The sequence below is a fragment of the Molothrus ater genome, chromosome 15, assembly GCF_012460135.2.
Source record: "Molothrus ater isolate BHLD 08-10-18 breed brown headed cowbird chromosome 15, BPBGC_Mater_1.1, whole genome shotgun sequence".
Lineage (NCBI taxonomy): Eukaryota > Metazoa > Chordata > Aves > Passeriformes > Icteridae > Molothrus > Molothrus ater.
This window is the reverse complement of record NC_050492.2, coordinates 16,968,490-17,072,156: the sequence shown is the minus strand read 5'-3', so window position 1 is coordinate 17,072,156 and position 103,667 is coordinate 16,968,490. Positions and strand designations below refer to the sequence as shown.

Sequence of the window (103,667 nt, the reverse complement as noted above, 5' to 3'; positions counted from 1 at the left end):
GGACAGGGTGGCAAAAAAGACTTGATCACAATTTCAGAGTGGAACTGAGACACAGAAAGCTCCAGAGCAGAGACATGAGATGAACAATCCCATACAAACTTAAGATCTGCAGATTGGCCACAATCAAGTTAAGAACTGCCTTCATTCAGCACCTCCCATGGAATCACTACCCCAGGCAGGTAAATCCAGAGAGATTGCAGGGTACCAGAGCGCTGGCACCACCCTGCCCTGCTCCCTGAGCACACACACACATCGATTTCACAGACACACAGACACGTTTGCCCAGCCTTTGTTCCAATCTCTCTCTTCCCAAGCTATTTCTTGGGAGCACCGTGCCCCTGCGTGCCCAGGGCAAAGTCCACGGCCTGGTGCACGCTGTGGAAGAGCAGCTGGTCCTCCCCCTCCTGGAAGAACTCCCCTCGGAGCAGGGAGCTCCTGACAGAGGGGCTGCACTGGGCCAGCAGCACGTGCACGTCGATGTCCCTGTAGTCCCTGCAGACCTCCTTGAGCGCGCGGATGCCGGCCGTGTCCAGGAACTGCACGGCGCAGCAGTCGATCACGATGGTGTGAAACCCCACGGGCTCCGACCCCAAATCCACGGGGATGCTGCTCTGCTTGTCCCCGGACCCCTCCTCCTTCTCCTTGAGCTTTCTTTTCTCCGCTTTCTTCTTGGCTGCCTTCACCCACGCGGGGTTGACCCCAGTTTGCTTGTAGAGGGTGGATTTGAAGCACTCCTTGTTGATGTAGTAGATGGGGGCCTCGAAGCGGAACACCACCACGCCAGGCTTGGTTTGCAGGTTCTTGTAGGCAGACAGGGACTCGTAGGTCTCCGACTCGGCCACCCAGCCCAGCAGCGGCGCCTCGGGGCGCTGGGTGCGGAAGATGACGCAGAGCATGGAGAAGCAAACCCCCACCAGGAGCCCGATCTCGGTGCTGATGAGCGCCGTGGCCACCATGGTGACCGCCCAGATCACCGTGTCCACCCTGCTCAGGTGCCACATCTTGGGCAGGTCCCTGAACTTGCGCAGGGCTCCGCGGAGGTTGACGATGGTTATGACGGCGAGGACGCATTTCTGCAGGGAGTAGAACAAAGGGGCGATGACGAGGAGGACCAGGAGGATCACCAGGCTGGTCACCATGCCGGACATCTGGGTCCTGCAGCCCGTGGACTCCTTGACCAGGGTCTTGGCGAGAGCTGCGCTGGTTGTGAAGCAGTGGAAGAAGGAGGGGATGATGTTGCAGAAGCCGATGGCGTACATCTCCTGGTTGGCCCTCACGGAGTAGCCGTGCTTCTTGGCAAACATCTCTGAGAGGGACACGGTGATGGCAAAGCCAATGATGGCAATGGGGATGGCATCCAAGGCCACGCTGGGAATCAGGGTCCAGACTGGAGGGCGCGGGGGCAGAAACCCCGTGGGGATGTGCCCTGAAATGCTGGAGCCATAAGTCTCCCTCAGCTTCCCAAAGTGAGATGCCAGAGTGGCTGCCACGACCACAAAGAGCTCCACCGGAACCGGAGCCTTGAGCTTGGATTTGAAGCGCTCGTTGAGCTCCTTGGCTGGGATGAGCACCAGGAAGCACAAGAAGCTGGTGATGAGGTCACAGATGTTGGTGGTGTGGATGTTCCTGAAGATGTTTATCCAGGTGGTGACGAGGGAGCCCACGCCCCCGCTCCGAGGAATGTCCAGGCCCAGCAGGTACTTGACTTGTGAGGTCAGGACAGTGATGGAGGCCCCTGTGACAAAACCACTCAGCAGAGAATCCGAGAGGTACACGGAGACAAAGCCCACCTGGAAGAAACCCATGGCCACCTGGAAGGAACCAAACACACACAACGTGTCAGGACACAAATCCCACAGATTTTGTCAGCTGGGATAAAAAAACCCAACATCATGCACGGCCCTGGAGGATGAGGCATGGTCTGAGCAGGGAGAAAAGTCTCCCTGTATTCAAAGTATTTTAAATATATATAATAATATATATTATATAAAATATAAAATGATTAAAATATTAAAATATATAATATTTTTATATTTTATAAAAATGTAAAATATTTATTATATAAAAATATATATAATTATTATATACTCCCTGTATATAAAAGTATTCAAACCAGGCTTTTTGGGGAATCTTCCATCCCCTGAACAAATGTTCATTGTCTGCTCTGCTATTTACCCTGGGGGAGAAAAAAAGAAAAGAAGAAAACCTAGGGGAAAAATCCAAACCCCACATTTGAAATACTGCCTGCTGTTGCCATTTCTCTTTCAATTCATCTAAACTCTGTGAACTTTGCAAGGATCTAAAACTTTCCTGCTGGCCTTTGTCTGCCTGCACTGGAGTTCAGAGCCTGCAATAAAACCACAGCTTGTGGGGTGACAACTGTCCTTTGCACTGCAGAAAGTTTGGTGCCTCTGACTCAGAAAGTCTGTGAGCTGCAAACTGCTCTGCTGCAGATCATAAGAACAGAGATAACTGGGAACTCCATGAGAATCTCAAAGAATTACTGAAGATAAGGCAGGTCTGGAACCTGCACTGGATGAAATCAGCCCACAGCTCTCAAAGGCTCCCTTATTGCCTTGATAATTCAAGGTTATTCTAAGTGTAAAACATCAATAGTAATTAGCTTACCTAGTTAGTATTAACTGATGAGAGAAGATTTTCTTTTTATGATTTGATTGTAAAGTTTCTGATAAAAAGAATGTGTGATTTTGGTTGAAAAAAAGAAATTTGAGGGTGTTGGCCTGTAGAGAATATGCCTAATATTCAGAGGGACTGAAGAGAAACTGATCTGATTTCTTCAGATAAAGAAACTTAATTGTATTTTCACTTGCAAAGACTTTTAAGTGCAATTCACAAACTGCACCCATCCCACAGGGATGAAAGATGAAACCCAAAATCCAGTGTAGCCTGGGAGGCCCAGAATATTTCTGAAATAACTCAACAAGAACTTGCAGTACAAAAAGTTCCAAGTTGTATCCAAAACCTGTGTTTTAAAGTGTCACAAACATGTTTTGTTCCTCTCCTATATATTTTGATTGGCTGTCACCCTGGACAGATGAGGACAAATGAATGTGAACTCACAAACTCAAATACCACAGCTCTGCAGTACTGCTAAAAAAATCCCACTCTGGTTAATGTATAAGACTCTAAAAACAAGGATACCTGCTTTAATTTAGGCAAGCAGTGAATTCTAGAAAATAACTAGAGATATGTAAATATAAAATATATTGTATCCTCTCAGTAGAATCCTTTCCATGCAATAGCATTGTTTTGGCTTCAAATGGGCAAACAGCAAATTTTTAAAAGCACATTTGCAAATAAAAGGAAACTGGAGATACTTTTACTATCCAAATTTTCTTTGTTAAAGGCAAATGATAAAAGACTGGAATTAGGAGCTGATACATCACATTTTGGCCCAATGAAATGGGGTCTAATGCCAAAAAATAAACAGAGCTTCAGGCCACAGGGAGGAAGGTGGTGAGCAGAGGTGGGACTGAGAGCTGCAGGTGCAGGTAAAACTTTCCAAAAGAAAGGCCTTGTAAAATCAGGCCTTATTACTATTTTAACTGAATTAAGACTCTGTTGAGTTTCTATGAGAAACAAATTCTAAGAATGAAAATCAATTTGCATAACAATCTATTCTTGTGAAAAAAATGAGATGCACTTACAAAAACAAGAGTTCTATCTCATTAGAATATTAATACAGAAGGATATTAGAATACTAGAATATGTAAATATCTAAAACTAGAGAAGTTTGATAGACATGTACAATAACCCTTACCAACCAATGAACTGAGTTTCACTAGACTATTAACCAATTACATTCAAACACAGTACCTTCTAATACCATATAAAAATATGAACTCTCCATAATAAAAGATGTAATATTCTGGAAAAAAATATCAGATGTCTTGTCTCGTTTCTATCTCTAACACAAGGCCAACAGCAGCTCCAGCAGAAGTGTCCCACCTACCTATCATTAATGTTTTCCACTTCTGTACATTATTTTGATCAGGTGCAATTTCCTTGTAAAACCAGTTTTGCAAAAGCGTGAAATGCTTTTTTTTGCAGCGTGTCATTGGCTGTAAAAAAGCCACTTCTTTCTTAGGTAACAAACCTTTGCAGTATTTGGCAGGTGAAATCACTGCATTAAAAAAAGAAAAACAAAAAAAAAGAAGCCACAGGAGGTGTGGAGCAGCCGCCCTTACCTGGTACACCCCAGAGATGAAGGTGACGGTGGCAGCCACGGCCATGGCGTAGCAGCCGCTGTCACAGAGCGGCTCTGTCCCGTTGCCAGTGCCGTTCCCGTGCCCCCCCGGGCCTGGCAGGGCACTGGGCACAGCTGGCTCCAGCTGGTAGCCAGCCCTCTCCACCTCCCTGTCCACCACCTGGCCCAGCATCAGGCACACCACGCCGAAGATGCTGACGGAGATGTGGCGGGAGGTGCCGAAGATGCAGTAAATGATGCAGGAGAAAAAGGAGGTGTAAAGGCCATAAATGGGCTCCAGCCCGGCCAAGAGGGAGTAGGCAATGGACTGTGGGACCAGCAGGACCCCCACGATCACACCAGACATTACATCCCCCAGGAGGTACTCCCTGAGGTTGTATTTAGGAAGCCACTGTAAGATGGGGAAAAACCCCAGAATACAATCTTTCATTTTGGCCGGGGTGCAGCTGCACGTTTCCTTTGCTCGCTTAACCAGCAGAGCCTTCATGTTCCTCTTCTTCTCTTGGGGTTCCAGGAACATTGTGTGATGGAAACTGCACTTGGCATCATCTCCTTCTGGCCCTTCCATCACTTCATGGATATGGTTGGTTTCTGTCATCGCTGCCATCACCAGGACTCACTGAAAACACAAAAAAAAACCATTAAACCAAAAATGAATGTACAATGTGAGACTTGAACACAGCATTTATCAAAAGCAAGGGCTGAAACTCTCAGTTCAGCAGAGAGAAAGCAATTTCCAAGCAGATTGGGAACCTCTCAGCTTGCTTGGGAATTGAGATTTTCTCAAGGGAGCCTCCCCCCACTGTATCCCTGTGAAGCAAGGAATGACCTTTCCCAGGAGGGAAGCTGATATCCCGTGGAATACACCTGCTGCTGGCAGGGCTGGGACATGGACAGGAATGCAGCAGCACTGCCTTTCTGGGAGGCTTCCTTGAGAAAATCTCTGCCTGCAGCCTGTTCCACCTCGCAAAGCCAGACAGAGGGTTTATTGTAGTGCCACAGCCACTCCAGCTCAGCTGCTAAAAATTAACTGCAAGTGGGACATTTCCAGCAAAGCACAGCTCAGTCTATGTCTCTTGTGGGTTGTTTTTTGTTTTGTTTTTTTTTTTGATGCAGGGATTTCGCCTGCCAAATACTGTAAAGGTCTGTTACCTAAGAAGTGGCTTTTTTATAGCCAATGACACGCTGCAAAAAAAAGCATTTCACACTTTTGCAAAACTGGTTTTACAAGGAAATTGCACCTGATCAAAATAACGTACAGAAGTGAAAAACATATTATTGGGCACAATGGTAGGTAGGTGGGACACTTCTGCTGGAACTGGTGCTCTAGACCAAGCTGCCCACAGACAGCAAAGCAGGGTAATTATACCAATAATTTAACACTGGGAACATATTGCCTGACTGGGAAAGAGCAAACTCTTGATGAGACAAACCCTAATGAAACTTGAGCACACCAAGTGACTGCCAGCACTTAGACAGCTCTCCCACCTGCAGAAAACATCCAGAATTCTCCAGAAAACTCCTTAAGCCCCAACACCTGGCACCACCAGTACAGTGAGGCCATTTTAGCCAGAAGCTCACTGGTCTGGTGAGAGACCCAGCAAGAGAACCCTGAGAGGTGGCACTGCCAGGCTTCCCTTTCTGGCACTGCAGTCCCAGAGTGGCAATGACAGCATGGATTTGATGTGCTGCTCACGTCCTCTCTGTGAAGTGCAAACATCAGCCAGACTCCTGTCCATGGAACGCTCACTGCTGAATTAATCGCCCAATTAATTGTCCAATTGCCCTGAATTAATTGTACCAATTAATAAATTGCTACTGGAACTGGCAGTGCTAAGGATGCCACTTGAGTCTGCCCCAGAATGTGTTCAGTTAATCACCATTTCTCAAGCAGCTACAGCATCACAGAACTGTGGAGTCATTCAGGTTGGAAAATCCCTCTGAGGTCACCCAGTCCAGCCACTCCCAGCAGAGCCAAGGCCTCTACTAACCCATGTCCCCAAGTGCCACATCTACAAGCCTTAAATCCCTGCAGGGGTGGGGACTCCAGCACTTCCCTGGGCAGCTGGGCCAGGGCTGGACAGTCCTATTGGTACAGAAATATTCCTAATTAAAACATTGCCTGCTACCATCCCTGCAGTGCGAGTTTCCCAAAGGTATGGGAGGGAGAAGTGAGAGGAGTGACTTTGTGTGCCTTAGGACAGCCCGAGCAGAAGGAACCCAAAGAGCAGAAATAACTACAGGACTTAATATTTGCAATGGCTCCTTCAGAGACTTCTAGAACCAATTAGAAAGTAATTCCAAACCCAACTAATCCAACAGCGGTGTCCCTGTCCCTGGAGCTGCAGACATATCTAAAGCCCACGCACAGAAAATACCAGGGAGGAGTTTCTGTTTCATCTCCTGCTCCATGCTGGGACTCCCAAAGAGTTTCCATTCAGTACAGACCTAGGCAGGGAGCATCTCTTTGGTGGGTGAGCTCCTGCGCCCTCCCAATAACCAAACCCTGCCTCTTTGCTGGGTGTCCCTGAACTGGTACTGAAAGGAGAGTTTCACACACAGACCCCAGAGCAGCAGGGATGGAATTTCTGTGTCCCAGGGGCTGCCTCCCTCCCTGCTGTAATATCCCAGGATCACTGAGGTTGGAAAAGCCCTCCCAGCCCCAGCTGTGCTCAATGTCCACCTTGTCCCCAGCCCAGAGCACCGAGTGCCACGTGAAGAGTCAGGATCTTCAAATGAAGAAGCTGCACTGCAAGAAGGGACACGCTCAAGATGATCACACCTGGAGGAGACCCCCAGCCCTAGCCTGCAGCTTTCCAATCTCACCCACCTGTACAGGACTGCAAATTGTGCTCAGGGATGATTTACAGCCCTCATAACCCCCTTAAATACACAGTGAGAATCAAGGGAGTATTACAAAAGCTTGTGTCAGCTCTACTTTGCAAAAGTCCATTTTGGAGCTGTATTTGCTCAAGAAGTTGTATTTGTTTTACCAGCACAGAGTTACAAATCAAAAGGCTTCTCACCCACCCAAAGCTCAGCAAATCAACACTGTAAAAGCTGAGGGGGGAAAAAAAAAAAATCAAGCCAGGGTACTTTTTATGTGTAGCAATGAGTTTGTTTTGTGAGATTTTAGTAAAGATTTCAGTAGTGAAAATTCTTTTGATTCCTTCTGTCCCTCCTTCCAGGACTTGCAGGCAGCTCAGTCAAACCTGGGAATTTTCTGAAATGTGCCAAGACAAACCCCAGACAGCTCAGTTTGGTGCTGCTGTAAAACATCTGCATGGGAGGGGGTGCCTGGGTTTCGGTTGTGTCCAGACAGTAGGGAAATGTTCTAAGTAAAAACCTTTCTGGCTCCAGAGCTCTGAGCACATACTGGCTCTTTGTGCTGACTTGCATGACAGCTTTCTCTCCGTGGAATGAAAAGGACCTTTCAGCACACAGTCCCTGCCCTTTGCCATGTCAGGACAGTAGGAAATAACACGATTTCCAGCACTCATTTCACCCTTTTCTGTCTCAAAGTGCGGCCCTGTATTAATTTTGAAACCGTTAGCCCCTGGCTTGTCCAACAAAACTGGATTTTATTCTTACACATTAAAAAAAAAAAACCAATGCTGAGAAAACACCTCTGGTTCATGGTTTGGACACTGGAGGACATTCTGTACATATAACTTGGAAAAGGAGCTGCTGTAGTTTTTATTCTGAAAGCTGCTATTTACACACAACCCAGAATTCACTTTTATCACTCCTTTTGGCCTTTCAGGGAGTGTCTCGTTGTGACAAACTTCACTTACGATAAAAAAACTACAAGACAGAACTGAGGAAATTTCCAGTATCTGTTATCAACTGACTACCATAAAATGAAGATACAGGGAGGTCCTGCAGTCTCTAGAAGACATCAGAACTCCAGACTATTTCTGGAACCCATCTGGGCCCTTCTTTCTGATCCCATGATGTGGCAGCATCTGCCTGGCTTCTGTTTTTGGGGGAGCACTACCTGCAGCCCAGGGCTGGCTTGGACTTCATTCTTCTGCGGCACATCAGAGTCACCTTGAGAGTAAGAGAAAACTGGATTGGGAAGCTCACTCACCTGCTGAAATAATTACTATGAGGTGAAACTTCAGATGTGAGCATTTCAGAGTAGAAACTGAATCAAAACACCCATGTCAGTTGCTACAACACCCATGTCAGTTTTCCTTATTTTTCCACATTTAAATTATCACTGTATGCGATCACTTCCCACCCTCATGTACCCCTTGCTAGACAGAAGAATTTACAGGAACTAAAAACTAATGCCTAACTCCATAATCTAAAAGGACATGAACAATTTGTGGAGAATTGTAAAGGTGAATCAGAAATCCAAATTCCACACAAACCGACCAGAGCTGGGCCCTTAGAAAATGCACCCCCTAAGAATACAACATGAAAGTATATCACATCCTTTTGACAACTAAATCTCTGACCTTTCTCTTGTTGGACAACAAGGTTTTTTCAAATAATGTCTTTACTGTTGTGGAGCAACAAGGAAATTCAATATTACCATGATAACACCCAGATAAGCACGGCAACAACACTGCCTGCACCTTGGAATTTGACAGAATCCTTCATATCCTCCAGCAAAACATTCAAGCCACAAACATTTACTTCCACAAAGGACTGAAAATAACATGAATAATGAAAACCACGTTTAAGGAACACATGTGGAAACAGAGCTGCCTTGCTTTCGGCACAATAACCAGCAGCCATCCGCTCATGTGGGGAAACGCGCAAAGCCGGACCATAAAACCTCGCTTTTGTGAAATATGGGATCTGCCCCGACTCCAAATACGGGATCTCCTCACTTTTCCCGAGCAGCAGCAGCCTCCTGCATTTTTGGGGAAGATCCCATGGGATCCCTGCTGGCAGCCAGCTATTCCAGGGAAGTTGTGTCACCTCCCAAGGGCAGCTGAGCGTGCTGAAGCTTCCATCCCACCTGGATTTCTAGGGAGAGTTTGCCAAGGCTTTCAGCAATTTCAGTTATTCCTGCGTTAGGGCCCTTCTCCCACCCTTTCTGTTAGCAGGGGAAGGTGGCACACTGAGCAGCCCACTGAGGATGGGCTGAGGAAGAGCTCCCAAAGGGATTTCCTCAGGCAGCAGCTGCCAGCTCATCCCAGAGCATCCCACACTGCCCATCACAGCCTGGCTGGCTGCATCCACAGGGCTGGGGCTGTCCGATCCCAATGGAAGCACACCGGGACGGCGCTGAATAATGCAACTGTTGTGTTTTAATTAACAAAAATTGACAGAATTAATAAAAACCTGCAAGAAGAAGCCCGCACGCTGTGCGCCCCCTGAAACTGCGGGTTTGGCTGAGCTCTGGAAGCCCAGGCAGCACTGAGGGTCCGGGCAGAGCGGAAGGGAAGCGAGAGCAACAGCGCAGCCCTCAACGCCACATTCACTTTCAGCCTCGGGGTCCCGCTGCCTTCCTACCCAGCTTCCTCATGGCTTCCACGGGCATTTTCCTCTCCTCCTGCTCGTTCCGCGGCTGCGAGCAGCAGCCCAGGAGGGTCCGAGCCGGACCCCGCTGTGCCCCGGCCCCTGCCCTCGGTACTCACCGTCCGCGGCTCCCTGGGGCGGCTGGGACCGACCGGCGGACGGACGGACGGACGGCCGGACAGAGTTACAGACAGACGGCCGGCCGGGCGGACAGACAGAGTTACAGACGGACAGACGGAGAGACTGCCCGCCCGCGGCGGGGCCCGGCAGCACCGCCCCGCTCCGGGCAGGGAGGGCCGGGCAGGGCCGCGCCCCTTCCACCCCCCGGGCCGGGGCACTTCCGAGGGGATCCGGGTGTGCGGGAGAGGCGGCTCCTGGCCCTTGGCTTTGCACGCAGCCCTTTTAAATTGGAAGTGTAGGGTTGGTAATGCGAGGTGATAATGTGAGGTGATAATGTGAGGTGAAGTGAGATTAAACTTGGCGCAGGTGGGGAAGCGTGGCACTCTCTGGCCCCTTTTTGCCCTGGGTACCACTGGGATTCAGTGAAACCTGGATTCGTTGAAATGAATGGGATTCATTGAAACCTGGGAAGGATGAAGGATCCTTGGCACTGTGGGTATTAAAAATCCCAGGTTTCTGTTAAGTGCTCTGCTCTTGCCTCTGGGCTGGGGGTTCAAGGTTGGAGGGGCCATGCCCAGCCCTGTCTGCCTTCCCTTCCCTTCACACAGAAAAGCAGACGTTTCATCTGAAGTCAAACATTGCCCAATATTTGCATTCCAGGTGGAACCTTGAATGCAAACTGTCAAAAACCCCCATCAATACGCAGCTGGAGCAAAGGAGGCCAACTTCAAGCCTGCAGAATTCATGCTCTTGTCTTTCAGTGTTAAGCAAATGCTATAAATCTTCCTGTAGAAATACTGAATATTTCAATAGAAAACATTTCCTTTCTCCATGAGGGTTTATTAGATGTCATGGTAACCAGAACAGGCAATTGCAATGGAAATAGAAGAGCTCCCTCCCTCTCCCCTGACTGTCCATTGTCAAAAACATCAGTGACTGACTTCCCAATCCCTTTAGGGACTTCCACAGGAGTTTTAATTGAGTTTGAAGTATGGTGACTTCAAGACAACCAGAGCAAATCCTTGGCAGGAGTGACATCTATGACAAAAGCATTCAAAGCCTATTGTGCAGGGACTCTGCAGAATCCTAATAAGAAATCACAAACCCAAGCAATGCGTGTTCCAGCATTTTCATTCTTGTTCTAGAAGCACAGACTGTGGAAAACTTGGATCATCCAATACATCATGTCTTCATGGAAGAAACAGGGAAATAATATCTTCTTGGAACATGATAGTAAAAGAAAAAAATCCCAAGCATTATTATTTTTCTGGACCTAAAAAAATAGTAGGCTTTTTTCCTTCTTACTTTTAGACTGGTTTTCTTAAAAATGGGTGGAAAAAATCCAAGCAATGATTTAAGGTAATTAAATAATTTCACTTCCAAGTGCTGTCCTCCTCTCAAGGTATATTAAGCTTTATGGTTAATATATTTCTGTGCTGAGGGAACCTTTGCCCTTGGGGAAATGTGTCTTTGAGCTCCTCACGCTCCAGAATCTCCTGCCAAGAGGCTGGGGTTTGCTGACACACAAATGCCAGCGTGTGCCATCTGCCCATCCCACTCAGCCTGCCTGGAAAACCCAATGCTTCCCCAGATCACCACATCATCTTTGGAATATCAGATCTCCACAGACCAGTTGGTGACACTGCAAAGTAATCCTGGAAATTGCTTTGTTCCACAGAGCAGGTACTCCTGGGCAGCCCCGGGAGCCCTCCCTCCTTGCCTTTTGCCCGGCAGCCCCTGTCCAGCCCTGCCGTGCCCTGGTGCCACCTGGCACATTGCTCTGCCTGTGATGGTGTTATCAGCCCTCTGTCCATAAACCCCACAGGCAGTGGCTCTCCCTGGCTCTTCCCAGCTTTTCCCAGGCTCCCAGCTCAGCGTTATCACCCAGCAGATAAGGGCAGCCTCTGATTTCCCCAGCTCTCAGCTGCTTTGTGCCACCTGGCTCCCAGCTTTGAGTAAGGAGCCTCCTTCCTTCCTTCCTTCCTGTCCTCCTGGCACCTCCCTGCCCAGTGCCCTGCTCCTGTTGGTACAGCTCCATGGGAAGATGGCTGGGTTATGCTGAGAGTGGTTAAAAATGAGTTTTTAACTCTCCTTGCCCTTCCCTCCCTCCACAGCTCGCAGTGCACTGAGATTCGGGCCTGGATTTGCACATTCTTGCATCAAGTTTGGAGATGGAGAAGATGGAACTGCCTGGTTCCCATCTGTGAGTTCTGTCAGAGCTGGGACAAACCTTCCTCCCCACCCTGACCTGCTGGGCTTGGAAGGCCCTCATTAGTGTCACACACACACGTCTATGTGTGGCAGGTCTGACTTACTTAGAAAACCCATCAGACTAAGTAACAGGAAGAGGCCCATCCTAATGCTTGAAATGCATTTAATTTAATTCAGTCACATCATTCAGTGCTTGGCAAAATCAAAAAAGAAGAGCTAAAATGAGCTGCTTTTAAAGGCTTCCATCAAGGATGAGACAAATGCCAAGTAAAAATTGAGTGGTTGGAGGTGAGAGGGCGTAATACAAAAGGAAAGATGCAATGAATCAGAGTTCTTAGGTAATCAAAATGCTTAAGCCATAAAGTTATCAAAAAGAAATAAGTTCTGTCCTTATCTCAGGATATCATGTGCATGTCACTGTGCATGTCACAATTATACTGCAATCAAGAAAAGTGTTCTGCACAAACATCTGTGCAGAATTGCTGCACTTTCAGTGTCATGGCCCAATGTTGTCACCAAGAGTCAAGAAGTAATCAGGTGATAAAATTTTCAGTGTTGATGTGTTAGAAGGCTTAGTTAAATAATTGCTGGATTCTGTGTGTTTTCTTACCCTGCTTTCATCCAGTCTTTCAGCTCTTTGCTTCCTCAAGGCTAAAGCATAGAACATTAAAAAAAGTCACAAATTCCACTTGAGTCCCTTTGCAAACAAGCAATGTATGGGGGAATTAAACTGCACCATCAACTTAGCATCTAACTCAGAAATTCCACCTTCCTAGATTCTCATTTTCAACCAAAAGCTTTGTGAGCCTGCAGCAGGATTACAAATCCCAGGTTTGAGGGAGGGCTGCTGTCTGCAGGGTTTTGCAGCACTGCAGGAACTCTGTCTGCAGCAGCAGCACTGGCTGCTCCTTCAGCTGGCAGCCAGAGAAAGCCCAGGATGGTCAGGAAAGTGCTGAAGGACAGCCTCCATTCTTCTGCCTCCTCTGAGTGCTGAGAGCAGCTGCCCTTTGTGCCTTGCTGCCTTCGAGCAGGAAGGAACATTTGCAAAGTCACCTTGAGCTCCCAAAATTTGGCTTTCTGTCGTGCTGACAATTGATGGGTGCAGCAGAGCCAGGGCTGAGCACACAGCACAGCTTGGAGAGTCCATTTCAAGCAGGAAGAGATGTTGCCCTAAATCTGAGATGGACTGCTGGGTTTATTTTTAATCCCTGAAATCAGGTATGTGTTGATTAGCAGAAGTGTCAGAACAGAGCTGTAGCCACAAGTCCTGTAAAAGAACAGAGAACTTCAGCCCTGATTTCTTGGGAGTCTACCCACAAAAAAATGCTCTCAACATCTAATTCCTGGTGATGGTATGGAACCCTCCAACCCTGCTTACATATGTCTAGAGCCATTTATTTGGTTATTCAGCCACATAGTGACAACAGAGTCACCTCAAATCATCATCCAAAAGTATAATTAGACCCATGAGATAATACAGTCCACAGTTTGCAATGCAGCAGCAGTTGGAAATTTTATTATGTTCATGTTAATTCTTAGTACTTCTAAAAAAAATTTTCATGTGTTACAGAATTTAGGAGGGGAGGAGAACTTAGGTAGGAGGGGAGATCAAAACATGTGGCAGGTTCTCATTACTAGAGGTAATTTTGGATAATATTCAAGTTTTTCTTTCCATCTCAGTTCTGACATCTGTTTTTCAGATCTCCCTTACATCTGGACCTAAGAGAATCAAAATTCTCAAACAAGTATGTATGTTGTTCCTTCTCGACAATGCTTTCCTGCTGTAGGAATAAACAGGATGAAAAAGTTTCACTTACTGTAAAATAAAGTAATATTTTATAACATATTTGACAAGTTGCTTCCAAGTAGAGCATTGCCTCGTCTCAGAAAAAAATATTTCTTTTTCCCTGACCTGTTTTGAGTGACTGTCTCGTTCTGTGTAGAGCACAGCCACTGATTGAGCTCACAAGAGAAATAAATGGACATATACACTGATTAAAAAATATACCTCTAGATTTGCTCCCAAAAGTTAAAAAGTGATGAAGAAAGTAGGATTTTCTTTTGAATTTACGAATTAAGAAGATAGTAATTTGCAAACTGAACTTCAGTGGCAGCAATTCGTATCTCCTGCAGCATTTGGATTTATTTAGGGAACCTTTTCAGGTACTGAGTTTGCTCCAGCTCCTGCCCAGCTGGTGGGAACCCCTCCATGGTCTTTCCTTGGAACAGGCTCAGAATTTTCCTGAGTGCTGAAGCAAACCCAGCGTCTCCCTCAGGCTGAGGATGATTTCCCTGGTGAGTTCCCAGAGACTTCTGCCCTGAGGCTACACGCTGTGGCAAGGACAGGAGATACCTGCAACAAAATGCTGATCACATTGTTAGGTGGGAGATTTTCTCTGCAAGACCCACAGCCCCAAGCCAGAGTCCTGAGGAATAAATGGTACTTTTGAACACTTACTTACATTCTGAAGAGGTATCAGTAGGTGAAGCCTTGCTGTAAAGAAATGGTATTGAATGTTAGAGCCTTGTAAAACACAAATCACATCTTGTTAATAACAGAACATGAGATGTGAATAGATCTGAGTCCCTTCTTTTAAGGTGAAGGACAGCCTTTGAGATTCTGCTTATGTCTCCTTAAAACTGAAGCAGGAAAATGCAGGACATACAGTCCTTAAATTAACAACTGGAGAAATTTGCAGGGAACATTTTATAAGTAAAGAAAAGGATTTACCTGCTCTTCTTAATTTACTTGGCGATTTTGATCTAAAAAAAAAAAAAATAGAGAAGAATGGTTAACAAAGCTGGCAATGAACTCAAGTGTAGGGCTGGGTACTGTCCCCCTGGATCTCATGGTCAGAGATAAACCAGGAGGGGATGGGGCTGGGCAAACACAGAGGATGTTCCTTGACAGTGGGACTGAGCACCCAGAACTTGGGAAGTTGATGGGAGCAGGAAACCACATCAGAGAGAGGAGAAATTGGCCTTGCACTGCTTAGGAGCAGATCCCCTCATTATCCACAGAAACCTGCCCCCTGCCCCCTCCCCACCGCTCTCAGGACGCCACAGCAGCCCCTCACACCCTGGTGGAAGGAGCTGCCAAGGACTGGGGTCCCTGTTACCCACGGTGTCAGCAGGGCTGGGTCGGGGCCGCTCACCGCGCACGTCGTCCAGCAGAACGTCCAGCTGCAACAAAAACTTCTTTTTCTGGGTCTCATACTGGGTCATTAGTCTGTCATTCAGCTGCACTGCCTCCACCTTCACATCCTCCCCCTTCACATCCTCAGTGACCAGATCCAGACTCGCAATCCTAGGGCACACAGAGTCACTGCACCAAGAAAAACCATCCAGCATCCAAAGGTAACAGAATTCTTCACTAGGACAGAGTCTGCAAAGAGGAGAGGGCTTTGGCAACATGAATTATTGGGTTAACAGCCCGTTGTGAAGGTTGAATTCCAATTGTTACATACTGTTACTTGGGAATGCCTTATTCTAACCAACCTGCACTGGAACTTTCAAATGCTGATAATGAGAGAGGAGGAGGTGTTTTGATAATCCCCATGTGTGAACAGGGCCTTGACTTGCTGCAGGCAGGCTCTTACTGTTGTAGCAGTGCCAGAACAAGAATGCCAAATGTATTAAATGGTGTCCAGGTTTCTGGAAAAGTACCTTGATCCCACAGGCTAGGATGGGACTTGCAGCACAGCTGTGAGTAACAGACTGAGCTGCAGCCCTGAGGTACACAGTGATTCCAAGCTCTGCTTACAAGCCGAGTGTTTGAACTCAGCTTTAATCCGTGCAAGTTACCGAGGTGACATCTCAAATTCCAGGTAGATGTGTGAGACTGCCTTTCCATCCAGCTGGGGCCTGCCGTGCTGCTGCAAAGCCTCTCGTGGATGGGGAACTGTTGGTGCAGCGTTGCACCACTGAATTACAGCTGACACCCAGGAAGTGCATAGGAAGTGGTAGATAAAGATAATAATAAATCCTTCTAGCTACCAAGCTTGTCCACAACTCAAAAACTTGCTGGGAAATGAGCTCCAAGGTGACAGCCAGGTCGGCCTGGGAGTGCAGCGCCTCCTCAATGCGCAGCCGGCAGAGGCTGTGGCCGCAGCTCAGCGCCATCGGCTCCCGGTACAGCTCCAGGCAGATGGGGCAGGTGAGCTCGGCCTCCAGGATGCCAGCCCCTCCACATCCCTGCCGAGCTTTGCCCCTGGCTGCAGCAGCAGCACAGAACCGAGACTGAAACCAGAGGCAGGCAGACAACCCAGGGCCCTGCCAGCCCGCCCTCTCCAGCCCCTTCCTCCGCCCCAGCCCAGGCCGAGAAATGTTCCCTCTGCCGGCTCCGCCTTTCCCTACGCTGTGGCAGCCGCTCCGGGAAGTTTTCCCTCAGTCTCCAGCAGGGAACGCTGCCCCGTCTCTCCTCGCCTCCCAGGGCAGCTTTGCTTCTGCACTGGCTGTGCAGGATGGAAAGAGGCGGCAGAGGCAAAAGCTGCCGCCTTAGATCAAAGATCAGCATCGCTGCTGCCCAGTGGTGTAGCAGTTAATGCTGTGCTGTCAACTTTTAGATAAAATAAATTGCCATCGCGTTTAACAAACTAATAACATGACTTTATTAACATGAACCTAACACGGTATTTAAAACAGCTGAGCAAAAATGCCCAACTTAATGGTATTTCCATTATGATTAACAGAACAATAAGACAGGAGCTCTTGCAGGAAGAGGCGGGGTGCTGTGATACACTCACATCAGTTTCGGATGTGCCAGCTTGGCATAGCCTACATGCAAGGCTCACAATTTCTAAGCCTGAAAAAACAAAACAACACCTTGTAACCACATTACTAACAGGAGCTTCATCACACTGATGGCAGCATGGATGGGATACTTGAAAGGGATGGTTCCAGTCTCTCTAAGCCTGAAGTTCTTAGCAGGATGTCCAGCCTTGACAGACACATCATGAAAAGACATAGTTTCTTCTACCATGGATGTCTTCGACCTAAGGAACACACAGAGGCAGCATTCAAACCAGGCACAAACAATTCCAAGCTTCCAGCAGCTCTCATTGCTGGTATCCTCCTCCCAGCAGCTCTGGGATGGCACTGTGTGTATTGGAGTCCTGTCCTGGTTTGGGCTGGGATTCATTCTAATCATGAGAACTCCATTCCAGAGAATTCATTCTCTTCTCAGCAGCTGGTACAGTTTTGGGCTCAGTAGGGAATAATGTTGGTAACAGAAAGATGGTTTGGCTGTGGCTGAGCAGTTAGACCTGAGCCGAGGAGCTTTCGGTGAATCATGCTCTGCCAGCGAGGAGGTGCACAAAAAGCTGGGAAGGAGCATAGCTGGGGCTGGTGACCCAAACTGGCCAAAGGCATATTCCACAGCACAGAACACCATGCCCAGTGTATGAACTGGGGGCAGATGTCCACAAGGAGCCAATTGCTGCTCGGGAACAGTGGCTGGACATCAGGGAGCAGGTGATGGGGGAGCAATCGTGCTGTGCACTAATAGTTTTGGTTGGGTTTTCTCTCTCTCTTCCTCCTTTCTATGATTGTTATCATTATGATTGCCACTGAATTTGTGTTTCGTTAGGCTAGTTGTAAGGAAAATGAGAGGTAGATCCATAAATGGATCCATAGTATGTTGTACCACCACTAAATGACAAGGGACCTAAAGAGAAAAAATGCATTGATTACCAGATGATTGTGGACATTTGGAGTCTGCCTCTGTCCTGACCCGAGGCCCGCTGCCACCAAGAGCTGAAGCAACATCCAGAGAACAGTACCTAGGGAACCCTAACTTCACCAATTCAGTCAGACAGGTGTCCCCTGTGCACAGCTCTGGGACTGTGGGCTAAGCTTGCAAAGCATTGCAAAGGAGTGGAAATATTTACACAGGAAGACGAGGTTATTTATGTCTGACACTGCTGCTGCTGCTGGGATGAGTTCTCAAAATCCCATTGAATCAGAGAGATGCCAAAGAGGTATTGCTATTATCTTCTCTTAATCCTACAAAACTCCTGGGACTTCCCAACCTCTTCATCCATAGCCTGGTTTAGCAAGGTGCATTCAAGGCATGCCTCAAAGCCCTGAATGCCAGGACCAACTCCCTTTGCTGCACACACATGTGCAAATAAGCACACGTGTAAGGAATTAGCACTTCTAGAGGTACACAGTGTACTTGGTGCCTCATTATAGTCCTTTCTTAAAGATGTTTTATTGACTTCCCCATTTGCTTTTGACATGGTGAAATGAGCACTTACCAGTAGATGTTGTTGCAAATCCCCAAGATGATACGGGGATAGGTTGCTGCTTAAAGGAGAGCTCCATGTTTGAGATGAATTGCTGGAAAAGACTCAGAATCTCATCTTTTGTTGATTTATCCAAAATAATGGGTGGCTTTAGCACAGCTTCCCTTTGAGGAAGTGGCTGGCATTTCCTAAAACACACAGAAGGAACCACAGAATCACAGAGGTGGGAAAAGACCTCCAAGGCCATTGAGTCCCAGCTGTGCCCCATCCCCACCTTGTCCCCAGCCCAGAGCCCTGAGTGCCACCTCCAGCCCTTCCTTGGACACTCCAGGGACGAGGATCCAACCCTCCCTGGGCAGTTCCAGTGCCTGAGCGCCCTTTCCATGGGGAAATTCCTGCTGTGCCCACCCTGAGCCTGCCCGGCCCAGCCTGAGGCCGTTCCCTCTGCTCCTGTCCCTGTTCCCTGGAGCACAGCCCGGCCCCCCTGGCTGTCCCCTCCTGTCATCGAGAGCTCCATCGGCAGCAAAGACATTAAACCTCAGAAGAGCTTACCTGCCTCTGATCGCTGAAAAACCCTGTAAAGACATTTTGAAAGCAGAATCAGCACAGTGCAGGCACAGGCCAGCCCTGGAGCTGTGTGTCTCTGGGAAGGGGGATGCTGATCGGTACCTTGGTGAAAAGAAGCATGTCCTTCTGATTCCTCAGAGCCTCCAGCTCCTGAACATCCTGGCTGGCCAAATCCTTAATCCTCTTGTGATTATCCACCTCTGTCTGAATCTTAGAAAGTTCTTCCTCCTCATAATCATTGAGAACTTTCAGGACCTCCCCTTTTTTCTTCCCTAGCTCCTTATACATCTCCTTGAACAGGCCCTCCAGCCGTTCCCTTCGCTGGCTCTCATCAATCTATTAAGAAAAGAATTTCAAATTTGTAAGGGACATTTTCTACATTAGCTCTTACTCAGAAAAAAAAAAATCTGTCTTTTTTCTGGGATTAAAAAAAGTAACTTAACGTTGAAGGTTGGAAAAATAAAAAAGCCACACACCAGCCACTCATTAGGAGGCACAGACTTTCAAGTTTAACTAAGAATGGATCTCCCAGACTGATAAGAAAGTTCTGCATCGTCCTTTCTCAAAGAAGAAATCTCAAAAATACATGAGAAACCACCCAGGAACTAAAAAAGCTTCAGAATCCATGATCTGGGGAAGGGCAAAAGAAAACTTTATCTCATTATTTACCAGCAAGCAACCACCCAAGGTGATATGGGACCTTGAAACAAACCTTTAGTTTGTCCATTTGTTTCAGCAGTTTTGTTATGGCTTTATCCACGGCAGCTTCATGGTTTTTCAATGTTTTCAGAATTCCAGTTAAAGATACCTACAAATATCACGGGAAGGAGATATCAGGAGAGGACTGGCATAATGCACAAGATCAGCAGTTTTATCGACAGGGGTTAAGCTGGACTTGCAAAAGGTCTGCTCACTGCATGCTCTCAGGACAAATCAATAGATAAAGGTTCACTGGAAGGTTTTATCCCTGAACAAATGCCACAATTACAAGCACAAAAAGGACATTTTGAAGCTGAAAACTGTTCATGTGCACTAGTCACATACAAAGCTATTTCCCCTGTTGGCACCTTTCTTTCTGTTACTCTGTCATTAATTATCTTTGCGTAAGTGCAGCTCAGGCTCATCTTTGCCTTGGAGGTGCACCAAGGACTAAAACCTTGCAGGAGCACTCAGTCCCACCAGTCTGGCCAAACTCTTCCCTCAGGAGGGGGAAAAAAAGCACTTATAATATCTTGTTTTATATCTCAAGGGCCAAAGCCAGAGAGAATCTGGGACAAAACTCAGAATAAAAGCCCAGGATTGCAATTTAGCCCCGTGCTGGGTCTGCAGTTCTCAAAGTCAGGAGCTGCCCCTGTGCCATGGGAGCTCTCTGGGGTTTTCCTGGTGCAGGGGCAGCTCCTGAGTTTGAGAACTGCAGACCCAGCAGTTGGGTCAGGGCCAGGGCCACCGCGCCAGCAGCCTCTTACCTGGGCTTCGCTGAAAGCCTCCTCCAAGCTGATGATCTTGTGGTTCTTGTGGGAGATGACGGAGCACAGGACGCAGATGCACTCCGAGTCACTCTCACAGAAGCACTCCAGCAGTTTGCCGTGCTGGGGGCATCTCCTCTCGGCCAAAAGCTGCCCGTCGCAGGGCTCCACCAGCACGTGGCTGTTCTGCCCGTTCCGGCTGTTGTGCCTGCTCAGGTGCGCCTGGCACAGCGAGGCCTCGCAGCTCAGGCACGTCTTCACTGCGGGCTGCGGCTCCTGGAGGCAGGAATCGCACAGCACCACCTCCCCTGCCTGGCCCGAGCTTTCCCCCTTCTCCGTGCCTTGCCCTTCCTGCTTTTCCTCCTCTTGGTGCGCGGGAGCGTCCACGAACTTCTGCACGATGTTGCGGAGGTGGAAGTTGGCCCGCAGCTCCCCGACGGGCGAGTGGCAGAGCGGGCACCGGGCAGGGCTCTGCTGGCCCCGGAGCGCCTGCTTGATGCAGTCCTTGCAGAAGCTGTGGTTGCAGCCCACGCTCATGGGCTCCTTGTAGATGTCCAGGCAGATGGGACAGGTCAGCTCTTCCTTCAGCCCGGCCATGGCCTTTGCCTGGGCCATGGCGCCAGCTCCGGGCAGGGCGGACAGGGAGGGCTCAGCTGGGAAACGAAACTTAACCCGGGCAGTGAGGAGGAGCGAACTTCACCCCGCGGGCTGAAGGCTGCTGCCTCCTCCCCTTCGCAAGGGAGCGCCGTCCCTGCCCTCTCTGCAGCTTCCTGCCTCTGGGGACACGTGGGCAGGGGCTGAGGCTGTCCCGGTGTTGACAAAAAAAAAAAAAAAGCAACAAGTCGTGTTTAATTAACTCTTGGAAATTCCTTTCGGTTTACCGGACAGGGCTTTGTGCTGTGTGCAAGCGGTTATCTCAGCCGTAAAGACTGTGAGCCTGAGATATGCTGGTAGGAACTAATAACCTGGTCTGACCACAGCAATGGGATGCATTCAAAGAGAAGAAACATTTTTGGAGGTCTGTGAACAAAAAAGAATAGTTGGAGAAATGGGATGTTCCCCAAACGACTAGCCAAGAACCTCAAAAGAACCCTACTCCAATGAAAATAAACTCTGAGAAGTGATTTAAACATGCAGAAAATACAAGGGAGTGTTTAGCATATAGGTATGAGTTTGGGGAAATGTATTAGATATGTAAAAGCTCCATAGATTAAAGCTGGTCAGCAAGGTGTGCTGTGTGTAATAGGGAGTTATGCCTCGCATGCCTGGGGCTGAAATAAAGAAATGCCACTTTCTAATACTGAAATTAGTGTTAGAGAGTTTAATTCCCCAGTGACAGCAAGTCAAGCTCCTCACAGCAGCTCGAGGCTGAGAGCTTGGACACCTCAAGGGCAGCATGGCAGAAGGTCCAGCCCTGCTGTGATGGGTCAGGAAATGAGGCAGGAAGGAAAGCTGGGAAGAATCCTTGTGGGCAGGGAGGCTGGGACAGCTGGACCAGCAGCCAGAGAGCAAAGGAACCAGAGCTGTTCCCTTCTGCAAAGACTCCTGGATGGAGCTGGACAAGAGGCTGGGACTGATAAACACTGAGTGAGCAATTGTGTGGCTTACCTGAAGTGGAGCCTGCAGAGCCCCAGGGCAGAGCTTGTGTGGCCCAAAGCTGAGGTCCCTGTCAGGCAGCTCCTGTGCCAGCAGAGCCCAGGGCAGGATTTGGTGTCAGGTGCCACTGCTGAGGGCACAGGTGGGAGCTGGGACTCCAGAAAACAGCCCAGGACAGCTCAGCAGGCAGTGAAATGGAGTCCACACAGTGGGCACTGCACACTGGTCAGGAGCAGCAGCCTGGGGTGGGCTGCCCCCACTGCCAGGTGCCAGCCAGCCCAGGGCACCAGCAAAGCTGTCCCTGTTCACAAAAGCTCCTGAGTGACTGATTTTCCCCTCCCACAAGGCACACTGTGCAGGGAGATAAATAACACTGCCCCCCTCCACTCCAGCAGCCTCTGAGCCACTCCAAAACAGCTCCAGTGTGTGTGAAAAAGAGTTGTTTTATCACAAAGTTCTGCCAAAATAAAAACAGGCCAGCTGGGATTTATCCCAAGTGGTTGGAAGTACTTGCTGGGACCAAGGGAACTGATGAACTGGTGTCAACATTTACCATCCCTTCATGCAGATTCTAGGTCTGCTTGCAGGAATTATCCTCAAGAAACAATTGTATTCAATAAACAGATCAGTGCTTTGTTTTCCAGGAGGCTGTCTGGGAATGCAGTGTTGGAGGCACAGGTCAGGGTGTGAGGACAAACATCAGCTGTGGGTCTGTCCCTTCCTGCAGGCCCTTCCCTTTTGTGTGCCCCTGTCCCTCCTGGGAACTCACTCCTGTGTCTCTGCTCCACATGTGCCTACCCTGGGCACCCCATCACTGGCTGTCCCTGCTGCATTCCCACATTTCCCCCCTCCAAATTCATATTTTCATCTGTCTGGGCACTCTTGGCATCACAGTGCCTGATGTAGCTCGGAAAAACATTCCTCTCTGGTGGCCTTGAAGGCTGCTGGTTGTGGAAAGCAGCCGGGAATGGGCTTCCCGTGGATCTGCAGCAGTGGCAGGGATGAGGGGCTGGCTTTGGGGTGGGAGGCAGGTTCCAGCTCTGTGCCCAGCCTGGGGGACCCACGCTGGGCTCCCACAGATGTGCTGGAGACAGGCAGGTGCCGAGCTGCTGCCTGCATCGGTGCCAGTCAGCAAAACCCAGCAGCTGGCACAGCTCACCACCTCACAGAGCTGCTCCTTTCGGGCTGCTGGGATCCCCCAGCCCGGCAGCTTCACTGACCCCTGGTCTGGATAAAACCAGTGCCACCCTGCAGCCTGGTGAGGCCTCACAGGGCATGGCTGGCACGGGGCTCCCGTGTGCCCGGGGGAGCTGTGCCTGTGCTGGGCCTGCCCCTGCCTTCCAAACATCCCTCCCACAGCCTGGACTGCCCCAAGGACCAGGACACCACCAGGACACCAGGACACCAGGACACCCGGACACGGCCCTGCCTCCGGGAGAGCACTTTGGCTCCCAGGGCCTGCTCCCCTGGCTCCAGGGGCTCTCCAGCTGCCAGCCTCAGCTGCACGGCTGCTGCATCACCACCTGCAGTCTTTTCCACATTTTTTCCTGCTCTCTTACTCCACTCCAGAATTTTTGAGGAGCACGCCCAGCTGCATTTTTCACCCACTCCATCTGAGGAGTTTCTTCAGGAAGGGTCCTGTGGCAATGGCACCATCCAAGTGCAGAGTGCAGAGCCCAGGTTTTTCCTGCATGACTTAAACTGGGAGAAGGCACACCTAAAATAGCATCAGACAGCAATATTCCCAGGCAGGAGCTGCATCCCTGGCAGCTGGCAGGCTCTGCCACCCCCTTGGCCCTGGCACAGCCTCACTGCCAGCCAGGCAGAGCAAACCACCTCACCCCGAGCAGATTTGCATTAAAAACTAAAGTATAGCAGCACAAGCTGGTTCCTTTTTTTGTTCTTTCCACTTTATAGTATATATGTTATCGTTTATTTATAGGCAGATCACTTCACTATTTACAGTACATGAGCGTAGAGATTCTACAGTCTTTTTGATGTAAACAAGAAACTCCACGGCAGGGGAGTCTGGAAAAAGAAGCCAGTTCTGAAGTATTTACACAATTTAAAATAGAACTTTTATACCCACTGGATAGATATAGAGAATACATTGAGCGATTTGGTTAAATTATCTATGAAACTATAGAATCTGACAATGTAAAAATACAAGAAAACGTTCTCTCATTTTAGAAGGTAGACAGTTAAATCACACTAGAAATAAATCTCTTTTCTTTTTTAAAAATAATAACAATAATAATAAAGGAAAGGCATAAGAATCCATGCCATCTCTTAAGGTTAAAGTATATTACATAAATAAGGACACAACAGAACGGAACTGGGGGGAAAATTAAGTGAAATATAAAAAAACCACTACCAATTAAAAAAAAATACTAAAAACTTGATTCTTAATCATAGAGGGATCAATTCTGCTTTTACTTACTCTGCAAGTAGAAAATTGCAGAGTTAAGTAATACTTAGCATGAGCAACAGAGGCAGAATTGGCCCCTAATAATTATGAGCAGTGTCCTTTTACATTAAAATTAAAAAAAAAAAAGAAGAAAAACACAGAATTTAGCTTTTTAATATAAATAACAAAGCAGATGTGCCCCTTTTTAGGTGAAATTCTTACACCTTTCTGAAGAAATGCATCAATTGAACCGGTCTCTCTTTCTCACATGCACTCACACACTCCCTCCCCAGCTCCTGCTGCTGCCCCTGGCCCCGGGGAGGGCGAGGGAAGAGGAATGAAACCCCAAAATGAAACCCCAAGGCTGCATTTGGCTCTGTATTGCTTGAGATTGTCAGGGATGGACTAAGAACAGAACGGGTGTCGGGTTCAGCTCCAACACCGGTACCTCAGGACCCAGCAGACCTCCAGAAAGAAAAAAAAAAAAATCCCCCAAAAAAGGAGAAAACCGTGTTGATCTGCAATTGCAAAACCCATTTGCATGGTGCAGAGCTGAGATCAGACCCAGGACTGCAACAAGGTGACTGAGCTGCTGCTTCCTGAAAGATGTGCAGCCCTCAGCTGTGCTGAAGAAATGAGAGAAACCTTTGTCTTTGGGGCAGCACCCGACCTAAAACCTGGGATTGTCCTCTGCATTCAGCCCACACACTCAGAAACGTTTGCTCCTCCCTGCGGAGCCTCAGGGACACGCTGGATTCCAGCCAGAAACCTGCTGCCCCCAAGAACAACGAGTTTTTCTGGGATAAACCTGTGCAAAACAAGCAAAGGGGCATTTTATCAGAAACTCTTCACACATTCAGCATTTGCCCACAGCACCTGCAGGAAACAGCTGGGGGACGTTCTATACTTACACAGTTTTAAAAAAATAAATCTCCTCCTGACTTATTGCCTACCAGAATAAACCCTTTTGCTCCCAGTTTCTCCTGCCCATGCCCAGCCCCAGCCCTTGCAGGGGGCTGGGGTGTGAGGGGTCCCACAGGCTGGGTGGGATGGAAAGGCAATCCTTGGGAAAGGGGGGATCCCCAGTCCCTGGCAGCTCCTGCAAAGCTCTGGGCACCTCTGGCTTCCCTGGCAGCAGTGCCTGGGCATTGCTTTGCTCCTGCCTCATTTCCCTGTCAGAATCCAAACCTTAGGCAGCTCAGGAGGGAGCTCTCACCTGCTCCTGTGCCCGACCCACCTTCCTGCAGACTCGAGCACTGTGAGCTAAAGACACCTTTAGAGTTAAAAAAAAAAAAAACACCAAAAAAACCACAAAATTAAAGAAAAAAAATCAAGTGGAAATTTATATTTCACCCAGTCCTAAGAGGTGGGGGAAGCCCCAGGGCAGGCAGCGCACAGCCCAAGGGGCTCTAAGCATAGTGCATAAGTCTGGAAAGGAAAGATTTTTTTGGGGAGGAGGGAAAACAAACCATCCCAAGTGAATGGAAAAAAAAGTAAAAAGAAAAAAAAAAAAAAAAAAAAAAAGAAAACCCAACCCCACTTATAGGCTTCAGGCACCACAAAGACCACTTATTGCATCTCTTCCTACCCTAGGGCTGCAGTACTGATGAGCTCTGTGCAGGACCAGCCCTCCCCTTCCCCAGCACCAGCCTTGGGACCCAGCAGCTGGGCTGGGGCCGACCCAGGGCACCCGGCCACGGGAAAACACTGGGAAATTCTGGGTCTGGGTCCACCAAAACCAGTGCTTGGGAAGTGACTGAGTGATCCCCTGGTGTGGGCTGGAGCCCCCCAGCTCTGCACTAACCCTTCCCCTCCACCACCCTTGATGCATCCCCAGCGGGGCCCAGCCACGGGTGCCCCCAGCTGAGTGGGAGATGGAAGAATTCCACTTATTTGCTTTTCTTTTTTTTTTTTCTTTCTTTTTTTCTTTTTTTTTTGTTGTTTTTTTTCTTTTGGATTGATCGTTTTCTGAAAAACATCAGCACAGCACAGGACAGTACTACCCACCCTAAATGTGTCGCTATATACATTCTACATAAGCTCTATAGCAATCACATGTAAACATCATCATCGTGAGGAAATACTAGGACAGAAAAAGGCAAAGCTACAATGAGGCAATTGCCAATAGCAGATGCTCAGTCTCGGCCAGAGCTGCTCGTGGTCGCTAAGGTGGGATGAGAACCGGGGCATTTTGGGGTGGGAGAGACGCCAGATTTCACTGCTGAGGCTGGAAGGGCACAAGGACTGTTCCCTGGCAGCGATGGTCACCGGCGGCGGGGCGGGGACCCCGCGGTGGCCTCTGGGCCCCGGCGCTGCCGGGCTGGTGTTGTCAGAACCACGGCTCTCCCGAGGGAGCAGCCAGGGAACTGTGCTGGTGTCGGCGCTGCCGGCATTCCTGCTCCTGCCAGAGCCCAGCTGCGCTCCAGGGCCCACCCTGGCAGGGCTCCGGCTCCTGGCCTCGCACCTTGTGCCATTTCCCAGGCTTTGGTCGCTCTCCCTGCAGGACGGAACATACCCAGGGAAGCAGGGATAAAACCCCCAGGTCACGGGGAGGGGAGACCCCAGGAGACTCTAATCTATCTATTGGCAGAGTTAAGGCTATAATATTCTATCTACAGAGGATGGCTGAATCCCTAGTGGTCTCTGGGGCTCAGAAATAAAAGGAGAAGGTGGTGATGGCTTGAGGAGCAGCAAGGTTCCCGCTCCCTTGGGAAAACGGTGCCTCTGGCCGGCTGGTGGTGGGCTTTGCTCCGGCTGGTGGGGGGCTGTGTCCCCTTCCCACCACACCCACACAAGTCCACAAGTTCATTTTACACTTCAATCCAGCGCCGAGGGCCCTTGGCCAAAGGCAGAGCTGTGCCCCGGGGCGCTGGATGGATCCGGGGTCCGGGTGGGTGCTGGGACGTGTATGGCTTATCAGCTACGGGGCAGGGTGCTGGGTGGGTGCTCAGTGTGGCTGCTGTGCCTGCCCCGCCTCTCTGGACTTGGGGCTGGACTTACTTTGGGCTGGGCTTACTTTGGGCTGGGCTTTGGGGCTGGCTGCCCAGTGGGAAGCACAGACAGGTCTTCTCACCCCGCTTGCTTTGCAGGGTGTGGAAGTGAGTGTGGATCAAGCCACAGGGCCTGGCCAGTCTCCCAGCCATCCAAGGAGCTGGAGAGGAGCCAGCTCCTCCACATGGACCGGAGACATCCAGCCCCCAGGCTGTGCCAGCAGGACCCATGTGCCCAGCTGGCTGCAGCCCCCCAGCCCCTCTCTCCTGGCTCCAAAGGCAGCGGAGGCTGGAGCAGCACTGGCTGCATCCCTCTCCCAGCCTCTGCAGCCTGCAAAGCTGCATCCACCACCCACCAGCACCCAGCTCAGCATGGGGGTGATGCTGGGGGCTTGGGCCACGCCAGCACGAAGAATGGCTTTGACAGCAAAGTGGGTGACCCCGGGGCAAGCACCGAGCACCCCGGTTTGCCAGCAGGGGAGGCAGGGGAATGTCAGCTCTGTGACTGCTCTGACCCCCCATTTGCTGAGTGGCAAGTGCCTCATTACAGTGCATAGTTAAAAATCAAGGAAGCGGTACAATAAATCTGAATTACAGTACATCTGAGCCATAAATACATTTTTTTTAAGTATATACTTTTTTTTTTCTTCTCTTCTTCTATTAAAAATTAGTTTATAATCCTGATTCTATTCACAATGAACAATTTCATCATCACACACTACGGACAAAAAAATGTTATGGTGAACACAGCTGCAACTCCACGGCGGGAGCATGGGCAGGGCTGGGAGGGGGAAGAGGGGCCGGGGGGCTCCTAGGCTCACCCTAAAACAACCAGTCAGAAGCAGAGGGGGGACTAACGTGTGGCAGTGAGACATCAACACCATGGGGACTCACAGACAGAAGCAGCTTTGTTCAATGTAAACATCGATCAGGGGACAGCAGTCTCTCTCTCGCGGGCGTGCTCTCGCTCTCTCTCGCTCTCTCGCTTGCCATAGACTGAATAATTTCTTTGAAAACGTAAACATATTGGAAGTGCCTTGACTGAGGTATTGAGGTATTCCTCCAAGGTTAAGGCTGTTACCGATGCAGGCTGAGCTGGGCCTCCTGCAGCAAGCTGTCGAAATCCATGGTCTCGTACTTGCTTTTCACCGGAGCTGGGGAGGACTCGTCCGTGCCGCAATCTGGGGATGGCAGGGACAGAAGGCAGCCGGGTCAGGGATGGGGATCAGCGTCCTGTCTGCCTCATGGGGAGGGAAACTGAGGCACAGCTCACTGCCCTGCTACTGCACAGCCAGGCTGGACACAGCGGTGATGGTGGCACTGAAAAGAGCTGGGGCAGAGGGGCTGCAGCCAGGCCCAGCTGGGCAGGGCACACACCACTGGCATTCACTGCCAGGGATGGAAAAACCTCCTGGGTGCAGCTGAATTTGGAGGGGCTGACACAGGGCCATCCCATGGGAGCTGTGCTGGTGGCAGAGCCAGCCTGCTCCACTGCCAGCCCTGTGCCAGGAGCTGAACACAGAGTGTCCCTGGAAAAGCCAGGGAATTCAGCACACAGCAGAACTAAGACTGCCTAATTTCACAGCAGCGTAACATTTTGGGTGTATATGTTTGATTGGTGTGGTTGCATTTCACCTCTGCCTTGGGGCTTCCCTTCTCATCCTGTACCAGGATGAGCAGGATTTCAGGAATGAGCTGGGCTGTGCAGGAAGGGGGTGACTGGTGGCTCTGCAGAAATCAGGTGAGGAGCACTCAGGGGGCTTCTCTTAGGCACAGGGGACAGCTCTGGCCCCCCTCCCCACAGCACTGCATAATCACCATCTTCCTCACGGGGTGCTATCTGGTTCCTAATTGCTCTGTGCCCAAAATGGGAGGCTCTGGGATTTATTTAGATGAACAATGGACATTTGTGCCCACAATCAAAGTCGAGGGATGGCTGCTCTAAGCAGAGCAGATACTGCAAAGTGATAAAAAAATCAGGGAGTACTTGAATCAGATGGGGCATCTGGAGGTAAGTCAAGACTTGGGGCTTTATTTTCTGGACCTCAATCAAGTAATATCCAGAACCCTTCAGCCTCTGCAGAGGGTACAGAAATAAACATGCAGTGTTGGTGAAACACCTGAAGCAAGGAGGGCTGGGCAAAGCCTAGGACACATTTCTCTTGCAGGACTAGCACAGGGTTTGGCTCCTGGCCCTCAGCTCAGGCTGCAGCCCTGGTGACACAGTCACTGAGACCTTGCTGAAGCACTGAAAGGATTAATGCGAGCACAGCACATTTCAGTGCTGTCACTTTGGCTCCAGAGTGCATGTGCAGCCTGGTGAATCTGTCCTGCAGAGCAGCAAACCACCCACATCACCTCCTGGGCTAATGAAATGTTGCTGACTGCCTTCTCTAATGCCTGGGCAGGGAGTTTTCTGCTGGAAAGCCTCCAGCACTGTGCAGAAACTCAGCAGACACAGGATGGGCTGTGCTCAGCTGAGACCCAGCACCCCAGGCTGTGATGCTACATTTTGCAGCCAGCAAAAACCCTGAGGCCTCACACCAGTTTCTTTCCTTCTCCACAGTTCCCCAATCCTCCTGTCCCATGAGCCATAGGAAAGGCAGTGGGCTTCTCCTGCAGGCTCTGCAGGCCTTGGGGATCCCTGTGTGACCAGGGCTCAGTGGTGCACTGTGCTCTAACAGCTCTGTGCTGATAAAAGAGACAAAGCAGCTGCTGCTTCCTCACCCAGGTCAGCGTATCTGGTCCAGAAGAAGCGCCCCAGGCCACCAGAGCTGAGCTGGAAGGAGGGCTCGTTCCTCTTCCTCAGCGAGGGGCCGTTCTTCAGCGATAAGGCGGCGTGCTCGGAGTACCGGTACGTGATGAAGCCATACTTCTCCCCCCTGAGCAACCAGAGAGAGAATTCAAGATGTGATGAGCTCCACAGCCCTTGTGATGCAGCATTACACCCCTGGCCCATCATTCTTCCACTCCTCCATCCCACAGCTGCCCTTGGAGCTCTGGACACACTGAATGTTCTTGACAAAAGCACCGAGACCGAGGGCTCGGCTGACCCAGGGGATTGATGTGGCACTGCCTGGCAGTGCTGTGGGGTTTGAGGAGAGGAGCTGCCTGTAGCTGTTGGAGCCCTGGGCCACAGCTCACTGCCCACCCACCTGTTAGTCCTGGTCAGGACCTGACACTCCACGATTTCACCAAACACCTCGAAGCGTTTCTTCAGCTCGCTGGAGCTCATGCTGCTGGAGAGGTTTCTGATGTACACCACCCGGCCTTCCCCCTGCCAAAGCAACCAAAAGCTTTCAGGCTTGGACCCTGCACCTCTGTGCTGCTGATGGAGGAGCCCCTGCAGCCAGACTGGGAAACACTGCCATGGACACAGCCTGACATCTCACAGTGTCACCCCCAGGACAGCCATAACCAGGCTGGAGCAGCCACTGCCCCCTTTTCTCCTTTAAAATTCTCCTGCATTCTTGCAGCTTCTCCTGGCAAATGTGGGATATAGTCCCAAGAATTGCCAGGGGCAAAATGCAATTGCATTGCAGGAAGAAGTGCCAAAGCAGCATGTGTGAGTGTGAATGTGTGTGAGAGTGTGTGTGCACAGCAGTAGGGAGCACCAATTTACCCTCCCACGTGCCCACTCCTCTCCCAGCTCCCACCATGTGCCCACAGGTTCTCGGTGCACGAGGATGCAGCAGGGCCATATCTGTGCCATCAGGGATTCCCCAGTTCACCCCACAAACTGCCAGTGCCAAGTGCACGGAGGCACCAGCGTAGGAGGCTCTGGGCATCCCTGTGCCAAGGACTCCATGTGTTGCCAATCGCTGGCGGCTTCTGCTGCATGTTGGGTTTTCCTCCCCCCACCACCCCCTGTCCTTGTTTAACACTGGCCTCGCACCAAGGGATGCCGAAGCCAGGGCTAATGGGCTCCACTGCTGCTTTTTGGAGCAGGAGATGAGCCGAGGGCTGTGTCCCCGTGGGGTCCCCCCTCACTTACGATGGCCTTTTCCCGTCTCTTCTTCAGCTGGCCCCGCTGCCCGCTGCTGCCCTGACACTGCTCGCTGTTCTCACACCTGCAAGGAGGGACAGGAGCTCAGCCTGGGGCTGGGGGAGCTGCTGGGAAAGCTTCAAACATCAGTGAGAAGCTGAGACACCTATAGGAGTGGGTGAGCACTTGAGGGCACTGGGAGCCAAGGAGAGACTGGGGTCTGGACTCACTGGAAAGGACACTGCAAAGTTTCTTCTCATAGATGCCAGGGTGTCCCCAGCCAGCACCTGCCCCTTCCCAGGGGTCCAGCCCATGTCCTGCCACCCATGGAACCCCCTGGCTGCTTCAGTCCTCTACTGCTTCCTCAGACCATGGCTGACACTTGCAGCAGTGGCTGATGCAGTACCAATTATTTTCACAGTTTTTCTTTCATTATTTAGCATCTTTACTTCTTGTGCCAGCAGAGCAGAGAGCACTGGGGGTGCCCTGCATCACGCTGAAAACTGAGGGGACACAACCAGTGCCAATGTCCCCGTGTCCCCGTACCTGAAGGTGCGTCTGCTGGCAGGTGACCGTGACCGGCAGCACGAGGAGCCCGAGCTGGACCTGCTCCGGGAGCAGTAATGCAAACTGCTCCTGGAAAGGGCACTTCTCCTCAGGCACAGCTTGGTGTCGCCGTGCTCCTCCTCTTCCTCCTCCTCTTCCTCCTCATCCTCCTCCACGGGGGAGCCGCTCTCACTGCAGCTGTCCTCGAAGACGGTGTCGTACTCGGGGGTCTTGCAGAAGACCATGTCCTCGTCGTCGAGGGCACTGTCCAGAAAGCCAAAGTGCTTTGTTAAGCTGGCTCTGATCTCCTGGTCTCTCAGCTGCTTGACGCCGTCCTTCCAGAGCATCTCGGTGCCCATGTCCTTGCCGAGCTCCAGCCCCTGGTAGTGGGCGGCCGGGACCCTCCTCTTGTGCTCCGTCTCCACCTGGCTCGGGGGCTCCCACGACTTGAGCACCTTCCTCTGCAGGGCAGGCTCGGGTTTCAGCACCTGGCAGTAGTCGTGGTCCCCGAAGGAGCGGGAGAAGGGCCGCTTGAGCAAGCCCTGCTGCTCGGGGAGCGGGCGCGCCCGGCTCAGGTGGGCGAACAGCTCCGTCCTCTCCGGGTGCTTCCTGGGGGCTTTCCGCGAGGCTGCCACGTCCCCGGGGCTGGGGGCCATCCCCTCCTCCTTCCCTGCCTCCTGGGGGATGTCTGGCTTGTACAGGTCCTCCTCGGCGGGTTTGTATGGCGGAGTGGTGGGCGGTGTGAGACCTGGACCCCCCAAACAAAGGGCAGGAGTCAGCTCTGCCCCCTCCGGCCTGCCCTGCCCCACCCCTGTCCTGGGCTGCCCCCACAGCCTCATCCAGTGGCACCTGGGGGAACAAGAAGGATGCCTTGATCCCAGTAGGGACCAGAGGACTCTCCCTTCCCTCCTGGCTCATGCAGAGCTCCCCTGAACATCTCCTCCCACCCCGAACACATTCCCCTGAGCTGCTCCTGGTGCTTGGATGTGGCAGTGCACAGCAGGCTCCTGTGTCTGCACTGTGAAGGGGATGAAGGTGCCCCCTTGGCTGGGCAGGCTGGAATGATGCCTCCAGGCTAAATTTAGGGTGAATGAACTCCCTCCTAGAGTACATTTTTAAAAAACTAAAGATTTCAAAGCATGTCCTACCTGCAGTCCCACACAGCTCCACGGTCAGCATTGGCTCAAAGTTTCTCTTCCCAAAGGTTGGGTCACTGGAGAAGAGCAGAAAACCAGGAAAGTGTTTAGGTGAACACAGCCCCAAAACCCAAAAGCAAGCAGAGAAAAGACTTCACACAAGCGAACCCTCCCACTTTGGCTGGTGTCTAACAGAGTAACCCCACAAGGGCAGTGGGGTGAGCAGCTCCAGGGCACACACAAAATGCCCTGCCCTGGGCATGGGACTCTCCCAGCTCCTCGCACCCTGTGGCTCCCCACAGCGCCGTGCCCAGCAGTGCAGCTCCCTGTGCTCTGCAAACACAGCTCCCTGTGCTGCCTGCAGGGGCCCTGCCCAGCCACTCAACCCCAGGCAGTTTCCAGCCCCAGAATGGTTCATCCAGCCCCACCTGCACTTACGTTTGTGCCAAGGACAGCGTGAGACACCTGGGTGTTTCTGAAAGGTAGGAGAGAAGCAGGTTACCAGTGGGGCTGTACCCCTGCAGTGCCCACTGAGGGCTCTGCCCACCCCAGAGGGACAGCTCACACTGCCAGGGCTGAGCCACTCCTGCACTTGCAACTTGCTGGGGTTTTGGGGCACCACTGCAGCTGAACCCCAGAGCAGAGACCCAGGGAGAACCCACAGGGAAAAGCCTGGAGGGATGGGGCAACCTGGTCCCTGCTGGGTTATGGCCACACCAACTCCTCCACCTCATTACAAGGATGGGCAAACTGAGGCAGAAGATGCTCATGGATTGAAAAAGCACCCCAAAAGAGAACAGACCCCCAGCTGTCCATGCATGGGACCCCACAGCCAGGCAGCACAGGAGGCTGCTCACAGCTCTCCTGCCAGCTGAGTGCCCAGCACCCGGGCAGCATCACTTGCCCACGGCAGGGATGGCACGGGCAGCACGGGCACGCAGGGGACAGCGAGCACGGTGACAGTGCCCAGGCCCCTCACCTGTTTGCTCCAGGAGGGCACAGCGCCGGCTCTCAGGGCCCACCTCTCCATCCCCCAGGGAGCCCAGGCAGAGGGGCTGGGGCTCTGCCGACGGGGCCGTGCCCCCCACCTCCACTTCGGCCGCCGGCTCCTCGGCAGAGAAGCCCTCCAGCAGCGGGCAGGGCACGGCCTCCCTGCAGCCCAGGGGCACGGAGGGCTCGGCGTGGGGCTCCTCAAGGAAGGAGAGCCAGTGCCCGAGCTCGGGGTTGAGTCTCTTGGAGCGGCGCACGGTGTAAACAGCGCTGTCCTGCTTGAGGGGCGCCTTCCCCTCCTGCCTCCCGGCATCGTCCTCAAGGGCCCCCGGCTCCCGCGGCGCCTCCGCCTCGGGGCCCTGCCGGGGCTCGCCCCTCTCTGCTCTGGCTCTGGACGTGCAAGTCCCGCTGGCATCCTCCCCGTCGGGCGGCACGGGGGAGCAGGAGCCGGGCGGCCGTGCCAGGGCAGCGTACACGGGCTTGCCCAGGCGGTATGGCTTGCTCACATCGCACAGCAGGTCCCGCGCCAGCAGCTCCTTCAGGATGGAGAAGGACGCTCCGGGTTTCTTGCAGCTGCCAGCTGCCTGCCAGGCGCAGCCCGGCCGGCTCTGCCCGGGGGCACAGTCCGGTTTGGCTCTCTTGTAGGGGCTATTGCAGGGCTGGGGCCGGCCCTCGGCGGGGTCGCGGGCGGGCAGCTTGCGAGGGGGCAGGCAGTAGGTGTGCATGTAGCGGATCAGCTCCAGCACCGAGTGCAGCTCCCCCTCGCAGGAGAACTGGCTGCCCGGGCCGTCCTCCGCCGAGGACAGCGCGGCCGCCGAGTCGCCGGAGCTCAGCGAGTCCTCGCTGGAGTCGCTGTCGTCCTCGTGGTGGGCGCAGTCACCTGGGGACGGGTGGTGGCCGCTGCCGGGGCACTCCTCAGGTGCCTGGGGGGCTTTGGTCTGGGAGCAGGAGGTGCTGGAGGTGAGGTGCCGGTGCAGCTCCGTGCAGCTGCGGCTCTGAGCCTGCGGGACGCTCGCCCTCCTGTCCCGGGGACCCTCCACCTTCCGAGAGGAGAGAGGAGAGTCAGCTCTGAGCCCCCCAGCCACGACCCTGGGGGGAGGCTGACAGAGCCCCCCCACACCCTCACACCCCCCAGCTGTGTCTCACCAGCACCCCGACCTCCCTGGGGTCAGCCCCGTGCCCCGAGTGCTGCCCCTCCTGCAGGCAGGGATGCTCCTTCTCCCCAGGAGGGATCTGCTGCTCTTCCCACACAATCTAATTGGCCAGGCCTAATGCACTGCACAATTACCATTAGCAAAGCAGGAAAATCTCTGGTGGCACCTTCTGCCGGGTTTCAGATCAGCTCAAGTGTTGGGGTGGGCTCTGCAGTACAACAGGCAGAGACTCCTGGCCAAAGGCCTTGGCTTGGGCTGAGAGTCAGCAGGGAGGGGGGCAAGGGGGTGAACAGAGATGGAGCACATGGGGTTTTCACAAAGGGGTGCTCAGGGATGTTGGGACAGACCAAACCCCCCTGGGTGCAAGTGAGATCAAGGTGCTTCTTAGCACAGCACAGAGTCTAAAGTTTTGCAGAGCCCAGACTGCATCAGACAGGGAAGGGAGCACTGCGGGTGACAGTCCCTGCCTGTTCCCAACGCCCTGCCCAGCCCAGAGGCTGCTCACAGTCCCCAACACCATCCTTTGGACCAGCTCCCAGGAGGTGGGTGCTGCAGGCACCTCCCTGGAGGTGTGTGTGCTGCAGGGACTCAGGGAGTACCTTAGTGCAGGGCCGTGGGGGCCGGGACTTTGGGGTCCCTGGGCGCCGGGCGCTCCCGTCCCGCTGGGCCTCGCAGCTCGGAGGGGATGGAGACAGGAGCAGCTTCTTCAGCTGCAGAGAGAAGGGGCAAGAAAAGGAGTCGGCATCGCAGTGAGGGCAGGAGAAAACGCCCCTTGGCTCATGTGTGAGCACGTCCATCCCCGAGCATCCCACCCAAAAATGGGGCAAAAAAGTATCAGGCAGGGAGGGTTAGGGTTAGCAGTTCCCACCCCACGTGGCTGTGGGGCAGGTGCCTGGCTGTGTGCAGCCCTGTGGGGGTCAGGGTGTCCCCACAGCATTCAGCCCAGGGATCCCCAGGCAGGCTGGGGCAGCGTGCAGGAGGGAATTTACTCCCCAGGGACAACCCCACTCGGGTCAGACACACAGGAGCTGCCGTGGCATCCCAGCTTCTCACTCCATCAGCTCTGCCCCGAGGTGACAGAGGCTTTGCACTGGTGTGAGTGATGGGTTTGGACAGATCGCTGAGTCCCCGTGTGAGGCTCATTTAGCCAAAACATCCAGAGAGGGCCTCGACTCATTAACGAGCTTTCAAGGCTCTTTGGAGATGCGAATCCCTGTGGGATCTGTCAGGATCTCCCCCAGCACCGTGTCACACCCATGGGCGCTGCAGCGGGGTTTTCCCCAGCTCGCCCGCAGTGCCACCCCTTCTGATGGCAGGGCCACCACTTTATCCTTCTACTCAACCCCAATTTTGGACAGGGGGAGGGAAAAAAACCCCAGACCCCACACCCAGCAACAACAGTTGAGATTGTGCCCGTGTGGCGCTAACAACCGGAGGCGACAACAGCTCAACAGCAAGACGACTGCGTAGGCACCCGGGACTGCAGGAGAGACAGGTCTGGGGGGTTAGGGGCTGATAGAAAAGGGGTGCCCGGGTCAGGGTCTGCCAGGAAATGCCAGCCGGGGCACCCGAGGCTTTAGGAGAGAGGCTCCTGTGGGTGGAAGCGCCCAGCTCCCGTTCCCCCCCGCCCCTGCAACGTATACATCCTATATATACACATATAGGTCATGTGTGATATATACCCCTGCGCGGGGCGTGGGCGGTGGAAATGCACGCTGTCACCACTGGATGTCACTCCTCCCCTTGGCTGGGATAGTGGGGACACCCCGGGACCGGGCTGGGGGCTCTGTGAGCCGCAGGAGGGAGCAGGCTGGGTGTCCTGTGCCAGGGAGCCTCCCGGGCACGGCAGGAAACGCTCCCACTTCAGGGAGGGGAGCGGGGATGGAGCCCCAGTATTGCAGGGAACCAAGGGGGATGCTCCAGCCACCAAATCTGGAGGGACTGGAGGCCACACAGCCCCTGAGGAATGGAATGCACAGGGAGGGTCAAACCCTCCCACTGACAGCCGAGGGCAGGGGCTGACCCTCAGGCAAGCCCCTCTTGTGACAGCAGGGAGCTCAGCCCAGGGCAGAGCCAGGGGGAAAAGCCACCACTGCCCATAGGCACGGGGCTGGGATAAGCCAGGGAGAGCCCCGGGCAGCCCCACGCCTGCAGAGGGGGTTAAAAGCAGGTGGGGGTGTGCCAAAGCCGCCCCCAGCCCTCTGGCACCCGCCCCTACCCCGCCCATGTAGGTTTGTATACACACAGCTGGTTCCCGTGAGGATGGTGATGGAGGTGACAGCAATGATGCAGAACATGTATACGTATACAATACAAGTAATATGCTTTGGTATTGACGGTTAAAGAGAGTTTTAAGCCTAGAATGAAAAAATTCAGACCTTGGCTTCCTATCATACCCATGCAGCCGGCTTATCTGGGGCTCATCCAAATCCACCTTAAACAGTAGGAAGTGGGTTCTTACTAGAGACAGCTCATCACCCTCGGGGGCCGGGGGGCCCCCCGTGACCGGGGCGGTGGGTTTGGGGGAGGGGGCAGGTGAGGTGGTGGCAGGGCTGAGCGTGTCCCCCTCTTCCATAGTTCGGAAGGCAGCCAGGCCCATGTCATCTCCCTGAATATCATCCAAAGTCTCGGTCAGGGCTGCCAGCAGCGCTTCGTTCTCGCTGTCTATTATCTGAAAGGAGCAGCAGAGAAGAAAGAGGGGGTTAGGCTGGGCACAGGGTCCCCAGGATGCTGCATGGGGGACAGGGACCAGCAGAGCCACACCAGCTCCCACCCTTCCCAGTGACCCCACTGTGAGACCTGGGAGAGGAGTGTCCGTCTGTCCACCTGCACCCCAGCAGGAAAAGAATGAACCAGAGCATCTTCTCTCCCCACAGGGCCTCCACCCACCATGAGGCAAACAGCAGCAGATAAAGGATCTGTCAGGAAAAAGCTCCTGGCCCAAATCCTCCTGACTCTGCAAGTGCAAGAGCTGTGAGCTCAGCCAGGGCTGCCCAGTGGACAAGAGGGCACAGCCTCCCAGGAGGGCACAGGGGAAGCTCTGCCCGGGCTGCACCACTGGCCTGATGCCACAGCTTGTGACAAGAACCACTCTGAGTTTTGTGCTCACTGAGAGCCCCCAAACGCAGGCACCTCCAGCTGCTCAGGGGCTCCCAGCCCTCCCACACTGGTGCACCCAGTGCTCTGTGAGAGATCCTGTCCAGAGCACAGCCCCAGTCACTCCCCAGTCTCCCATCAGCACCCCCAGATCACCCTGTTCACCCAAAACTGGGTCAGGGGAGCTGTAGTGCAAGGCCCACCTCACCCAGGGCCAGGGGCTGCTCCTGCCTCCTCCCTGCCCACTGCTCCAGCTTGGCTTGGGCCCCTCCTTTCTCCTGGGCTGTGGCTTTGCTGATGCACCTCCAGCCTTCCCAGTGCCCTCCCAGTCCCACCCAGCCCCATGAGTTCCCTTCCAGTCCGGCAATACAGTGCTGAAGGCCAGGAGAAGATGCAGAAGCTGAGGAATGGCTGGAGTGAGCCAGCAGCTCCTTCTTTTTGGTCCTCCTCCATCACAATCTGAATGTAAACCATGTCCAAGGAGAGGCAGGCTACCATCAGTGATAAAATTAGCACGGGGGTAAAGTCAGGCTCACAGGCAGGACTGCTGCCTGCACACAGCCTCCTGTGTTTCTCTCCTCTTGTTTGAAAATTAAACATCTTTTGTTCCATGCCCTAACCTTGCTCGCAGTTCCTAGAGCAGGCTCCAGGGAAAGGCAGCAGGATGCTCCATTTTTGGCTCAGTTTCTTTTCCTCCTGTTATTGGCATGAGATTGCTGTGCATACAAGTTCAGTGGGATACATTTCATCATACTCCACTGCTCCTCATCGGCCTGGCTTTTGCATTTCTTTTCTGTTTATCTTTTCCCCAGGAAGTTCATGGAAAATATGCATCTCGTGATGAAGGTCCCTCAGCTGGACTGGACCATTTTCAAGCACAGCATCAGCCCAGCATAAAAGCCAGAGGGTTGTTATTTTATGGGCAGGTTAGAAAATATTGAGGCTTTTTTTTCTCATCTTCTTGTTTAAATAGAAATAATCCTCCTCCCAAAATGTAACCCAGGGTTGGTGATTAGCTGGTACCAGGGGGTCACAACCTCCTTGTGCAAGGGGGTAAAGGTTAGGAGGGCACAGAGACCCCAGCCCCAAGGACAGGCACATCCAGGGCATGGCACAAGCTTGGGCAGGGCGAGGGGGCTGCCCAGCCTGCTCTGTGCCCAGTCCCCTCTGCATCTCCCTGCTTCCAACCTGGCTGTGCTGTCAGACAGCCCTGCCCTGCCCTCACAGCTCCAGGAGATGAGAGACAGGGGCAGAGGGACATGGAGCAGTCCTGCCTGTGCCCAGGAGCATCCCCTGCCCCAGGAGCATCCCCTGGCCCAGCTCTGCACCGTGCTGGCACAGCCACGGATCCATCCCGGCCCAGAGCCGAGGAGAGGAACACAGGGACCCCAGGGACAGAGGGGCTGCCAGAGCTGGGAAAACAGAGCAAGGGGCTGCTTCCTGTGAAGGAACAGAGCAAGGGGCTGGTTACTATGAAGGAACAGAGCAAGGGGCTGGTTCCTATGAAGGAACAGGGTGAAGGGGCTGCTTCCTGTGAAGAACCAGGGTGAAGGGGCTGTTCCTATGAAGGAACAGGGTGAAGGGGCTGTTCCTATGAAGGAACAGGGTGAAGGGGCTGGTTCCTGTGAAGGAACAGAGCAAGGGGCTGGTTCCTGTGAAGGAACAGGGTGAAGGGGCTGTTCCTATGAAGGAACAGGGTGAAGGGGCTGTTCCTATGAAGGAACAGGGTGAAGGGGCTGTTCCTATGAAGGAACAGGGTGAAGGGGCTGTTCCTATGAAGGAACAGGGTGAAGGGGCTGTTCCTATGAAGGAACAGAGCAAGGGGCTATTCCTATGAAGGAACAGGGTGAAGGGGCTGGTTCCTGTGAAGGAACAGAGCAAGGGGCTATTCCTATGAAGGAACAGGGTGAAGGGGCTGGTTCCTGTGAAGGAACAGAGCAAGGGGCTATTCCTATGAAGGAACAGGGTGAAGGGGCTGGTTCCTGTGAAGGAACAGAGCAAGGGGCTATTCCTATGAAGGAACAGGGTGAAGGGGCTGTTCCTATGAAGGAACAGGGTGAAGGGGCTGGTTCCTGTGAAGGAACAGGGTGAAGGGGCTGTTCCTATGAAGGAACAGGGTGAAGGGGCTGGTTCCTATGAAGGAACAGGGTGAAGGGGCTGCTTCCAGCTCCTGGGAAGGGAACTTTCCAGTGCTGAGACCCCCGCACTGCCGCCCTGGCATTCCAGGAATGGAACAGGACACGCTGCACCCCGGCTGCAGTTCCAGTGAATAATCCAGCACAGGAGGGCTGCCTCAGCAGCCTCCTCCTCCTCCTCCTCCTCCTCCTCATTAGCCCTACTCCGCTTGCCCCATTTAGAGCCGGTGCACAAATTAATGGAGCACTAATCAGCTGGGGAGGAGATATTAATAGTCCTGTGTGTGTTCCCTCCTGCCAGCCTCCCTCTCCCCCTGCTTCCATCCTGGGGTGCCTGGAGAGCTCTGTGCTCCCTCCTGCCTGCACCCAGGGGGGATGGGGTACCTGGAAGAGCTCGGAGTCGTCGGTGCTGTACTGGCTGGAGTCGGTCTCTGAGTGCTCCCCTCCCCAGTGCAGCTCATTGAAGCAGCCAGCAGAGTCCAGGTCGCCGGCGTCCAGCTGGGACAGATCGATCTCGGGGAAGTCAGAGTAGAGGTGCTCCTCTCCAGACACCTCATACTGCACACAGGAGAGGAGAGAAATGCTTGAGACCAGAGGAGCAGGCACTGAGGACAACAGCATTCCCCCCCCGTCACCCAGAGATCCACCCAGCCCTGCTCCAGCCCCTCTTCCCACACAGGTCCAGGCACTGGCAGGGTGTGGTGGGCACCTTTTCACCCACTCAGCCTGGCACTGGTCACTGGCGCAGCCCCACAGCTCCAGCACACCCCTGCTGGTGTCCCAGCTGTGCCACAGCTGGAGCTGCTTGGGAAGAGCCTTATCCCTTCCCAGTGAGCAGATGGTCAGGGCACAGCACAGCCACAGCACAGTCATGGTAGGGGCAATTCCTGCCCCTGGTGCCCTAAAAGTGACATCCAGTGGTGGCCTGGGGACCAGCAGAGGACACCTGGGACAGCAGCACACAGGGCCAGCCTCACAGCTGCTGCTCACCCTGTCCCACCACATGGCCCTGGAGCACTCAGGACACCCCTCAGGGAAGCTGCAGATCCCAAAGCATCACCAAGGCAGCCCAGAGCTGCTCCCTGCAGGGTGAGGACAGCATGGAAATGAATGGATGTCTGAGAGCACTCAGGGTGATGTGAGCTAAAAATCTCCATTTAACCACAGAAAGGAGCTGGCACCTGCCCCACTTGGGTTCCAGCCACGAAACCCCAGAGCTGCACCCAGTGCCCGAGGGAGCTGGGGCTGGCACCAGCACCCACTGCCCGCCCTGGCATCTGCACCGTGCCTGGTTCTGCCTCAGTGTCAGGGTAAAACACAGGGAAGGGTCTGGTGAGACTCCTCCCAGCACTGCCTGCCCAAGGGGAGGCTTCTGGCAGTGAGGGAAGCAAGTTTATTTACAGAGCAAATGGATTTTGGAGCAGGCAAACATCTGAGCATGTGAGAGAGGCTGCGGGGGAGCATGGGGGCCCCTCCTCCTGAAGCACCCTGGAAGGGTCTCCTCCATCACTCAGTGGGAAGGAAAAGGGATTTCAAACCCAGCTGCAGGAATGGGAAAGACAGCTTTTCTCTCTTTCTCTTCTCGTTTTTTGCTTTTCAAATTGGGATAATCTGGGATTACTGGCTGTGTTCCCCCAGGCTGAGGAGCCTGTCTGCCACGCTCCCCACCACATCCAGGACACTCCAAAGGACACTCCTGGGCACACACTCGCTCCCTTTTTGCATTTCCCACCTGCTTCCCACCCTGCCCCATCCCAGGGGAGGTGGAAAACAGGGAGAGCACCTCGGAGGGCACAGCAAGGGCAGGGAGAGTGGTTTTATGGCCTGAAGGTGAGGCAGTGCCATGCCCCAGCCATGCCCAGGGGCTGCAGGGGATGCAGGGAGCCCCAGACAAAGCTCTGGGAGCTGCCCCTGCTCTGGGGATGCTCTCCCAGCACCCTCCCTTCACCTTTTTGCTGGAGGGATGTGTATCAGGTAGATCCCACAAGTGTGGTGCCACAAAGAGTATCGGGCACCCCTGAGGGCTCTGGGAGCTGAAACTCCTCACTGGGCCCCCAGGGATGGGGATTTTCTAACCTGTCCTGCAAAAACCTCTGTTCCCAGGTGTCAGAGCACATGCAGCAGGTCAGGAGTCCCCACTGCCAGCTCTGGGGCACACAAATGCTGCCTTCCCCCTTGTTCTGTCCCTCTGCCCAGACTGCTCTGGGATCAGATGTCCTCTGGCCTTTCAGATGTGTCCCTTACCTGCTGCGGCTTGTCCCTGCCTTCCTGTCCCTGCCTTCCTGTCCCTGCTCCAGAAGAAGTCTTGTGACAACTTTGTCTCCCCCTTCTCCCCAAATCTTCCCATGGGAACACAGGCACAGGTTTTTATTTTTAGCCAAGCCATACATACACAGCTATACGTGTGTCTGTGTGTGCGTGTGTGCGTGCAATTAAAAATAGCAGAGCAGCCAAATTCTCCTGCTCCTTTTGATATGCCACAAGGGAAAAGATCCTGGTGCTGAGATCACAAGGAGCAGCTGACACCAGTGCTCGGGATGTCTTTTGATCAACTCCACAGATGTGACATGTCCCCATTGGCAACAGGGCTGGGTAAAAATAAACCCCTGCAATCCAAGGCTGCTGAGCTGCCCTCTCTGGGCACTGGGGGCAGGACTGCCCTGCCACTGCCACTGCCACTGCCACTGCCATGCTGGGGATGCTCCCAGCTTCCTGCCTCCCACGGGCCAGGAATGCCCAAACCTCAGCTCTGTCTGTGTGGAGCCTCCTCCTCTCCTCACTGAAAGACACGGGGACAGCCTTTGCTTGGTGGGGCCACCTGGATGGGCACCCCAGCCAGTCCCCTCTGCTGGACAGTGTCCCTTGCCCAGCCCAGCCACCGAGGACCTGGGCTCCAGAGGGAGCCCACCACACCCAGCCCATGGCCCTGAGCCCCTCTGGGCTGTTCCCAGGCCTGGGGAAGGGGCAGCCCCTGCCCAGCTCGGGGGTGGCAGCAGCAATGGGGACACTGCCTGTGGGCATGGGATGGGACCTCATCTGCTCTGACCGTCCCTTTTCCCACCCTCTGCACTTCCTGCTGCCTTGGGAGAGGAGTGAACTTTTGTTCTAATTTTACTCGGGACTTTGTAGGAAGATCAGCCATGGGTTCTTGGTGTGCAGCCAGCAAACACCCATGGAGACATGCTCAGAGCCTGGGAGGCATCCTCCAGCCCAGACACCTGGCTGTGCTGCAGCAAGGCTGCCACCAGAGCTCTGCCATGTCTGAGCAGCCCCTGCTCCAGGGAGGAGAGCTCCTGCTGCCTCCTGGGCCAGCATCCCTCTGGCTCTGGGTGCTCTGGGCCAGCATCCCTCTGGCTCTGGGTGCTCTGGGCCAGCATCCCTCTGGCTCTGGGTGCTCTGGGTCAGCATCCCTCTGGCTCTGGGTGCTATGGGCCAGCATCCCTCTGGCTCTGGGTGCTCTGGGTCAGCGTCCCTCTGGCTCTGGGTGCTCTGGGCCAGCATCCCTCTGGCTCTGGGTCAGCATCCCTCTGGCTCTGGGTGCTCTGGGCCAGCATCCCTCTGGCTCTGGGTGCTCTGGGTCAGCATCCCTCTGGCTCTGGGTGCAATGTGCTCCCACTCCCTGTCCCTTTGCCATGTCCCCAGTCTGTCCTTCCCAGGGCAGTGGCAGCACGAGGAGCTGGCACAGGGTTAGATCCATCTCCCTGCCTGATTGGGAGGGTGTTCAATGCAGGCCACAGTCTCTGGTGGGCCCAGAAGCTCTGGGGACATGTCCTAGGCTGGACCCACAGCCACTGGCTGGAGCCACATCCCAGGATGTCCCAGCTCAGTGATGGCTCTGACGCCCTGGGGACAGCAGTGGGACATGTCCCTTTCAGTCCTTCTCTTTTGGAGCAGTGTGAACCCTGGCACGTGAGGTCTTATCTCTGAGGAGACACCAGACTCCTCCCCAGGCCCAACTCTAATTCAAACACTGGATTAACGAGACAGGAAATGTTTTCCTCTTTTTCAGTGTCAACCTGGGCTCCCCAAACAAAACCCCTGCAGTCAGCAGGACTGGAGAGGCTGCCTGGGGTCAGCTGCATCCGTGAGCCCAGGGAGAGCAGGAGCTGCCAGGGAACAGCAGCCTGAACAGGGCAAGCAAGGGCTCAGCTCATTGTGTGCTCTGTGAGCTGCCTCAGGAGCTGGGGACAGCGCAGTGACCGTGACACAGAGCCCTGCAGGTGCTCTCCTGTCTCACTCCAGCCCTGCCAGAAATTACCCTTATCTGCACAAGCCCTGGGTCCAAGCCCTTGAAGTCATGGCCAAGAATTCTGGCGTGGGCTGTGGGCACAGGGGGATGGCACACGGGGCTGGTGCTCACTCAGCCTGCACAGGGACAGCCTCTGAAGTGCTGCTGGCCATGGGCAGCACCTTCCAGCAGCCTCATCCTGCATCCTGCCCCTGTGACAGGGGTGCCCTGTCACTCATGTGCCATGGGAAAAGGGAAGCAAAGAGGCAGCACCTCGGAGGGGCCGAGGGAAGCAGCCAGGGACAGCAGAGCCCACTCCTCACTGGGAGCAAACAGTGACTCAGCTCCTCCCTGCAGAGCCAGGAGCCTGCCCAAGGCATTAAGGGATAAATATCCATCCACCTGAGCTGCAGGCACTGCCCCAGAGCAGCCAGCAGAGTCAGGCTGGCACCCACAGCAGCAGCAGGTGAGAAATGCTGAGAACACCAAGTGCTGCTCCCACCAGCCCTGCCCCGGCCCCAGGGCAGCTTCTCCCTCCTCACCCTCACCACGACTCGGAAAAGGAAAGAAAATCCTTGGGCAGGGGTTTTGCAGAGTTGTCTGGGCTTATCAGGGAAATCCGGAATCACAGACTGCTTCAAACGGGGATTACAGCCCCGCAGGGAGACAGCAGGGTGTTCCTGGGACGGGCTGGCACCAGGGGGCTGGCACTGGCTGCCTGCTGTGGCACTGGGCTGGCTGCTGTGGCACTGGGCAGGTGTGACACTGGGCTGCTGTGGCACTGGGCAGGTGTGACACTGGGCTGGTGTGACACTGGCTGCTGTGGCACTGGGCTGGTGTGACACTGGCTGCTGTGGCACTGGCTGGTGTGACACTGGCTGCTGTGGCACTGGCTGCTGTGACACTGGCTGCTGTGGCACTGGCTGCTGTGGCACTGGCTGCTGTGACACTGGCTGGTGTGGCACTGGGCTGGTGTGGCACTGGCTGGTGTGACACTGGGCTGCTGTGGCACTGGGCTGGTGTGGCACTGGCTGGTGTGACACTGAGCTGGTGTGACACTGGTTGGTGTGGCACTGGCTGCTGTGACACTGGCTGCTGTGGCACTGGCTGCTGGGGCACTGGGCTGGTGTGGCACTGGCTGCTGTGGCACTGGCTGCTGTGACACTGGCTGCTGTGGCACTGGCTGCTGTGGCACTGGCTGCTGTGGCACTGGCTGCTGTGGCACTGGCTGCTGGGGCACTGGGCTGGTGTGACACTGGGCTGGTGTGACACTGGGCTGGTGTGACACTGGCTGGTGTGACACTGGCTGCTGTGGCACTGGGCTGCTGTGGCACTGGGCTGGTGTGACACTGGCTGCTGTGGCACTGGGCTGCTGTGGCACTGGGCTGGTGTGGCACTGGCTGCTGTGGCACTGGCTGCTGGGGCACTGGGCTGGTGTGACACTGGCTGGTGTGACACTGAGCTGGTGTGGCACTGGCTGCTGTGGCACTGGCTGGTGTGACACTGGGCTGCTGTGGCACTGGCTGGTTCCACACTGAGCTGCCTGGTGCAGCACTGGGCACAGCCACTCTCCCTTTCAGGCAGGGCTGGGTGCCTGCAGACCCCCAGCTCCCTCCTGAGCTGCCCCAGAAGCAGAGAGCAGAGTGAGGAGGCTCTGGGGGCATGACCCACAGTGGGACCAAGCCAGGGCTGCACCCTGCTGTCCCCACAGCTCCCAGCCAGGGGACACGGCCCCCACGGTGTCACCCATCAGCACCAGCCCCTCATCATGCCCAAGGATGTGCCAGCTCTGTGCCAGCCCAGAGGGAGGAGGGATGTGGGGCACAGCCTGGCTCCAGCACCAGGGAGGAGGGCAGAGGTGGGAATGGAGGAGACAGCTATAAATAAGTGTAAATACAGCAAGGAGGCACCTGGCCAGAGCGGTGAAGGTCACCAGAGTGTGTGCCAGCAGATAAGCAACCCCCCTGCCCAGTGGCATTTGACAAAATGTCACTGTGAATGAGGGAGAGGCGGTGTCAGGTTGTGCCTTGGCCCTGTCACCCCCTGACACCCCCATATTTATAGCCTGAGAGCCCCACAGTGAAGGTCCCTGGAGGTGAGGGGACCCTGCCTGCACCCACAGGGAGCACAGGCACAGGCAGGGCCCTCATCCCCTGCCCAGGTTGGGGGGAAGGCCCACAGGAACCTCCCAGGCTGCACAGAGCAGAGACACCTCTCTGTCCTGCCAGGCATTTTGCCCTCTGCCCCCTGTTAATTTTTAATTACTTTTTTGAACTTTCTGCTAATCCGTTTTAACGATTCAGCCCAGCCAGCAAGAGGCAAAAACTCATTTAAAACCTGGACTGAGCAAACAGCAGCTCCTTCTTCCTCCTGAGCCACTCCAAACCCACTTCTGCTGGTCCCTCTGGGTGCAGCACGTGGGAGCTGCCCACGCTGGGCACGCTGTGCCAACACAGCCTGGACTCAGAGCTTGGACTCAAAGGTTGGACCTGATGACCTCAGAAGTCTTTTCCAACTGAAATGATTCTGTGATTCAGTGGCACACGTGGAGCAGCTGCCCCTCCAACCCAGCCTGAGATGTGCTGGGTGGGAAAAGGGGTGCTGGGTGGGAAAAGGGGTGCCCAGTGCCAGGCTCTGAGCCCCAGGCTGAGCACAGTCTCATTCCTTGACTTTTGTCTCACATTAGAAGGTGTAATTAAGATCAACCAGGAGATGCCAGTAATGGGAAATATTAAACATTAACCACAAACAATAAACATGAACTTGCCAGGATAACTTTGATATGCAGGAAAGATGGAAGAAATTGCACTAAACTGTCCTTGAGTCACAGGACAGAAAAAAGGAGCCTGAGATACTGGTAATAATGCCCTGGATAAACAACATTCTGCTGGAATACTTCAAACAAAGGTGTGTCGGGTTTAGGAAGAAGGGCACAGCAAAGCGTATCACAGGTTACAGAGCTGCATGTTCATTCCATACTCAGCTCATTTCTTCAGGCTCCAGATTACAGAGTCCACTTTGGTTCTGCCTGAGCTCCAGGACCAGCCCAGAGCTGCCCTGCAGCCCCCACAGACCCTGAAGCACCCCCAGCACAAGGCAAGGGCAGGTGGTGCCCCATGCAAGGAGCAGACAGAGCAGGAACAGGCTGTTCCCAAGGAACACCTCCTCTCTCAACACCACCTAATGGAAAGAGCCCTGTGTGCGTCCCTGTGGGCTGCCAGGGCTGGCCAGGCAGTGCCAGCACACCTGGGCACCCTCAGCGTGCTCAGAACTGTGCTGCCCAAGTGTGAGAGCTTCACCCTGCAGGGGCCAAGCTGCAGCACCCCATGGCAGCCCACGCTGCCAGCAGCCAGCCTGGCAAACCCCATCCACCACCAAAGACACCTGTGCCAGCCTGTCCCTGGCACCACTCCCTGCCACCCCTCGATGGCACCAGCCAGGCAGGGCACAGACACCAGGCTGAACACTGCTGGGGTTTTCTAGGAAATTCCTTTTTATCTCCCCAAAGCAAAGGCAGGAGCAACGGACAGCAGCTGGCATGAGCTGGGCACAGAGCACAGTGGGGACTGAAATGTGCCATCAGCTGCCAGCCCTGCCAGGGGAGCCCCTGGCCGTGGGACAGGCAGGGAGGGAGCAGGGACAGGGACAGGAACAGGGGCAGGAGCAGGAGCAGGAACAGGGGCAGGAGCAGGAACAGGAGCAGGAGAAGGAGAAGGAGCAGGGGCAGGAGAAGGAGCAGGGGCAGGAGCAGGAGCAGGGACAGGAACAGGAATAGGGGCAGGAGCAGGGGCAGGAGCAGGAACAGGAGCAGCAGCAGGAGCAGGGGCAGGAACAGGAATAGGGGCAGGAGCAGGGGCAGGAGCAGGAACAGGAGCAGCAGCAGGAGCAGGGACAGCAGCAGGAACAGAAGCAGCAGAAGGAGAAGGAGCAGGAGCAGGGGCAGGAACAGGGGCAGGAACAGGGACAGGGGCAGGAGCAGCAGCAGGAGCAGGCAGGCCTCCCCCAGAACCCCTCTCCTCCTTCTGTGGGGTGTCCTCCAGCCTGTGTGGGACAAGGACAGGCCAAGAGGTGGCACATCCCCCCTGCAGCCCTGAGGGGATGCCCAGTGGGACTGGGAGCAGTGGGGACTGTGGCTGAGGCCAGCAGAGCACTGAGACACTGGAATTCTTGGGACGGCTCCCACTCACACAGCACTGAGGGGCAGGAAAGGCTGTGCAGCCCTGGGAGCCAGGCTGGCAGCACAGGGGACCTGGCTGTGCCATGATGGGCACAAGCCCTGACTCACTGAGGAGCTGACTGTTAGCCAGCTCTGCTGGTCACAAGAATTCCCCTCGATGGCAACTCCCTCCTTTGGTAAGGAAAGCATGAGGGGGTGATTATTTTCAGAGCTTCCTCTTCTGATGTCCCTGCAGCCAGCAGCCACAGGAGTGATGTGGGCACAGGGAGCCCAGCGAGGAGGAGCAGCCCTGCCCCTGCCCTGGGGAGGTTTGGTGCCCGGCTCAGAGGCTGACAGGGCTCCACCAGGCCCTTTCTGCCCAGAGGACATTGCAAACATCCTGCCATGGCACAGCCTGGCACACCAAAGCCCAGCTCAGCTCCAGGGGCACTGCTCACCTGGCACAGCTCCTCACCCCTCCCAGCCAGCTCCAGAGCAAATCCCAGATGGAAGCACCAACTATCCCTCCACTGTCACACGGACCTGTGGCGGCACTCAGAGCCCCTGCCCATGGGGACATCACTGCCTGCTGCCACCAAGGCCAGCCACAGCCGTGCTCCCCACCCACAGGCACGGCCTTGGCATCTCCCAGGCTGCCAGAGCTGCCCTTGGCTTTCCAGGAGCCACAGCCACAGCCTGGCAATCCCTGCACTGCCTCAGCCTCCCTGCCCAGCTGGGCAAGGGCTGGGATTGCCAGCACATTCTGGAGTCAGCCCGTGTGACAGAGCTGAGGTTACACCGTGTCACACCGGGCCCAGCCCTGCCCCTTTCACACCTGACAAGCAGCTGGAGAGAACCTGTCACCCCCTGCCAGCTCTGTCCCCATCACCTGCAGGACAGCCTTCACCTCCCCAGGGCACAGCAGCCCTTTCACAGCTCGCTGGTGCTCTGCTGAGGAGCAGGGGCTGCCTGCTGCCAGGGGGAAGCCCAGCTCCTGCCCACCCTGCTGCTTCTGAGGGGGTTCAGGTGCCCCTGCCATGGAAGGCACCGTGGGCTGGCACTGCTGGTGCCACCAGCAGCCTCTTAGTGCTAATCAGGCCGAGGCAGGAGACGGGGAGGGTTCAAGCTGGGGTTAAGAAGGCACAAGGAGGATCTTCCTGCATTAGCCTGACCTCACAGCCAGCCCAGGGACAGCCCTGCCCTGCTGGGGCTCAGCCACCAGCACCAAGCCTCGGTGGGACCCTGCAGGAGCCCTTCTGCTGCTGGCCACGGGCTGAGCTGGCCCTGCTGCCATGGGGGGCTGTGGGAGCCCCCACTGTGCCCGGCTCCCACGTGAAAATGAAGTTTTCAGCTGCATGCACAAGGATGCAAAACTCTGTGCAAGGGGAAAAACCACTCACATCTGTCCTTACCCCCAAACCACTCAGATCTGTCCTTACCCCCAAACCACTCACATCTGTCCTTACCCTGCAAACCACTCAGATCTGTCCTTACCCCCAAACCACTCACACTGTCCTTACCCCCAAACCACTCAGATCTGTCCTTACCCCCAAACCACTCACATCTGTCCTTACCCTGCAAACCACTCAGATCTGTCCTTACCCCCAAACCACTCACATCTGTCCTTACCCCCAAACCACTCAGATCTGTCCTTAGCCCCAAACCACTCAGATCTGTCCTTACCCCCAAACCACTCACATCTGTCCTTACCCTTCAAACATCTCAGATCTGTCCTTACCCCCAAACCATTCACATCTGTCCTTACCCCCCAAACGACCCAGACCTGTCCTTACCCTTCAAACATCTCAGATCTGTCCTTACCCTACAAACCACCCAGATCCATCCTTACCCCCCAAACCACCCAGACCTGTCCTTACCCCCTGCCCAGCCTGCCCAGGTGTGCCCAGTGCAGCTGGAAGCCCCAGCTGTGCCAGGTGGGTGCCAGGTGGGTGGGTGGGCGCTGCTGGCCACCCCTCACTGCTGCACTGCCCATGCCAGCTCCTGCTTCTGCCCTGCACAAACCTGGCACCCTGCACCTCCCTGTCCCCATTACCTGGGCACAGCAAGAGGTGAGTCCCCCCCTCTTCTGCTCCTGAATCAGGGGCTCCCACTGCTCCCCCATCCTGCTACACCCAAATAAATTATTGCCCATTTTCTGCAAGTGTCCTGGTCAGAGGGGACTGTCACCACCCAGTGTGGTCACCTCTGCTCTGACCCCTCTGTGCCCAGAAAGCAGCTGGGGAAGGGCAGTGCTGCCAGCTGGGTATTTTCCAGGTGGGCATCAGGAGTCCCTGGCATAAAGTGATTCTCAGTATTGACACCACTCCAGTTCTGAGGGAAAGGTGGGAGGAGAGCAGGTCCCAGCAGGTCTGGGGATGCAGGGACACGCTCCCAGGTGGATGCTGGAGGTGAGAACCCTGAGCAGCAGCTCTGGGCAGGCTGGGCACACAGCAGCACAATCTGTTTGCTCTGGGGATTTCCTGGGGCTGCACAAGGCTTTGCTGTGTCCGGGTCTGTACCCGGGCACTGTCAGCTGGCCCAGCCTGGCCACCTGCCCCAGGGCTGGGCTCTGCCCCTGCTTTTTGGCTCTGCAGGAAGCATTTCGGGAGCCACAGCCTGGAGCTGCTGCTGCCAACCTGCTTTCCTCGGGCTTCCTACTCTGCAAACAACTGACTCACCCTGGAAAGAAACGGCTCCAAGATCTCCAGATAGAAAACCCCTATGAGGGCAAGAAGCTGCTTCAGGAGCACATGCAAACCCACATCCACAAAGCTTTGTTCTATTCCAAATTCTCTCCTGTGAGGGACCACACCTTTCCCCTCCCCAAAACCCCAGGCAGGCTCCAACATGGCATGAGAGGAGGGGTCTGGCCGCTCCCTGCGGCAGCAGCTGGGGCCCCTCTGCTCTTCCCAAACCAGTTGGGGGCCCCTCTCCTCCTCCCAAACCAGTTGGGGGCCCCTCTCCTCCTCCCAAACCAGTTGGGAGCCCCTCTGTTCTTCCCAAACCAGTTGGGAGCCCCTCTGCTCCTCCCAAACCAGTTGGGGTGAAGCCCACAAGCTCAAGTTCTTACACTAAACCAGATCCTTTGACTGCTCCACGTGCTGTGCCACCCTGCCCTGAGCTTGCCTGCCCCCAAGCCTTGTCCCCCCCTGTTTCTGACCCCAGCTAATCCAGGGATCAACAGAAAGCCAGAGACCCCAGGGCAGGCTGGCCTGAAAGCCAGCCCTGAGCTCTGGGTGTGACAGAACTGCTCTGACCCAGCAGCCACCCCTGGGCTGGGGCCATCAGAGCCAGGGGAAGGCACCTCTAGCCTGGCAGTGCCACATGCCAGGTGGTCTGAAACCCGTGCAGGGCTGGCAGGGGTTAAGGCTGCTCAGGGCTGGCTTGGTGTGCCACCTTCATGCACTTTGCATGGCCCCAGAGCCTGGCAGCAGCTCCCCAGTCATGTGAGATGTGAGCAGCTCCAGCTCCCAGCCCTGCCTCGCTCTTATCCACCCGCTCTTATCCATCCCTCTGCCTCTGCTGCCCCCTTGTCAGAGCCCCAGGAGCCCTTGTCAGAGCCTGCAGGGTCACCTTGGAGGGTCCTGCAGGGAGGCAGGGCAGCGGGACCAGGGCTGTGCTTGGCGTGGCACCGAGGGGACGTTGCTGGGCCACAGCCCCACAGCTGGGGCTGCACTGGAGGAGAACAGCCAGCCCTGCCCCTGCCAGCCTGACAGCAGGGCACAGAGGGCATGGTGGGCATGGTGGGCACCAGGCAGGCAGCCCCTCAGCCTGCCCAGCCAGCCCCAGTGCCAGCCTGGGGACCAGGTGACACCGTGTGTACCCAGAGCTGGCCGAGCCAGGCTGGGTTATGCAAACCACAACGGGAGCTGTTTCAACTAGTTGGACTCCTGCCTGGCAGTCAGGTGCCTTCCTCCTCCTCCTCCTCCTCCTCCTCCTCCTCCCAAACGGCTGCCAGTACCCTGGGCAGCTGCCCAAGCTCTGTGGGTGCCTCTGTCCCCACGCTGCTCTGGGTAAGGGGCTGGGGTGCTCTGGGGTGTCCTGGGATGTGGGGGGCAGGCAGGGGCTCACTGACCTCCAGCACCAAGTGCTGCTCTCCCCCAGCTCAGCTGTGAGCCAGCTCTGCCAGTGGGGTGTCCTTGGGGTGTCCTCAGGTGTCCCTGTACTGCCAAGGCACAGCTGGCACCACGGGCGGGCACAGGGAAGGTTGTGAACCTGCACAGAATCAGGGACTGGTTTGCACTGGGAGGGAACCTTAAAGCTTTTGTTCCACCTTCCACACCCCAGGGTGCTCCAAGCCCCATCCAGCCTGGCCTTGGGCACTGCCAGGGATGCAGGGGCAGCCCCACTCCCACGGTGCCCAGCTGGGAGCAGGGATGTGGGGCTGTGCAGGCAGGGGAAGGGGCTGTTTGCCCCAGTGCTGGTGAGTTTTACCCAGCACTGTGCTCACCTTGGCATTTCCCATCCCTGGGAGGTGCAAGAACCCAAGCAAAAGACTTCCTGTGGAAGGAAGGGTGCAGGGAAAAAGTCCTGGTGCTGTGAGCCACAAAGGAAGGCCTGGGCAGAGCTGGTCACATTCCTGTCACGAGCTGTCCCAGCTGCCACACTCACAGCTCATGGCAAGGGCTCAGTGTTTGGCTTTGCCTGGAGAAACCCTCCCCAGGCCAGGAGGAGCCAGCAGTGGACAGCATCTGTTCCCAACACCCTCTGACATTGCAACACACAGGGAAAATCCCAGATGTGAGCACCAGGAACCTTCATGCAAATCCCCTCATTCCCAAGGCAGTGGCAGCCTGGCACTCTGGGCTGCCAGGAAAGCACAGCCTGGCTCTGCACAGGGCTCTTTGCACAACACTCCAGCTCTCCTGGAATTTCCACACGGATTCCCAGGCACTGCCAGCACCCCCAGCTCCATCAGGAACTGTCCCCTCCCCAGCCCAGCTGCTCCTGGCAGCTGCAGTGGCACAGCCAGGCTGCTGGGGGATCCAGGGACCACAGGGATCAGCGGCTCCATGGGGTGAGAGCTGTCCTGGCTGCACCAGCAGGGCAGGCACAGGAGCTGACATGGGGCTGGGGTGGCACAAGGGATGGCTCCATCCCTGTTTTCTTTACTACGAAATTCTGTGCGACAAAATAAAGCCCTTGCCAAAGGAAATGGCCCCAGGCCAGCTCCTTCCAAGGCTCCCTGGAATGCTCTGCTCTGTCATCCCTCGGTGGGTGCTGAGATTTTGTGCAGGTATCAGTTTTTCTGTTCAGGGTGCTATTCCAGCTGGATGTCTTTGATGAGCTTTTCTGCAGAGGTGGCATGGAGCTGGAGGAGCAGGGAAACCTGCCTGTGGTGAATGGTAAAACCCTCTGGCAACGCCGTGACGCTGCTCCAGACACAGGGTCTAAATATAGACTGCTCATTTATTATCCTGCAGCTGCTGCCTTTGGTGTGAGAGGAGCCAGGGGCTGCACTGATGCTCCCCTCAGCCATGGCTGGGGCTGCCTGGACACATCCACAGGCTCACCCTGGCCCAAACTGGCTGCAGAGCATAAAATAATCCACAAACCTTTTCCCTGAGAGATGAGACTGAGTCTGAATCCCCCACCCTGCATCCCACAAGGGTTTCCTTGTGCTGGCATGAGCAGCTCCTGCCTGGCTGGGAAGGGGGTCCCCTGCTCCTGGTGAGGGTACCCAGGTTTCTGCCAAAGGATGGGAGGCTTTCCTGTGGCTTCCCCACTGCCAAAATTAGGGATCTTCCTCAACCAAGCCAGCCACAGCTGGAGCAGAGAGGCAGGAGGGGCAGAGAGCCATGGGTGCCTCCACCTCCTCTCCTCTGGGATGTGCAGCAGAGAGACAAATCCTGGTGTGACCCCGGTGCTTGGCAGACAATCCCCTGCCTGCAGTGCCAGGGAGACAGCAAGTGCAGCCAGGCTGAGCACTGGCACCGTGGCTGCCTTGGGTGAGGAGCCATGCCCGGGCTCTGGTGGCAGGGAAGCCACAGGAAAGCCACCCATCCTTTGGCAGGAGGCCCACGTGCCTCCAGCAGCACATCTGGGACAAAGGGGTGAAAAGGAGGGACAGCCAGACAGCCAGGCTGGGCTGTGACCCTGCTGGGACTGACAGCAGCCATCCCCCCACTGCTGGCACCGAGTGCCACTGAGATGGGGCCAAGCAGGACAGAACTCCAGGCATCCCATCCTGCTGCCATCCATCCTGCTGCATCCCATCCTGCTCCATCCCATCCTGCTCCATCCCATCCTGCTGCATCCATCCTGCTCCATCCATCCTGCTGCCATCCATCCTGCTGCATCCCATCCTGCTGCATCCCTCATGCTGCCATCCCATCCTGCTGCATCCATCCTGCTGCATCCCATCCTGCTGCATCCCTCATGCTGCCATCCCATCCTGCTCCATCCATCCTGCTCCATCCATCCTGCTCCATCCCATCCTGCTCCATCCCATCCTGCTGCATCCATCCTGCTGCATCCATCCTGCTGCCATCCATCCTCCTGCATCCCTCATGCTGCCATCCATCCTGCTGCATCCCATCCTGCTGCCATCCATCCTGCTCCATCCCATCCTGCTGCATCCATCCTGCTGCATCCATCCTGCTGCATCCATCCTGCTGCATCCCATCCTGCTCCATCCCATCCTGCTGCATCCCATCCTGCTGCATCCATCCTGCTGCATCCCATCCTGCTCCATCCATCCTGCTCCATCCATCCTGCTGCATCCATCCTGCTCCATCCATCCTCCTGCAACCCTCGTGCTGCCATCCCACCCTGCTGCCATCCCATCCTGCTCCATCCATCCTGCTCCATCCATCCTGCTGCATCCCTCATGCTGCCATCCCATCCTGCTCCATCCCATCCTGCTGCATCCATCCTGCTGCATCCATCCAAGCAGGAGGCTGGCAGTGCCAGGAGAGGGTTAAGCCATTCATCATCCCTGCTGGACCCACAGCAGCACCAGTCCTGCTCCCCACACTGCTACTGGGCCCTCTGAAGGGTCTCCCAAGCTGTGGGGTCTGCTGGGGCTGCCTCATCTTCCTTGGGCACAATGGGGTGGAGTGGTGGCAGCAGCAAAGGCAGCCTGGTGCCCACTGTGCCACCTGCTTGGGAGGGCACTGGGAGCGTGCCTGGCACTCCTGCTGTACCCACCCTGTCACACCTGGGCACTGGAGGGCGGGACACAGCCCCAGGAGCATCTCCCAGCAGGGACAGTGGTGACAGTCCCTGCTCTGAGCCTGGTGGCTGCAGGGACACCAGGGACATGCGGGCTCTCACACCCCAGGCTGCTGTCCCCATACAGAGACAGGCAGGACAGGCAGAGGGCTCATGAAAAAGCCACTTGGAATGACAGGTCCTTGGCCTCCCAGAGTGTCCCCACTGCTCCTGCCAGTGACCCACAGGGACCACAGCACCAAAGACCTCCCTGCGCCTTTTGGGGCTGCTCCCCCTTCTCCTCTCATTCCCTTTTCAGGCACCATCCAATGCATGGACTGTCAGCAACCCAAAAAATGCCCAGATGTGATCCCTGGGTGACCTCCTCCTGCTTCCTGTGCTGACATCTGCTGAAGCAGCACAGAGGGGACACAGGGACACTCTGTTTCTGCCTCCCCCTTGGCCCCAGAGGCCTTTCCCCTGCTTTCCCCCAGGTCAGGAGGGGCACAAACCCTTGGGCAGTGGTTGGTATTTGGGTAAGAGGCCACCCTGGGGTACAGAGCCAGCAGCACGTGCTGCTGCTGTCCTGACACACACAGGGCTGGGGCTGTGCCTGGCCATCAGCACAGGCTCAGCAACTCTCCCACGGCCGCCAGCAACACCCCCGGGACCCCCCAGGCCAGCTGTGAGGGGTGACAGAGGGCAGGAGCTCAGTGGGGAGCAGAGCCTGCCTGCCTGAGGCTCTGCCCTCCCTGCTCCCTGCACTGCAGGGCCCCCACTGCTGCTCCCCACTGCAGGAGTGCTGCTGCCCTGCTGGGAGCAGGCTGTACCCATCGTGGATGGGATACTCTGCCACAGAGCTCCTTGCCCCCTCTGCCACGCTCCTCACCCTCCTTTCTGCCAGCTCTGACCCTCTCCCACCTTTCCCAGGGGAGGATTTTCCCAGTGCCTGCCAAGGGATTTGCAGGTATAAAGTGCCCACTCAGTGCCCGGGAGCCTCTGGCATCCACCTTGGCAGACACCCAGCACTGTCCTGGAGAAACATGGGCAAAAATCTCACCCTGGCACTGCTGAGGCCAGCCATGGCAGCCCCTGGCCCTGGGCATCACCCCTGGCCAGGGGCACGGGTCCCGTGGGGGGAGGCAGTGCCAGGGCAGCCTGAGCAGGGCACATCCAAAGAAGGAAAAGAGTTGGATGGATGCAGGAGCAGGCCGGGCTCCCTGGCCAGCCAGCCCATACTGTAAAAGGAGTGGGAGCAGGGAGTGCACAGCCCTGGCTCCAGCAGTTTTAAGATGGCTGTGAAGCTGAGAGAAGGAGGAGAAGAAGGAGGAGGAGGAGGACATTAACCCTCCCAGCACTGCGCTGCAGCCACCAGCACTGCAGGGAGATGAATGGCAGCTTTCCAGAGGCTCCACTTAACAGTAGATGGATTGGGGACCACTCAACTCCCACCCAATAAAATCCAGCTGGTGATGCTTTCAGGCCTGGCAGGGCTGAGCTGGGAGATGCTGACCTCAGACAGGCTGTGGGAAGGAGGAGGAGAAAGAGAAGGAGGAGAAGGAGGCACATGACAAATCAAGGACCCACCATGGGACAGGACATTCAGCAGGACCTTAAAGACCCCTGCAATATGGACTCCCAGAAATGATGCCCTTCCACTCGTGCTGTCCCTGGGGACTCAGCACACCAGAGGGGCAGGAAAGGGGCACCCCTGGTGCCACCCTCTGGGTGTCTGCATTGCCAGCCCTTGCTGGCTGCTCGGCAGGGAGCAGCAGAGCCAAGTGACTGCTCAGCTTCCCTGCTCTTGTCCCTGTGGACACTCACGTGAATATTCACGTTTTTCCTGCTTAATGTTTTCCTTTAAAAACATCGGGCTTGGCCCTCCCGGTGCTTTTCTGCAGGATTCATCAGAGCTGCAGCGACTGAGGAGCAAAGGTACCGGGCACTTAACAACAACTTCCCTTTGCAAAGTTTTAATTGGTCATTGACGTCAAGTGATTATTGAGAATTATTAATTAAGAAAGCATTTAAGAGCCTGGCTTTTGTTGAGGTTTTGCCGTTACAATTAGTTTATGGGCCAAGAGGAGAAACATCAGCCTTTGCAGTCACTTGGAGTGCAGCAAAGTGCCCATAATTAATTTCCCTTTCCGCAGCAAGTGCTTTGCTCTGACCTGCCTTGGGGACTCGCCTTTCTCCAGGTGTGCCAACTACAACAGCCCTGGAAGCACACAGCCACAGGGACATCAGGATGGGAACACCATGTCCCCTCCAGCCCCTCTCTACGCAGGGATTGTGGCTCTTTTCGGGAAAGCATCCTGGCCACACGCCCTGATCCCGGGGAGGAGGCCACCCTGCCTTTGAAAGAGATTTTCTTTTTATCTCCTTCCTGCCCTGGGGAAGCAGCTGCCTCGCAGGTGCTTGGCACTGAGAGGATGTGTTTTGGCAGCACAGTGCTTTCCAGGAGTTCCCTGAAGCCCCTCACACAGCGGCAGCACCCACCACAGACAGCAGCAGGATGCTGGCGGGGTGAGCTGAGGCTGGAGAGGCAGGAGAACCCCATGGGAGGGCTCCAGGAACGGGGCTGGAGCACTGCCTGCTCCTGCCTCAGTCTGTGCACAACCTCAGGCTGCTCCCTGCAGCAGCAACTGCTGCCTCCCCACCTCTGCTGGGGCACCACAGCTCCTCCTTCCCTGGGGGATCTGGGGTGCTGCTGGATGGGGGAGCTGGGAGGGGTGCTGAGGGGCTGGCAGGCTGCAGGGTGGATGCCAGCACAGTCCAGCCCTTCCAGAGCAGACTGCAGGCTGCAGGGATGCAGGAATGCAGGGCTGCAGGGATGCAGGGCTGCAGGAATTCAGCCCAGCCCCACGCTCCCAGCCGGATGCTGCTGCTGCATTCCCTCACGGCACCCCAAGTGCAGCACCAGGAGGGATCAGCAGCCCCTGCTCAGCAACTGGGTCAGCTAAATATAAATGGAGCAGCCCCAGAACCAGGCACCTTCCTGCCTTGCATCATTGACACCCTAAAAACCACGGCCTGGGGACAGGGGCTGTGGCAGCTGCTGCCTCACCAGAGGCTCTGCTGAAGCTGCTCCTTTGGAGCCACTGCTCCAAGGGCTCCCGGCCTTCCTCCTGCTGGCCCAGGGCAGCCACCATGGAGCTGGGGGACCAGGTGGGACAGATGCCTGCAGGACAAGGGGACCAGCTGGGACAGATGCCTGAAGGATGGATGTTCCTAGGAGGCCACGGCTGCAAGCTGTGTGTGCACTCCTCCACACAGAGCAGGCCCCCAGGAGGGAGATTTTCATTTCCATTTATCCAAACCAGCCAGATGAGCTCCCAGGCACCAAGGCAAGCAGCTCAAACCCCTCATTAGGGCTGGGCAGATGCCTCCCAGCCCAAGGGGTGCAGGCATGCACCCACAGGTTTGGCTCCTAGGGTGATGTCCAACCCCTGTGCTGCACATCCCTGGGTAAGAACATTTTGTATGAAGATGGGTTAGTCCCAGTATCCCCAGTTTGCTGCACCCCAAGGGCAGATGCCACCCTCAGTACAGCCTGCCCTGTAGTTTGTGGGTGCAGTAGGTCTGGTGTTGGAACCCAGGAGAGGCAGATTTGGGGTGCTTTGAGCTGCTCCCTTCACAGCCTTTTTGGCACCATGTGGGAGAAGAGGGATGGTGCTCATCCTGCACCCCACACACAGCCTGAACAGCCCTTTGCAGCCTGCAGGTCTCCAGTTGTCTGCAGCTGAACATCACCCAGCCCGGAGGGTTGGTTATTAGGGAAAAACACTTTAATGAGGCAGCTCATTAAAGGCAGGAACAGATTAACCCAGGAACCTGAGGAACTCGGTGACTGCCGAGTTCAAGAATAGGAGCAACAGGCCTTTCCCTGGCAACGGTGGGAGATGCTGCCTCAAAGCAGTGGGATGAGCCCTTGGATCCTCAAAGCCCTTTCAAAGCCCTGCACCCTCCCAGGAGCTGTGTGAGCTCTGCAGATGAAAGATGCTGGGAAGGGTGGACCACAGCTTGAAACCTATAAAAACACCCACTGAAATACAAGGGGAAAATACTCCATTCCCGATAGCTGACTTCACACACTGCCTCCTCCACTGATCAAGCAAAATCCCAGCACCAGCGTGGACTTCCAGCAGGGATGCTCCAGGGAGAAAGCCTTTGGCAAGACACAGCCCTGCTGCACAGGAGCGACGTGGGAGGAGAGGCAAAGCCAAGCAGAGTTCAGAGTTACGGTCACCACAGAAAAATGAACCCTGGAAAAGAAATCCAGCTCCATTTCCCACTACAGGGAAAGGTTTGCGGCTCATGCCTCTCCACAGGCAGAGGAAAGGCTGCTGAGTGGTGGAAGCCCAGGCGAGTGGGGCACCTGGGGATGCCGGGGTTACCTCAAAGCCACTCCAGCAGCAGGATGAAGAGTCAGGCCCGTGCCATGGCTGTTATGAATGAAGGTGGGAGCAGTGCAGCTAAAGATAACTTTGTGAGCAGGTACTATTAATAGCAATACTCTCGGGCTTTTGCTTTGTGCTTCCTGCGGGGCTCTGCGGGATGGAGGAGCTCTGATGGATCGGGCCCTGCCATGGCTCTGGGGAAGGGCCCCGTGTGCATCCCCGAGCCCATCAGCGGGACTGACACCCTCGAGGAACGGGGACAGGCAGCAGTGGCCCAGGCTGCCACCGGTCACCCGGCACCGGCGCGGCACCGGCCGGGCGCTGGCAGCGAGGATGCTGGCGAGGCTGCTGCCATGCTGGTTTCCATGGCGACTTCAGCACTTGGCGCGAGATGGAGATGACGGGATCAGCCAGCGGAGTCACTGAGCGGAGCTGGCGTCCTCCGTCTGCCGTGGCCAGCGGCACAGCCCTGCCAGAGTGAGAGGCTGGCACAGGGCGCACGCCCGGCAGCCTCGGGGCATCTGGGTCCCCCTCCTTACAGAGCGTGTGGCTGCCGGTTGTCCTGGTGATGCAGAGCCTGCACATCCCATCAGCCCCTCCCTGGCACCTCCAGGAAAGCTCTGTCCAGGTCCTGACCCCAGCCCTGTGCTGGCCACCCAGCACACCTGGCACTGGAGCACCCCCATTCAGGTCTCTCCCCCATTTCCATTCCCAGTGGGGCTGTCTCCCCAGCACAGGGCACACATCCCAGTTTGTGGATGTTTGTCACATCCCAGTCAGGGCCCACTGGCACAGCCTGGCAGGGTGGTACCCAGCTCCCCTCTGCAGCTGAAGGAGATGCTGCAGGCTGGGGCTGAGCTGGCACCGGGACAGCCCTGATCCTCACTGGCCCTTGGCCCCGCAGAGGCTTTCCCTGGCTTACAGGTAATCTAAGATCAAGCGCTCCAGCCAGCCGTGCCTGGGCAGACACACACAGACACCACGGAGCAGCGGGTAACCGAACAACTGCAGCATGTGACTCCCCAGCTGGCTCGGCCTCTCGGGCCCCAAAAGAGACCTCCCTGGGGACCCCTACCCTTGCCAAGCTGCCACGCCTGGCCGTGGCATTCCCAGACTGCTGGCAGGGAGCACACAGGGCCGGGGCAGAGGGCGGGGGGCTGGGACCCCCGGCACCCGCTCCCGCCCGCGGGCAGGATCCTCACCACGCACCCTTTTATTCCAGCAGTGCAATTAGCCTTGCTGACCCCTGAAATCCTCAGCCTCTCTAAGCAGCCATGCATTAAATCCCGGATCCAAGAGTGGAAATAGACTTTGTAAAAGGCTTATGGCCCTATTTATTACATTTTACGCATGATGGAGCCGGACAGCGCGGCTGCGGCCGCACCACGCTGAGGCAGCCGGACACACGGACGGGCAGGGGCTGCAGCAGAGCCCAGGTGGGTGTCTGCTCCTGGGCAGGCCTGTGCTGCCAGCTGAGCGCTCCTGCAGACGCAGGCCGGCAGGGATATCGATCCAGATGAAAGCCAACACCGCTGCCGGGCCGGGTAACCGTATCTGCCGCACATTTGTATTCCTCGGAGCAGGGCGGGAGGGCTGCAGCCATCTGCCAGGAGCTCGGGGATCCTGGGGACACTGCGAGCCCTCCACACAGAGCCCACCATGCCACCTCCTCCCCTTCTGCTTCCTCTGCCTTGTCCATTCCACCTGCACCCTGCAGCAGGGCAGTGCCCAAACAGGATCTGCCTGGTCCCCGCTGGGAGCTGAGGGGACACGGCACCAGGGCTTGCAAGGTTGCCCAAGGGCACTGGGTGAAGCCAGCGTGCAGGTGTTCACTGACACATCCCCGGGGTCCCACGGTTCAGCCAGGTGGCTCCTGCCCCAGGGGGATGGCAGAGGAGCCTGCACACCACAGGCTGCATAGCTGAGCTGGGCACAGGGCGGAGCAAGGATGGGCAGCGGGGGGGACAAGGTGTGCAGGGAGGCAGAGCCAAAAGCACACCAAAAGCACAGAGGCAGTTCTCAAACAGCTGAGGGACTCTCTGCTTTCCTGCAGAAAACACAAGGCAGCTCCTGTGTGTCTCCAAATCCCAAGGAGCTCCTCCAGCAGCGCCGGGCCAGGGAGCCGCTCTTGTATCAGTGCTGCAAAGCAGGCAGGAGCAGAGGGAACACAAGGGTGTCCTCTCCACACTCTTTAAAACGAGCCAGCTGCAGAGACTCCTGCAGCATGTGTCACCAAGTCCCTAGAACACCAGCACACGCACACAGATAGCCACTCCCCATTTCCTTGGAAGCGACACCCTCACTTGCAGGGCACTTGGAAATGTTACAAGACAAAAGCAAAGGTCACCCTGTGCACCTCTGAGAAACTCAGTTTCCATCAATGCTTGGTGCAAGGTGCAAGCCTGGCTGATGCCAGGGGGTGCACGAGAAGCCCCCCACACCACATGGTCAGACCAATCTCTTGTGCTCACCCAAAGGCAAAGAGCTCTGGTGTGTGTGAAGAAGCAGAAGTGGGTCCATGGGATGTGCACAGTGCCCAGATTCTGCCAACATCTGCATCTCAAAGAAGTGTGCAGGCTCTGGTGCCCAGGAGGGTGGGTGTCCCTGAATGCCCATGAACATCCCTGGCAAAGGGAAATGGCACCTGTGGGGTGTCCCTCAGCTTGGCATTTCAAAGGCTTGGTCCCACACCTTTCCCTAAAGGTGCACCTTACCTGAGGAAAGGACCCTTGCACTTCCCTGCCTTTCCACCCAGCCACGTTGTGGGGGTGATTCATCCCCAACAGCCCTCACTGATCACCCCGAGGTGCTGCAGCCCCACGGGGCCCTTTGGCAGGCCTGGATGTGGAAGTTTCACCCTGTAGCTCAGCTTTGCTTCAGTGCTTTGGAGCACAGATCCTGCCTCCAACAGGGAGGTGGCACAATAATAAACAGGATGTTTGGGCATAGAAGGGCCCTGGCCTCAAAAGGCATCGAGACATTTAGAAAAAACCTTGCAGTCCACATCTCCACAGGTTTGTGCTTCCCAACCCAGTCACTGCCATGAGCTCCCTGCTGACCCAGAACACTGCAAACCCACCCTGATAATGGCAAGGGGAATAATCCCCCCAGGCCCCACTGAATGAGGTTCAAACTCCCCATAACACCCATGCACAAAGGTCCCATACCCGCCAGGGCACTCGCAGGCTAATCCTCCCTCCGGAGAGGCTGCTATATTTAGGTATCTAAATGAGACAGAGTGGCTCTTTCCAAAAAAGAGTTCGTTTGGGTTACATAAATACAGAGAGAAACTTGAAAGCTGTATTTCCAGGTCCTTGCACTGCCATAAGTGAGCGGCAGAGATGAGGACAGTCTCCCCCTGATAATCTGCCTTTCATGTATTTTTGACTCAGCTGGATGTGCAGATGGGTTTGCAGCTCCTCTGGGCAGATGGGCACCGGGCAGTGGTGGACACTGAGGTGGACACTGAGAGCAGGCAGCCAGGGCAAGCAGACCCTCAATTCTCCCCAGGGAAACCACTCTGCATCCCAGATGCCCTGGCAGAGGAAGGGAGAAGCCAGCACTGCAGGCAGGCCAGGCAGCACCAGTCAAAGCACGGGCAGGAAGAGTCAACAGGAGTAAAGGAAGTGAGCAGCTCCAGCCCTTCCCATCCATGCTGTCCCAACATTCCCCCATGACATCGCTCTCCTCTCAGCCACCAACTTCCTTCCTGCTGCATCCACTTCCACATCCCAAATTCTCTGGTCCCATGGGGAATTCCCAGGAGAATGTCCTGCACCTACCACAGCTCATCCCCAGCTCCAGTTCTGCTGCTGGGATGGGCTGGGAGTGTTCACCAGCAAAGCAGTGTCCCCCCAGAGCTGGGAGGCAACATGTACCGTGAGGGTTTCTGGGGACACAGGCCACGTGCTTTCATTTCCAAAATACATATAAATAGACATACTTACTCCTTCTTAAAAGGACACAGCAACAAGGGAAAAAAAAGCAGCTCAAATACCGTCCAACCTTTCAGCCTGAGAAAGCCACACAGTTCTCACAGGCTGGAGTTCTGTTACCTGGGAAATGGGTTCTAGCACTGGAAACCCGCATGCGTCAGCCTCCCTGTGGGGCCCACACAGAAACAGAAACTTCCTTTTTAAGAAAAAAAATGGTGGTTTTTTTTTCTTTTCATTATCAGCACGGTTTGGTCGTGACTGTGTGCAAGCCTGCTCGAAAGGAGAAATGATGCTGGTGGTTTAAATCTCCAGCTGTGCAGAGCTCTGGGGCTGATGCTGTTGGAGGGGAGGTTTGAAAATCCTCCTGCAGTGAAGGTGCAGGAAGGTGGCCCTGAGCCACACACACCTGGCACAGGCAGAGCCCCAGGTCCCCCAGCCCGGGGCAAAGGGAAGCAGCCTGGGTTTGCAGGGAGCCAACAGGAATGCAAAGTTTAATTAGCTGGAAGCCGAGGGCTGTGGAAGTTGCAAACATTTGCACCGAGGCAGGGAAGGTGCCAAGAAATCAGGGCTGAAGCTGGACAAAGTTCAGCCCCGCCGTGCTGGTGCCCGGTGAGCAGCCTGTGCATGGCAGGAGCGGGTGCTGGCAGCTCACCTGGCACCAGCCAAGGTGAGCCCCTGGCCAGCTCTGCCACACATGGGCACTGGGATCTGGCCCAGGAGTGTGGGCTCTGCAAAGGACCACCAGCCACCAGCTCTGTACCCACCAGGGTCACCACACCATGCTGGCAGAGGGATTGGCCTCTGCAGGGGATAGAGAGCCAGAACCTGGCTCTGCTTCATCCTTCCAGGAGAGCTGCGAGTGCCATGTTTGTCACCTCCAGCTCCTCACTGCCACCCTGGCACGTGCACAGCCACGGCCTCGGGGTGACCAGTGCTGGTCTCAGCTCCAGGCCAGCCTGGCTGCAGCCCAGTGTGCCAGTCCTGCACATGTAAGGGGTCATGGCAGTCTCCCGAACACCCTGCGGCTACAGATGCACTTTCTTCATGAAAAAATAATAACACGACTCCCTCCTACCTAGGAACTTGGCTAAAAAACGCAAGAAAAATGCTCAGCAAAAATGCTGCACCCCCAGGGACAGCTGGGGCTGCTCCAGCCGTGGGTCACCTCGTGGCAGGACAGCCAGGTCCCCAGCTGTCACTTGTGAAAGCCACATCCCCCCTTGCGGGGCGCAGGAGGGAGGAGAACAATCATGAAGAGAAGAGGCAGCTGGGCTTCCTTCCACCCCAGGCTGCCCCAGCTCGGGCCCGCAGCCCTGGCCAGGACGCTCGGCCCTCGCCACAGGATTTCCTTGCTCTTGACGTCCATGAAAATTAGGAAATGAGGGTTCCTAGGGGAATAGGTGGGGAAGGCAGCTTTTGGCAGCGGGGGTGAAAGGATGACACTTCCCACACCGTCCCCCCATATGCCAGGGACAAAGCACGTCCTGCAGCCTCCCCAGACAAAGGAGTGAGCAAAAGTGACAGCAGTGCTGAGCTGCTGCTCTCTGAGCCCAACTGGCAGCAAAATGAAACAGGAACCGAGGGGCCTGGCCGTGGCTGGCTCAGCAGAGGGGCTGCGGTGCTGCCCCGGCCGCAGGGCCACAGGAAGAATTCAGAAAATGCATCTCAGTAAAGATATGCTGCTGCCCTGCAACTGGAGTCCCTGCAAGAGCTGGAGGCGCCACCTCAGCACAAAAACATCCATATAAAGCATGTACTGCTCATCCCAGGGGAGGGGAGAAGTGTCACATCAGCCCTCCATGGGCTCTCCAGCCTTTGTCCCCATCTGGGTGGGCAGGGGGCCATAGGGACAGAGGGGACATAGATAGAAAAAGCTCCTGGCACAGGAGACACAGATGTAAAAAGCTCCTGGCACCCTTCAGCATCATCATGCTCCCTCCAGGGAAGCTCCTGGTGCTGGGGTGCCCACCCAGCTCTCAGTGCCTGCGGGCTTTGCCTCGGGACACTGGGATGTGAGATAAGGGAAGTATTTTCCCTAAGCCCCACATTGCTGCCCGGAGCCGGCAGAGATCAAAGGTGACTCTGGCTACTGCATGGGGCCACAGCCCCTCCACATCCCCCACCAGCAGATACCACGCTTGCCACATGGAGAACCCCTCCCGCGGCGGGTTTCCAGATCTCCCAGGGCCAAAGGAGATTTCCAGCTTTTACTTTTCCCTGTGTTAATTCAGAAGTGAACTGGTTTAATGCAGCAGCTCGGCCTTGGCTGTTGCCTCCACGTGGGGAAGTGCAGTGGGACGGGGCTGGATGAGGACAGGGCTGACAAGGCCCTGAGTGCAGCCAGATCTGTGCAAAGTCCTTCAGCGTTTCTTGGAAGCTCCCGTTATTGAAAGAAAAGGGAAGAAAAAAAACCAACCCAACCGCCATAAATAAATAAATAATAATTTGTAAGCCAGAGTTCAGGAAAAGTGCTGAAAAGCAGATTGGCTGAGTGATAAGGGAAGGGAAACACATTGGCTGGACCATCACCCAGTGCCTCCGGTGCCTGTGCCCCTGGAAGTAGGTCACTACCTCACCTGACCACTCGCCCCATTAACTTCAACCTTTAGTCCCTGGTTCCTCACTACAAGCACAGGCATCTTAAAATACCCTTGTCCAGGTGAGAAGGTGGCTCTGCAGGCAGCAGGAGATGGGATCCTGCCCACTCCTGGGCTGTGGGCAGGGTGCCGGAGCCCCACACGGCCTGGAGCCCCACACAGCTCTGGAGCCCCACACGACCTGGAGCCCCACACGGCCTGGAGCCCCACACGGCCGGGAGCCCCACACGGCCGGGAGCCCCACACGGCCGGGAGCCCCACAAGGCCTGGAGCCCCACATGGGCTCTGGAGCCCCACACGGCCGGGAGCCCCACACGGCCGGGAGCCCCACAAGGCCTGGAGCCCCACACGGCTCTGGAGCCCCACATGGCCGGGAGCCCCACACGGCCGGGAGCCCCACAAGGTCTGGAGCCCCATACGGCTCTGGAGCCCCACACGGCTGGGAGCCCCACAAGGCCTGGAGCCCCACATGGGCTCTGGAACCCTACATGGCCGGGAGCCCCACACGGCTCTGGAGCCCCACACGGCCGGGAGCCCCACAAGGCCTGGAGCCCCATATGGCTCTGGAGCCCCACACGGCCTGAAGCCGCACAGGGGTCTGGAGCCCCACATGGCCGGGAGCCCCACACGGCTCTGGAGCCCCACACGGCCTGAAGCTCCACACGCCTCTGGAGCCCCACACGGCCGGGAGCCCCACACGGCTCTGGAGCCCCACACGGCCTGGAGCCGCACAGGGGTCTGGAGCCCCACACGGCCTGGAGCCCCACATGGTCTGGAGCCCCACACGGCTCTGGAGCCCCACACGGCCTGGAGCGTGGCGGTCACCGCAGCACGGCCGCACTGGCGGTGGCTCCGGCGCGCACAGAGTTCCCCCCTGTTAATCACTCCAGGCTGCCAAGCAGTCACGAGAAATATAAGCCCGCGCTGGGTTGCCATGGAGCAGGGCTCAGCTGCGGGAGCCTGAAGCCGATTCCTCCGGCAAACGTGTCTGCAGCCGAGGCCCTGCCAGCACCTCGCGTCCCTGGCTCCGCGGTGGCAGCCAAGCGGTGCCACACGCGTGGTCCCGGCGGAGCCACGTCTCTGACACTGCTACAGAGCCACACAGGGACAGTGCCCCTTGCCCTGGTGACAGCATCTCCCCAGGGCCATGGGCATGCAGAAGTGGTGGCTCTGGTGGTGGCATTTGGCAGCAGCAGCACAGACTGGCCCTGCACAATGTCTCTGCCCCAGCCCAGGGATGTCCCCAAGCCTCCATGGTGCTGGCACATGCTGGCCAGGGGGAATCGTGTCCTTCATGGGATCATAAAATTGTTTGGGTTGGAAGAGACTCTAAAGCTCGTGTATTCCACCCCCTGCTGTGGGCAGGGACGCTTTCCAGCCTGGCCTTGGACACTTCCAGGGATCCAGGGGCAGCCCCAGCTTCTCTGGGTGCCCTGTGCCAAGGCCTCCCCACCTTCACAGGGAAGAATTTTTTCCTAGTGTCTCCTGTAACCCTACTCTCTGTCAGTTTGGATCCATTCTCCTTGTCCTGTCACTACAGCACTGCAACTCCCACATCCTGCCACAGCCCCCAGCCCCACCAAAGGGGATCTCAGAGCCTGGTGGGCTCCTGCCCTTGGCACCACATCAAACCATCTGCCAGGAGCCAGCCTGTGGCATCCCTGTCCCCAGCCCTGCACCAGAAACATGGGACCCATTCCCCAAAAACAGGAGTTTGGGGTTAGAAGGGGCATTCCCAGAGCATTTTTAATTAACCAACCGTGCCAAAGAGCTCATGTAAGTGGAGTTCCTCCCTACAAAAAGGCTTTTGACATTGGAAAGGTTAATGTGAGAGAGATCCCTCTCTCTCACAAAGCTCCCTTTGCTGGAGGCCCTCGTTGATCCCTTAATTATTCACCTGTTGGAGAGGTGCCTTTCCATTACAGCATGAGACAGGGCAGGGATGTGCAGGCAGGCAGGTGGGGGAAAACCCCCAGCGTGGGGCACCCCTGGGGTGGGGAACAGAGGTCAGAATCCCAGGGGGAAGGCAGGCAGGTGTGGGGGCAGGCTCTGAGGGGCAGGTTCCAGCCCAGCCCTCCCCTCCCTCTGGCTGCTCTCTCTCTCCTGGCTCAGCTCAGACTCTGCTGTGGTGGGGACAGCCACCAGCACCCCCAGCTCCAGCATGGTGACAGCCACCAGGACACAGCCACCCTGCTTCCCAGAAAACTTCAGCCTTCTCCAGCCCTGCCACTGCAGCAGCCCTTCGACCCATGCTGCAGCAATGCAGCTGAGGATGCATTTTGCACAGGCCCTCGGGCTGTCCATTGTCCAAACCCACCCCAAATCTTCGGGAGAAAAGCCACAGAAAGAGCATGATATCGATCAGCTCAGTGAGGACTATCAGAAATCAGAGATGCATCCCCATTTCAGCACTAGAAATGCCAACCCAGCGCGGGCTCGCTGTGCCTCCTGCACTCATCGATGGATTAAGCTGTTAGCAGGAGGCTGGGAAGTTAAAGAGGGAATATTGTATTTCAGTTCATGTGATCTTTAAACATCCCTCTGAGAAGCAGCCTGGGTTCTTTTTATTATTATTTTTTCCCCCCTCCTGCTGCACTTTGTTTGGGATTTTTAAACGAATTGAAGCCGTTAGAGCCACAGTGCTCCAGCCTCTCACAGGGATGCTGAGAGCTGCTCCGTGGTGCTCTCGGCAGAGCTGCCTGGCTGGCACTTCCCAGTGCCTGGTGCCAGCAGATGAACCAGCTACAACCAGCTTCATACCTCTGAGCAGCAGAGTTGCACAAAATGGATTAAGCAGGCCCAGAAATGACACATTTTGAGGCGCAGCAGCACAAAATCACTTTTTTTTTTGTTGGGGAAAAAAAAAGGAAAAAAAAAGAAAAAAAAAAGGAAAAAGGAGTTGGCAGGAGAAAGGCAGATATCAAGTGAAAAACCCTGATTTTCTTTCTGTAGCAATGCAGGTACCACGTGAATCATCGCTGTCCTCGATATGTAAATAGAGGTTAGCTGGCACCCTCAGCACAAACCCTTGTGAATAAGGGACTGATGCAGATACCCTGTCAAACCTTCCCTGTGCATCTCCCCAGGAACCTTGCTCAGGATTCCTCCCCTGGAAGGGAAGGGATCACCTGGCACCTGCACCAACTGCGCCTGTCTCACAACCTACTGCAAAAGCAGGACAGGGAGAAGCAGGGGCGAGAGAGCAGGAAAGTCCCAGTTCCTCAAAATTTCCACGAAGGAAACGGCCACAATTCATCATCCCGTGGCCTCCTGACAGCGCAGCCTCTCCGGATAACCTGCTCCATGCTGGGGCACTGGGGTCCCTGGGGCAGCAGCTTTGGGGCTCCCCGGAGGAGTCAGTAACCCAGTTGTAAGCAGAGGCTCGTACAGTAGTAATGGGGAGAGACGTCAGCGCCAGCCCGGCCCGCCTCCCGCTCCCAGTTAGAAGGCAGCATGTGACAGAGCCAGGGCTGGAGCCTTCCCCCAGTTTCATCAGAGGTTAAGGTACAAGCACAACACATGCTTACAACTTCAGGCGGTTCTTAAGCAAAGACATGCAAATCATAGCTCGGGGGGCGGCTGTTTTTTCTTCCTTTTTTCCATCTTCTCTTTTCTTCCCATCGCAGCCCTGAGCCCCTGAGCGCACGTGGGGACAGAAGAGGAAACGGAATTATCGAAAGCAGGCGCCGGACGGACGGGAGAGCACAGAGGGGCTGCACGGGAGCTGCAGCGAGCTGCAAGGCTGCCCCCGCTGCTCCTCTCCTCCCACACCTGCAGATTTCAGAGCAGCGCTACCTGTGCTGCTCCCTCCAGCAGAGAGCACGCCGGGGACAGGGAGAGAAAACAGGGGACACAGCCAACTATGTTTCATCAACATTGTCTCATTTCAGCACAGGCCATTACACAGTTCCAAATTTTCCAGGGAATATTCACAACATGGTGGGCTTGCACCAGAGAGGGATGACAATTCGTAGGATTTTTTTTTTTCCCCTCCCTTAGGAGTCGCTTTTTGGAATAAGATTCTTAAATTGGCACATCAAATGCTGACCAAAAAGCAAAGAAAAAGAGAAACAAGGCTCCAGGCACATGCTGCAACCATAAGGGCTTTTCATGTCATGATTAACACACTGAGAACAGGAGGGTTATTACAGGGAAGTGGAGCCAGGAACTTTCACCTGCTCAGGGAGCAGTGGGGCTGGTGGGAGCTGCAGCCTTTGTGCCATACTTCCAGGGGATGACATCCCACACACGCAGCCAGCTCAGGGGACAGTGTCCCACACAGCCAGCCTCCTCTCCTGCAAGCCGATGGGCTCCCTCAGCAATAACAAAATGGAAAAAACCCACAAAGTGCTTACAAAATCTCGGCCCACTTCTCACCTTTCCTGACCCTCCTGCTGTAATCAACCTGTCAGCAGCTCTCGGTTAAGAAGCCAGGCTGCCTGCCCCCCTGCTCTGCCCCCAGAAGCCGCCCGGTCCCGTGCCAAGCCGGAGCGCTCTGGCGCTGGTGCGGGCGGGCAAAGGTGCCGGGACTACATCAATCTGGCTGGTGGCAAGCCCTGCCTGGTTCTGTCTGGCACACGCACCGCGGGCAAATCTGATTTACCAGGTCTCGAGCCCGTGTTTGTTTTGAACCCAAACGGCGGCAGGATTAGCCCTGGTTCCTGTCCCCCACAAACACACACGCTCCTGGCTGTTTGCAATCGCCGGGGCTGAACTGGTGAGAGAGCAAGGGTTGGGATGAATGCGCTCGCTTCACAATCAGAGCTATTTTGTAATCCGTGGTTATGAAAGTGAAGGGTCGGGGGGGGATGATAAATAACTACAGAAAACTCTTCCCACTTGCAGCAGCCTCATCGAGACGACTGCGAAATGCGCGGCCGTGCTCGGGCTCAGCCCCGGCTCCGGCTCCTGCCCGGTTTATTGTATAGCGCCTCTCTTGCAGCCCCCAAAATGGAAAAGCATGCGAGCCCTATAGCCAGCACGGCTCGCTCTCGTGATCCCGCCGGAGCTGCCAAGGAGCCTTAATCTGATTTTAATACCCGGCTCCGTCCAAAACACAGCCCATCCACATTTTGGAGCCGGCGACACGCAGCACCGAGACCCCTGTCGCTGTCGCACCCCCCCTCCCCAAACCTCCATCCCCCAAGATCCCAGCCCGTATGCGTGGAATTGACGCTTGGCATGACTCATCCCACAGCCCGGCTCCATCAGCCCCCACCGCGCAGCCCCCTGCAGAGCCCCCCCACCACCTCGCCGCCCCCTCCCCACCTTCGGGGGAGCCCTAACAACCGGGGGGGTGCTTCTGCACCGAAACCCATCGCCCCTTCAACTTGTCCCCTGTCCCCCACAAACTGCCGGCCGATGGGGGAACGGGCTGGGGGGGCGCGGGAGTCCACGTGCGAGTGGTGCTGAAAGCGCCGGCGGGGCTGCGGGGCTGCGGCCGCCCGGGAGCCCCGGGAGGGGCGCGCACAGCCCCGCGGGCGGCCGGCTCCGCAGCCGCGGAGAGAACGGGACCGCCGCACACCCCGGGGCACCCGGCGGACGAGCCGGGCCCCGCAGCCCCGCTCCGGCAGCACCGGCTCTTCCCCGGGGTGCCCCGGCAAGCAGCGGGGGGGGCCGTCCGTTCCCCCCTCCGGTGCAGCGCGCCGGGGAGCCGCGCAGCAGAGCCCCCCCCGCGCTGCCTACCTGGCTGTCCGCTAGGTAACTGAAGACGAAGGAGGAGAGATCCTCGTCGAGCAGAGAGCTGCAATCCGGCCCCGGCTCCGCCATCTTCCACCTCCGGCTGGGGCTGAGCACCGAGCATGCAGCAGGCGCGGCGGCGGGAGCCGGGCGGCCGGCGGGGCGGGGAGCGCGGAGCGCCGGGGCGGAGCCGCCCGCAGCCCCCGCCCGCAGCCCCCGCCCGCAGCCCCCGCCCGCAGCCCCCGCCCGCAGCCCCCGCCCGCAGCCCCCGCCCGCAGCCCCCGCCCGCAGCCCCCGCCCGCAGCGGCTGCGGAGCCGGACACGGGGGGATTGTGCGAGGAAGCGCCCCGGGGGCTTTGCAGACACGCGTGGGACACCACTTTTTGTGTGTCCCTTGGAAGTGCCACCCCGTCAAACAGGGGGTGCCACCGGCCCCTGGGTTGCTCCGAGTTTGGATGTGTAAGCGCTGGGTGCAGCGCGTCAGACCAGGGGGCACATCCAGGCTCTCTCTGGCGCTTTTAAAGTAGTTCCTGCAGGAGTGCCTTCCCCAGGGACACGCACACGCAGAAGGAACCCACTTTGAGCAGTGCCACCGTGCACACCTTAAAATTGCCAGCGTTTAAAAGTGGGAGCACCCAACAGCACCAGGCACCTCTCAACAGTCCCCAGATCACCCCATTTGCAGTGATATTTGGAGGTACAAAAACCCTGAGAGCCGTGGCTGGGCCAGGGGTCACTTCCAGGCTCGGTGGGTCTGCATGAAGTGGGACCAGAGGACTGCAGTAAAGAGTAAAAAGGAGCAAAAGATCTTCTGATTTTCCTTGTTTTCATTTCAGCTGCGGCTGTGAGCATCTTGATGTCACGCACGTCATCTTTCTGTCTGGGGTTTTGAGGCGTATCCTAAAAGCCCTTTCAGAAATAATTAATGATGGGACCAAAAATCTCATGAATGTTCTATTTACTTACCCATAGCAATTACATGGGAAAGAGCAGGGCTTGGCACTGCAGCCTGAATTAGCTGATACACAACCAACCAAGTGGCAACACCTGCAGCCTAATGGCTCCAAATCCTTGATTCCCCTCAGACTGCCTAGACAGGCCTGCAGGGTCACCGTGAAGAGCTGATGGAGCAAAGTGATGTGGAGCTATCGGGGTGGGGAGCTCTGTGCCAGGCTCTGAGGGGTGAACAGAAAGTGCTTCTTCCTCTGGCAGGAAAGGCCTGCCCGTGTTCTCTTTGCTGTTGTTTCAAAGGCAGAGCTGTTTCCAGCCACTCTGAATTCCCTCTGGCCGCCCTTTGGCTCAGGACATGTTGTGAACACCACGCAGTGGAGCAACACTGGGTTTTCCCTGATGATCCCAAGCCTTGCACCAAAGGGAGATGTCAGGAACAGCATCTGTTGTGTCACACTGATGAGAGCTGCAGGCCAGAGTGGCCTGGCTGCTGGGATGGGACAAAGCAACTCTTCCTCGTTGCTGTGCACTCTAGTACTAATTACTGATGCCAAAACACTTACCCAAGGTGCTTTTCTGGCTGCCCTGCCAGCAGTGAAACTTCTCTTCCCATGGGTGGGAGAACTGGGCCCCGCCATGCCCTGCCAGGATTTCCAGTCACAGTGGGCACAGCACATTCAGCAGGGCCAAGGAAAGAAATTGCCTTGCTCTGGGGCATGTGCAATTCCTTGAAGACTGGGACTCAAATTCCCAGCTGACCCCACTGAGCAGTGATCTCACGTGCATTCCTTTCCTTGCACAAGATGCAAGTGATGAAGACTACGGTGTGATGTAGATGAGCTGAGAACAGAAGGGAGGTTTGCTCCATCAGGGCTGGAAGGTCTCACCACACCAGTCCTTTGGGAGGAATTTGTTGCACAAAAGGCGAGGTTTGCACTTGTGTATCTCGTGATTTCCTTTGCATCATCTGTACTCAAATAGGAAGTAACATTCGTGGGAATTACTTGTCAATTGTCATTCAAAAATCAAGTTGTGCATAGCTGGGTTTTTCAGAAATACCTTTTCCCTTCTGGTCCATGTGCAAGCACATTTCCTCCTCCCTTTCTTTCTAATGGAGGACATGAGCCCTTCCCAGCCTCCAGCCTGCAGGGCAGCCCCCCTGGCAGCAGCCACTCCCAGGCATGGAGGAGCATGAGGAAAGCAAAGCCCAGCCTGCACTGCCCCATTTCCCCTCTGAACAGACAGCTGAGGGCTTCCTCCAGCCCTGCAGCAAAACTGGATGTGACATTGGGGTCAGAGCCCCTTGTGCTGGGAGGGGGACACAGGACAGCAGAGCACAATGGGGCATCTTGGCCAAGTGGACTTTCTGCTGCTTCTGGGTTTCTGTGGGATCCTGCAGGATGAAGTACAGCTGCTGACATGGCTGCAAGTTGTTGTTGACCTGCCCAACTTCAGCTCCTGACTGCTCTGGACTTTTGCACAGTCCAAGCATTTTTCTGTGCCTTTTAGTTCTTTTCACCTATGAAATGGAGATCACACCACTTCCCTGTGCCCTGCAGTTTCTGGAGGAATTGGTTGAATAACACTCATAAAAAGGGTTTCGGAAGCACCAGGAGACAAGAGAAGAGAAGGAGGACAGGACGTTATAAGTGGTGTTGTCTCCACCTTCTTAGAAGTCAGTCATGTGGCAGCCTCAGAAACACCTGCGGTGGGTAGGGATGGTGGTGGTGTGAATGGGACATCACATTGCCCGTGTCACACACCCTGCCCTGTGCACAGAGCCGGCCAGCTCTGCCGTGTGCTCACAGCTTCCCTCCTCAACCAGACCCCGAGCTTCGAGAGCAGGGCAGCTGCCAGAGCTCCAGCTCCTGCTGCTCTCTGTATCTATGGACTCCAGGAGGTGTCAGCCCCTCTCGAGCAGAGTTAAACCCCCTGTGCCCACCCTGGCCTGGCAGCCCTGGCTGTGCTGGAGTGCCCCGTGGCACCGCGCTGCCGCTGCAGCAGACACTCGATGCTCAGCCTGGAGGGGCTGGGGATAACATTACCGAGGTAAAATATAACAGGAAATCTTGCAAATGTCCTTTCAAAACAACAGCGAGCGAGTAATGTCATTGGGCCAGCGGTCAGGAGGGGACAGGGTTTGAAGGTACCCTGAGCCTGCCAAAGGCCAGGCGTGGGACAGGGGCTGGAGCCAATGAGCGCCGGCTGGGCAGGAGCCACCCCGGCCCGGCGACCGCCCGCCCTCGCTCTCACGTTGCAGCTGCCTCTGTTTGTGGATGGCAAAGTGTTGTAAGGAGCGAGCAGTGAGAGGCAGCGGCAAATGGGGCTGCTCCGAGGAGTTACAACACCCGCAGCCCCCGCTGGTGACGCTCTCTGCTCGGCACTCCCGTGGCATGGGGGCACTGGCGCGGTGGCCGCTCTGGCTGGGGACGGGAAAGGCTTTGTGGGCTGGCAGGAGCTCTGTGAGCCGCTGCTGGGTGAGCTGGGGGCAGCTGAAGGGGAAGGTGTCCCCAGGCTGCCCAGAGCCCTGCCCTGCAGCGCTCTCCATCCACGCAGGCTGCTAAGGCACGCACAGTGGTTGGCAGTGCCATGCCCAGGGTTTCGCTGACTTTCTCTGCCTGGCTCCTTTCCACGAGCTCTGCTTTCCCTTCCCCACAGCCCTGCTCAGCACTCGGCTCAGCCTTATCCTTCACCTGAGATCACGAGCACGGGGACAGAGTGTTGCTTTCCCTCCATGCTTTCTGTGCCTCATTAGCTGTGTGCACCTGGGAGCTCGTGTCTCCTCCTCCTCCTCCTCAGTTGGTGACAGGAGGGCTCTGTTATGCTTTGTGGCCAGCAAGGAATGAAAGTCTGATGTCCTCTCTGCCACAGGGCTGAGGGACTGGCCCCTGGGCTGGAGGGGACCTAAGAAACAAAAGTGGATTTTGAGGGCAAGGTGGGCTCCTGGCTCTGAGATCCAGCTTGTCCAGGGGGCAGGGCTGAGCCTCTGGTAGTTCAGAGATTGCCATTGCTGCTCCAGACTCCCTCAGCACCACTGGGGAGTGATGTCCCACTGTGCCACAGGCACAGCCCTCAGGCAGACACACCAGGACACCGTGGACGCTCTGCCTGTGCTGGGCCACAGCCCCCCAGGGCCCTCTCTGTGCGCCTGGCAGAGGGTCCCTCCCCCTGTGCCACCTGCCAGGCTCTCTGCAGCTCCTTCCCCGGAGCAGGGGCTGCTGCAGCTCTGTCAGAGGAGCCTGTGGCCAGCACTGAGGGCTGAGGGATGCACCCGTGCAGGGTGATGCTGTGCAGTGCTGCAGCCTGCCCCACCCTGAGCATGCTCCTCTCCCAAACTGCAGCCTGGAGCGTGCTGGGGAGGCAAATCCACACAGTTATTGCAGAGAAAACCTGTCAGGAGACAAATGTGATGGCAAAGGAGCAAGAAGGGGCTTTTGTGGTTGCATTGTTGAAACAGATGGGAATTTCCTGGAGCAAGAGGCAGCGGAGGGTAGGGATGGCTCCTGCACGATGGCTCACGCTGCCCACCAGCTGTGTGGGCCGAGCAGGGGACCAGGATGCCCATTGACTCCTTATGGCACTTTCAGTGACTCATTTGTCCACGGAAGCAGCACACCCACAGCAGCTGAAGCAGCCTGTCCTCCTCCCCAGGCTGCTCTGGCACAGCAGGGCCAGCCGGCCCCTTCTGCCTGGGGATGAGAGGCTGGCAGCAGCCCAGGGCACTCGGCTCACGCTGTACCTCACTTCATCTGGGGGAAGGAACACGCTGTCAGAGACCTTGCACTGCTCCTTCTGCACTGCCTGACATCCCAGCCTGCAGCCCCAGCCTGCCCCTCGCTGTTCCAGGGCCGGTGCCCCCCATGCTGCCCAGAGCAGCCTGGCACAGGGCACCAGCCAGCTGTGGGACCGGCAGGATGGCACCATCTGCTTCGTGTCCCTCGTGTCCCTCTCACTCCAGCTGAGCTCGGCTCTCCCACAGCCCTGGCAGCTCTCACACTGTGCTGCCAGTGTCTGTCACAGCCCATCCATGTCACCCCACTGGCCTCTCGCTGCCCCCCCTGCCTCATCCCTGCCTGCTGATCTGCCTCTGCTCCTGGTGCTGCTGCCTGGGCTCCCTTCAGTGCCCATGCCTGCCTGGCAGGCCTGCACCAGGAGCTGGGCTGTCTCCTGTATCCCCACCATGCTGCTGCCAGCTGCTCCCAGGAGGAGTGAGGGCATTGGGGTGGCTGGCTGAGACCCAGGCTGGCCTCATCCTCCTCTGCTGATGGCTCCAAGCAGGGCAGCTCCTCCTGCCTCTCCCTGGAGGCTGCTCAGAGTCTGGGTGCTTCTCTTCCTCTCTTTGTTTTAACTGCCTCATCCCAGAGATGTGCCATGATCACCAGAGCAGGTCCTGATCTTCCTGCACCAGCAGAGCTGGCCAAGGCAGTGAGCGGTGGAGGGAGACGCTGTGGATCTGCAGCACTGCTGAGCAAGGACTTGCTGTTCCCCAAGCAGCTGTTGCTGGCAGGGATGTCCATGGGCATCTCCTGGCTCGTGACTCCCAGCCTGCCAGGCTGGCTCTGTCTGTCCCTGGGCCTGCATCTCGCAGCACCCCCTCCTCCTTTGTCACCAGCTGTCCTCTGAGCAGCCCCCACAGTGACTGGCCACTGTCCCCAGCTCCTGGGCACGAGTGGTGGGAAGGGGCTGGTGCTCAGCTCCTGGCACCCCCTGAGCACAGACGCTGCTGTCAGAGCAGAAACCCCTCTGCAGGTGTTCCCCCCTTGCCAGGCTGATGAGCAAAGCCACCCTCAGCACTGTGGGGAGTTGGGGGCCGGGGGCTCAGTGGGGCTGGCTGTGAGGGGTGGGCAGCAGGCACCGGTGCATCTCCCAGCCCTGTGCAGACACTGCTGTGCTGCTCCTCAGCGCCTCAGCACCGTCTCCCTGAGCAGGAGACACTTCAGCTCCAGCCAGTGCTATAAATAAAACCATGTTCTTTTATCCCGCCAAATAGGTTCTCATTGATTTTACCTATTCCTCCTCCTCCCCCCAATCCCTTTGGAATGTGAAGTCAGCTGTGGAGGAGCTTGGGGAGCCGCCAGGCCGGCTGGGGAAATGCCACCCCCTCCAGCCCCTCTTCCTGGGAATAGCTGCTCTCTCTCTGGGCAGGCGGCACCGCTGGAGGAGAGCAAACGAAGCTCCCCGGTGGAAGTTTGCCGGCTAATTATTTATTAATGTCCTGGCAGCGCAATCACCGGCAGCCAGGCAGCCCCTGAGCCCCAGGAGAAGGAGGAGGAGGAGGATGGAGAGCTCTGCTGGTGGAGCTTTCTTGCCGAGGAGGTGACATCGCTGCGGTGCCCAGCTGCTCCGGTTCCCCGTGAGGTAAAGGGGGCCCATCCCAAAGGGGACCATCCCAGAGACCCTGGGACGTGCTGAGGGCTGGTCCCAAAGTGGCCCTGGTCCCTTGTGGGTGATGGCAGCTGTGGGGCTCAGCCCCCCCCAGAACAGGCAGCGTTTGGATGCTGACTTGCTGCAAGCAGCTCTTCTGCACACAGGAGCTCCCCGTGCAGGGATAGCAACAGAAATAATGCAGCAAATCACAGCTCGCACAGCCTCCCTGGCACTTGAAAGCATCTCGAGAGCTTAAAAAGCTGCAAGATGCTCTCATTCCCATCCTCTCCGTGCTCCTGTGCTTAGAGGACGGGGGGGAGCATCAATTTCCCCGGCAACGGGGCCCCGCTCGGGCACGGTGCGGGAGGCAGGGCAGCCTCGTGCTGCCCGAGCGGGGCTCCGGCTGACTCATCGCCATGCAGTATGCAATTACCACGGCAAGTGCGGGCCCCTGCTGTTCCGCACAGGTATCTGTGTCAGCCAGGGCTATTTCCAGCTCTCCCCGCACTCCCGGCTCCGGCGAGAGGTAAGAACGCAGCCGCCTCGCTCCTCCGCCCGCCACAGGCACGGGCACGAGTTTCCCGGGAGCGGCGAGCCAGGGGGCTGAGGATGGCATCCCAAGAGCCCCGATTGCACAACTGGGGGAGGAGAGATCCGTGCCACTCACTGCCCACGCGTTCCGTGCTGCTGAGGGCGCAGCTCCGGCTGGCAGCGGCCGGGGGCTCGCAGCGCTGGCACAGGGCAGGCAGCGTTTGGGGCCGTCATTAGCAGCGCTGGAAAAGGAGCAGCAGGGATGGGATAAAGCACAGACTGAGAAATGCTCCGGCCTGGAAAGGCAGGGGAGGGGCGGGAGCGGGATAACGGGGGCGCAGCGGTGACAGACAGCGCCTTTCCCTGACCGAGCAGATAACGGGAGCCCCGCGGCTCTGCCTCCCCGCCTGACATCGAGTGCCTGCCGTTCCCCAGCAAGCTGTCGAGCCGAACTGCACTCAGGGAGTGAGATTTTTGGATTCCCAAAATGTTTACCTAAGATTTTGCTCGCCGCTTTTCCCGCTGGTTGCTGTGAGCTGGAATTGGGGAAAGCCTCAGGAGCTGGGCACGTCTTGGACAAGGATGGAGCCTCCAGGCTCAAGCCTCGATCGTGGCAGGGGTTTTCCAGCTGGGGCTGTCCCAGCAGGGCAGCAGCTGCAGCCCTGTCCCCGTGGCCATGAGCAGAGGCAGCTGTGCCATCACAGCAGCGCTCAGACTGGGAAGGACTGGAGTCCCTGCCTGGGTGGGATGAGTCTGCCCAGGGGGAGCAAGCCCAGCCTTGCACAGCCTTTGGGGGTTTTCCCGAGGTGCTGGAGGTTTGCTCACCTTCCCCTGGAGGGGGTGATATGGGAGGAGCCTGCACATGTGGCAGAGATGTGCCTGGCATGGGTCTGCCCAGGGCGGTGGCACGATGGATGTGTGACACCCCTGAGCCCCGGGGTGCAGCCTGCGTGGCAGGGAACATTCTAAATCCACTTTCCCTGCCCTGAGCATGAGCTGTGGTCACTCCTCAGCTGGGCTCGGATGGCTGGGCCTGCTGGGGGCAGGTGTGGGGATAATGGAAAAAGAAGGGATGGATACATGCAAGGGGCTGGCAGGGCTCTGTGCCTCAGCATCCCTTTGGCCTTTGCCTGACCTGTGCCCACCAAAGCCCAGCCTGGGAGGGGGTGAGACCTCAGCCAGAGCTGTACCCCTGCTCCAGGTGCCAGGCTGAGAGCAGCACCCAGCATTTGTCCTTCTCACAGCCCTCAGCACGGGAGAGCTGCTACAGTATTTCACTGGAAAAACCACATTAATCATCCTCAGCACCGCCTCCCTGGCCTTTGTCACAGTTTGGTGCCCCAGCAGCGGCTTTAAAAGCATTATTTATTTTTAATAAAAGCTGATCTAAAGAGTGGCGTTGGCGGGATGATAAAAATAAAAATGCAGTGGTTGTCACAACTGTCAGCATCCCTGGGAATGGGGTCTGGCAGTGCCCGGCTGCCTTCCCCCCCCAGCCTGAGTGGCTGCACAGGAAGGCAGAAAAAGCCAGCAGCACGTGCCTTGGGCAGCCTCTGTGCCAGGAAAGCAGCTCCTGCCCCTTACTTTAATACACAGGTGCACTTCTCCAGTGTATTTGTAATTTTCTAAATGTTTAGCAACTTTAATTTCATTTACTGCATGAATAAATGAGCAAATAGGACATATACAAATGTTGGGAAGTAAATTAGCTTAAGTCTCTTCATTAAAAGAACTATGTGTTATTAAAACATCTGTGTTGCAATGTGCTGATATCACATTAGCAACAGGAATAAGAAATCCTGTTTATCCCTAGGAAACTAGATTTCCAGGGCATGGATCTGGCAGCGTGCACCGGGGCTGAGGCTGTAAACCACAGTGCCTGGCAGCATCTCCATTTCCCCAGGGAGCCCTGCAGAGTCACGGGGCAGCATTCCATGTCCCAGGCTCCAGGGCAAGCTGAGAGCTGCATCCCAAAGCTGCTGTCCCTGGAAAACTCTGCCTGCACTGCCCAGCCCCAAGGCAGTGTGCATCAGGCAGGGGGAGAGGGAAACGTGCAGGGATTGAGCAGGAATTGAGCAGGAATTGAGAAGGAATTGTGCAGGAATTGTGCAGGAAGCACACCTCACTCACTTCCTGACCATCTCTTCTCTTTCCATCACTTTTCCTTCTGGCAGAAGGGAACAGAGCTGGACTGGAGGCCCTGGGCAGAGCCCACCCCAGCTCTGCCATCCCTGCTGCTGAGGCTCTCTCAGCTCTGGCCAGCCTGGCAGGTTTCTCTGCAGAGCAGGGTCAGGGAGCTGCACCAGGGCTCCTCTCAAGCTCAGGTTTCTCCCTGGCTCTTCCCGAGGAGCTCCATTTGCAGAGCCCCGTGAGCAGCAGGGTTTCAATGCTGTCTGGCCAAGGCAGAGCACAGCCGTGGCTGGGACAAAACAAAACCAGCATTCACGGGCGGTCATTGAAATTCCCAGCAGCTGTTCCCTCCCAGCACACTCAGGTCTGCCCTCCTTTGCTGTCCTCAGGCACTTCCAGGGACGTTTTCCTGGGTGGCAGGGGAACAGGTTCACCCATGACCAGCATTCCTCGTCCTCCTGCTCCTGCCTGATGAAAACCAGCCCTGCTGGGGTGGCACTGCCTGGTTCAGGGGTCACTCAGAGCCACCCCCAGTCACCGGCACCCCCAGCCCCTGCCCCGCGTGTCCCTCCCCGGCTCCAGCTCATCCCCATCTCCTCGTGGTGCTGCCTGAGCCCCCGAGGCCGAGCCAGGCTGTGGGGTTGGCAGCCCAGGCTGTCTCCATCGCCTCCCCACAGCGGGAGAACGCCCGGGACACCGGGAGAGCCCCCGGGGATGGCTGGGGCTGCGGGCCAGGCACGGTGGCAGCGGCCCGAGCGCCGCCCCAAGCGCGGCTCACATGAGGCAGAAATTGCTCGGGCACGTGTTTTGGTCAGGTTGGGGTTAACCCCAGCCGTGCCTGGCCGTGGGGCAGGCAGCAGGAGCCAGCACACTGCTGCAGCACGGCTCGCTCAGGGAGCCGGGGCTGAGCGCTGCCTGCAGCCCCAGCACCGAGCACAAACGAGTTTAGCGGCCTCAATTTAATTCCCTTTTGGACATGGTGGGAAAAAGATATTAAAGGAGGGAGAAGGAGAGCAGAACCCTGGATTGATCAGTGCTGGGATGGGATGGTGAGCTGCAGACACGAGGGGCCAGGGCTGAGCCCTGGGGCAAAGGGGGCTGTGCTGGCAGCAGGGACGGGGTCACAGGGACAGCAGAGGGGGTGTCACTCCCACTGGATGTGCCCAGTTGCCGTAGCTGGAGCCACCAGAGTGAGGGTGCACCAAGCCCGGGGCTCCTCCATCCCAGGATATCCATGGGCTGCCCCTCTCCCCCTGCTCTCCCCACCCTGGGGCAGGGGCACACCCAGCCAAGGGAAGGCTGGCAGGGGGAAGGTGCTACTTCTAAGCCCTCAGGAGCCGGGGCTCCGATTTCAAAAAATAAAGTGAGGTTTTCATCTGTATTTGCTTAGCAGGGTAATGACTTTATTTCTGATTTGATGCTCTGGTCCCTGATGGCTCAGGCACGGAAAGGGAGAGCTGATAAGAGTGAAGAGGCCCCGCCAGAGGGATGCTGGTGGCTGCTCTGTGCCTGGCAATCCCCACCTGGATCCTTTCCAGGGGATTCCAGAAATGCTGTCAGCTCTGGGAGCTGGACTGTGGGCATGGGGAGGGCAGCAGCTCGAGGAGGTGAAAGCCAGCCCTGATAAGAGCTGGGCTCTGCCCCGTTATGGCTGTGGGGAAAGCACAAGAGCAGCACAAGGTATTCCATACTTGGTGTGACCTGCCTGGATCACACTGTGCCTCTGGCCTCGTCCTCTCTGGGAGGAACAAACCCTCCCTGGCATTCCTCTGTGCCCACCCCATGCCCCTGGGTGACTGCTGAGGCCTGGCAGGCAGCAGGAATGTCCCTCCTTGGAAGATTTAATCACCCAGAGCAATCCAGCTGCATTTCTGCATCACAAGAAGCAAACTGATGTGTTTTGCCTGAGGTAACTGCTTTAGACTGGGAGGGCAACCCCAACCCCACTGCACCCAGTTCCCCCCAGCCTGAACAAGCAGCTGGGCAAAAGACACATTTTCTTAGCTGAGGAGGAAGGAGGTTTCTCCTCTCCCCCATCACTTGTTCCCAGTTTGCCAGTCCCACAGAGACACGAGCAGAGCTCTGTGCAGCTGGAGGGTTAACATCTCAGCTCTTCCAAATAAATAGAAAATGACCCAGTTTCTTTATTTTCCTCTTTTCCCAAAGTCCAAACACCCAAAAAATGAGATGGTAAGTGGAAGCCACAAATAGATTTCATGTATCCTGGCAGAGCTGGGAGATGAAAGCAGGGAAATCAGCTCCTGCCTCCCCTGCTCAGACCTGGGAATGGTGCAGCACATCTTGCCAGGGGTTGGTTTCCCTGGATCAACCAAGCAGGAGAGGTTTTGGGTCTGATCCCAGCTCAAACCTCATCCCTGAGGGATCAGGCTCTTCCCAAGCCCTCCCCAGTGCTGCTCCCATCTGCCTTGTTCCAGGCATTAAGGTGAGTGGCAGAACGTGCCCAGCCTTCAACCATTCCTATCACGTCCCATCTGGAGACAGAAATCTGCCTGCTGGCTTCACAATTAAAATTGAAATGATTTGATTATGGGGCTTCATTAGTAAAAACAAACACCAGGCAGCCTCCCCCCCTCCCTCTCCCCCCACATCCCCGCCCAGCCGTTCCTCCCTGGGGCTGTTTTAGGTAAATCCCAGCCGGGATGCGGTCGGACTCACAAAAGGCTTCGTGTCTGCAGCTCCTGTCGGGAGCAGCCTGAAAGAGGCAGATTTTAGACCCACAAATGAGGGGAAAGAGGCAAATTTTAGACCCACAAAATCTCCTTCGGGCAGAGATGGAGAAGCAGCCCCGATGGGCTGCATGGAGTGCCCGGCACAGCAGGGAGGGGAGCAGGGAGGGGAGCAGGGAGGGGAGCAGGATGCTTTCAGCCCCTCTGGGTGTTTCCCAGCCCCTCTGGATGCTTCTCAGCCCCTCTGGGTGCTTGCAGACCTCGCCAAGGGGCTCCCAGAGCTCGTGGGGCTCCTGCCTGGACTCCATCCCCTTCATTCCGTGAGTCTTTGCACCTCCACACCAACCTGGCCTTGTCCTTGCTCGCTCCTTTTTCCTTCCCTGCAGCTGCAGCATCCCACGGGAAGGGCTGAGCAGGCTCAGAGTAGACTCAGAGCAGGCACAGAGTAAGCTCAGAGCAGGCACAGAGTAAGCTCAGAGCAGGCATGGAGTAGACACGGAGTAGGCTCAGAGCAGGCTGCCCATGGTGTGTGCAGATGCTCCAGTCCCTAAAGCATTGGCAGCTCTGGGGGAAGCAATTCAGTTTTCACTTGGGGCTTTGGGAACAGGCTGTGCAGGCTGGGAGAGGAGCAATGCCAATGGAGGAGGGCTCGGGAATGCTGCTGGGGTAGGGGGCTCTCCCTGGGACTGCTTTTCTCCAGCAGTGGCAGGACAAGGGGAATGGTTTGCAACGGACAGAGAGAAGGGTTGGGTCAGATATTAGGAAAAAGTTGAAGAGTCACCAAGGCAGTGGCACTAACAGCATTGCTGTCCTACCCTGGCTTGCCTTGTGGGCTAAATCTTTAACCAGATCAAGGGTTTAACTTTATCAGTAGCTGGAAAAACGTGGCACCACTTCCCTGGGGCAAAGTATCCTGATCCCTGCAGAAATGCCTTTCCCTGGGCCTCACTCAGCAGCTCCTTTGCCATGGGGACCCATGGGACCCTCTGGAGCAGGGAGCACCCAGGCCCCCATGCCAGATCTGGGCTCCCAGCTGCTTTTCCCTCCAAAATCACGATTTTCACAGCCCCAAGGAGAAGCTGGCACTTCCCCTGGCAGGGTGTGTACCTGGTCATGGATGGCCCTTCTGGTGGGCAGTGCAGGAGGGAAGCCACCCCTGGAGCAGGGGCCTCTGTGTCCCCTCAGGGGAGCCCCCCAAAATCCCCCTGCCAGCCCCACCAGCTCCCCAGCCCTGGAAAACTTTGCACACCTCCTGCCCAGAGCAGGATGATTGATTATCGTTATTAGAGGTGCAGAACAGTTTCTGTGCACAGCCAGGTGGCTCAGGAGCAATTCGTCACTCACCGGCGAGGGGGGCCGGGCTGTCCCTCTGTCCCTCTGTCCCTCTGTCCCTGCCACGGTGGGAGCTCTCTGCAGCCTCGGCAGGCTCCAGGCTGTCCCTCTGTCCCTCTGTCCCTCTGTCCCTCTGTCCCTGCCACGGTGGGAGCTCTCTGCAGCCTCGGCAGGGGCTGGGTGCGGCCGGATGGAGCCCAATCTGATGGGCACGGGCAGGGCTTTGGCAGCGGCACAGCCGCAGGGCAGGGCTCCGACCTGAGCTGATCCCGGTGCCCCGGGGCATCCTGTGCGATAAGGAGCCAGGATGGCCGCCCCCCAGCCCCCATCCCCAGGGCTCAGCTGGCAGCACCAACACAGCCACAGTGGCACAGGGGTGATGGGGCAGTGCCAGTCCCAGCAGTGCCAGCCCAGCCCAGGCTCAGCTGGCAGCACCAACACAGCCACAGTGGCACAGGGGTGATGGGGCAGTGCCAGCCCCAGCAGTGCCAGCCCAGGCTCAGCTGGCAGCACCAACACAGCCACAGTGGCACAGGCACAGGGGTGATGGGGCAGTGCCAGTCCCAGCAGTGCCAGCCCAGCCCAGGCTCAGCTGGCAGCACCAACACAGCCACAGTGGCACAGGGGTGATGGGGCAGTGCCAGTCCCAGCAGTGCCAGCCCAGCCCGGGCTCAGCTGGCAGCACCAACACAGCCACAGTGGCACAGGCACGGGGGTGATGGGGCAGTGCCAGCCCCAGCAGTGCCAGCCCAGGCTCAGCTGGCAGCACCAACACAGCAGGACAGGCACAGCCGGTGTGGGCAGTGAGGGGGGGCTGTAATGACGGTCCAGCTCAGCAAAGGTAGCAGAGCATGAAAGCAATTTCACACTTTATTAGACAATTCAGGTGCCAGCTGCACCAGCCTGGAGCGAGCACTGCTGTTCACAGCTCCTCTCCCGCTCTGCAGCCCCGGGCTCGCTCTCCGTGGGGCTCAGCCCCTCCTGGGGCCACGCTGGTCCCAGCAGGCACATGAGGGGCCAGGGAGGGTGGCCTGGGGCTCGGGCTGCTCCTCGTGGGCCACCATGGGCAGGTGGCAGGGAAATTGCAGCACAGGCTGGCTCTGCTGGGAGCCAGCTCAGCCTGGCAGCGTGGGCAACCCGAGCTCTGTGCCTAAAGCCACTCGGGCTGGCTGTGCCCTTCAGCCCAAGTGGCCACTCTGCTCCTCCTGGCTCCCTTTGCCCTCTCCTTTCTGCACCCCGTGCTGAGGGGATGGCTCTGGGATTGGGGTTTGTGGCAGCTGCTTTTTCTCACACCTCCCTGCCCCCGGGGTGCCCCAGCAGAGCCGATGGGCACATGGACACCTGGGCACTCAGCCATGCTCCTGGCATCCCGGGATCTCACCTGGGATGTGTTTTGTGTCCCTGCCGTGTCCCCAGGGAGCCGCAGGCACACGGAGCTGCTCCCGGCACGTGGCTGGGCTGGCACCCGCGCCCTGGGGACACCGTCACACCCCGCGGGTGGACAATATCCAAATGCCTGCACGTCCAGGATATGAATCAGCCCGGACAGGAGCGCAGCAGCCGCTCTGGGACACCCAGAGCTGCCCCGGAGGCTGCTCGGGCAGCCAGGCAGCGCCGCTGCCAAATTCCGGGCGGGCTGGAGGGCGGCTCAGGGGCAGCAGCGGCTCCGCTGCCACCTCCGGATCAGCCCCGGGCACGGCAAACCCCTGGCCTGGCATGCACTTCCCTGTTTGCACGGCTCTGTTCCCCCGGTGCCAAGCATGGCACGGTGGCACCGGGCCAGGGCCGTGCCTAACCTTGACCTGGCTCCTGTTGAGCAGCCGGCCCTGCCCAGCTGTCCCCCCGTGCCCCCGGGCGCAGGCATGTTCCACCGGGCCAGCCAGAGCATTCCTCCCGGGAGAGCCTGTCCTTGAGAGGCTATTTAAAGGAACACTTGTGCCCTTTATCTTCCTTCATGGCTGGGCTGGAAGAGCCCCGTGCCCTCCCGTGACTCCAAAAGGGCATTTCCAGGCTCAGGGCAGCAGCAGTGCCATGAATTTGGGTGAATTCAGGGAGAAGGGAGGGATGCAGGCACCCACCTCCTGCAGCCAAGCACCAGGGCCCCATCCTAGGGACAGACCCCTGGGAAAGGTCCCCTGGCCATCGAGGCTGGCAGCAGGGCTGGGGGGAACTGCAGGGCCCAGCCCACCCAGAGGCTGGAGGAGCCACAGGAACTCATTGCCCTCTCCCTGCTGGACGTGCAGCCCAGCCCTGACCACCCCAGATCTCCTTCCAGAGGCAGATCAGGGCCCAGGCAGCAGCAGGCTCAGCCCTCCCTGTGCCACCATCACCTTTGAGCCCCCAGAGAGTCTCAGGCACCCGAGGGCTGTGGAGCAGGGCCTGCCCCACTGCTGCCATGGCTGGCATGGGGCTGATTGCTTGGCACCCCACCGAGCTGGCAGGAAGGCGACTCGGGAGGGAAACCCGAACTGGTGGGATTTGATTAGGGATGGAAAAATCCAGAGGAGCCACCTGCAGGGAGCTGGAGGGGTGAGCCCTGTGGCTGCAGGGCCTGGCCTGGGTGGGCAAGAACAGACACACAGCCCCTGCTCAATGACCCTCGTCCCCAGCCTGCTCATTTTCCCTTGCTGAGGAGCCCACCAGCCTCTCCCCAGGCCGGGAGCATCCCCAGGACACGTCCCCAGCTCTGGCACTGCTGTCCCCTCCCGGGATTGGTGTAGCTGAGCATTTCCTCGGCCTTTCAATGGCACCTGGGCAGAGGTGGCTGCCCCCCAGCCACCCCACAGGTCCAGCTGAAAGGAGGGTGAGCCCCACTCTGCCTCACACCAGAGCCCAGCCCCACACAGGGCACTGCCTGGGGCTGTCCCCACCCGCCTGGCAGCTGCTCAGGGTTGGTGAGGCTGTGCCAGCCCTGCCCGCTGCCCAGCCCGCAGGCACGGCCGCAATGGGGAGCCGGTGGGGAGCCCGTGGGTGGCCGGGTGTGCTGCTCCTGCCCCGGGCAGGGCAGGGCAGGGCAGGGCACCTTTGATGCGGGCAGCCCAGGTGACGCCAGCCGGGTGCTCCACTGGCCTGGGTGAGGGATGGGCACCGTGCGGTGCCAGACCCGGGGCGCTCCTGAAGTCCCCTCTGGCACCACGGCAGGGCTGCCCACCCCAGCCCCATCAGCATCCCCTAACAGTGCAACCGCGGGGAAACTGAGGCACGGATACCTCGGGAATGGTGGCAGGGGGCTCTCGGGTCTCCAACCGAGCCTTAGGTCAGGACCGACACGGATCGATCCTCCCAAAAACCTCTTCCATGGCACCTGTGCCAGCCCACCGGGGATCCGTGCGGGTCGCAGGGGAACGGGGTCCCGGGGGTCCCGGGGGTCCCGGGGGTCCCGAGGGTCCCGATCTCCGTGCCCCGGGCGGTGCCCCCGCACCAGCGCTCCCAGTGCGAGCCCGGCAGGCACCGGGAGCGGGTGCGGGGCGCCCTCTGGCGGCCGCAGCCCCGCGCTGCCACAGGGCTCGGGCACTCCGGTGCCCAGGGAGGCAATCCTCAGGTGCCCAGGGAGCCAAATCCTCAGGTGCCCAGGGAGACAAATTCTCAGGTGCCCAGGAGCCAAATCCTCAGGTGCCCAGGGAGACAAATCCTCAGGTGCCCAGGAAGCCAAATCCTCAGGTGCCCAGGGAGCCAAATCCTCAGGTGCCCAAGGAGACAAATTCTCAGGTGCCCAGGTGCCCAGTTTCTCAGGCCCTCAGGTGCCCAGGTAGCCAAATTACAGGTGCCCAGATGCCCAGTTTCTCAGGTATTCATCTGCCCAAGTAGCCAAATTCTCAGGTACTCAGGTTCCCAGGCCAGTGCCCAGGTGTCCGAGTTCCCCCTGCCTGGCTGAGGACCCCTCTGCAGTGCTGCTCCTCTGCTGCTCAATCCTGCTCCAAGCAGGGACGACGCTGCCCAATCTCCCCAGGACACATTTGTCACTTGCAGGGATTGCAGCAAATCCCTGCATAACTGCAGCCACCTGCCCTCACTCCCTGGTGCTGCTTTGCTTTGTGCCAACACACACACACAGCGCCTGGCACCCTCACACCTCCTATCAAAAGGTGCCTCCCAAGTGCCATCCTCATGCCCGTTTCCCTCGGGTGCCTCCCACCACCTTCCCAGCCGGGGGCTGCCTCCCTCCAGCATCTCCTGTGAGGTTTCCTCGGGTGCCAGGCTGGCTGCTCCATCCTTGCCCTGCTGGGGCTGGCACGCTCACACGGGCAGGCTCCAGCCCGCCGGCTCCTGCACGGGCACGGTCACCAGGTAGCTGGAGGGCACGTAGCCCCTCTGGCCGTTCACCTCCACCAGGCTCCACTCCGTGCTGCCCTTCTTGTCGTGGGGCTCCAGCAGCAGCACGGGCTGCCCCGCCTGCAGGCTCAGCTCCTGCGGGCTCCGCGCTGCGAAGGAGAAGCCGGCCACCACCTGTGGGAGCAGGCAAGGAAAGAGGGAGGGAGGGGTGATGCTCCCCGAAAGCTTTCACAGGTTCATGTTCCATGGCAATCTGTCCTGTTCCTAGAAATAAATTAGTAGGTTCGTGATTTTTTTGATAACACCTTCTGTGACTATCACTGTAATTCAGCATAACATATTGATTGTGGTCTGTTTCCTCATTACTGAGTTCACAAGAAGAAAACGCATCAGTTTTAGTTTTAGAGCAATGCTGTCACTCCTCTTCAGATCAGAGAAAAAAGCTACACCTTCTTATCCTAGACCTTAAAACTGTGATCTCGTTTTCCTGGCCACCACCTGTGGGAGCAGGCAAGGAAAGAGGGAGGGAGGGAAAGAGGGAGGGAGGGAGGGAGGGAGGGAGGGAAAGAGGGAGGGAGGGAGCCCTGGCTGGAGCTGGGAGTCAAGGTGGGAAGGATGTGGCAGTTCCCAGAGGGCAGCACAGCAGTGCCATGGATGGAGGGACTGGGGACACACCAAGGACAGTTCTCTCACCCTGTCCACGCTGGTGCCAGCAGGGGGGACACCTGGAAAAGCAGGTCCACCTTCCCAGCCACACCAGGACGAGCAGGGAGCTGGTGGGGTCGCTAGAAATGGCCCCAGGGATGTCCCCCACTCTCACCTGGAATGTTGGGGTGAAGGTGGCCACCTGTGGCCTGGGAGCTTCAGGGGAGGCATAGGAATGTCTCCTTCTCTCTGTGTCACCGTCCAGGCCCAGCAGCTGCATCAGAGGCTGCTGCACCTGCACTGGGCTGTAGGGCCGGAGCTTTGCAGCAGGAACAAACCCTCGGGGACCTGCAGGACACAGACACACCCAGGTCACGGGGCTGCCTGGCACAGCCAGCACTGGCTGCAGGAGACAGGAATGGCAGTTTGGCTGTGGCCTGGCATGGCACAGCAGCCCTGTCCAGCACGAGGGGATACGCAGGAGAAATGCCCACCAAAAAGGGAATTCCACGTGTTTATGTGTGTGTGGATCACCCTCCCCAGCCATGACACTTCCCCTGGGGAATCAGTCAGGGCACCTGAACCTTACAGCTGGTGGCAAAGCTCAGGTGGCCTTGGGCTGAGCACAGCCTGGAAGGGAGCACAGGAGACCACGGCCTGCTGCTTCATCCAGGAGAGGAAATGAGTGAGGTGAACCCGGCCCTGGTGCCAGGGTGAGGAGAGGCTGCCCACAGTGCCCACAGTACCTCCAGCATCCACCAGCCACCTGCTGGTGTTGCCCTTGGTGTCGGCGCTCTGCAGCAGAGCCACGATCTGTCCCCTCAGCAGGGTCAGGTCCAGCTCTCTGCTGCCACTGATGTTGCTGGTCACTTGGTAGAGCTTGTCTGGGCCGTGCTTGCTCACAAGGGAAAGGACCTTCCTCTCCTCAGCAGGGGTCAGGGGCTGGTGGGGAGCACGAGACACAGGAGCATCCCATGAGACCCCCACTCCTGCTCTCCTTTCTGCAGGACCACATCCCAGGGACAGCTTAGGAGCAGAAACTCCTTCACACTCCCCACTCCACCCCCAGGTCTGGTGATGAGAGTCCAGAACCAGCAGAGCTGAGCTCTTCCATCCCTGCTTATCCCCAGCTCTCAGGGGCTTGGGGGAAGTCCTGTGGCACCCCCTGGGCCCCATCCTGGGCCAGCCTCCCCACCAAGGGCATTTTCTGCACTGGGAAGCCACAGTCCAGTCTCTCTATCCAGCTGGCCTAAGCCATGCCCTGCCCTGCCCCTACCTGTGTGCCAGGGCTGGGTGTGACAGTCTCAAAGGCCTGGCAGAAGGCACGGAGCTGGGCACCCGACTGCTGCAGGCTGTCCTCCACCACCTTCCAGAAGCTGGGCAGGGCCATGTGCCCATGGGGCAGCTGTGGAGACAGACTGGGATCAGGGAGGGCCCTGAGGGAGCTCTGGGCAGGGGCAGAAGGGAAGCAGGAGGAAGAAAAGGGGGGAGAAAGCAAGAGAGCAGAGCTGACCACTAAATTCACCTGGCACAGGGGATCAAAGGTGCTCCTCTCTGGCTTTGAGCTGCACCTTGTTCTGCTCCTGGTCCTGGCTCAGGCCAGGGCTGTGCTTCCCCCCAGGGCTTCTGACAGGCCCCCCTCCCTCCTTCCCCACGTGTACAAACATCAGGGAGGAGTTTTGAGCAGTGAGGAGTTCTGGAGACATCTCCCAGGGGATGGGGCTGGGGGAGCTGTTCCCCAGCCCAGGAGCTGCCTTTCTCCTCCCTGCCTTGCTGGCACGGGGCTCTCAGGAGCTCTGAGCTCACACTGATCTCTCAGACAGCAGCACATCAATAAATTACCAGCAGCGTCCACAAACAGAAAGCAGGACAGTTTCTGACAGTGCAGAAGAGAAAAAATTGCCTTTTTCCAGGAAGGAAGGAAGGAAGTGAGATCCTTACAAATGCTCCACAGTCTGCAAGGGCAGGTGGGCACAGCAAACCTTCAGTGTCTGAGAGATCAGCAAACCCTGGTGTCTGAGAGATCTCCCAGACCTGGGGAAGGCAGTTCCAGCTCAGCCCCTGTGCCACTCACCTGCTCCAGCTCCTTTTCTGCGTGGTGCAGGACCTGGGCAGCCAAGTCCAGCTGCAGGGCGCTGAAGGAGCGCAGGATCTGCCCCAGGAGCTGCACAGCCACCTGGTTGAACTGGGGCAGCTCGGCCACCAGCAGGTCATTGATGGCCAGGTAGGTGTTCATGGCAGCCTCCTCATCATAGCTCACGGTGCCCATCTCACTCTTCCTCTCCTGGATCTCCTCGTAGTCCAGCAGCTTGTCCAGGCGCTTCTTGACCAGCTGCTGGGGCCCCTCCAGCATGTCTGAGAGGCTGCAGAGGGGCTGCCACACCAGCCTGCCCACACGCTGCTTCTGCCAGGGGAGAACCCCAGTTTCCAGGTGAGCCCCCAGGCAGGAGCAGCTGCCAGCCCAGGGGCAGGGGGCAGAGGCCTGGGGGTCTCTGTGGAATGGGGAGCACCTGGGACATCTTTCCCTGAGGGCTCACAGGATGCCAACCAACACAAACCCTTGGAAGGGAGCCTGACACAATTCCAAACCTGTGATCCATGGAAAGAGCTGGGCAGGACCCTGGAATGGCTCAGAGCAGCCTCAGCTGAGCCTCCCCCCACACCCCTGCCCAGAGCCCATTTAAGGGCCCTCTGCCCCTGCCTCGGGGTGTTCTGGTGTCCTCCCCATCTCCCTGGAGGCACATCGGGCACACACTGCAGCCCATCCCAGCCCTGGCTGGGCTCAGGGGCTGTGCTCTTGCTGTGTCCCTGTCCCTGCCCTCCCCTGTCCCCTGGAGCTGCTCCCTCCCTCCCCGTGCCAGCGACTGCAGATGGATCCTGTTACTCACTCCTGGCTCTGCCTGCTAAGCTGGGCTCTGGGGGACTCTGAGGACACTGGGGTGCCCTCAGCTGCTGGCTGCCAGCCCCCAGTGTGCCTGGCAGAAGGTGGGAGAGCTGCAGGAGATGTGCAGGGCAGGAGCACTCACAAACTCGGGGAACACGGTGCTCTGCAGGAGCTGCGAGAGGCGGCGGTGCTGCTGGGCTGGCCCCTGCTCCATCTGCAGGTCACGCTGGTGCGGGCTGGGCTGCAGGAACGCCTGCAAGGGAGGCAGCACCACGCTCCTTTAGCTCCTTCCCAATAATCCTGCGTGGGCAGCCCTTGTCAGTCTTTCCTGCAAGGTCTTTCCAGCCCAGGAATTGCTGCTGAACCCTCGGCCACTCCCCGAGGCTTTCCTGATAATGCTGTGTCTGGGGATTGCATGTTTTGCCAGCACTCAGATTTTCATTTTCCTCAGATGCCCCAAGGGATTTCCATGAGAAAATCGTAGCAGCTGCTGACCCAGGTGATTTCAGAAGGGCAGTTTGTTGTCAGGACTGATCTGGGGACATTTCTGCCTTATACACATTATTAAAGTGAGAATTCCCAGGCTGAACAACACCCGGCCTTTTCAATCATTTAAGACCTTGAAATAATGATAAGTTTAAGGACGGATTATTCTCAACTGACACCAGCTCAGACAGTGTTGTCAAAGCCTCAGCTTTGGTTTAAAGTCCCCTGGACCTGAGCAATCCTTGGGTGTTGTGCAACCCCCTGACACAACAGCTCAGCAGCAAATCCCTGAACATCCCCAACAGCTCCTGCTTTCCACAGGGCTTGGAAGTGTTCCCCAATCCCAAGGAACAGCTCCTGAGGGGATGGGGCCAAGGTGTTACCTCCAGGTGGCCCAGGTAGGATGCCATGTTCTCCTTCAGCGTGGCCACACTGGATGCCACACACTGGAACTTCTCTTCCAGGTCATCATATTCCTTGTCCTCAGTCTGTAAGGAGAGAGGCAGCTTGTCACCAGCATGGGCAGGGCCGAGGCCCATCACTGGGGGCTGAAACAGCAGCCAGGCACCTGCCTGGAGCTCACAGGGCAGGGCAGACCCTGGGGGGCTCCATGAATCTGGGAAGGAGTCAAAACATTGGGGCAGGCAGCAACAAAGCTCTTGGTGTGCTCGTGGTGCTGGGGAACACTGGGACGTCTTTCCTTTGCTGGGGGGCCCAAGGGTCCTGCAGGTCCTTTGGAGGCCAAAGCGCTGCCCTGCAACGCTCTGGGGTGGGGAGGGAGGTGTGCCCCTGCATTCCTCTATCCCACTGCTCCTTGGCATGATGGAGAACCAGGAGGCAGCACCAGCCACCCCACCCCACCCCACCCCACAGTGGCCTTGTCCTGCTCATTCTGCCATTGAGGCACTTCAGGAGCAGCAAAACGCCCCAGAAGCGGCGCAGGGAGGGGCAGCAGGTGCCCGGGTGCAGGTGAGGGCTGCCCACCTTGGCCACGATGCCAGCCTCGTGCAGGAGGAGCCGGCTGAGGCGCGTGGTTTTCTTGGCGATGGAGTGCGTGTTGAGGCGCGCCAGGCGCGCCCGCAGCGTCAGGTGCTCGGCCTTGGTGTATTTGGTTGCTGCCTCGGGTGGGAGGACACAAAATAAGGGGGGGAAAAAAAAGATCAGAAGAGGAGACTTCATGGCTGAGCAGGCAAGGAAGGTGAGCAGCACAGGGGCTGATCAGCAGGATAAGCACAAGCCACATCAAAGAAGGGAAGGACCAGAAAACCAAAGAGAAAGGTGAGCTCCCATCTATGGGGAGCCTGATTTCTCCTATCCCAAGGGCAGAACTGTTATTCCCCGTTCCCCAGCCCCAGGAATGTGGACAGACTGGTTTCGTCCTCAGCCCCCCCATGCCACCCTGCTCCTGCAGCCTTTGGGTCTTGCCCAGAGTGGCACTGACAGGACCAGAGCAGTTCCAGGAGCTGCCTGCACAGAGTCTGCAGCTGCACCAGGCAGGATTGAGTGGAGGGCAGGAGAGCTTTGAACTGATTTAAGTGGGAATTAGTGCCCAGGACACCACTGGGGCTGGGCTGGGTGCTGTGCCCCCTCCTGCACCAAGGCCCTGGCCGCTCACCCACTTCCCGGCGCCGTTTGTACTCGTTGATGTTGGCATTGACCTGGGCCATGGCACGAGCCGCTGCCTCCAGGGCTGAGTGGGCACTGGCACTGCTCGGGGTGTTCTCCAGGATCTTCCCCAGCAGCAGAGGGTACTTGGTGACCCTCTGCACGGGCATCACCAGGAAGAAGCTGAGGTCTGAGGCGCCCGTGTGAGGCCTGGTGGAGAGGGGAATTGCTCAGGGTTGGTGTGTGGGGCTGCCTTCCTGCCCTGCTGCTCTCCACGGCTTCTCTGGGAGTGTTTGAGGGACAGAGCAGCCCAGGGCATCTCTGGCTGCTCCCCCCAGCCCTGAGGCAGTGGCAGCCCTGGGTGGGTGTCCTGCCTCCCTGAGCAGCTCTGTGCTTGTCAGCCCTGGACACGGGATCAGTGGGCAGCAGGGAGGGAAGGTGTTGGCAGTGTCTCCTTCCCACCCACAGGAAGGCACCCATCTCTCTGTTGGGAATCACATTGTCTGTGCCCTAAGCAGTGAATCCCAGGAGCTCCTCCACTGCCACTCCTGCTTCTCCTGCTTTGGACAGTGTTTGAGAGCCCTCCAGATAGTTCAGGTCCCCTAGGGCCAGCCTGTGTCTCTCTGGTCAATGTGGGGAGGATGTGCCCTCCCTGGGGAAGGCAGCAGCTTGGATATCACCCATCCCTTCTTTTGGGATCCATCATAAAAGATCCTGAACCAAGAGTCCAGGACAGGCTGCCAGGAAATGCCACAAAGGTGGTGGCCATGATATGACACCCAGCCTGGTGACACAGATCCACGCAGGCAGCTTGTCCAGGGAGGAGAAGGGCAAAGCCAGGATGTGAAAAGGGACAGGGAGGTGGTGGCTCCGCAGAGGGACCTACACGGTGGCATTGAGGGTGTCCAGGATCTCCTCCTGCAGCCGGGGGTCCCTGCGGTAGCTCTCCACCAGCTGCAGGGCATGGTCGTAGCTGGCACAGTAGATCTTGTAGACAGCCTCCATCTCTTCCTTGAACTCCTGGAACAGCGTGCCTGGGGAAGGAGAGTGGGGCTGGGCAGGAGGGTCCTTTCCCATGAGAAGGCAGGGGTTTATCCCCAGCCTGCTGGAAGGACAAAGCCAGTGGAGCAATGCCAAGTGTGCCAGAGCAGGGCTCTGCCCCCGGGCACCCTGCTAAGCTGGGCCTGCTGCTGTCCCCGTCACTCTGCAGGCTGGGCAGCTCAGCCTAGGGCGGACACGGTGGCACCAGCGCTTCCCAGAGCCAAGGCAGGAGCAGGAGGTGCCAGGGCAGGGGTCTGGGCTGGCACACCCCCACATGGGGGCACAGGGCAGCCACTGGCACTGCACCACTTACTGATGCAGAGCAGCTGCTCCTGCCCCGGGCCGGCCGTGGCCTCCAGCCCCTTCAGAAAGCGCCTGGAGACATGGAGGATGTCATCAGTGTTAGAGAAGAGTCCTTCCAGGTCCAGCTCGGGCAGCTGAAGGGAACAAAGATGCCCCAGGCTAAGCCAGATATGTCAGAGATGGACCAGGTGCTTTAGAGGCACTGCTGGTCACCTTCTACCTGCCCCATGGGACACCCCAGTGAGTGATGCTGTGTTTCAGGAGGCTTTGGGGATGCTGAGACCTGTCTGGGCTCCCAGGTTAAGGTCGTAGGTGGCTGTACTGGGTCAGACCCAATGTCCATCCAACCCCAGAGCCTGGCTGGTGAGGGGAGCACAGGGAGGTGGAAGGAGCACCTGCAGTGATTTGGGCATCTCCCAGCTGTGGACAGATTCCCCCTGCAGTCCCCTGGCAGGGGTGCCCGTGTCACCTGCTTGTCCTGGAGGTGTGCCCGGATGTCAGACACACACAGCTGCATGTTGTGCACATAGCTGGCCTCGGTGCTGAGGAGCTCCTCCACGGCCAGCCGCTGGCTCAGCTCCATCCTGTCACAGGGCATCTCCTCGTACACGGCCTCTTCAGCCTCAGCCGCGTCCTCAGCGCCGGGCTCTGCGCTCGCCATCTCTGCAGGGCACTGCGGGGGTGGCAAAGGCAGGCCTGGGACTGGTGCTCTGTGCCCAACCCAGCTCAGTGCCCGTGCTCCCTCCCCTGGACCCCACAGCACATCCCCAGGGACACTCAACCCGTCTGCACACTCCAAACCCATAAAAGCATCAGGTGCTGCGAGGCAGGAGCAGGCTGGCTGCAGACACCCACGTGTGGCAGGCAGGGACTTGCCACACACACGTGCCCATGCTCTGGTGACCACGTGTGGGGCTGGGGTGCAGGCAAGGGGGTCCCTGGGTGCCAGCAGGGGCCTGGCAGCTGCCACCCAGCACTGGGACTGTGCAGGGACCCGTCCCCGTGGCAGAGCAGGCTTTGCCACCTCCGCTCCAGCTCCGTGCTGCCAGGGCCAATTGTTCCCTCCCTGCCTTGGCTGCCGGCGCCTGGCACCTTGCCTGGCATTCAAGGGTCCTGTTCAAAGTACAAACAGTGGTTCTGCAGTGCTGGAACAAGAGATGTTTCTGTGACAGCAAGAGCTGCTTTAAAAGCCACTGGGATGGGGGAGAAGTGGGCAGAGCTGCTGATGCCTCTGCCAGATGCACTGGCAGCCCCTGGTACGCAATGCCAGGGCCCTGCGTGGCACAGCACACTCTTCTCTCCTCTCTGCCGTGGAAATTCTGAGCTGATTCCCGGTATTTTCTTCTCATGAAACACACTCTGCTCTAACTGATACCAGGGAGGATGAGCAGCTCCCAGAGCATCACAAACAGTGCTTGGCTGCTGGCAGGAAGGCCTTGAGAGAGAGGGAGGTGTGGCACAGGCACAGCTGGGCTGTGACCAGCCCCGGCCGGGCAGGATTCCTGCCAGGCTCCCTGCGGAGGAGGAGAAGAGCAAAGGCAGGACAGAGGTGGCAGATAAAGGCCAGATGGCACAAGCAGCAGCACGGACTTTGCCCTGCCCAGCCAGTGCCAACCTCCACAGCCAGACTGCACGGTGCCAGGTGCCCCCTTTGGAGGCTGCAGCCCCTCTCCCTGTCCCCACCGGGTCCAAGTGGCTGATGCAGCTGCGAGCTGTGGGCAGGGCCACTGTCCCCTCCTGGCACATGCCCACTGCTGGGCTTGGCACAGCCAGTGAAGTGGCATTGGATCTCCACTTGCCTGAGAGGAGTGTGTCACCCTGCCAGCTGTCACCCCTGCCCTCTGGGACTTGGCTGCCTCCCCTGCCTGTGCCTGAGATGGGACATGGGGTGGAGGAGACTTTCCTGCACCCCTCTGAGTGCTTCCCACGTGTCCAGGCAGAGGGATTCCCATCAAGGACCAGTGCCCTCTGCCTGGGGTGGCAGCAAAACCCCCGTTCAGTGGAGGCAGGTGGAAAGGCCCGATCAGAGACACCCCCTGAGCCCTGGAAGGGTGCCCTGCAGCTCAGGGCACGCCAGTATTGGGGTGAGCCTAGTCCCAGCAGCAGCATCCCCAGGGCACAGAGCTGCTCTGGGGGGGTACCCCAGGCCGCAGAAACCTCATTGCCTCCCCTCACCCCCCTGGCCTGAGACCTCAGAGGGACAAGGAGACAGTGCAAAAGGAAGCCCCAGCATTTCTGGGCAGCGTTGGAGCAGGCAGACAGTGCAGGAGGAGGTTTCGTTTTCCCAGCCCCCCCTCCCAGGCAGCTTCCCGCATTTGAGCTGTCACTGCTGCCTCGGCTGCTGCCAGCACCCCTGTCCCTAAGGGGGGTCTGGGTATCCTTGTCCCTAAGGGGGGCTGCGGGCATTCCTGTCCCTAAGGGGGGTCCGGGTATCCCTGTCCCTAAGGGGGCTGCCAGCATCCCTGTCCCTAAGGGGGCTCCGGGTATCCCCGTCCCTAAGGGGGATCCGGGCATCCCTGTCCCTAAGGGGGGTCTGAGTATCCCAGTCCCTAAGGGGGGTCTGGGTATCCCTGTCCCTAAGGGGGCTCCGGGCATCCCTGTCCGTGACGCAGACACCGGCCCGGCCCTCCCGCGCCCCGGGGTCGCCGGCTCCGGGCCCGCAGCTCCCACCGCGCCCCAGCAGTGTCACCCCCGCTCCTCAGCCAGCCCAGCCTCGCCTCTGCCCCCCTGAACCCCCCGGCCCCGGCTCTCACCTGCGGAGCGGGCGGGGTTGCGCAGGTCGCCGTGCCCGGCCGCGCTGCCGCTGCTGCGGGCACGGGGGATCCCGAGCGGGGGATGATCCCGAGCGGGGACTGATCCCGAGCGGGGGATGATCCCGAGCGGGGACTGATCCCGAGCGGGGGATGATCCCGAGCGGGGACTGATCCCGAGCGGGGGATGATCCCGAGCGGGGACTGATCCCGAGCGGGGGATGATCCCGAGCAGGGGATGCCCCCAACAGGGCTGATCCCGCCCAGGGGCCCGGCCCCGCCGCTCGGGGCCGCGGCAGCCGCCGCCGCTCGGTGTCGGGCTGAGCGGAGCGGGGCGGGCCCTGCGCACGCCCGGCGGGCGGGGGGGGCTGGCACCGGCTGGCCCGAGAGCACCGCCCCCGCAGCACCGGCACCGGCACGGGCTCCCGTCCGTGAGAACGGCCCGGCCGAGCCCCCGGTCCCGATCGGCCCCCGCGGCCGCCCTCCGTGTGCCCCCCGTCCGTCCGTGCAGCCCCCGGTGCGCTGTGCCGGCCCGGCAGCAGCTGCGGGTGGAGGGCAGGGACACACCGGGAGATGATAGGGGACACACCGGGAGAGCAGGGACACACCGGGAGAGCAGGGACACACCGGGAGGGCAGGGACACACCGGGAGATGATAGGGGACACACCGGGAGAGCAGGGACACAAACTCGCCCTGCCACCAATAGCAGGGACAGGTCCCCCGTGTCTCCCCGGCATCGCTGTGGTTCCCATGGACAGCCCCAGCGATGCCCTGCTGTTCCCACAGCCCATCCCAAACGCGCAGGGTTCCTGCCGTGTTATCCCAAGGTCAGGCGTGTCCCGGCACTGCCCCTGTGTTTCGCTGTCCCTTACCAGCTGCTCAGCCTCGGGAATGGGGGCAGAGAAAACAGAAATGAAAATATAACCGAGGAAGCTCAGACATGGGGAACCAGTGCCTACTTGGCATGAAGCTGTTTTTTTTTTCTCATGAGGTGTTTGGACCCTTATAAACAAGCTATTGAGAAGAGACAGGCTGTTCCCTTGTCCTGACCACAGGGAGGAGGTGGCAGCACCGGGGTTTTTCCAGGCTGACCCACAGTGTGCAGAAAGTGTCACTGTGAAAAGGACTCTGAGTTTTTCAGTGACACGTGCAGGACAAGGCAGTGTCTGTGACCAGATCAAAAACTCCCCATGGGCCAGGACAAGCTCTCTGGCACTTCCAGCCCTTCCCTCTGGGTCCCTTTGTGGGACCCTTTCTGATGTGGGCTGGACAGGGCAGCACAGGGACCCACATGCACCTGCTCCACTTGCTCCCAGCCAGTGCTGGTGCCACAAAGGCCACCCTGTCCCACTGCTTGTCCTGCCACAAAGGCCACCCTGTCCCACTGCTTGTCCTGCCTGCCTCCCATCCTGCCCACAGAGAGACAAAACTCATGGAACTGGCTGGCTGGGTGGTAAAGCACCCCAGGAGGATCATTCCCAGGCTGGTCTGTGCCATGTGGGCTCAGACAGTGACACGGCCACGGGAGCGACCCACACATGGCTGGGCAGCGAGGGCATTACCTGGCTGTGGCCAGGAAGGGCACACAGAGGTCCTTCCTTCCTTGCAGGTGGCAGCAGGGCTTCAGTCCTTGCCCAGGTGCTCTCTGAAGCAGCAAGAGGCCCTTTGGGCTGGCATTGCTCTGATGCCAGGAGTTCTCAGCTCCATCCTGCTGCCATGTCCAACAATGCCATGGGGACACATCACAGCTGCTTTGCTCCCATCAGCACATTGTGGGTGATCCAGGACAGGAACCACGAGGGAATCCCAGCAGGGCAGAGCTCCCTCCTCCCCCAGCATCTTCATCCCACCGGGCAGGACCAACACCCCCATCCCCAGCTCCTCCCCGGCCAGCTCACACCACGGGTGTTCCCTCAGGCATATTTCCCGTTCCAGTCTGCTTTTTCAGAGGCAGGATAGCCTGGCTCCAGCGAGTTCCTTGCAGGATGGGCTTGTCCTCCTTCCTGACAGCTCCTTCCCTCAGCACAAGCCGTTTCCTTCCTGCCCTGCTGCTGGCACCACACACCGGGCTGGGGCTGCGGCTCCGCCCGCCTCACCTGGGCGGCTCAGGGAGCCCCGGGAGCGCTGTGACAGCGCTGTCACCGCTCCAGGGCTCCCCAGGAGGTGTGGCACGGGCTGCCTGCCCTGGCCCGGCTCTCCTTACACCAGGAAAACAAACAGGCGCCGGCTGGTCGAGCACAAGTGTTTGTGTCCCGGGGTTGTGGGCAGCTGAAGCCAAGCTGAAGTGTCCCAGCAGGGTGGGCTGTCCCCTGGCACCCAGCTGAGTGTGCTCCCACCCTGCCAACACAAACCTGGCAAGCTGTGCCAGGGAGTTTGGGTGTCCTGTGAGACCCTGCAGGGAGGCAGGACCGGCTTCTCCTGCAGCAGAGCCAGCTTTGTGCAACCCCATTGCAAAACTGCTGCTCCCAGAGCAGGGTGAGCCACGTCTACAGCATCGCCCAGCCCTCCCCAGACCCACTGCCCCTGCAGGAGAGCATTGCCCAGCCCTCCCCAGACCCACTGCCCCTGCAGGAGAGCATTGCCCAGCCCTCCCCAGACCCACTGCCCCTGCAGGAGTGTGTGCCAGCCCTCCCCAGACCCACTGCCCCTGCAGGAGTGTGTGCCAGCCCTCCCCAGACCCACTGCCCCTGCAGGAGAGCATTGCCCAGCCCTCCCCAGACCCACTGCCCCTGCAGGAGAGCATTGCCCAGCCCTCCCCAGACCCACTGCCCCTGCAGGAGTGTGTGCCAGCCCTCTCCAGACCCACTGGCCCTGCAGGAGTGTGTGCCAGCCCTCTCCAGACCCACTGGCCCTGCAGGAGTGTGTGCCAGCCCTTCTCTGGCAGTATTTAAGGAACAACCCAACCCCATGAGGCTGGTGGGACTCGATCTCCTGGGACACTCCTTGTGTGATGAGCACAGCCTCAGCAGGGGCTGGGGAAGCACCTGATGATGGTTCTGTGCTCTGGCTCCAAACAGGACATGGTGAAAGCCTCGGGAGGAGGGAGGTGGATGGGAGGCAGGAACATCCAGGCAGAAGGCATCACTCACCCTGGAATGGGGTTATTTCCACCCTCCATCTCACCCTGAACTTGCTGGCTCCTGCAAAGCCTTTTGCTGTTTTGCCTTTTCCCAGCTACTCCAAACATTAACGCTCAGGATATTGGGATGAAAGCTAAAGCCATCAGGGGGCTCTCTGGGAACACTCCAGACAAGCTTGGAGTTAAACAGGGCTTGCTCAGAAAATAAACACAGCTTCCAGCCATGCAAAGCACCACAGCTCAGGCTCTGCCTAAGAACAGCAGGTGGGGGTTCCTCCCCCAGCAGCACGTTTGTGCAGGAAAGTTACATTTCCTCAATTTAATCTCTTCCATTCTTACTGTTCTTGGGATTTCTTTCCTGTCTAGAAAGGACCTGGTGACCACAGGATGGAAAGGAAAACACAGGGAGAAAAACAGCAGCTCAAGAATGCGCTCCCAGGTGCGTTCTAATCACAAAACTTCCTCCCACACAGGGAGGCAGGGCTCGGAGGTGGACTTTGCCTGCAGCCCCACTGCGTGTGCTGTGCAGCTCCAGCCACTGGAAAGGAGGGAAAAGCCTGTGAAATTAAAGGTTTTCATTCTGCTGAGCTTGCCACCAGCACGAGCAGCTCCTGAAAAATCACAGGGATGTCATTGCTTCCTCTTCCTTCTTCCCTCCCCAGCTAATGTGCTTAGGAGGGAGGGAGGGAGGATAATCCCATCAGGTACTCCCAGGCAGGTGGAAATGGTGTCAGCTCCAGGGGTCTGCATGGAGCTGCAGGCTCCAGCCCATGCCTGCACCACGAGGCAGAGCCCAGCCTAAAAATAAGCAGATAGGATTTGATCTAGGCAGAATAATGAAGAGTCAGCTCTTTATTCCCAAGAGGGTTATTTACGGGCCTTGCAGACGTCTCCTTCATGGGGGAGGCTTCAGCCCCTCTTGGCCTCTCTGAGGCTACAGCATGGATCCTCCTGGATCCATGTTTTTGTGGTTGAAGCTTCACATCCACCAGCCTCTGTGGTCCTTCCCTCTCCCCTCTGCTGCCCTGCCTTGCTTTCCTACACCAAGATCTCCATTTCTCTCCCAGGGCTGGTGGCTCTGGGCATTTCACCCATTTGTCACAAATCCC

The 103,667-nt window shown here is 57.2% G+C and overlaps 4 protein-coding genes across 5 annotated transcripts; all 4 read right to left on the bottom strand.

Moving 5' to 3' along the window:
• Positions 1 to 314: 314 nt before the first annotated feature.
• Positions 315 to 4,835, bottom strand: LOC118692199 (sulfate transporter-like). Its single transcript, XM_036391869.1, has 2 exons — positions 4,209 to 4,835; positions 315 to 1,811 (listed from the first exon to the last, which is right to left on the bottom strand). The coding sequence occupies exons 1-2, from the start codon at positions 4,833 to 4,835 to the stop codon at positions 315 to 317; spliced, it is 2,124 nt and encodes a 707-aa protein (XP_036247762.1).
• Positions 4,836 to 16,620: 11,785 nt separating this feature from the next.
• LOC118692053 (E3 ubiquitin/ISG15 ligase TRIM25-like) lies at positions 16,621 to 21,001 on the bottom strand. Of its 2 annotated transcripts, none has more exons than XM_036391640.2 (6): positions 20,313 to 21,001; positions 19,559 to 19,654; positions 18,949 to 19,182; positions 18,832 to 18,854; positions 18,292 to 18,467; positions 16,621 to 17,699 (listed from the first exon to the last, which is right to left on the bottom strand). In XM_036391640.2, the coding sequence occupies exons 1-6, from the start codon at positions 20,925 to 20,927 to the stop codon at positions 17,623 to 17,625; spliced, it is 1,221 nt and encodes a 406-aa protein (XP_036247533.1). In that variant the 5' UTR covers positions 20,928 to 21,001; the 3' UTR covers positions 16,621 to 17,622. The 2 variants fall into 2 exon arrangements, with proteins under 2 accessions (XP_036247533.1, XP_036247534.1); XM_036391641.2 differs by having other exon boundaries at positions 16,621 to 17,028; positions 20,313 to 21,000.
• Positions 21,002 to 23,796: 2,795 nt separating this feature from the next.
• On the bottom strand, positions 23,797 to 72,600 carry PPARGC1B (PPARG coactivator 1 beta). Its single transcript, XM_036391632.2, has 12 exons — positions 72,501 to 72,600; positions 40,732 to 40,905; positions 37,578 to 37,787; positions 35,716 to 35,826; positions 33,952 to 35,002; positions 33,411 to 33,447; positions 32,985 to 33,049; positions 31,837 to 32,584; positions 31,300 to 31,375; positions 30,461 to 30,582; positions 30,033 to 30,187; positions 23,797 to 28,486 (listed from the first exon to the last, which is right to left on the bottom strand). The coding sequence occupies exons 1-12, from the start codon at positions 72,582 to 72,584 to the stop codon at positions 28,383 to 28,385; spliced, it is 2,937 nt and encodes a 978-aa protein (XP_036247525.1). The 5' UTR covers positions 72,585 to 72,600; the 3' UTR covers positions 23,797 to 28,382.
• A 13,734-nt stretch (positions 72,601 to 86,334) lies between these two features.
• Positions 86,335 to 99,625, bottom strand: ARHGEF37 (Rho guanine nucleotide exchange factor 37). Its single transcript, XM_036391634.2, has 13 exons — positions 99,482 to 99,625; positions 97,198 to 97,401; positions 96,739 to 96,862; positions 96,271 to 96,418; positions 95,395 to 95,594; positions 94,764 to 94,894; positions 94,163 to 94,267; positions 93,436 to 93,546; positions 92,484 to 92,813; positions 91,686 to 91,814; positions 91,156 to 91,351; positions 90,585 to 90,757; positions 86,335 to 89,938 (listed from the first exon to the last, which is right to left on the bottom strand). Exons 2-13 carry the CDS (start codon positions 97,387 to 97,389, stop codon positions 89,729 to 89,731), a joined length of 2,049 nt encoding a protein of 682 aa, XP_036247527.1. The 5' UTR covers positions 97,390 to 97,401; positions 99,482 to 99,625; the 3' UTR covers positions 86,335 to 89,728.
• Between the last annotated feature and the right edge of the window lie 4,042 nt (positions 99,626 to 103,667).

Excerpts from the sequence above, each read along its gene's own strand:
- LOC118692199 (XM_036391869.1), bottom strand. The coding sequence starts at position 4,835 with ATGGCAGCGATGACAGAAACCAACCATATCCATGAAGTGATGGAAGGG. Across the intron at positions 1,812-4,208 it reads TCATCTCTGGGGTGTACCAG|GTGGCCATGGGTTTCTTCCA; the intron begins GTAAGGGCGGCT and ends GGTTCCTTCCAG.
- LOC118692053 (XM_036391640.2), bottom strand. The coding sequence starts at position 20,927 with ATGGCCCAGGCAAAGGCCATGGCCGGGCTGAAGGAAGAGCTGACCTGT. Across the intron at positions 19,655-20,312 it reads AGGCTTTCAGCGAAGCCCAG|GTATCTTTAACTGGAATTCT; the intron begins GTAAGAGGCTGC and ends TGATATTTGTAG. Across the intron at positions 17,700-18,291 it reads ATTTGCAACAACATCTACTG|GTCCCTTGTCATTTAGTGGT; the intron begins GTAAGTGCTCAT and ends TTTTCTCTTTAG.
- PPARGC1B (XM_036391632.2), bottom strand. The coding sequence starts at position 72,584 with ATGGCGGAGCCGGGGCCGGATTGCAGCTCTCTGCTCGACGAGGATCTC. Across the intron at positions 33,448-33,951 it reads TGCCCTCCTGGAGCAAACAG|AAACACCCAGGTGTCTCACG; the intron begins GTGAGGGGCCTG and ends CCTACCTTTCAG. Across the intron at positions 31,376-31,836 it reads GCCAGCAGACGCACCTTCAG|GTGTGAGAACAGCGAGCAGT; the intron begins GTACGGGGACAC and ends CCCTCCTTGCAG.
- ARHGEF37 (XM_036391634.2), bottom strand. The coding sequence starts at position 97,389 with ATGGCGAGCGCAGAGCCCGGCGCTGAGGACGCGGCTGAGGCTGAAGAG. Across the intron at positions 94,895-95,394 it reads CAAACGGCGCCGGGAAGTGG|CAACCAAATACACCAAGGCC; the intron begins GTGAGCGGCCAG and ends CACCCGAGGCAG. Across the intron at positions 89,939-90,584 it reads CCTTCACCCCAACATTCCAG|GTGGTGGCCGGCTTCTCCTT; the intron begins GTGAGAGTGGGG and ends CTGCTCCCACAG.